At 40.7% G+C, this 144,179-nt stretch overlaps 2 protein-coding genes across 3 annotated transcripts; one reads left to right on the top strand and one right to left on the bottom strand.

Moving 5' to 3' along the window:
* Window positions 1–24,593: 24,593 nt before the first annotated feature.
* GPR12 (G protein-coupled receptor 12) lies at window positions 24,594–25,628 on the top strand. Its single transcript, XM_063393518.1, has one exon. The coding sequence runs from the start codon at window positions 24,624–24,626 to the stop codon at window positions 25,626–25,628; it is 1,005 nt and encodes a 334-aa protein (XP_063249588.1). The 5' UTR covers window positions 24,594–24,623.
* Window positions 25,629–55,443: 29,815 nt separating this feature from the next.
* On the bottom strand, window positions 55,444–120,486 carry WASF3 (WASP family member 3). Of its 2 annotated transcripts, none has more exons than XM_063394712.1 (10): window positions 120,387–120,486; window positions 101,052–101,142; window positions 79,194–79,336; window positions 72,871–73,005; window positions 69,359–69,512; window positions 68,827–68,944; window positions 64,142–64,317; window positions 61,285–61,548; window positions 59,323–59,678; window positions 55,444–58,603 (listed from the first exon to the last, which is right to left on the bottom strand). In XM_063394712.1, exons 3-10 carry the CDS (start codon window positions 79,324–79,326, stop codon window positions 58,446–58,448), a joined length of 1,494 nt encoding a protein of 497 aa, XP_063250782.1. In that variant the 5' UTR covers window positions 79,327–79,336; window positions 101,052–101,142; window positions 120,387–120,486; the 3' UTR covers window positions 55,444–58,445. The 2 variants fall into 2 exon arrangements, with proteins under 2 accessions (XP_063250782.1, XP_063250781.1); XM_063394711.1 differs by lacking the exon at window positions 64,142–64,317 and adding an exon at window positions 62,218–62,384 and having other exon boundaries at window positions 55,445–58,603.
* Between the last annotated feature and the right edge of the window lie 23,693 nt (window positions 120,487–144,179).

The raw sequence follows: 144,179 nt of genomic DNA, 5'->3' as shown, positions 1-144,179 counted from the left end.
CCACAATGCTGCATTTGTTGCAGAAGGAATCTGTTAAAAAACAACATGAAATCTAGAGAAGACTTTGCATTACAGATAGCCTGTATAATACTACATTAACACTCATCAGCCTTCACTAATTTATTCTTGTTCCCTTGTAATATGCGTGCAGACACTTTCTAAACAGGAGCTCTATCAGAACAAATGATGCAGTTTCATTCCTCAAGCACAATAGACAAATTCTCACTCCATAAATTATTCCATTTGTAAATTATCTTATAGGTTAATAGATTTTAAAGCCTGAAGGGACTTCTGGCATCATCTAGCCTGTATTAACTCTTGCGTAGCCACTGCACGTATTAGGTGTACAATTTTATCTATTGACTCCTAGCAAAGAAGAAATTATTCTCCCAAACTTAGTGCACTTGGAGATCTTTGAGGGTAAAACTATGAATGAGATAAATAATCTTTTGCCCTTCAAAAATTACTTCTAAAAGGATATTTCCTTTGTATATAAATCACCAGTAGTTAAAGGCAGATTACATTTATAATAAATTATAGATGTTAGATGTTATCAAAGTGATTTCAGGCTTACCTCCACAAAGGCACTTGAGAGTGAATAGCTTTAAACTCGTCAATTGCCTTGTAGGTTTCTGTGGGATCACCCCTGGCCTTCCAACAGAGCCAGCATGTAAGAGCTTGCTAGAATAACTCTTGCAAAAGCTGACTGAATACATCTATAAAACAGCACCAGATGAGCTTCAGTGTGAACTAAAACTCCAGACTCTTAATAGCTGCACTGCAGCAAAATGCCTTCAAGGCAGGTCTGGAAACTTTATGGTGCCTGTCTATCACACCCAGCTGATTTCAACTTGTCTGTAAGCATGGTGATATCCCATTTAAAAAAATCAGTCCTGGTACATGACACTCAGGCTTGGAAATCTTGGATTTTGATATCAGCAATCACAAAATGATGCTCATTTCTGCAGCATATCAAAAGAAATAGTTGGTGTCTGTGGTACATACTGAGCAAACACGGGCTTTTAAATAGTGACTACAGCAGCTGTGGATGTTTGTTTAGCTGAAGCCACTTTCATTTACCTACCCTTTGAGAAGACAGCATTGTCACAACAGCTGTGTCATGTCATAAACTCAACTTCAAAACAACAATAACTGGAATCCATGGGAAGCACCTGATACTTTCAGGAAAACATAAAATTGTGTCAAAGCACATCAAAGAAAAGTAAGTTGCACAGTAAGAAAGATATCAAAGTAATATCAATATAGACAAATAAGAAGGTGAAAGATGGAATGCAATAAACATGAATTCCAGCTTTTGGAAATAACTGCAGAGTATCCAGGTGACTGGAAAAAATTAATTGGGACACTAGGAAAAGAACAAATCAGCTCACTAGCTAGTTAGGTATGAGCTAGGAACCTAACTAAAACTAACAAGATTGAATAACATGGCTTCAAGATGAAACTGTGAACTTTGTAGAATCCATTCAACAGTGAGCTGATTTCGGGATATCTTCAGGTAGACCATTATCCAGTCTATATCTTAAAGAACATCCTTTATTTCCTTAAGTTGTTCCACAGGTTTGTCCCCACCTCTGCTAAAGATTTTTTTATCAGGAGGTCTGAATCAATTAATTAAGCCTCTGAAGAGCAACAATAATTAATCTTCCCCTCAGAGCAGAGCCTAAAAAAACCTACAATACCCTAGCAGTACTAAGGACAACACTCCTCCAGAAACAGTAGAGCTATCCTGCTCTCCTAAGGTGGTAAGTGATACTTGCACTAAAAATTATGAAACAGACTTCTCAGTTAAGACTTTGTCAGTCAAGGTACTTCCATAAACCTTTGGGTTTGTGGTTGTAACTTGAAAAGAAACTATTTTCCAAACCTCTTGAAAGGTTTGTTAGTGGCTGTGAAGACAATAAAGTGATACCTACATGTGGCATTCTGAGGAGCAAAAGGAATGCCTTCACTGAGTGAAACAGCCCCATGCCATCTGTACAAGCCACCTACACCCCACAAGCAGCAGCAGTCCACAGGATGCTGCTGGAGGGCATCTTTGGTTTAGTGAAGTTTGAAGGGAATTCAATCTGTGTGCTCCAAGACCAATTTTTGCTGTGAACCAAAGCATGCTAAGGGGGCAAGTGATGATAATGCACACTCTTACTTTGCACTAAAATATCACTGGCACATTGCCTGCAGGCACCAGCCTGCTCTGCTGGGTTCAGAAGCTGAGCAGCAACTTAATGTTTCTGGCAGGACTTGGAAATAGGTTTACTAAGGCTCTTTGGGATTCCTAATGTAAGTTCAATACTCAGAGGGAAAGATCAGGCCTTCGGGTGTTTTACTATAGTGAGCTGCTGTTGAGTTCTGAGTGCCAAGGTAGTCACAGAAGACTTCAGCAATATCTTTGAAACTAGCAAAAGAAATGAAGATCCTTCAAGTTTTATACAGAAATTGAAAGTCTCATAAATGATCTGAGGTGAAAATTCTCAAAAATTTAGGATGGAGACAAGAGTTTGAGATTGAAGAACATAGGCACACAAAAATTAGGAAAACTTAGGAAACCACTGCAAAGGCTCACTTTCTCACTACAAAATTCAGCAGAACTCGGAGGACTGAAATCCTTGGCTGAAGGATAGAAACACAGGGAGAACTGGAGGTGCAAAAAACCATGAGTGATCTGCTTCGGACTTTGAATTCCAAAAAGGGAAACAGCAATACAGAACAGAAACTTCTCTCGTAACAGTAGGTCCTACAATCTTCTTGGCCCATATCTGTTTCCTGCTGTAAGTTTCTATTTTGGCACTGAAGCCAAACAACTGTTTTGTGCAGGTACAATCTAGACACAAACAGGGTTATAAATGTTTTGGAGTTTTGCCACTTGGTTACTTCTAAGAAGGATTTTCCTGGCTTTGCAAAGACTAGTCCATGTCCAAACAAATAGTACATAGAGTAAAAAATACAGAGCAAGTTACACACAAAGCAGCAGCACATCAGTCCCTCCTGTCTGCCTTGTCCTGTACAGTTTCCTGTACCAGAACCAATACCTCACATGCTCTCTGTGCAGCAGAATCAGACCAGTACATTTACGCAGAGGGTTTTTGGCTGCAGTTCTCTGAGATACTGTGTTTTCAGGACATGTATTCAGGTACAAACATCACTCTCCTGCCATGGCTAACCTGAACATAACTTAGCAAAAATGAGAAGCCTCAGGCACACAGACAAGTTACCAGGCAGTGACGAGCCGCTGTGTGTCAGCTACCCCGCAGTGGCTATCTGCACTGATGCTGTTAAATGTCTGCAAGGAAAGACTTGTGGCTGTGATTTGCTTCTGCCACAGACTGTGTGCACAGTTACAGCACATCAGCTGATGGGAGGTCATTTCTTTCCCACTTTCATCCTGCCTGTGCTGCCTGTAGTATTTTGCTGGCTGATTTGACAGGCCCTGTGCAGACACAGGCTGTGGATGGCTGGAAGCTTGTTTCTATAATTTCCCACTTCGCTCCTGTTTGAAGGACAGCCTGGCAGTGTGTACACACAGACGTGGGTCTGGCAGGCACTGGTTGGCAGAGGGCCCAGGGAAGCGCCCATGGAGCGAGAAGAAAACATCAGCTATGATTTAGTGGTTGGGCAGGGGTAGGAAAGAAGAGGGCAAAGAGAGAAAAATTATGCAGATGCTTCTCAGTGGGGTGAGGATTCAACGAGGGTTCACAGAGGCTGGAAAACAATAGCTGATAGTGTGGTTGTAGTTCTCAACATTGACTCAAAACAAAGGAAAAAGCTGTCATGTCAAGCAGGACCCTCGGCTCACTCCCTGTAAAAGCATAAAGATACTGGGAAGAGAGAGGAACACAAAACCTGCTTATTCTTTTTTTGTTTTCTTTTTCTCTTAAGGCTGGTACAGTCCAATAGGAAATTTAGAAGCACACTGAAAAGAAATTTCAGCAAAATGCCTTCCCTGAGAACAACCTGTGAATTAACTTCAAGACTGAAGTTCAAAAATATTTTACTGCTATACCTTTTTTTTTACACCAAAGGCTTTCTACAACTACTCAGCATTTCAAATCAACTTATTTCAAAGCTTACATTATTACCTTGTTACAGTTCCCATTTGAGCCTACTTAATGTTTGTAATAATAAAAAAATAAATTGTTTCAGCAAGAAAATAGCCACTGCAGACATTTGCTTGCATTGTAAAACTGATTGGGTCAAAGAACAACTTCCCCAGAGGGGAAAAAATAGAGACATCCAAATAAAAACAGAGACATAAACAGAAACACGCATCACATCTTTATCCTGGCAACCAGCATGAAGGTTCAACAAATCTGCATCAAATGACATCCAGCTCAAGGTCCAGTACTGTGCCTTTATTATTTAGCTTTTTTGATTAAAGCTTTGGAGTTTTTTCACTGTCGTGTTATGAGCGATTGGAACACGCCTTTCACAAATTAAAATGTCTTTTTTTCTTAAAAATACTAGGTTTTGATGGCTGGCAGGTCACATGTATTTCAGCAGAAAAAGTGGTACTCTCTTCTTACTCAAGTTGACTACATAAAACAGAATAGATCAAACCAAGCACACTCCCATGGGAACAACTGACAGATATATACTCCAGAATTTGCTGGATTATTTATAAAATATGATGACTTTAAATAGGTGGTTTCTGTAGCAGCTCATGGATCCCCTGCATACCTGAGATTCACATTGTTTCCTTTTTTTTTTTCCTTTCATTTTATCTCCTCGGTTTCTTAAAATATAAGTTGGATATTTCTGCTTGTTTGCCTTCCCTTCCCAAACACCAACAAAATTTCTGGAATTGGCACTAGCACTCTGGATACATAAAAAAGTATCTTTTCAAATTAAGCCATGCACAATTTAATTTCTCTTGGGGTCTTAATAATAGCAATATCTTTCAAACATAAGGTACAAAGCTTCATTAAAATAAAAGCTTCAATTTGTACACGTCTACCTTATTCCCCTACTAAAGATGAGATCTCAAATTCTCAAAGCAACAAAGGTAGAGGCAGCTACTTAGTTATCTGAATTTGTTTATCATTGTTTACTATTTCTATCCCAGTGGCATTGTATTATACACAGTGCAATATCGATGAAGACAGTCCTCTGCATCACACAGCTTACAGAGATAACTGAAGTTAATAAGAAAAAGGAAGAGCAGGATGGTCTCGATTTCTCTGCCTCAGTTCATCACCTTTAAAAGAATGGCATTTGTGCTCGGACTTCTTGGTCATGTATCTACACATACATGAAAAGTGATGTGGAAAAAAGTGATAGTAAAACATTTAGGTAGCTACACACTTTTACAGATTGCAATGGAGACATAATTTCAGCACTTCTAGCTTCCCTGTTGCATGTGGAAAACACAGCACATAAGTGACAAATGTGGGCTGCATGTTTGTGGGAATCCTAACGGATGGAAGACAGAGGGGAAATAAGACAAACACAATTTGTTACTAAATAAACTAGAAAGTACCTTGCATTATGAAGGTTGTTCTCACAAACGTTACATGTACAAGTCATGATTTGAAATACTTGAGGTTGCAGGCTTTGCCCCTGCATTTTTTTACTGCTGCCTGTGAGTAGAGCAGCAGTCTCATCATCAACACACATCTTTATGTTATTCTGCAATGTATCAAGAGCTGTATCCTTAAAATCTGTAGATTTAAAACTATGAATCACCAAAATTCTCACCTTTTCTTTCACTCTTAGAGAATGGCTAAACAAACTACAAGAGTAATCTCAAAAAACAGACAATAAACACTCCATTGAACTGGTTTGTTTCTGGTTTACAGGCTCTTACATTCTGCTCCCACCAGCAGGAGGATTGGATATGGTATAGTTAAAAACTTATTTGCAAAAATAATTCACAGTTCATTTATGGTGAGAATCGTTTGTTTCTTACCCTTCAGAAAGTTTCACTTGGTTGCTTAAACAAAAGAGGAACAATTCTTCTGAATATAGGAAAAGGATCTAATATTTTTTTATAAACCCCTTCTCTCATCACTTTTTCCTTTTTACCTTTGCTGTGTACCACTCTGTCTTGTGGGCTAAGAGAAGACAGATGTACTTTGCTCCATCACTATGAGGAAAAGCCACATAAACACTAACTGCAGAGGAGAGGACTGAAAAAAAGCAACTCAGAGTCAAGCTGTGTAATGAATCTCCATAGGAAACATATTTGTAATTAATTAAACATTAAAAGACAAGACTAAAAGCTGCTAGCTGGGCCATCAAGTAACAATAAAAAAACACAATAAAACAATAAAAAAAAGATGCAACAGACCACCTCACCAACTCAGTGAGTGAGGACAGTTTCTCTGATCAGCTAAACCAGAGATTACTTTTACTGCTACCCTAATACATCTCAAGAATTTGCAGGATAAAATCTGCCCAAAAGCTTAATTCTCCCTCCTGTCAGAACTTTCTCAGATTCTGCCTTTCACATGTGAACTGAGTCTTCTCTCACCAAGCTACTGTGGCCTTAAATGCCTCCAGACTGAGCTCTATTATGTATCTAGCTGAGCATACCTAGTAAACAGGTACATGAGCCAAACTAATGATCAAGTTTCTAAAAACCTGCAGCACTGTCATCTCCTCCCTTCTCACACATATCACCTGTTCTCCAGCTCATCTGGTTTAGGGTAGGGTTTTTTTTCCCATCCATCTGTTACACCTTCCACTGTCTTCACTGATAAGCCCTGGGCTGAATCACTGTATAGTAAGCAGCACAAAATTATAGCTGCCAGCACTGAGTTGCTAATTAAGTTAGCAGTAGTGGGATAATAACAGGACCCTGGCTCAGTACAATTTTCACCTGAACCAGCTGGACACATTTACCTACATGAAACAAAGGCTGCTATTCCAGCATTTTATGTATTCACAATTTTCATTCATGGCAAAATAAACTGTTTCTACCATTACAGACAGTGCTGGACAGCTTTATTTGAACAGCAGTTTGCCCTTCCTGCACTGAGCAGTAAAGCACTGACCTCTTGGTAGGGAATAGTAGACAGGCTTGCTTTTGCTCTGCAGTGGCAACAGTTCCCTGCAATGCTGTAAAAAGCATGCTGTGACAACCAGTAATGACACCAGCCAGAAGACATCTGAAAAACACTGCAGTAATGTTAAAGTGAACAAAATATTTAACTCTGCAATTTCTTTACAGAGTAGCTGGCATTAAAACCAGGTCAGCTGCTTGCTGAAAGCAGGACCCTGTGCAGCTGCATAGGGCTGGACTGGGACAGTGACCACTTTGGTGTGCAAAGAATTATGTGTAAAGACTGGAGGTTTTGGTTCCTTCTCTAGAAAGCAGAAGGCTGTCCCTTGCATGCCACACATGACATTTGTTTGCGCATTAAAATATGTCTGCTTAAAGCGACCTGCCTTTCTCCATCTCTCCCAGTCAAGAGAGTTCATCACACAGCCAAGGTGCCAAATAAGCAAATGGAGTATTTGTAACCCTCCTCTATTACCTAAAAGACCTTAAGCTATGCATAGTTTCTTTCTTTTATACTTCCATGCTATATTTGCAGGGAGGAATTTCTCCTTCCCTGTGTCTGGATATCTTTGATTTATGGAGGAACTAACCATTTCTCTTAACGTTGACCTTAATTCTAAAGCAATCTGACTGTTTGAACAGGGGCTGAAAAAGGGTAATAAGGGAAACACAGCAGCTTTCTAGAATTTCTTATCCAAGTACTTCACTCAGTACTGGCTGTTGTCACAGCCAAGTAAATCCCAGGTACCTACTTCCTTACCAGCTCAAGAGTGTATCCTACAAAAGATGCTTAATCAGAAAAATAACTAACTGCTACATTTAATCTTCCCATCCATGCACTCTGTACATACCCATCCAAGGCACTGATTCCCAAATACCTTAAAGTTAATGAATACTTATTGATTTCTCGGTTTGATGTCTAGAGCAGCACTTCATCAGGGACCTGCTCAAAATTATATAAACAGAATGAATAAAACAAAGGGCCTCCAGACTCCAAGGACGGGCTGAATTCTTCCTTACAGCAATTTTGTGATCCATATTTACATTTTTCATACACAGCTACTGGCACTTTTTGAAGTTCAGTTTACATCTTGACAGCTCCAGCTGTCGGGTCAGTCCTACAGACCAAGAGAAGCTGAGAGGGTCAGGGCCTTCTCTCAAAATCTTGGTTGTTTGAAAACCTCTGTAGCCAGTTATACAGAAATAGAATGCTCCCTTCATGAAGCACTGCAGTACAGACCATTTCCTCTTAATTAGTCAGGACATATAGACTTTTGATACTTTCTTTCTTATATGTTTCATCTCGTTTCTATCAGAGATTTCCATTACCTTTTGCATGGCTCTCACCTAAGCTTTTCAGCCTTCTTTCCTTCTCATTGTAAAAAATGAAGAGCAGATTGCTCTGCAGGAAAATGCACATGAAATAAAATGTGCTTTTTCTGAACCACACAGCCTGCTCTATGGAGAAAGAAGTTAAATGCCTCTGCATTTCCAATAGGTGCCTAATACAAAAGAAAGTATGCAAAAGAGAAGTAACCTGCTCTACAAACTACTGCCTCAGATGCAAGTATTACTCTGTGCAGGTATCTAAAATGCAACACTAGAGTCAAATACGTATCTGCCTGCAGCTTTGCCAGAGTTACAACAGCAAGGCTTTTGTCTCCTCTGCTTTCTTTAATTAGTGTCACATCCATTGCTGAGCTGCAGCAAAACTGACATTTCAGGAAACAATGTCTGGCTCTTGCTAATCAGAAAGAGAGCTGTAAATCTTGCAAAGAGAATGGTTTCAATTTGTGCCTATGGGATTCTGATATTGAAATACTGGCCTTAAATGTCTGCTCCATGGGGAGTTACTGCTGCACATTAATTCTGAACTTAGCAGTTGTTGAGCTGCAATAAGTCCAAAAAAAGAGTGACGAGTGACATAACACTAAGTGACATAGCACCAGGAATGCTGCCGCAAACGCAGGAGTGCACTCACCCGTGACACACACCACACCAATATTCACCCCCTACACACAGCCTGTACTACCCACTTGGAAGAGGAACCAGCTTCAGTCAGCCCAGCTTTACCAGAGATCCACTCCTACATACACAGAGAGAAAGTCACATGGAACAGCAACACAGCCCATCAGAGAGACTTAGGAGGTCAACATCCAATTTGCCACTTCATGCCTTATTTTCTTCCTTTGGCTATCATGACTCCTACTGGGACATCTCATTGAGTCATCTTCCATGCAGCCTGTTACCAAAAAAAAAAAGAAAAAAAAAGTCAGATAAACTATGGAAAGTTTTCTGAAGTGCCTCTCTCCAGCTTAACACACTTTTTGATCACGCAGCTAGGTATCTTTTTTGTGAGGTGACATGAGATCATCACAATTCATTCAAGCTGTCCATGTTTCACTACATTCTCTGCTAGAAATGGCACTCCAGAATGCAGATGCCCTTCAAATTCCACAGTCAAAGGAAAAACTTCCACACCATATTTAGAAAGTCTCAAATCCCTCTTTGCTGGAGCCCTTCATAGAGGAACTTTTCCCAGGGATGGCTATAAGATGGATTGCTGCTTATTTTCTAAGGTGCAATGAGACAGTTTAAGGGTCTGTCCATTCTTTAGAAGTCTTGGTAATACACATGCCATTACATTTTGGCTTTTAAATAAGCCTGGGAAAGTATGTAGAAATTCAGATTTCCCATATTTTATATGCAAAATATCTCTAACACCAATCATAGCAAAAATATATTTGGTAAATGCAAAACTGAGAGGAAGTCTCAATTGGACGGAGTCAGAAGCTTTTCTTTTCGCATGAGATAAATGTTTATATTCATATAAGCTTCTATTATGATTCTTAAATATCTCAGAATTATTAGCATCCTTTTGGAAGCTTCCTGAGGCATGGTAATGCTGCCATGTCTGCTCCAGAGAGGAGGAGCTGAAACACAGAAAGACTGAGGTTCACCTCATAGAACTTCTGGTTTCTTAATCGGAATTATTAACCTGGGGTCCCCTCATCAGGAAGTGAAGGAGAAGCAATCACTTTCAGAGTGACTGGTCCTTGAAAATACACTCAGACATTAACTTACCCTACATAAGATACATAGAGAAACTGGAGGGCTAGAAGATAAAATACACTAATTTTGTTCCCATGCATAGGAACTTAGTTAACAAAGAAAGTAAGCAGCAAAACGTGATTTTGACCTCATATTTCTCAAAAGTCAAGCCCACTTCTTAACTATTGAGTAACATAAAATAGTGGGCAAGATGCTAAAATAAACATTTGCAAAAAATCTTTGATGGATTTGGTGCAATAAGGAAATTACAAGATTAGTTTAATCTATCAATAATTCTATAACCCATCTATTACAGATGCAGACCAAAGTAGCTTGTTTGAAAATGCTTGATAGGTACACTGATATATGAAAAAATTATTACATATGAGAATGGTAAATCTAGTGACACATTTGAGTACTACAAACAACTCAAAGTTGCATGCAGCAAGTCATCGAACACAGAGGTGGATCACGCAGTTGTTTTTTCTTCTGAATCCACTAGAACAGAAAATTAAGCTGTAAGGTCAAAAACCAGACTGGATTTCTGTTGAGCTGCAGAAAATGTACCAACTAATCAACTAATAATGCAGATTTAAGGAGCCATCTTGGTCATTTGTCAAACATAATTTTGTTTGTTTTCCCTTACTTTGTTTCTATTTCCTTGAAATATTCCCCTGTCAAAAATCTTTCCTGGAGCTTTGGCATGGAATATGTCAGCTTTCAAGTAACACAAGGGCAGGAGAAATGAGCTAGCATCCAAAGAGAAAGGAGAGAATGAAGCTACAAGAGCATAGTTGAGTTTTAAGTGTGTTACAGTCATCTTATAAAATTCCCATCAGTTTGGCTAGTTACACTGCAGTTTTTCCCCAAGATTTCTTTTCCAGAAGAAATGAAGTGTGATACTGTGTGTTGTGTTCAGAGTCAACAGCCATTGCTGATTTCAGTAGAGCTGTAGAGTGTAAATCTGAATGCATAACTGTGGTCCATCTTGTACAGCTAAATGAAAACAGTTGTTTAGAACAGAGAAAAAAAGGGTGGCCAAACCATAGGTCTATTCAAACTAGTATTAAATGTATTCCACATTTTGGAAGCCGAGTTACAGCCGAAGTGTTTTGGGTTTTACATAGTGAGTGATTTTATTTATTTCACTTTTACAATGATTTGACAGTGACTAAGGTAATCAATTATGAATTTCAGGCAAAGTTCTGGTTTCTCCTGGACTTGTTTTTGTGTGCTGTGGTACAGCTGAGAAATATATGAGGAGCATTCCTTCTTTTTCTTTACCAAACCTGGCTGGTTTCCAAGATTTGTATTTATTCTGAAATGAATTCAGATTGACTTACTTCTAATGAGCCCACTTCTAGGTCTACAATTTTAAAGAGAAACCAAAATGCTTTAAAAGAAATGTATTCCAAACCTTGTTTACTCTGGTAACCAGAGTTTACATAGTGCACTGGCAAGGAAATGTCAAAACACTGAAATAAAAGACCAAATAATTCAGTCTATAGAACCAATACACAACTACACCACAGCAGCTACCGAATTTAAAAAAAAAAAAAAAACGGATAGCAGAGTGCTCCCATGGTTTAGACAAGTGATTCCAGGCAGCTTGTCAATACACTGGCTGTACAATCTCTTGTGCTTTTTTCATGTGATGGAAAGGCATACATGAATATTTAGGTCAAATAAATAAAACATATCTCATAAATAGGACAAACCAGTGGGTGTGTCCTAGGAGGTTTCACTTTAGTGGACAACATTTGTATGTTGAAAAGGGATGCAAGTGTGTTTTAACCGTTTGTATCAAGATGTGCTGGTTAGGGCTGGGGAAGAGGTAATTTTCTTCCCAGTAGCTGGTGTGGGGCTGTGTTTTGGATTTGTGCTGGAAGCAGTAATAACATGGGGATGTTTTGTTTACTGCTGAGCTGGGTTTACACAGGGTCAAGGCCTTTTCTGCCTCTCACCCCACCCCACCAGCAAGTGGGCTGGGGGTGCACATGGGGCTGGGAGGGGACAGCTGGCCCCAGGTGACCAAAGGGATATCCCAGACCGTGTGGAGCCATACTCAGCATACAAACTAGGGGAAAGTTGGCTGGAGGTTGCTGCTCAGGGTGTGGCTGGCTGGGCACTGGTCATTGTTTTTTATTTGCATCGCTTGTCTTTCTAGGGTTTTATTAATCTCTTTTTTTTATTACCTTCCTTTTCCTTACAAGTTATCAATATTAATATTATAATTTTATTTTATTTGGGTTGGTTATTAAACCATTCTTATCTCAGTCCACAAATTTTCTCACTTTTACCCTTCTAATTTTCTTTCTCACCCTCCTTCTGGCAAGGGTGGGGAGTGAGGGACCAGCTGTGTGGTGCTTAGTTGCCAGCTGGGGTTAAACAACAACACAGGAGTACTGGTGACTTTTATAATATTCTGTTTTTGGGGTTTTTTTAAAATATATTCATATTCCGAAGGAGGCACTTAGCAAAGGGGAAAAAAAAAAGCCAAAAACCAACCAAGCCAAACCAAAAAAACCTAGGAAAAGAAAAATCAAGAAAACACATTCCAGGCATAAATGAAAATATAATAGGTCAGTTCCTGATTGCTAGATCTCTTTCTGTCATGAACAGGGCTCTTACCTACTCTTGTTTAGCTATAGAGTAGTCCAGAATTTTCCTCTTTCACTTGCCACAGATCTGAATTCTGAAATAAAGACTAAAATTAAGACTATAAGATTAATCACTTGAAGACGGGCACACAAAACCATGGCAAATTAGGAATCAAAATGCAGACAGAAGTGAAACCCTCCAGCAATCTGAGACCAACAACTGTGCATTTCAGCTTCTATTGTAATGTGTATTTATTTTTTCTTTCCATCACACCATACATTTTCCTATTCATTGTCAGCTGCTACTCTCAGGGATAACGCTGTGCTGTCTCACTGCTTTGCTTAATAATGCACTTGCTGTATCTTCTTGTCTCACTTACTACACTTGTCACATTTCCACGCACCCATTTCAGGCAGCTAATTACAGTCTTAATTGGGACACTTTCAGACCAGCATACATGCCTCGTTTTTGCCAGATGGTGGATCCAGATCTCCCTGACTTGTGTGTACTCAGCAAACAGATAAAACCCCAGCCCAACGTTTTGGAAACCTATTTTAGATCAATGTTGCATCAGTATGTCCCTGAAAACTGACTTGGCCTACATCAATAGAACTTAGTTCTGCGTAACCTATTTCATACTGAATTTCCCCAAGAGCTGCTCTGATACTAAAAGTCTCTAGACAAAATATTAGAGATTCCTACCCCCAAAAGTTGTGATCTTCTGCAATATGTCTACCTGAATTTTAAGAGTGCCATGACAATTAAGAGCAATAACAACTTCAAGGTCCTGTCACTGGATTCACCACTCAGGACCTAACACATCTGCAGCTCAGAGTTCCACAGCTTTTGTACTTGCAGCTTGTCCTTCTCGGCACACAACTAATAGTGTAATGACAGGCTAGTCTCAAGCTGACAACCAACAGCCATAGAATTAATCAAAAACGTCTAAGAAGAAGAAATATTTAAGCTAGAATAAATGCTTAAATATAATAACAAATAAATAAATACATACAATACATACATACATACATACATAATAAATGCTTAAACACAAATAAACGCTAGCCACTTCACGGCTTGAAGCATTCCTGCCACAGGAAAGTTACAGCTGCAAGGATGTAAGCACAGGTATATTTACTTTTTCCATACAATAGCCACCACACAGGAATTCAGGAGCTTCTCATGTTGCAGCTGGTCAGGATTGTATTCCATCTGGCCACTTAGCTACCTTCTGTCCTGTTCCGTGCTCTGTAAACCATCCCTGTGCCGCAGAGCTTTAGGAAGAAAGATGGAAAGAAGAAATGTCCCAGTCACTGCATCCATAAATGAGGGCAGAGTATTGTTATAGCTTCTGGTCAAGCCATTTCTGCAGTGGTGATTGGCACATACAGCAGTTCTCCTGGAAACAGCTGAAACCTGAAGGGTTACAGCAGCCTTTGTGGCAAGACTGTTAAAAACAGAGCTAAACAAAGTGATAAAGATACAAAAAGCAAGGCTAGATTCTACAGTGCTGGAAATGAGTTTGCTACAGTGTTAAGCTAAGAGTATGGACAATTTTACACAAATGCACTGGAACAGCATTACTTTAGATTCAGAAGTGGTGCTTTCCCCAGAGAAAGCTCCCAGGAGGACGACTTCCAATAGTTTTGTCCCACCCCCCTTTCCTCTCAACCCTGTGAAGAAGTGCTGCATTTCCACTCCTGCCAAAGAGAGAAAAATGAGAGAAAATTCATTCTACCACACTTGAAATCCCCAAATGCTTTTAGCGGTTGTAATTTCCCCAGTGAGCAATTTTTAGCAGAATGAGCAGATAAAATTACACTGCAAACCATCAGATTGAAGGATAGAATCTTCATCATAATCAGGCATCATTCCTGCAACCGCTTCATCTCAGGAATTCCTTGCATATTCATCCCTCTTAAAGGCAAGGGGACAAAGGTCTCGGAATAGATGCTGTGTTCAGGAGTTCCTCCTACATTTTATTGCAATAGAAACAGTGGCTGTATTTACTGGGCCTGTGTTTGCTGTTCCATCAGGGTAAGCCAAGGCAGCCCAGTGTTCCCAGTGTGCAGCAGCTGCACAGCTGCACTGTTTGCACCATTGTTGCACCAGCCCTGGGTTCCCTACCAGGACTGTGGGATTATTAAATACCAGCCAGGCACTGAACCCAAATATGTACAGGTGACATGGAGCAGTTACAGATTTACAATCATGTAAATGAAATCATGATCAACCACCAGCTCTACTCATCACACTTTTCCTCCTGGTCCTCAACCTGTCTTTCAAGTATCATTTTTTATTTCATACAACTGCTGTGAAAAATGATGGCTCTTATAAATCTTCGCAGGTTCAGATACTTAATCACACACCTCCTGCATCTATGACCAGGGTAGCAGCCCCATAGACCTGGATTTACAAGGCCACATTTCAATTATCAGCTCTATGGTCATGTGTTTTACCATTCCTCTTTCCTTCACAGTTTCTAAATGTCAGATGTATAAAGTATTCGACATTTAGGGAAATACCAGCATTATAACAAATATGACAATACACTAATTTTCAGACCATACATGCTTGTAAGCATGTAATTTTCAAGATGTAATTTCAACCCTAGTATATCTACTTTAAAACCACCAATTTTAAAATTTAAATGAGAACAATTGCTAGTATTAAAAAAAGTTAATTATAAGCATGATCACTGAACCAAAAATAGGAGTGAGTTATAATTAGCATGCCAGCATATAAATGCCATACTAAGAACTGATACTGGTTACAAATAATTGATTTGTGAATAGCTATGTTCTCTGTGAACTTCACAAACCTGTAACTCAAAATCATTCTCATTAGGAAAACTGGTCATCTTAACTGAAAATACTTCTATAGATGAATGAGCCAAGAAAATCAATCCCTTTTATGGCCACAGAAAGAGGTTGTTCTGGGTCACTGTCCAGATAGTAAAACATTAGAAGTCTCTGATCTAGTTTATAATTCATGATAGGCTATAGTTAGCCCTACAGATATAAAAAAAAACCTCCCTTTCTTCTCCTGAAACAGAAACTGCTGTAGAGACTTCTACAGCTGTCAGTGTTTAAACACCAAGTCCAATGATTTTAATACATGTCTGTAAATCAGAAACTTTTGAAGAAATTGTTTATTAATATTTGAGATGGGCATCCCAAAAGAAAACAAACCTAGCTCTTAAAACTTCAGTATTGCTTTATTGTCCATAAAGTACAATAGTAACTTTATTCTATCACTATTTTTTTAACAGAAGAGTGGGAGTGAATGTAAGATGAGTCAATAGGAAACACAGGTTCTAATTTTTACCACACCTTTGCCTTCGAAAGGGAATTCTGAAAGCAATCAAAAAGAAGCCCATGTGTTGATGTTTCATTATCTCTCACTGGGATCATGGTCTGCTGTTTAATGTCCAGCACCACCAATAACAGTAACAATAGCTCTTTTCTGTATATGAATTTGGTCTGTATTAGCCAAATGGGAAGACTAGCTGCCTAGACAGCTCACTAGCAAAGGCAGTCAGAGAAGGAGGAGGATTCTCAAGAGGCTATTTCTTTAGATGCCACATAAATTAATTTAAATATACAGAAAAGGCTCACTAAACACCTCTGTTTTATACAAAATAAGAACACTTTTAGAAATATGATACGCAGAAGTAAAATGTAGCAAGTATATCCAGCTACATACATGGCACAGAGCGCACCCAGCACAAAGATCAAATAAAACTCAGAAATCACTGAGATTCCTAACATTTAAGACTAAAGTAAATCTTTGAATCAACAAGTCTGACCTCTGTAAGACCTCATCTAGTAATTCTTACATTTGAATTAATCAGTCAACAGCTTAAACAGTCATTTGAAAGGGGATAATGAGGTGGTGACAAAAATGTTTTACAGGACACACGTGCCAAGTGTCAAAGGAAGTGATCAATAGTTAGCAGAGGATGGCTCCAGAAGCTCATTACAGGTGGTGAACACATCTCAATACTAAATTCAACACTTCCTGAATGGTACTGGAAGAGAAAATGAGCCTCTCGTATTTGAAGTTTGAGACCACAGTCAATGGAAGATGGTTAAGAGAGGATTAAATTGTTAAAAGCACTGCTCTAGGTAAGTGACCTCTGCAAGCAGCATTTTGGATGGATATCAGCTGGAGAAGGCCCCATTTGCTGAGCTTGGATAGAATCGTGCTTCAGTGATGAGGCACTGGACAAGAGTTATCACCATGCAGGGGGTAGAGAAAGGCAGCATCATCATCGAAAGGACACAGCTTGAGTCTGGGTGCAAAGAGACTAGACTGAGCTGGAGAATAACCTACGAAAAATAAGTAGGGTGGTGACAACCAACCAAGGCAGGAAATAAATGGGAAAGTCAGGCAAAGAGGTGAGACTAGCCATGCGAGTCTAGGGAAGTTTCATAACATGACTAAATGTGATCCCTTTTAAAAAAGTGGGGTGAACAGGTTCTGCTCCTGTCAGGAATGCTTTCTTTCACTCATGCATTCCCAAAGGAATACACACACACACACACACATACACACATATATTTCCTTCTTCTGAAGATGACTGGATGAAAAAAGGAATTTTTAACTTGTCTTTGCTGTGATGTCTTGATAGAAAACTTAAAAGCAGTTCTGTTACTGCTGCTCTATAGACATGGTCATATGTGGTACCAATTGTTAATATTTGAGAGGTCTGGCTATGAAGTTTATAGTAACTAAAAGAATATTCCTTTCAAGTAAAAACTAACAGTGATGGTTTCCAGCTCCCCACTTTTCCACATCATTAATTATGATCATCGATAATTAAGCTTCTGTCTGACCTGTCCTAAACTGCACTTGTGTTGTTACACACTTGGATTCCCCATATCTCTGACACTGGTATTTACAAATAAGCAATTCAGATAAGTGTTGTCATTCAGAGTGGAACTGCAAGCTTTTTCTTTTGGTGGATTTTTTCCCAAGAAAAAAACCAAGCTAACTTTCAATTGATTACATGGATTGGAGTGAAGCATCACTTCTATGGGGGTGATAGTTCTGTGAAAGACATGTTGGATCCACAAGAATTTCTGACATTTTCTGCTTTGACACAGAAGAGGAAGTCAAACTATTCCATTCAGTGGATTTTGCCACCAACCAAGCTCACAGCCAAAGCCCTCTCACTGAATATCCCATGTAATACAAAGCAATAATCAGACAATAAAGCTGATGCTCCTGCAGGAGGAGTGCATGTTGCTGGACAACCCCTCCATCCAACCTTCTCACACAGCTAACATTTCCCATGTCATGCACTGTAACACATCTGACTTCAATAATTTTGTAATGACATTTGTGAGCTTGATAACATATCTTTAAGCATTATTACCACAATTTCCACGAAGGTGCAAGCATGAACTCTTAAATCATCATTTATATGTCTCAACAATATGGCCACTTACCCTTCAGAGAACTATTATAACTGGACATGCTTTCCAGAATACCCCCAGAAATATTCTCCATGCTTTAAAAAGCCATGATGCCCATTATCTCCTTATAAAAAAGGCAGAATAATGAACGTGCCTCAAATCATTTTCCACTTTGGGATACTACTTTGCTGACCAACAGAGCAACCAAATATAGCTGCGAGCCGGCCTTTCTACTTAAGCATGGTCAATACAGGGGTTTGTAGCACTAACTTTTCCCAGGACAACATACAGCTTTTAATATTTTTAATATGCTTGCCTTGTTTTCTCTTCCTTGATGTCCTCTGTGGTTGTCCTCTGTGGTCTTTTGAAGAATTCCAGGTATTTTGTGGGGCTCTAAAGAAGCTCAGTGCTTCTCATTCATTCATCTCATGCTTTTTGCCTAATTAGTAAATGAAGATTGTAATGAAATCAATTTTTTGTCAATGTAATAAAAAGCTAGCAAAAAGATGCTTATAAAAGTCAGAGCAAAGTGCACTTCTTCCTTCAGTTCCACAATAATCCACCCATGATAAATCACCCCTGCCCCCCCCCCCAAAAAAAAAAAAAAAAAAAAAAAGAGAGAGAGAAGAGAAGAAAGTTATTTAAAGTACCTATGCTACCAAGAAAATAATGAGATATATTTACAGGGAAACATGCCTCCAAGACAGACAATTTTGAAGACTGTGAATACTCAGCCATTTACCACACATGGGCAAGGAGCCCATCAGGAAAGGACAACTCCTCAGAGTAACCCAGACTATCACGGGAAAAGGGTTTGTTCCCCAAGGGAAAAGGGTTTGTTTTCAAAAATCTCAGACCATGAGAGTGGCATGTTCTTTCCACCTGAAGAGAATAAACTGTGAGTTATGAGAAACTTCTCCTTGCTATAGAGGCCCACAAAAAGGAAAAAATTAAATTGCTACCTATTTTGGGTAATGTTTTTATTTTGGCATGTGCCTGTATAAAATTTGGTTTTGAGAAAGGTGTCTTCCAAAAAGGTGTCAAGATGAAATGGAACCTGGATTGTTTGACCTGGATGTGTTGATCCAGAGCATAATTATCTTGGTATTAAAATTTTGAGCTTAATTTTGAATCTGAATATCTCTAACTTCAGCTTCCAGACATTACACTCTTTTCTGATACATTCAAGAGCCATTCAAAATCGTGGTGAAATTTAGGCTGTAATCCATGCATTTCTTGATCTTCTCTTAGACTAACTGAAAAGAGTAATTTCTATAAATCCTTCACCAGGAGAAATTTCCCCAGTTCTTCAGAATACTTTTTGTGACTCTTTCTTGCATTGACTCTCATTTCTCAGTACTTTTTAAAACACATTGGCCCAGACTGTATAAAGCTTTCAAATATTGATCTCATCAGTTCACTGTCCAGAAGTAATAATTATTTCCCTGCTTCTGTTCATGATTCTCCTTTTATCACAGCAGCCCTCTGTCACAGCTCTGCACAGGGAACTCAGATACAACCAGCTACTTCCCATGCATGCTCAGTGTTGTCCCATACTTGGTACCCTACAATGTAGGAATGACTAAATCATTCTTTCTGAGAAATACAGTTATGTTTATAGCTGTATATATATTTTTTTTAAAATTGCCTGAACAAGCTGTGTGACAAAAGCTCCCCACCCAAACACTCTGTTGTCTTCTTTGTTTGCCATGACATCCACCTGCCTTTTTAACATGTCCATTCTTTGCCTATTCTGTGGGTTATGCAATAACTGCAAGCCTGGCACAGGCTCTGTCAGAAGCTGGTGTTTTAAGAGGTTGTAAGAAAACAGGTATTAATCCCCTTCACAAGAATTTTAATGAAAATTGGCACTTCTGTTACAATGGCATATGATAAGACAAGTGCCTTTCAAAAATCTGTTGCATCTGCAGAGGAACAAAATATGTCTTCCCATTGTAATATCTGTGTGACGAGACTTATTTTCTATTTAACTGATATAAATTGGCAAGTATTCTTTTATGCTCCATTCTCTTTCTTTCTTTTGGAAACGGACAAAGACTAATTGGGAATAAACCCAAAATATTCTTTATATATAACCCCTACTTTAGTTATGCTCCTGATTGTTTCCAGCTTGCCTAACAATTCAGAAAAAATAAGTGAAGACTTCAACACTTGATTCACCAATGGAAGGGGAAAAAAAGGGAAAGTTAAAATATAAAAGCTTAAATGGGCTGTGCAGCGTCCAGGGTATGCTGGTTTAAAGATTCTGAAAGATCAGTACCAACTGCTCAGTTCTGTGCATGGGAAGAATTTGGTTCATTATATGGTCTGAGTGCCTAAATGACATTCATGTAACACTGAACACTCCACACCAATGTGGAGATGAAATCTCCTGAAAGAACATTCTGACAAAGCCGTTTCTACAATGCACACAGGCTGCTGTCATATATTTAGGATTTTCACACTTCTTTTGTGCAGCAAACCATCACTATCTGCAAGAGTTGTTACCAGAATATGAACTTTCTTTTCTTAATTTTATTTAAATTACTATAAGACTACATATGGGGGAAAATAAAATCCAAGGGAAAAATAATTCCAGGTAATGAGGACTCACACGTGACTAGGTGCTCCTTCAGGGTGGTTTGGATTATAAGGATGAAAGACTAGGAGTCAAAACACAGAGATTAAGAATAGAGAGAGGGTGCTTAGGAAAGAATAAGAGAGGCATGGGACCTTGTTGGATTTCCTGAAGGGAAGCCTGCTAGATGGTAGGGACCCAGATGAAAAATATGTCAATGTGTTATTTCAGGATAATTTTTCTATTTGAATGGGACTGGTTTTTTTCTGTGGATAGCTCTATAATTTACTGGCTGGTAACTCAGGATGCACCCCAAAGCCTGATGCTCCTACTGTTCAGACCAGGGGGGCAATGGAGCAGATGATATTTTTCATCCCTTAACTGTATGAAGAGGCTCCCCATCCATGGCACATGGGGTCCTGGAAGCAGAAGCAGACTTTCCCCTCAGGACATGGCTAGGGCATGACCCTGGAGAGGAGATTGCCATGTATTGCCAGTTGCAGATACCTGAAGGAAAGAAGAGCGTGTCCCTGAACTCACCCAAACCTCCTGGACACAGCAGGTCACAGACTGCCTGAAGAGTGAGAAACTTCGAGACTATGACCAAGACAGGTAACAGCACCAGCCTCCACATGTATTTTATCCCTCACAGGCATATATATTCCTCAGGATATGCCATTATTCTGCAGAGCCACATTGTGTTAACTGAGCTGGGCCAGAGTATCTTTGTACGTCACCATGGCAGTCACAGCGTCAGACAGAGATCCCGAGATCCCGGGTCCAAAGCCAGCACAGCTCGACCTCTGCTTCCTGTTCCAGCACCAGGCTGTTCTGTGCTAGCTTGAGGGTCAGCAAACATCTCTATCTGCAGCTTCATGAGAGACAGAAATAAACAGCAAGGTAGTGGTACAAAAGCTCTTTAGCTATGACCTATCACTAATTTTTTGCATCTGGTAATCTTCATATTGCCAAAGATTTTAATAAACAGAGATTTTCCTCAAAATGACAAGTGTTCTGTTTCACTGGGTGAAATCCATGCCAATGCTGTCTGCCCTAATGACAACAGTCCACCAGGAAATCTCAGGAAATCTCAAAGTCCATCTCAGGAAAAAGTGACAAACTGGCAATACAGGATACAAACATTAGCTTGTTTATAATGTGTTATAATTGGAATGGAAATCATTCACAAATTAAATAAGTGAATAAACACAGCTCTCCAAAATCCTAAATTAAAATATTCAATTGAAACGCCTGTCTTTGCCATTTGTGAAACAAATGTTAAAACATTTGAGGAAAAGCTTTTACATTTTTATTGCAACTGTTCTAAATGGAAGAATGACAGATGATGAAAGACACCAAACATATTCAGTCCAGATCACAGGAAAGTATTTGTCACACTGTCACATAAGAAATCACTGGATAAAACTGGAAGACAATGATCAACAGTAAGGTGATATCCATTTTTAATCCTTGTTATAAAGCAGGAGGGGCACCAGAAATATGAATGAATCATCTTGAGTCATCCAGCAAAGTTTCACAAGGCTTATCACAGTGACTGAGGTTGATCTGAATGGAGGATGGCACCACACAGACTTGCTGAGTCCATAACTCAACAAGAGAGAAGGAAATATTTCATTCCCCAGGGCCTGATTGTCCAGAGGGCTTTAGGTGTAGAGTGGTGTAAATCAGGACAAAGCATGTTTTCATAAACTTTCCCAGGCTCCTCTGTAGAACAACTCACCCCACTGTTTTGACATGCCCTGGAGGACACACTTCTCTCCACTGACTGTACAGAGGACCTTGGGAGACTATTTCTGTGCAGAATACATTCGTATCTGGCATTTAAAGCTGTTTGGTGTGGCTCCTCTGACTCAGTGGCCTATACTTGAGTTTAGTTCCAACTCAGTCCAAGCCCCACTGGCCTACCTGCACTACCCAATATCTAATACCTTTGTAGAAATGCCCATGTGTTCTAATGTCACCATCCAAAGATGGCAGGCATCCCCATGCCCATGCTACCCCTGCAGCCTCTCTGCACAGGCAGAAGTTACCTGCTCTCGACTTGACACTGGGCATCTCTTCTAAATTTTTGATACCGCATTTTCATTTTCTTGTGGTTGCAGAAACACAGAATGGTTGAGACTCCAGGGTGCCTCTGGGTGTGGTCTGGTACAGCCCCACATCTCAAAGCAGGGTCACCTAGAAAAAATTCAGGACCTATTGGAAAGGAGGTTGTAGCCAGGTGGGGGTCAGCCTATTCTCCCAGACAAGTGACAGGATGAGATGATATAGCTTAAGCTGTGCCAGGGGAGACTTAACTTGGACACGAGGAGGAATTTCTTCACAAAAAGGGTGATTTAACATTGGAATGGGCTGCCCAGGGAGGTGATGGAGTTACCATCCCCGGAGGTGTTCAAGGAAAGACTGGCTGTGGCACTCAGTGCCATGGTCTGGTTGACAAGGTGACGTTCAGTCATGGGTTGAACTCAATGAACTCAGAGGATTTTTCCGACGTAATTGACTCTAGCATCCTATGACTCACTTTCACATGGTCATAGACCATGGGATCACAGATGGGATGCACATCTTCTGTGTGGGATCACAGAAAGGTTCGGCTCCAGGGTGCCTCTGCGGATGGTCTGGTTCAGCCCCACTTCTCAAAGCATTGCTAATCAGAACAGGTCCTTCAGGACCACAGAATCACAGCACTGTAGAATGGTTTGGGTTGGAAGGAACTTTCAAGACCATCCACTTTCGAGTGCCCTGCCATGGGCAGGGAGCAGGTCACTCAGGACTCCAGCCAACCTGGCCTCGAACGCCACCGGGGACGGCGATGCCATCAGCTTTTGAGTTATTCCAGAGGCAGAGACACCACAACCTCTCTGGGCAAACCCGTGCCGCCAGCACCTGACCACCCCCGCAGAACGAGGATAATTTTCATTTCAACAGTTCCAGGAGGCTCCTGCAGCCAGGGAAAAGCCGGCCGGTGGCCGTGCAGCAGCGGGAGGCCAGCGGGCCACAAAGCGCGGTCCTCCGTGGCGGGGCCGGGCGCGGCGCTCGCTCGGGGCGGAGGAGCGGGGCGGGGGCGGCCGCCCCTTTCCCCCTCACCGCCGCCCACGCGCGCACCTGCGCAGGCGCGCGGGCACGAGGCGCGCCCCCGCCCCCTCACTCCCCCGCTCCCTCGCTCGCGGCCGGGCGCACGCACACGCCCTGCGCGCGCGCGCGCGGGGGGCGCGCACCTGCGCTGCGCCCTCGGCCCCCCGCCCCGCGCGCGGCGCCGGCCCCGCTGGCGCCTGAAGGGAGCGCGGCGACCCCTCCGCGCCTCCGCCCGCGCCTCCGCCCGCCGCCTCCGTCCGTCCTTGCTCCGAGCCGCCGGGGACAGCCCAGGTGATCCGCCGCTGGCGGTGCGTGGGGGATGCGTGTGCGTGTGGTGTCCGCGTCGAGTTTGTAAGTTCTCCGAGGATATCGCCCTACTCTCCCCCAGCCCGGGCGGGGTTTCCTCACGGGGGGTCGGTGAACGATACTCCGCCTCCCCTTCTCCTTCCCCATTCTGTCCGCTCCCTCCGTGGCCAATATAACGCCGCACTGACATCGCGGCTGCAGGGCAGCGGGGTGTACGCCGGCCCCCGCCCCAAACTGCGGCGCTTAGAGGGGGCTTTAGCTGCTTATGGGTTACCTCCCGTGCCCGAGCCTCCCGCCCTGCGCGGGTTACCCTAGGGATCACTCAGCATCCCTGCATCGGTCCCTTGGAGGATAATCTCGGGCAGTTTTAAGTATCTTCCCCCCTCCCCCGTTTTTGTTTTTATTTTCTATTGTCACATTTATGTAACAAGTGCCTGCCTGCACGTCAGGCTGGTGTTGGTGTCTAGGGCGTTGCATGCTCCGGGGGGGTGATGTATCCATTGCTGTGGCTGAATATTAAAAAAATGTCTTTCTGTTGAAGAAGACAGGGGTTAAAATGAATGAAGATCTGAAGGTTAATTTGAGCTGGCTGCCTCAGGATCATGTAGAAGCCAGCTCTACAGAGAATGCCTCAGCTGCAGGCTCCTCCCTGGTTCCTGCCGTAGACCCTGAGCCAGAGCTTTTGGTAAACCCCTGGGACATTGTCTTGTGTACTTCAGGGACCCTTATCTCCTGCGAGAATGCCGTTGTGGTTCTGATCATTTTCCATAATCCCAGTCTTCGTGCCCCCATGTTCCTCCTGATAGGCAGCCTGGCGCTGGCAGATCTCTTAGCAGGCATTGGATTGATCATCAATTTTGTTTTTGCCTACCTTCTGCAGTCAGAAGCTACGAAACTGGTTACGATTGGACTGATTGTTGCCTCTTTCTCAGCGTCTGTTGGCAGCTTGCTGGCTATCACTGTTGATCGTTACCTCTCCCTGTATTATGCCCTGACTTACAATTCAGAGAGGACTGTCACTTTTACCTATGTCATGCTTATATTGCTCTGGGGAGCATCCATCTGTATTGGACTGCTGCCTGTAATGGGCTGGAACTGCCTCAGAGACGAATCCACCTGCAGTGTTATCAGACCACTCACTAAAAATAATGCAGCTGTCCTTTCGGTCTCTTTCTTGCTTATGTTTGCCCTCATGCTGCAGCTCTACATTCAGATCTGTAAAATCGTGATGCGCCATGCCCATCAGATTGCCTTGCAACACCATTTCCTGGCCACTTCCCACTATGTGACCACCCGAAAAGGAGTGTCTACTTTGGCCATTATTTTGGGGACTTTTGCTGCTTGCTGGATGCCTTTTACGCTCTATTCTTTAATAGCAGATTACACCTATCCTTCTATATACACCTATGCCACCCTCCTGCCAGCTACCTACAATTCCATCATCAATCCTGTAATATATGCTTTTAGAAACCAGGAGATACAGAAAGCGCTTTGGCTCGTCTGTTGTGGCTGTATTCCTTCTAACCTGTCTCAGAGGGCGAGATCACCCAGTGATGTCTGATGGGCAGCCACCAGGACGCTCCTTAACGTGTCACTTTCCAGACATTCCGTCTTTGGTTTAGATGCATTCATTAAATGGTGTGTGATGGGTTCACATAAAAACCACAGGATGGACTGACCTTCTTGTAAACAGAAAACCCCAGCGACCGAAATCAATCGAGCAGTTTAAGGAAGATTTCCAAAATCAAAATAATCAGTGTTCTTAACAGATTTATAATGTTGCTCAGGGTATTTTTGTCATATTACCCAGACTTTGCCATGTTTGCCATGATTTTACATTAAGTTTCCCAATTAAAATTAGATTGAAAAGCATACTTCTTTAAAATTGTTTATGTGATTGAGTTTAGTCATACTGCACGTTACAATCTGTTGTTAAAATATTTTTTCCTCTTTAATTCTTTTTTAAACAGAAAAAAACCCCAAACCAAGTCCTGTTACCCCATCTGTATACCATCAGAATACTCTTCAAAATAATGGCCAATTGTACTGATTCATATGGAATTTATTGTAATAATCTCAGTGCAACAAATCTGCTCTAAGTGCGACAGTACTTGTGCAGCTTTTTATTTCACATCTCAGCATGAATTAGGTTGACAGTTGTTTTCTAGAGTTACCTGTTCTCTCATGTGTTCTGGCTGGATGTTAAAGCCAGAGATACACGTTGCTTTCCTTTTCAAAAGTCAGACATATGTTTTCACTTGCATGTGGGACATTGGAGCTATGCTGTTGATTTTAAAACTGACAGGGGGTATCTCTGAAATTGATGAAACAATATGGCCTCTTTCGGCTATGCATTTGTGATAGATTGAAAACTAGGTTTCTCAGACAAGTTTATCTTTTCAGGAGAGTATAAGAAACGTTTCATAAAACAACCTACAGATTGCTTACAGCACATATTTAGCACTACATGAAATGGTTCCCCTACATTTCTTACCAAGTCAGTACTATTACCATTTGTTTTCACTGTTCTCCTATGTAATTTTAAATACCGACGTTTATAAATTCTCGAAGCATCTGGTTCATAATTATATGCAACCAGAACTGCAAAATGAAACAGTATTTTCTACTTTTCTGGCAGTTTCATTCTTTGCACTGTAAACATGTCAGTTCACTTCATTGTAGAACTTCATTATAGTTCTGGTCTAGAAAGCAGAGCTTCCTCTCATGAATGGTTAAATTTCAGACTGCTTCTAACCTTCCACTGAAGCCACATTAAAATGCACTAGAAATAAGGCATTGTTTTCTGATTTGAAGACTACTTGATTGTCAGAAAGAATATCTTCCTGGCACTTGTCTTCATGAAACTTACGGTGTACCCTCATGTCAGCGCATGGGAGTTCAGAGTACCTCTTCCATTAGTGTTGCTGGGAGCTCAACGTGTTCATGCCCTGGCATCAGCAGGAGGTTATACTCCCTTGAATGTCAAAGTCAGCATATTGTATTGTTGCTTCAGTACCTTCCACTAAAAAAAACGAAATCCAAAACTCAAGTGTAAAAATAGCAATATTTAGAGTTCAATGAAAAAAATATACCTGTGTAGTAGAGATAGTAGAGACAACTGCGCTGCTGGTCTGGATTTTTCCAAATGGAATCTGTCCTTTTCACGTGGACGTTTGGATGACTGTAGCTTTTTGTGGCAAAGTTTCTGTGACGTTAAGAATCATATGCTATACACAAAGCTGAATCTCAAATGTGAGTTGTCTGTAAACAAGGCTCTGTAGAGATTTTTATGAGCAATAATTAATTTTAGTTGCAATGCTGGGTTTAAATTCCATTGTTTATTTGGTTCAACCTTCATGATATTTGGTTCTTACTTGGTAATCTGATTAGTTTTATAATAATTGCATGGCATGACCCAGTAGAGCTGTGAATTTGAAGCTTCCCTGGCTTCCCTGTGATTTACAGATGTTCAACAAGTTAGACTATGACCTCTGCTCAGTGTAAGGTATTGCTGTTCTTTATCTACTTATGAATGATGCTGAAACTCTAGTCATTGAATTTTCTTACAATTTTTTGTATAAGAAATACTCACTTCATAAATATCCATGCTATGTATGTGTGCAGTTTTGTGAGTATGTAAGCCATTGGGAAATAACGGCAGTAAAAGTCATGAGATGAATAATGTAGAGAGGCTTAATAATGTAGGATGGCACTTTTAAAAGAAAAAATAAGTTAAAGTTATGCAAACTTTGCTTCCCCTACTTTTTCCCTTATTTGTTCTTCTGTACCAAATTGCTAGAAGTATGATGAAGATGAGCAGCCACAACTGTGACCAAAATTCAGTCCTGAGGGCAACTGTTGTTTTCCTTGTACAGACGCGTTCCCATCCTCTTGGATAACCTCACAGGCATTAGTGTTTTTCTCTAGGCAGCACCTGTGTGGTAGGGAAGCCAGAGAAAGCACAGAGGGAGATAATGTCATCCCCTCTTACCATGCTGTTTCACCTCGTGTCCTTGTCATCTTCCTCACTCCACAGGCTGCTCAATTCCGCAGAGGCTCTCCAGTGTGCCGGGGGAGCTGACCTCTTCCTTGTGCCAGAGCAGAGAGATTTGTAATTGGAAGCTTCTCTCCTGAGGAGCAGAGCAAGTCAAACAGAGGAAAGACGGATTAATTATAGCAATCCCACAAAGCTGGCTCACAGGGATGTGATATGCCCTTGTTTGAGGAGTTGTGCATGGTTACCTTCCACCACAAACAGATGAGAGACATGGTTCTGCCTCCAAAGATACTGCTGAGACCTGCAGGGAGAGTTTTGCCTCTTTCAGAAGTACGTTCCAAAATTGAGGCTGTGCAGCCTAGGCCAGAAAGTCCTGCTGCAAGTCAATGACTTAGGTTTGCCTGCAGCTGTCAGCCCAAACTTTACCATAGTCTGCAGCACTGAGATGGGTGCTACGTAACACACCTCTGAGTGAGCTCTGGGAAATTGGGCAGAGCTGGGGGTGCAAAGCTGCCTACCTCACTCACACAGAAGAATTGCTTGACAGCCAGCCACCTTTCAGACCTTGCAGAATTAAGCAACTCTCTGCTGTCTCTGCAGAATGACAGTGGAGGCCCCCATTCTTTATGGTGAGGTGCCAGTATCCATCCATTTCAAGGTCCTCCTGAAACTGGCAGAAATCCAGCCAACTTGCAGTTTCTGGTATTTTGTTGTCCCATCAAGCAACAGTTCTTAAGATCAGGGGGGTTAGATTTACCATTCTGTGTACAGTGAAGTAGCTTTTGTATCTCCACTGTAATGACAAAAACTTGGGGTTTTTTTTTCTTAATACGTAATTTAATTTAAAGAATTGAAGTTCATGTTTATTTATTACCATGCTTGCCCCAAAGTTAGTAACAGGTTATATCCTTATGGGAAAAATTTATTGTGGTCAGTTTTTTCATACATTCATCCTCAAAGCTTAGGAGAGGATTTTTTAATTGTCTTTTTTTTTCTTTTTTTTTTTTTAACCATTTTCCCCAATAGTAGTATTTCAGCAATAAGGAGAAACGTGTTTTTAGCACAAGAGCAATAAAATCCTCCATGATGTGAATACTATAAACTGCTGAGTAAACCTAGAGCAATAGAGAGGAAGCAATATATACTTTAGACAAAAAAAAAAAAGTAACTTGCATAAGGATTTTCAGTAAGCATAAGTCTTCCTTTGTTAAGCAGATCCTATCAGACCAACACGAGACATTATTTCTAGTTGATTTGTTTTATAATCATTGAATTCCTGAATAGAATTACACAGCAATAACATTTTACCTTAATTCTTGGATCCAGAATTTGTGCTATTTGCTGAAAGAATTATGTACTGCATTGGGGAGTTTTATTCTTTTCCTTGTTTGGCATTTAGTTGTACAGCATTCTGTGGATAAATTAATAGTGTTCAGGATTTCCAGTTAAAACTTAATCCCAGGAATGCCTGAATTTGTCATGCTCATCAGGGTGACTGTGATAAATGGTGCTAGCCCCTTCTGAAAAGAGCTTGATTATGATACCAGTGAAGAAAAGCCCTACCAGTACCCAGGCTCTTTGGAAGCAATCTCAAAGGACTGATACTGTTTCTGTATCTTCCTGCCATGGACACTTAGTGACATAAGCAATTGCATCCATCCTTTAGTGTTCAGGGACCAGCCTTGAGGCATCTTGGAGTCCTTAAAACTGCTCAATGGACAGCAGTGAACTTTGGCATAGACCAGCACTCATGCTGGTCTGTGGTCCCCAAAGAGCTATTACTCTCTTGCCTCATTTTCTTAGGGATTTTTTAGCTTTTAAAATACTTGTAACTTCATTTCCCCAAGGTGATAATCAACCTGTTGTGTGACTGGAAGTTGGGATAAAATAGCATTGCTACAAATCAAGCCCCTGAAGTTGGGATAAAATAGCATTGCTACAAATCAAGCCCCTGAAGCATAACTACACACTCATTACTTAAAAAAAAACCAAAACCAAAAAAAAAAAAAAAAAAAAACCAAAAAAAAAAAAAAAAAAACAAAAAAAAAAACACAAACAAACAAAAAAACCAAAAAAAAAAACAAAACAAAAAAACAAAAAAAAAACCACCAAAAAAAGCCCACAAACAAACACACAAATAAACAAAAAGTGATTCTGTAATATTCAGAGCAAAGTTTTCAGAATGTTGACCCTGACTTTTATGAAGAGACAGTATGTAGGGTCTGGTTTTTTTATATACAATAAATTTATAAAAATAAGAATTGGACAGAGTAGTTGCTATTTAAAAACCCACCAGCTATCCTGTCACTTAATCTGAGATACTGAATGGTTCTAGATCCAAACCTGAATGTAGGTTAGATGAAACCATATTGCAGTTAATTAGCGTGTCACTGCTGTGATGCAGACTAATTCAGGGCCCTGTGGAAAGGATAGGGAGAGATTTTTACAGCAGAGATTCTTTTCAAATAATTGAGAGAGTAAAACTGATTTTAAAACAATGGTCAGTTACAGTTGCTGTCACAAACTCCTTCAACTGGCTTTTAAGGAAATTGTTCTCATCTCCCCAAACCTTTGTTTTGCACTTTACATATGCCAACACAATTTTTACATACTTGCTGACATGCCAGAGAGTTAATTGGAAAAGACAGTACTGTGTGTCTCCCCCTCCCAGGTAGGGGGAAGTGTGTTATGTCCCAGAACTAATGAACTGATTTAGTTACCTCATACCTCTAAGTAGCACAGAACTTTCTAAAAAGCATCGAGTTCTTATGGACATTCATTGCACATTTGGGGGGCTTCCTTGAATTACAAGTGTAGAGTATTGGGATTTTAACTGATGTTGGCCATAGGATTACAAGTCGGGTTATTTTTCTTTTTCTCCTTCACCTCCCCACCACCCCAGCCCCCAGCAGTAAGATGTCTGGTACAGTCCTTTCTGTTTCAAGGCAAACATTGGTTGCAGTTGGACTCAATGATCCAAAGTTTTTTTTCAACCTAAATGATTCTATGATTCTAAGTACCTGCCTCTCATAAGTACAGTGGTGCATTCCTAGGTAAAAGCTGATTTACAAAGCTTTTAATATTTTGTTATAACCCTTTCAAATGTATCAGCAGCCCTTTTTTATTGAACAGCTTTAGTGAGTGTTTCCCTTACACAGGAGATGTTTGATTCACCTGTGGGGAGGGAAAGCAAGTGTACTGCTACTGTTTTCTTTACACTGGTAATATTCTTTTTCCTCTAACCACTTGATCCCAACCATAGGATCTACCATGACACCAAGCACAGGCCTTGATTTCTCAAGGTAAAAGCAAGCCAAACTGCACGTGCTGAAGACTGCATCCCGCAATGATTTACCTTAGAAAATGGAGGGGCCTTTCACTTTTAAGAAATAGATGCCAACAAAATCAGTTTTAAATTTTTTTTCTTTTACGTATAAACTCATTCTTAAAAGGAAATACCTATGTCCAGGTTTAACGTATTAATTATATTACATGCTGAATAGAGAAACAGTTTCTTAGAGTATTTTAGTATGCCATTAACTTGATTAAGTATGATGAGCTATCACTTTTAAATAGCATAATTACATACTTAAATATAATATATATATACATACATAATTATTACAATCATTTAATTTAGTTTTTATATGTATGACATGCCATATATCATGCTCTATCCCTTCATTGTAGATGTGGTTAAAGTGTAAACTCCTTACTGGGCAATTTCTTGTGATCAAAGAAAAGTATTGCCCAACTTATGTGAGTCTTGCAAACATTGAAAGATTCAGCTCCAATTGGTATTTCAACAAAGACAGGCAAGAGGTTTCAGAAGGGAAGCAAATTCTCATGTCTTTAAGACAAATCCCACTGCCAGCTTTGAGATCACAGGAATGTTTCCATAACCACAGATGGTACAGAATACAGGAAGGGTGCTTGTCACAAGCATGGCCTCTAAAGCAGTTATAACTTTCTCCACACACTGTTCCCATTTCTCTCTTGCTCTTTTTCTGTCCTTCATATGTGCTTTGCTAAGAAGACTGAACAGATCATGATTCCACACAATCATGGGGCACAGGTGGACATTTTACACTGGCTGATGCTAACCTGGGCAATGTTGGAGTACCTAAAAAATTTTATGCATTCGTTTTTAAAGGGTATGCAAAATACATATATGCTTCAGGGGTTTTCTGGGCAAAAGGCCTAGCACCTCTAAGATTTAGGGCCAAAGTATAGAGCTCTAATGCCTTGATTGCTTACGGTCACCATAGAATTTTCCTCTTACTTCAGTGTTCACTAAGATTAAACCCATCAAAATAATGAGGGATTTGGCTTCCCCTGCTTTCAGGGGAAAAATATTTTATAGTATGCAAATAAAAGCAGCATGACCTGGCCCTTTGAAAATTGAAATACCCACAATCCAGAAAAGGACAAAAGGTTGTGTTCCCATGGAGTGTGGGAAGTTGTGCCCGATCCATGGGGTTTTGTGTTGCCACTCTTTGGTTGCCCTCTGACAGTGTAGTCCCTCAATATATGATCAACACTCAGTCCACCTTGTGGTGCCTCTGCCCCAGAGGGCTCAGGAGGAAAGAGCAGAGGTGAGGCCTTTCTGCTGTGTCGGTCACAGGTCCCAGCACAGTGGGTTTGGAAGGGAGCTCTGCTCTCAGCACAGAGCTTTGATAGAGACATGATAGAAAACAGGGAGCCTTCTTCCATCACATTCCAGCCAAACCAGAGCTCTTTTCTTTTGTATTGCCCTGTCAGTGTAAGCAGAGGTTCCCTTAGTCCAGGGGGAGGAGGGTAAGTGGTGGCTGGGAGTTAGCACGCTCCAACACACGGCTTTTTACACAGCAGCTATCCAGAGCCAAGCAGCTGAAGGTACAGTCATCTGCTGCTCAACTCAGGCTGGTCCCTCTAGGAAGAAAATGCACTTTTCCAGAATGCAGGAACAGTGTGCATGATTTGTGCCAAAAGTGTGGAATGAGTATTGCAGCTGAAGAGACAGGTAAATTGCCTGGATTACACATACAGCAAAATAGGCAGGCAGTCTCTAGGGCTACTTGCACATGCTCAAATATATTTTTTGTTGAAGCTGATAGCAGTCCCATATATGTGTGGAGAACGAGAATATGGGCTTTCCTGGGCCTCAGCCAGAACCAACCAAAGGAAATAGGCATTCTTGGTTTTGTCATTGTTTCTGGAAAGAGACACATTACACCTCTGTCCATTTTGATGTCTATAGCTTTTTGCTCTTTGGGGCTAAAGCCCTCCTTTGTTTGGTCTGAGCTTTACTGTCAAGGTCAAAATCTACAAAAGTTGATTGTAAATGTGTTTACAAATGGAATTTCATAGGATAAGTGCTATAAGTGTGCCTCTGAAATAAAGCTGTAAACTCTGTCTTTAACTTCAGAAATTTGGAATACCTGGGCTAGTAGAACCTCTTGTAATTTTCTAGATGTACTGACTAGACCCGCAAGGTTTTTGTTGCCAAATGCAATTAAAAATAACCTGTAGTTTACCATGTTCATGTCATGAAATCCTCCGAGAGAACTTTTCCTAGGAAACATTGTACATTTCAGGTACACCTGATACTACTGACTGCGGTGTAGTTCCATGCTGAATTCTAAGAGCTTTAGCAAAGGCATCTGCATAGAGGGTAGTTCCCATGCTGTACATCTCACTAGGAGCCAGGAGGATTCAAATCCTGCATGTTGTGCTTTTCATATGAGAAGCAGTTACTGGTGTCATACATAAAGGCCTGTGGTTATTTCTTATACTGATTTAGGTTTTTGGTCTGATGTTTTGGGTTTTTTTATTTAACTGTGGTTGAAGTTTGAACCATAGCTTGCCAGTGTATGAAGTGATTTTAAAAGGAAGTGAAACATCTTTGCCTCAGTTTCCCTTAAGCTTAAAGCTTTGAATTGCAACTACAGAGCTTCTTGTTGTATACAAGATAGTAATTTAATGCACTTTATTTAAAAAAGGCACAAATTATTTTCTTTATAAAATGTTACAATTGCACTATGCTGTAAGAATTGGTTACTAAATATAAACTGTACAGTTTTGTAGTCAACATTGTAAGTGTTTAGTCATAAATGATTGAAACAATTACATGTTTCAGTTAAATGTTAATTTTATATGTGGTGTATGTAGCCATAAATAAATTTTCCTTTTTAAAAAAAGAATGGTTGGTTGTTTCATTTCATGGAATTCCCCATTCTGTTTCAAATAACAAAATGGTATCCTTTCTACAAACATAAGATTTAAGTGTGTTCCAGTGCAAAGAGATGACAGATGACACTGATTTAACTTGGGGGATTAAATTCAGATGTGCAAACTCAAGTTGAACTTCTGTAGATCCCCTGCATCTACTGACACTGCAGAAGGAAATACCAGGCACTACAGACAAAAACTCTGAAAGAAGAGCTAACAGAATTTCCTGAACATAGAGTTGCAAGTGAAAGCCAGAGTCACCTTCCATGTCTCCCTTTCTTATTGAAGTTAATTCATCTACACTGCACTCTCTTCTGACACACTGCCTTTTATTGTCATTGTATAAACTCAGTTTTGGGGAACAAAATGCAGTATGGATTATAAGAGTTTCTGCATTTGGTCTGGCTAAATGGATTTAAATACTTAATATTTGTGTTAGCAGTCATTACCTGGGAGAGGTAAAAGTTACTATGGAAGTAAAAAACTGTCTTAACCTAGATTTTTTTTGAGAAGTTTGATCCTAATCCTTGAATTAAGTAACTGAAAAACCAGATGCATGATCACAGTTCTGTATTTCCAATTTGACTGTTTTAGACAGGCTAAAATGGTGGACTGTCTCATTTTCCAAATTAAATTTTTTTATAAAACGTATATCTTAATTCCTCTGAATGCTTTTCTTGCACACCCATCTTATTTTCCAGGCACATAAATTGATGGAATGAGTTACATGACTATCATGCACCATAGCATTGAAACATGGCTTCTGAAAGAAATGGGCCGGTGACTGACAGATAGCCAGGTAAATGATCAAGAGTGAGGCTGCTTCCTTTATACTATGCAGGACTACAGTCCTCATGGCAGATGGATCCTGGAGGAGATCTTGGGGATGTTTACTTCTACCAGATACAGCTGTCCTCGCCCCCTCTCACATCAGCATTAGGCACCACCTGTTTTGTCTGGAGAAGAAGAAACTTATCATGGTGCATGAGGCCAATAACAAATGGCCACTGTATTTATAAAGATAAAATAGTTGAAAGCTGTCAGGACATGAAATAATTTCCATGCTACAGTAAGCAAAACAAAGTTTCATTGTGTGAGGCCCACAAGTGGAAATTAAAAAGTGTCATTTCAGTGCTCTTTAGTTTGAGGATGCTTGACTGCATCATTCCAGGTGGGCATGCCTGGTTTTGGGTTCATTTAAGTGTTGTAAGTCACATCAGAGATGAGCTGCTGAGTTGGACGGACTTTTGGACACTGTGCAGCATATCTCACCTTCTTACTAAATTCTTATAAATCGGCTTAGTTGTAGCAGGATGTCAGAGAGTGTCTACTACCTCATCACTGTCCTACACCATGAATCTTTGATGTCCATGCAAAGTGTGAGGCCTGTGCAGTTAGTGGAGATTTTACATTCATTGCTGAAAACATTATAGAAGAAGTCATCAATCTGGCATTTATGACAAAGACAACTCCATTTGCAGATATTTTAAAAATTCTTCATTCTAATGTTATTTTGAAATTGTCTATAATTGTACACATCTAAGTATTTTTTTCTCTAAAATTGCTTTTTAAATTAGCAACTGAAATCTAATTTTTTTTTTTTAATTGAAATGTCATCCTCATAACAAAAATGCTCCATGGGGTTGGTACTACTTTGCATTCCTCTAAAGTGGATGTGAGCTGAGCAACCCCACTGCTGTACAGCACGTTATAACCAACACTTGGCTACTACATGCCGATCAGCTCTTACCTGAGCATATTCTGCTTGTGAATTTTATTGGGATTTTCTTTCGTATCTGCAAAAGCCTTTCATCTCTGTATTTTGCACTAATGGCAAAGCTGGTGGCCTTTCAATGCAGGCATTCTTTATCTGACAACAAAAGATACTCTAATGTAACCAGGACACTGCCTTCCCACCAGTGGCCTAGCAAAGTTGCTTTCACCTTTGTTTTTATCATGATGTATGGCATTTAAATGGTGCTTGACAGAAAGCCTATATAAACACATTTTCTAAGATACATTGAGTTTGCCATCATCATCATTTTGAGCTGTCAAGCTCAAAAACACACAATTTCCAGAACAAGGATCAACACATTCCAAGTCATTCAGCTTACAAGGGGAATACACAGGATATGGCAAACTACAGTGGGAGAGAGCCCTCTCAACTCCAGTTTCAGGCATTAGACATGTCTAAATAGGGACAGAAGATTCCAAAATCTCAAACTAACCTCAGGATTTCCTTTACACTCCTGGCTATTCATACTTTTCACCTTTGCATGAGGGGTGACAAAAAGGGGGCTGGTTCATGTCCCTCCCCCCCGCTCTCTTCATGGCTTCAGTTGCTACAGCCCCCAGCTCCATTTCTGTTTTTTCCAAGAGCTGGAATTCCTCAATGGTGCCACTGGTGATGCAGTGCAAGGACACACATGGAAATTACTGCTAACGTGGCAAACCATGAATCTGCCTGGGCATCAGGCTGGAGAAGGAAGCATCTGCTATTTGCCAAAAAACAACTCCAAGCAGATCAGATAGCCTCACTGCTTTCAGAGGGAAGCAAGGGCAAGCTCCCAGTGCAGGCCCTGGTCCCTGCCCAGCCTGCAGACACTCCCTTGGCTCTATCACTCTGCAGATATGGTTGAGTTCCCTGCCTGGCAATTTAGCATATGTTACACTGAGCTAGGGCCACACAGCAGCAGCTCATCTCTCCCTTGATGCTTTCGATCCTTCTGCAGCTTTGTTCCATGCTCAGATGGGCTCCAGGATTTATTGTCAGTGCTGGATTCCCAATCCCTCCACAGCTTTTTGTGGGAACTAATAAAACAGATCTGGTTTTTGTTGTTTAATTAAGCAGCCTTTATTAGTGTCCCTGGAGCTCTCTGAGCTGAGGTTGGTTTTGGTTTGGGTTTTTACCCTCTCCTAGGAATATGTCACAGAAAAATGGTGTGATTTCTTAATGTTCAGTCCATTTCATTCATCACACTTTTCTGGAAAGTGTTTGTTTGCCTTCCACCCGGCCACAGCCTGTGCACAGCCTTTACAAAAACACAGCCACCCTTGCCAACAGATGTGTCTGGTGTTAGATCTGCACGCCCGTGTCTGCCATCACAGGGTCGTTCAGGCTGGCTCCTGTTCAGCAGCTGCGTGTCAGCTGCAGAATCGCCTCAGCAGCCACCCCCGTCCCCAGGAAGGGCAGCAGCGACCTGCCTTGGCTAAAATCAAGTGTTTCTGCTGGCAGAAAGGGCAGCCAAGAGAGCAGTCCTTGGTGTGTTGTCTGCTGAGGTCACATCCCTGGGGCTCGGGGAGAGAGGGTGTGAGGGACAGACAGCAACAGGCAGCATTCAGGGAGGCTGATTTCCTTCCCTAGTGAGCCCAGGTTGCGAGCAGGTGGAGGAACAGACATTTACCTGTCCAGGATGAGTTTGCTGCTCAGCCATCCGTGGTGCATCTTCCCTCTAAGATTCGCCTGGCTAGCTGGGTGCTGCTGCACACCAGCCCTGCCCTGGACATGCAGTGAGGCCGTGCTGTGGTAGTGTGTACACTGCAGACCCACAACAGCGTGTTGGCTTCCAGCTCGCATCAATTCATGTCTTTCCTTGCCATACCAAGGAATGTTGTATTCTTCTTCAGAGATGAGATGAAGCATTCCTCAGAGCTCAATAGTTTCCCTTATTCCCTTCAGTGTTTTTCTGCTTCTCCTTGATTCTATTAGAGGCTGTTTTAGTGAGCAGTCGTTGATCACACACGTCTGTGTCCAGAGATCTAAACAGCAGAATCTCCATAACTTCCGCTGCTTCACAAAATGATGCAGTGTTTCATTAAAGACAAGTTAAAACTAGAACAAAATGCTGCTCTATGTCCCTTTCAATCACCTCACCTTCAGTGCTCATTTGCAAAAAGACTGTTCCTATTTCCTCTGCTTAGAAGTTCTTTTTTACACCATTTAAATGACAGCTTAATCATACGATAAAAGGACTTCCCCGAGCACAGGTCTTCCCCTTGTGTCAAAATACCAGTGGATTCCAGATTTAACATCAGATGCAGCTGCGTTGCAGCCGTAGGTGAAATTTCCCCTGTGAATAGCTTGCATGGTACTAAATCGCTGTGCAGGGCGCTTCCTGTTGGAAAGCTGCTCCGAGAGAGAAGTCAGCAGGGCTCCAGCCCCCACCCTGGAAATCAGCAGCAAAAATCCTGAGCAGCAGCTAAGTACCTGTAACCATGTCAGTGTTCCTGGAAAGGTAGGGCCATGTATTCAGTAATTCAGACCTCTTATGGTAAAGTAGCAATATTGTTTTGAAAGATACAGAAGGCTTGACAAACTCCCATGAAGTGCTTCACAACAGATGGCAACGAGCACAAAGAGGTCATACCAAGCATGTGGCAAACACAAATATCTGCTGCTCTTCCTTCTTGCTTCCCTAACTGTTTGCTGTGAGAATGTGGCAAATAGGACTAGGGCTCTCTCTGTCCCTGTACATTTGTGGGACTAATGTCTAAAAGAAATTATTACAGTGAATTTAACATTTACTTTAAAATTTCTGAACAATTTCCACTCCTGAACTAGGCTACATCACATTACATCACCTGTAATCACCATTACATCATCCTCTCAGTACCTTTTATCATCTGGAAGAGTGCACCACCACGTAGCAGTTGTAAAGCTTAACATAATATTGCCTTGTTTCAGGCTTAGGGTGTAAAACAGGCTGGCATCAGCCTTCTGCTGATGCAGAAGCAAATAGCAGTGTAAAAATAGAGAGGGCAATTTGAAAGGCTTCTAGTAATGCGGCAGGGGAGAGATAGGAGTGCTTCACCCCATAGATGCTGTAGAGCTTTGGGCACCGTGCCTCTCCTTGCACCCTGAAGACAGATCTCCAGTCTGACCCAGGGAAGGCCCAAGGGGAGAGACAGCAACTGAGAGCTTCTGGGCAGTGCATCAGCTTAAAACCTATGAGGCCTAAGGTTTATTTAACCCATTAAACATTACTAAAATCTTCACTTGCGAGAGAGTTTTACCAGATGCTTTTCTTTTCTGGTGGAGCTGGAGGCCAAGAGGTATTTTGCAACCAGCATCTATTGGTTCAACTGCAGCAAAGGTACAATTTCCTGCAGAAAGGTCACAGGCCATTTGCAGCTTTCCAAGTCAAAAGCAATCCTTAAAACTCCATCTAAGAACCACCTGGCAGCAGTTGTCAAGCCCCTGTGTTGTAGCATCTGACTGTAAGAACCAGAACTGGAAACAAAATCCTGCCCAGGAGAGATTACGAGTTTGTTACTGATGGTGAAAGCAGAGCAAACGTGTAAGTGGGAGAGCAGGATGTTGCTTTTGAGTGCACAGCATCACGGCTGGGATACAGTGTTCCAGAAATAAGTGGGGTAATGAGCTGGTGCCTGTGTTACATGAGAGCTAATCTTATCTGTAGTGAGCATTGTAAAAGAATTCAAAAAGCAGTGCAGAAACTTTTTGATAGCTCTGCTTTCCCTCTGTTTCAGGAGAAAGAGAGGTCTGGATAGCTGGTGAGGTATAGAGATGGTATTTCAGATCACTGTGAGACAAAAAAAGCGTGGAAGCCAGCAGGGAAGCTGAGAGGGACTCAGCTTGGATCAGCATGGAGGAGAGGATTTTAATGTTGAGGCCTGAGTTTTGAATATAAAATCGAATTTAGCAGATGAAATGACTAGAGAGGAACTGATGGGAAGGTCTGACATTTATGTAAAACATACAGACATCTGTCCTTTAACCTACAAAGGCTTTATAATACCTAAATTGTCTTCAAGATAACAGAGGCCAGACTGCTCAACAAATTGACATCATCTTGTGCTGCATTTGGGTGTTAAGGGGTTTATTTTATAAACACACACCTATCGTGGTTTGGAAAGACAAGTATCTGCCAGGGAAAACTGGAGTTTCCCTTAGAATGGAGAATGTAAAAAACCCCTCCCTCCAAATTATTACAATTTGCAATTAGGAGTTTTCAGGCAAAAATATGGGAATGGGAATAACAGTTGTTTACTAGGAGTATTAAAAAATACAAATGCACTAGTACAAACAAACAAACAAAAGTCCTGGAAAACCCTGACAGAATCAGAGGTACGACCTGACACCCTGTTGTCAGGGTGTTGGAAGCAGTCCAAATGAGTCTTCCTGGAGTAACAGATGTTGTTCTGTGGAGTAGAGATGATCCTGTGGAACAAAGGGTCCAATGCTAGCAAGATGGGCCTGGTCTTCCTCTGAGAACTCAGTGGAAAACCAGCTGCATTAGTGTTTGGCATTGCAGGTTTTATGCCAGTGCAAAGGCTTTGGCTCCTCCCACTGGATGGAGCATCTCACAATGGAATGAGGTGATGTTATCAGTCATGTGAGAGGCCTTAAATGGCCCATTCACAGGTGATGTCCCTCAGAGGAGAATGGGTGGAGGAAGAGATAAGAAGGCACTGCCTTATCTGGTATTATCAATTATCCTATTAAAAGAAGGCATCCGCCCTCTTTCCCCCCTAGAGTTACAAGAGATAAGGAACAATATCTCCCAACCAGTTTCAACAGATGAAAATAGAATACATATTTTTGGTTACATTTTTCAGCCCAAGACAACACCCCCACAGGTAAGTCAGAGGTTGCACAACAGCCTGTGAGGAGATGCCGGGGGAGCTCTGGTCGTTCAGCCTGGAGAAGATCTGGCTTCACAAGGACCCAACAAAGCTTGTGGGGTGTTATCGAGGCAACAGATCTAGGACGTTCACATGGTGCATGCTGAGAGCCTACAGGCCCAAGTGAAACAGTGAGGAGGAGACTGGATATAAAGAGAAACTATTTCCCCATCAGGACAGCCAGGCAGTGGCACAGGTTGGCCAGAGAGGTTGTGCAATCTCTCTTGGAGGTTTACAAAACTCCGCTGGATAAAACCTTGAGCAATCTGGTCTGACCCTGCTTTGAGACAGGTTGGAGCAGAGACCTCCCGAGGTCCCTGCCAACCTGAACTATCCTGTGGTTTTCATGGACAGTGAGACACACCTGTGGGTGTCTATACCATGATCTGGAAGGCTTAGACCTTGACAGAGCATTATCACAGAATGTTAAGTGTTGGAAGGGACCTTAAAGATGATCCAGTCCCAAACCCACCAGCCCAAGTTGCTCAAGTCCTTATTCAGCCTGGCCTTGAACACTGCCAGGGTTGGGACATTCACAGCTTCTCTGGGCAACCTGTGCCAGTGTCTCACCACCCCAAAAGTGAAAAATTTCTCCCTAATATCTAACCTAACTTTCCCATCTTTCAATTTGTACCTATTACTCCTTATTTTTAGTTCATAACAAGGAAATAGATAGAGAGCAAGCCTTGGAAGATACTCCATAGGAAATGGGGGATTCCCGTCTCCTGACGTGTAGATCAGCTGCTGAAATGGCTTGAGCCAAGCACAAACTACTGGATTTAGTAATCCAGAATAAATGAAGAATAAATGACTGACAAAAGAGCCTATAAAATACTGGTGGTCTGGCTCAGAAATCTAGTGGATATTTCTGGTGTTAAACAATGACCATGGTCACAGCAGAGGCATTGACATAGCCTCCACAAGTTGCATATTGGACCTTCTTCCTATACCTCTTGGTATCTGCTGCCTTCAACAGTAACAAATAACTTTGGTGCCAAGCAAAGGGGAAGGGCAGAAAAAGAATGGGCCCCCAGCCTTTTTTTTTTCCACTTTTTACACTATGCTTTTCATAATTTTAAGAATTTCCCCCATTATTCATAACATTGGGTGCTCACAGAAGGTAACACATTTTAAAATTTCAGACATTACAAAAAGATCTGCCTTGGGGCATGAGCAGTGCCATGCCCCAAGAAATGAAATTAATTAAAATTATACCAAGGTCTTCATTGGTCCACAGTGGGGTTATGTCATATCAGAGGCAGTATTTAAAAGAAAAAGTTAACACTTGTGTGTCAGTCTAGTCAACAGATAAACCAGAACAGCAGAAAGATAAGAGTTACAGCATGAGGCAGCATTAGCATTTGGATTCTGAGTGGAAAAATTTCCTAAGACCATCAAAAGCATGTTCTTTGTCAAACCGAACAGCTCACAGTCACTCAACTCCAGCCCAAGTTGTAGGCAGATTTCAAATCCGCAGGGCCATATCATCTGGAAGAGTTAAAGCAGAACCTTGTGTCTGCAGGGTATCTGGCACAACATACCTTGGTCCTCACCTTAGAATCATAGATAACCTGTATTTAATACAAAGAAAAAAATATGATTACCAATCACAATTATGAGTTCACCATGATTTATTTATCTATTTGAAATAATCTGAGGGTATCAGTCGAGTTGGTGGTGACTGATGAATTATTCCTTTGATGTTTGATTCTTATTCACAGACTGGAAAAGAACCAAGAGCACAAAAGTAATCTAAACATGTCCTGTCCTCTGTAGGACTGAGGTACAAGGAAAAGCTTGCACAATTTCTGGATGGAGTAAGCCTTCCAGTCACCAGGACTACCAGTGCTGAAGTCACAGGGGAGAAAAAAAGGGAGGAAAAAAACTCCTGCCTCTGCCAGCATTACTAATCAAGTATTAATGGATATGACATGAACATTTTCTATGGCAGCTTGTATATTGCTAAACTAATAAATATTCCTTAATATTATTTTCCATATTATTACGGCTGGCATTATCTCTCTAGATATAATACTATTTTTCTGCTATAACAGAAAAAAATACTACACATCCACAGTTTATAGAAATTCCTGTTCCTTGCTCTGTCTTTACAATGGACCAAACCACCTGGGTAAATGAAGTAACAGCTTGTTTGTCAGTGTCCCAGCCACTTGGGTAAAAACCCCTTGCTAGGAATCCTGGTCAAACTGCTTTTAGGCTTTTGTCCTATTGAAAAAATTCATTGAAAGTCCTGAATCTGCAGCAGGAGCTTTTTCCTGACTTATATCGCATGCATGTTTAAGAAACGTTCACACTGAAATATGTCTGATGGAAGTCTCCGTATCAGCCACCTGGACCAGTTACAACGGGCCCACCACCATCCTGCCCAGCCAGAAGCTGCTCACCTGGCAGCTTCCATCTCCTTCAGCCAGAGAGAGAAACACATCCCCAGTTCATTTGCAGCTGGTCACTGAAAACCCCGAGTACTAACTCCTGAGTGACATTCAGGGAGCCCACCCTGGAACAGAGCAGAACGTGCCCTACAAATCCTCAGCAACTCAGCCTTGATGGGTGTGAGGCTGCCTGGGAAAGTCATCGCTTAGCCTGGGGATGAAGGAAGATGGGGGAAGGCTTGTCTTTAGGAGAATGTGTGTGCCAGGTTTCACCTTAAAAGGAAAACATTATTTCCTAATTTTTCATGTAAGGGGAAAAAAACATACCCACAGAGAACAGGGTGAAAAAAAATGTTGCTCTCTTGAAACCTGGGTTACTCTGCTGATCACCAAAGGCCACTAAACCTCTGCTTTGGGTGGGAGGGAAGTTATCAGGATGGTGTAGAAAGGGAGACTTGGAGGACACATGCTCACATCATTCCCTGAACACTTGTGGAAATGAAGGTGTGTGGAGAATCCCTTCCACATGGAGTGTATTTCACAATGGAGACTAACACCACCAAAATCATACAGCTCCAGATGTACCCAAAATAATAGTATCACACACACATTTACACCCATCCATAAGGTAAGCCCTGTCCATCACCAGTCTGCTCCCTGACAGGAGAAGGAGCAGCTGAGGACAGTTCCTGGGGGAACCTGCTTGGCACTGGTGTTCTCCCAAGTGGGGTCTGAGCAACAAAATGAAGTACAGCTCACACAGCCCAGCAGAGCTGCACACCAGCTGTGCAGGGCGCCTGACACACACCTCTGCTACAGCACAAAACCATGTGTGAGCCCTGCCAAGAGGCTGATCTGAGGTGCACAAGAGCACGTTCTCCCTTGAAAGACAAAGAAACTGAAATAAAGAAAAGTTTTGTCTTTATGAGTACAGCTCCCAGGACAGCAGGGCTTTCCCTCAGCTGTATATAACCAATAAAAAGGAATTACAGAAACCACATTACTAGAATCACCTTAGGCCCATGCATATTCCTGCAAGCATTAGGAACAGATTAAAACCAGAGCAGCTAATAACAGTGCTATCACATCCAAAAGATTTGCCTTCCAATGAGGGACTGCTTGTGTAACGCTCTCTCCAGGAGAAGCCAAGCACCAGGAGCTGAAGGATCCTGAAGCTGCTGCAAGGCAGCCCTGGTGTGAGCAGTGGGGCAGAGGTGCCAAAGCCAGGGGGACGTGAAGGACAAGCTGCAGTGCCTCCTCCCTTTTTATCCTGTTTTTTTTCCTGCCCCATTGCAGCAGGTATCCTCTTCTCCCTTTCTGCTTCCTCTCTGCCTCCTGCCAAAGTAGTTCAGGAATTAGCAGGGGATGCTCTTTGGCCTCCTTGTCATTACATTTAATTAGGAGACACCCTCATTTGCTTTGCTTTTGCCCTCCTACCTGGCAGAGTAATTTGCATTTCAAAAATGCAAATTCTTGAGTCTTGTTCTTCCTCTCCCTGAAGTGAGCAGCACAGAGGGTCACACTGGGTGGCTTAGCAGCAGCAGCTGTGGCACAGCCAGAGTCAACAGCTGAAAGAATACCTGGAAAGTCTACAGGACTGGTTAAAAATTAATGAAAAGGGGAAAATGCTGAACATGCAGTAGGCCTGGGCTGTCTGAGGTCAGTGCAGACACAGAGAGCATCACAACTAGGTGGCACACTGAGAACAAATCAGGCCCTAAGCACCTCTCCAACACAGAGTGATAAGAAATTCATAGCAGTTGTATGATCGACTCCCTTTGCATGTGCCTGGAATATCCTGGCAGCAAACACAGTTCTGGGATTCCCATCTCTTCAAATGGTGCTGCAGTGAGGCAGCAGCTCAGTTTCCAGGTCCCTTCCTTGTCAAGCTGTGCCAGTGTTGCTACCAAGAGCAGTAACTCATACCAGATCAGTGCTGAGTCACTTTTTTGGCTTCATTGCACAATTTGCATCAGCAGTATCATAACAAACCATCTGCTTTCAGAGATCAGACATCTTTGCAACACCAAGCCCCATACCATAAGTTGGTTATATAGCAACTGTCACAGGTGCTCAGATGAAGATAATCACAGCCACTTCCATAATGTGTGAAATAAATCTGATCTTTCAGGAACAGTCACCTTCTCAGTGGATGCTGAGTGCTAAGAGCTTTTCAGATCTCTGCTTGAATAGTACAGATTGCATTGAACCATTTCAGACTGCTCTTGACTTTGCTTTTGCTATCCTTAAGCCGTGCTTCCATGGCTGAAACTTCCTGCCTTTAGTACTTACAAGTGAAATTTGAAACTTTGGATGTGTATAAGCTTTTCTTCAGGTCCACTCATAAACTGACCTGGAATGATTAAAAATACCAGGGGGGCAGGAAAAATATGTATGTTGCTACACCAAATTCTAAAAGAGATTCATTGCTGAGGAGGCAATCTAGGAACAGAATGATGGAAAGAATCCTGTCTGCTTTATTTCTTGCCACCTGTTCACATGAGGCTTTTTTAGTCTGGTTCACTTAAAGAAACAGCAGTCATCTGGCAGAGCTGAAATGCAAACACAAATCAAAATGCCAGCCCTGGAATTTGTTTTAGCTAGAGATCTACAGAGATAGGAAAACATGATAATTGAACAATTCACAAACCTTAAGCATTTCAATAGAATTATCTATAAGCCAAGTTAATTACCTGGAAAGAAACAATTCAGAATCTGCTCTCTTTCCTAGAAAACATCAATATGTTTAATAAAATTTGCAGTATCTAAAGTTTTCTTCCTTCCTTTTTTTTTTGCCTAGATAGGGCACAACCAAGGAAATCAAATTAATTCCTCATGACAGCATGGGAAATAAGGAACACATAGTAGATAGAAGCTTTAAATGCTGCAGTAGAGATGCAGTTTTAAGAAAAAAAATTGTCTGTACATGGTTTTGCTGTACACATGAAAGCAGCTGCATTACAGAAGGTTATCAGTCAAATAGGCTCAGCGCTCTAATTTCTAATCCCCAAGAAATTCTGAGAAAATCTTCGTCTAAAGAAGTCACAGGTTTGAGTAAATTACTTGGAAGTCATTATGTGTTCTCTGAAAAAGGTAATTTTTCAAGCTATTAAAATAGCCCATCCGAAAAGCCACCTCTTTTCCTCCCACTCCCACAATTTTGTCATCCTCCTCCCCCTGCTTCAGTCCTCTTGCACCTGCTGGTTCTTCTTGCACCTTTGTGAGCACAGAAAATTTTAGACAGACCTAACTTGGTTGCACAAAGCTGATTAAAACCAGAGGAGAAGAGGTGACGTAAAGAACCTCAATAAAGTTAATCTTGGATTAATGGCTGTATTCATAATGCAGAAAAAGAGAGAGCATTTGTGGAGGGGGTGAAGGAGGTGAAAGAAAAACAGAACTTGGAGAAGGTACAGAGAAACAGCTGGGGAGTGTCAATACTCCAGCACATCACGTTCACTGTGCTCTGCTACTGTGAATCACAGCACAAGGTTTTATGTACCAACCATGGGCATTCAGTAAATTTTAATTGTATTTCCTGTTGTGACATGCCTTTTTGTTCTGACTGAAATGTTTTCTTTCACTCTCACTTTTCCCATCTATTCAGAGTCAAAGCAAATTACAGGAAAATAGAGCCTTCAGAATGGCCGAGGCATTGTTATATGGCTCCAGTTAGCTCAAAGGAAAGAACAAAAAAATATCAAGTGGCAGCAATGCCTTTCCAAGACACAGCAGAGATGGATGGGACTGGGAATCACACTGTTGCCTGTAGCAATGCACTGGCAATGGGTTCTTTGCAGAGAAGGCTGGGTTTAATCTGAATCCACTCCCTGCTTGGTGTCAGTACAGAGTTCAATTGAGTACAGTTTGGTCCATAGCAAATCTCTCTGCTCATGGGTGGGCTTTGAATCAGGAAAAAGTCGAGGTTCCTGTTCAGATAATGCAGCTGCCCACCAACTATCCCTCAAATTCAGATTAGACTGCAGATCACCTTTTCTTTCTGTGTTTATACACCACCTGCATTGCAAGCTTCTGGCCATAACCCCAAACAGTAATAAAATGACAAAGCCTGCAACACATTTCTCATTCTGAAAGAACAAAAACCCCATCTGGAAACTGCAGATATATCAAATTTATTAAGAGAGGATAAAATGATCCTTTTTATGCTATTAGTACTATTGACTTGTAATCTCTTGATGCAGTTTAGATATTATGGAATTTCAGACCTAATATTCTACCCAGAGGATGATATAAAAGCCATTATTGATTTCCACTCCCTATAAGCAGACTTCATCTCTATGTAAATTAAAGACTGTATAATATATTTCACAATATAGATTAGTTGTCATTCAAGCGTTGCTCTATTCTCATACCAACAGGCAAGTTCCAGGCAATAACACACCCAGTGAAATCTGGTTGGCCTTTGCCCATTAACATTCACATCTACAAGCACATCATCAAACACCATAAGGAAAATTTGGGATGTATTTCTTGTGAGAGGAGTGGTATACACAGCAGTGCTGCAAAAAGCATCACTCACCATCATTGTCCCAGGGGAATAATTAGCCCCTTTCCATTTACCTGAGGAGGACAGGGGAAGACAGCAATGCCTTCCACCTACCAACTACTCAAATCCTTCAAGTATTTGGAGAACTTCCAGAAGAGGGAAAGTAAAGCAGCAGCATGGACATGGAAAGGTCTCCCACACAGCACCCCAGGGCCAGCTGCTCCCCTAACACACACGTGGGGAGCAGGGAATGTGGGCACTGCCAACAGCTCTCCTCATACCATAGTGAGGTGTTTACTCTGTGCGCTCTTCCCTTAGTGACCAGGAGGCATTTGTTTTGCATTTGTTTTCTCCTCCTCAGAGCAATGAAGACAGTAGTCTCAATTATTGACAGGGGAAAGCTTAACCCTGCCATGAATGTCCTTGTCACACACTGGGGAGAAAAAACAAATGTTACTGTAAGCATCGGGGCCACAGCAAGTCTGGGGCAGCTTTTGGTTTGACCCTGCTGTGAGCAGGATGCTGGACAGGAGAACTCCTGAGGCATCCTCCTGCCTGGACTACCCTGTGATCCTATGAAAGAGCAGTGGAAAGGCTTTCTACTACGACTGGCTTCCACCACACAAAAGAGCAGCACTGGAGTCTAAGGAAACAGCATTAGCCCTTGTTGCTGAGCATACTTTCCTTCCTGACTAGGAGATGGGTTTCAAATCACCTCCCTATCCAAACCTATGCTTGCACACAACAGAATGTGGGTAAACTTTAGTCTGCCAAAACTCCATTCTGAACCCCCAGTCCTTTTCTAAAAGGCAGCCAAAAAACTCTCATCTCCTTGAAAAACAGCCTTACCAAGACCAACAAGGCCCTCAGATTATTTCTCAATAGGCTGCTGATAGGCTTTAGAAAAGCTTGCTGGGTGGTGAAATTCAAAGCACATCACCCAAGCAAGGCTAGAGAAGAACAATCAAGGTTTTCTAGTTTGTTATTAGGTTCAGCTCCAGCCATTGGAAGTCTGATGATGAAACTTGCTGTGCAACTAACTTCTTTCTTTAGTGATTTTTATTACTGTGTCGCTCAGAAGCTGAATAACACTTCCCCTTCTAGTCATGTATCTTTCCTGTAAAAAGAGAGACTCGAGATTTTTAACTCAAGCATTGCATTTACAGCAACACAATTATCAAGCACTGATGGGCAGCATCTGCAGAGCTCAAGCACACAACCAAAAACAATGGGCACAAAATAACACACAAGAGGTTCCCTCTGAACATAAGGAAATGCTCTTTTGCTGTGACCCTGACTGGGCACTGGCACAGGTTACCCAGAGATGCTGTGGAGCCTCACTCCTCCGAGATAAACAAAAGCCACCTGGACATGGTGCTGGGCAAACAGCTCTAGGTCATCCTGCTTGAGCATGGGGCTGATCACACGACCTCCAGAGATCCCGTCTCACCTCAAGCCCCCTGTGATTCTGGGAATGAAAAGTTTTAAACATCCAACATTAGGCTGCTGCATTTCATATCCCTCTCCCAACTTCCTTGAAGGCCTCCTCTTCATTTGTGCAAAGTCACATCACCAGCAGGGCAGGCTCAGGGGACTTGTGAGGACATTTCCAAGTGGGAGCTCAGCCAAGGCGCAGTAAGTTCCTCAGCTGTCAGACCTTGTTGCTCCAGTGCTTTTCACTTCATGGCAGTTTTACATTCCAGAGCACTTTGTTCCGAGTTTGTCAAGGACCGAGATTCAGAGCCTCCAGCAGTCAGCAGTATTGTAGACGCAGAGAGATGTTGCTGTACATCCACTTTTACCACACTACCACTCGATAACTGAGAGAGAAACCTCTCTCTTTAACTCGAGCTTCATCTCCTCTCTGTCCTCATCCAGCTAAATTTTAATTAGAACAAACTCTTATGACTGCCCTGTTTGTCCACTGGAGGTCAGTCTCTTGCTACAGAAAGACTGTCTCTCTTACGTGGTGGGTCTGCAGGGGACTGAAATCTCTCAGCAGCACCTCATTTTCCTGTCACAGGATTTTAAGGCTTCAGGTACAAGATGAGGACAGAAGCCTAGTGCAGTCCATAATGGAAGGTTGTTCTGGCATGTCCCTTTCCAGTCAAAGCGACACAAAGAACTGCAGGGAGTTCAAATGTGGTGTTTTCCCGCCTATTGAGTAGGTTCGATCCAAAAGCTGCAAGTGCCCTCCTGCAGGTCTCCTGCCACCACTGCAGCGTTGCAGCAGCCAAGTGCCAGACTCTTCTCTCGGGTACAACAGCGTCTCGTTGGGCAGGGAATTCGTAACTGATGAATGAGCATTTTGAAACATTTTCACGCTTTCTGCATTATCTGGATTTGTATGTAAATCGAACACTAAAGTGTAATTACCGGCCAATAGATTTTTACTATCTAGTTAATCCTACTTGGCTCGTGTGCCAGGATGAGCGCCAGAGAAGGCGGCTGTTTCGGCTGCTGCTCAGGCTGCGTAGGAGAGGTGCTGCACCACGCTGCTTTCAGCAACACCCGCTCATTAGCAAGGCTTCCTCAGCTACTGCCAACACTTTGCCAGACACTCAGCACAAAGATACGGGTGTTTGCCTCTCCCAGGCTGAGCAACAGATGATGCTGGAGCATGGCAACAGCAGCGACCAGGAGCGAGGGAGCGCGGCAAGGACGGGTGAACAGCCACGAGAACGGGGCTGTTTGGCAGTCACACCCAGAGCACAGGCCCTGGAGCCCACACCAGTGCTTTAGTTTGGATCAGATGCACTTTGGACGCAAATCTGCTCACTCCATGCGGAAATTCCCATCCTGGAGCAGCACGTGAATTCAATTCCTGCCAGATGCAGGTAGGCACGAGGCCTGCTCTCACTACAGCTCCGGGTGTCTCGTTTGCATGAAGCTGAGCTGAAGGCCAGCAACAGCCGTGTACTGATCTACAGTGTCCTGATCCACAGCCTGGCTCCCTCTGAGCCCCACTTCTGAGTCACTGGACATGATCTCACCAGCCAGCTGACATCAGGGCTGTCCAGGCTGCAGTTTCAGGCATTAAGACTGATGAGATGAGACAGTCCCCATGCTGTGGAGCTCAAGACCTTGAACTTTCAAGTTCTACTTAATTTTCTTTATCTGTCACACTAAGAAACTAACGGTGCCTCGTGAATCTTCAGTTCTGTCCTGCCAAGATCACTGACGTTCTCAGAGAGAAATTTTGTTCTTTTCATCCCACTACCTCTCCATTTCATTCCATTTATGCTTCCTGAGGCAACAATTTTTTCTGTATCCTTTCTACAGCACTGATACCCCTGTTAGCACTCAAGCAGTTGGGTGAGAATAAATGGTTGCAGCCCAAACCCAGAGAGAAGCAATACCTGCAGCAGGCTGGTAATGGCAGAAATTGTGCAATGCTCACATCTGGAAGTCTTAAAACAGAGCAGCACTTTAGAGGTGTGCTTTATCCACACGTTCTTTTTATCTCTCTTACCACCCTGAGTATAGTATGTTTTGCTTTCTGAGCAGAACACATTACCAGCTCACTAGACTCCTCTAGCAATTTTTGTATTCATGAATTTTAAAAAAGACCTATTTACTATTTAAAATGTCAGCTTAAGTCTATTTATCCTAATCAGGTATCGAGGCCAGCAGCGCCGCCAGTGCCATTTGTACCCTCATGTCTCATCTGATCAGTGAAGGAAATAAAAGCTGAAGCAGGCAGATGGCTGAATCAAAGAGAAAGGTCATTGCATACTGCAGCTGATAAGGTGAAGAGAATAAAACAGGGAAGGTGATCTTCAGGGAAAAGGTTAAAACGTGGCCTCACCGTTTGGAGGCTTCTGTATGGAGATAAAACAAACACAAAGAGAAGTATCATCAATTTCACCAAAGCACTTTCTCTTATTGTTTAGAACAGAAAAAAAATTCAGCTGTTTCTCTTCTTCCCCATCTCTGTTTTAAATGGGAAGTAGAAAATAAAGATATTTATGAGACAGAAGAATGACACAGATCTGTGCTGTTATTCTCCCCATGTAAGTGAGGCATCACTGCTTAAATGCTTTTACTTGGCTAAAACAGTAAATAAGCAGCAATGTTAGAGATAACTCCCACATGTCCTCTCAAATAATTCTAGCTGTTGGCAGCTGCCTCACCATTTGGTATATTTTAACTAGGTTTGAAAATTCCTAAAGTAAGGATTTATTATCTCTTTCAGCAAAGTACGAAGTAAATCTATCAAGCCATATAAATTATTCACATAAATTCTAGAAACATAGCAGATAATATAGGACAGGAGGGGCACCACAGAAGAGGGATGGAGCATCCTTTACTTAAAAGTCTGTAGTAGACCTAAATTCAGTTTTCTAAGCAGACCATGTCAACTTATAGAATAAAAATGGCTCTAAAATTTTAAAAGCATGGGCTGTCATGATAGTCACTGAGGGTTTTGAAGAGAGTACAGGGGATGATCAGAAATGGAATACTATTTCAGGTAAGCACTTGCCTGATGGCAGTCGGTTTGGTACAAGGCAGCAATCTTGTTCATCTTTCCTAAAACATGTGTGAAATATTGTCACAGTGACGCTTTGCATCACCTATGGGAGAGGCAGTGAGCCAGTAGGATCCACGTATTTTAAGGTAAACCCCAAATGCCCCAAGGAACTGCAGATGTTTATAACTAATCAAGAGCACATTGCAGCACAGCACTGCACACATTACACATCTTAACAGTCTCAACACAGTCAAATTAAATATTCTGATGAACCTATACAAAAGTCTTCACAGCAATACAAAAACTTTACCATCTGCTGTAAGCAAAACTTCTAAACCTTTGTTACAGCAAAATATGCCATAGATACAAATTATGTGGAAATAAATTTATGGGGAAACTTGAACAGCCATCCTTGAAAGCGTTACTTTGGTTGTCATTCTGAGCAGATGAAGCAAACAAAAATCCTTCTTCCTCAAAGACAGAAATAATGATTACAACATAATGGCAGCCATAAGCAGTGTACCCAGCTGTGTGAAGGCAACCTAAGAAGAGTTTTACAAGCATACTAGATTTAGAAGGAAACACAAATGGAACAGAGAAACAAACCACTGCAGGTATAGTTGAAAACACCCCAAAACCAGACCAGAGAAAATGAATACAAAGAAACATGAAAGAGTGTCTCAAGTGAAGCCTCACATGGTTGGGATAAGAAGCAACTTTAGAAAGGTTTAGCTTAGTGATGAAGTGTGACTATGATAAACAATCCTATGACCATCATCCATCCTCCTAGACGAAAATCCCTGTGCCCTGAAGCAGCACCCCTTTTAACACCCACTGGTACCAGGACACTCACAGAACAAGGATCTACCCAAGGGAAAGACACCATGGCCAACCAACCAAATGACAGGTCTGAAACAAGGAAGGGGAATATCCTTGGCTGGTAACGTGCAAACCATCTACTGAAAATCAGGAGGACAAGACTCGTGAGAGGAGGAGGCAGAGGGACAGGCTGCAGGTGAGAGCCTGTGCTGGGCTGTGGAGCTCAGGAGAGCAGGGGCACTGCCACCATGGCTGGTGATGGCATCCAGTTTGTGAAGGGTGACAGGCAGTGGGCATGGGCCACTCAGAAAATAGAGAAGGTGACTGGTAAGGGACTAGAAAGCTAAACTCACTAGTGAAATCAAATATCAACAGGATGACTCAGGAAAACTTGACTAAAAATTTCATCAGCACTGGCAGATACCAAGAGAGCACCTGATTTCCAGGAACAGAGGAAAGAGATGAGCTCTGCCACCCCCTCAGTGTAGTTGGCAGGACTTCTGTTTAAAGTTGCTGTCCCAAATAGACAGGACAGGCTGTCCAGCATTAACTGGCATTAGGGTAACTCAGGCAGATTCCCAGGCCTCTCTTCCCTCCTCTACCCTACACCTGACTGGCAATGAGTGACTGCTGAACGGAGCAGTGGAGTGACAGCACAGAGTGAAAATGCTGAGTGACTCAGAAAGGCAACACACTTCAGACAAGCTGCTGAGACATCTTAAAACAGTGACCCTCAGCTCCGATCTCCAAATCACTCTGCACATAACCTCCTGACAAGAGAAAAGCACGGAACTCCACTCTGCTCTGGCTAATCAGATAAGAAGTTCTCTATCTGCAGCAGTAAGAATAATCTCCAAGAGACTACTATATTTAGCTAAGAATCTTAGGGGCAACTTGTCTTCTTATGTAGCTGAAAAGCCCATCCCAGCACAAACCTGAGAGTGCTCTCCACTTGCAGGAGTGCACATCTATGTCACCCACAGATGAGAACACGTTTCTCCAGAGAAACCTAGACTTGACAAGCACATGAAAAGACTGTTTGCCTGTTAGTAGAGAAACAAAGATATGAAATTCCTTCTTCCTGTTTTGTATCTAAAGGATTTCTTTCTCTCTGTGTTCTTGTTCTCTTCTTTTTAATGAAAGATGGTCAGCTGGAAACCCACAGTCCTTCTGGAGTAGGCACACTTCCTTTTAAAGTCCAAGGAAACTGGGAAGGCTGTTCAGTGATAAGCTCAAGTCTCTCATGACTGTTTTGCAGCAGACACCAGGGCCTGACAGATTCTAGCAGGGGACAAAATTTATTTTATTCCCTGTATATCACCCTCACCTGAATGCAGATCTGCCTCAATATGCTAAAAATCCTTGGACTTGAGTTCATGTATGTATGGACTCACTCTTACCAGGAATGCTTCACACTCACAAGTAAAAATCCACACCCCCAGAGGGCAAGCATTTTTCCCCACAGCAGACTGAATTTCTGTTTGATTTTTCAGAAGGAAAAAATGTGTAATGTCACCTTAAAGAAAATTCACTATAAAAAACTATCTCTGGATAAGCTGTTCTAATACTTATTTTACATCTTGACTAGGAACTAATACCTCAGCTCAAAATTTAATTTGTACAGCTTCAGCTTCCAGACATAAGATTCTAATGAAGTCTTCATTATTATCAGGTTTACACTCAGTTCAGTTTACAGCGAGATTTTAAACATTTTTAGAAATTACATCTTTGCTGTACCCTTAGCTATGTTGTTTCAAGGGGAAAAGAACACCTCTTCATTATTAAAACAGTGCCCAGTACAGATGAGAGAACATAGCTGAAAAATACATCAAGAACCAATTTCCCAAGGAGACATTTCCCTTCCTCCCAACTCCATTTCCATACTGCAAACGAGCGCTATTTGGAGCTTGTTCTCAGTACCATGCACCCCTCTTCCAATAAAGGTGTTTTTCTTCTCCATTCATCTTGGTAAAGAGAAATCTCAAATACCCCAAAATCCAGTTCAGTTTAGGTCCATGAAAATTCTTTAAAACTCAGAGGACAACTATAGAAGCTGTGGAAGCAGCATGCTGAGTGACCATCAGTCTTAAGTCCAACCGAGCTACAACAAGCAGTTATAAATGCTTTACCAAGAGAACCTTTGAACCAAAAAAAATCAAGCTTGCATATTCAGTTTCTATGTAGAAATGGTGTCTAACAATTGTGCTCTAAATTATTTGAATTAAGTTCAAATCAAAAAGTGGGAATTCTGAGAGAAGTAAGAACTGAGCGCCAGAGGGACTGGGGTTTTCAGTTGAACAGATTAATTTATTTTCCCAAGAAACAACTGAGTCTAAGATGCATAAACAAATCTGTTTAATTTACAATTAAGCTACTATATTATACAATTGGTTTATATAAGTTCTTCCCAGTAGGATGAAAAGCTTCTCCTGGCTTTAATCTGATTACAATTAAAAGATTAAAGTATTTTTCTAGTAGGTCTACATGGGTTTGTACTTTGCAGTATTGTGCTGGGTGTCACTAAGCTACAAAGATGACTTCTTATGAAAAACGTGGGCAAGAAGACTTGCTGATGTAACTTGTATTTTCTGCCTTGTTCTTTCTGGAAGCAAAGCTGGCATTTAATGCCTTTCACGGGAAAAAAAAATCCCAACAGCTACCTGTAGGGAAATTCATACCTGTTTAGACCAGCCAGGAACTTGGAGCTTGAATCAAGGCTGCAAAAGAAACAAGTATGGATATTACCAGAAGCAGCAGTACCTCAAGGAAATCTGGTTTTGTAGACTCCATCCTTCATCCCAGGAACATCATGCCTTGGGATCAGAGATAGCATTTGGAAGCCTTACATTTTCACTTTTGTTATTGGTAAAGTTAAAATAAAGATGAACAGCAAAATCTTACTAATCTAACGAAAGAAACACAGGCTCAAAAGTGAGATTTTATTCATATTTGTTACTTATGCACAACTAGAAGTATGATAAAACTGATAAAAACAGCCTAGAATAGTGTTTACATCACTAAATTCAATTCACATTTCGTCCATAAAATAACAAAAGGAAAATGACAACATTGCAGGGTCAAAAAAACAGGTTGGCTACCATGACTGAAAATTTTACACTATCTTCACTGGTCACAACTGATTGCTTGTTTAATGCTTATTTAAAATAAGCAAAATTACAAAATTTCAGACACACCCAACTTCTGTGCTCATAAAATATATCTTCTGTCATATCAAATTTCAGTAGATTTGAAAGAATTTTCTGCTGAGACATTTCATTTCAGCATGTATCAAAAGAACATCGAGAGTGCTCTCAGCACCTATGCAGGGATGTAACTCCGAGGTCCCAGCTGCACCTTCAGCTACCTCTCCAAAGAATCATTTTGCAGGCCACTGTGCAAGCACACCATGGTAATAAGGACAAGTCATCTCCCACACGGTGATGAAAGCCACCATCATGCTACAGCCTAAATTCTGTCCTCCCTGGTGGGAGGGAGACCTCAGGCTCCAGGACACAAAGCACACTTCAGCTCTGCGTTTGCACAGAACCAGCTCCACCTGGGACGGAGATCAGCGAGCACCTTCAGCTGCCCCTGCTACCAAGAGCTGTGGTCACTCACCACCATGCAGAGACTGGTCATACTTTGTGTGATAAATTTTATCACCAGCCCTGAGGCAGCTTGTTATCCCTCTACCATAAAGGCAGCCACCACGGATTGAAAAATCGTATGCAGATTAAAGAGCAATGCAGTAGCCAACAGTTTGCATGCAAACATCGTGTTAGACTGTTACACTCTCAGGACTAAAACTGTTAATGGTGTAAACACAGGTTAGATAATCACCTTCCATTTCTCTTTTTGTTTTACATACTTCTTTTAAGAACAGACAGGGGGCCTCACAGAACAAAGGAGGTTTACCAAATGTTAGAGTTGGAATTACACAGACTTCTCTTACAAAGATTAAAACTGCAATATCGTAAGGAAAGAACTCTTCTGCTATGAATAAAATTTAGAAGCCTCATTAGGCAAAGCAGCAACCTGACTCTTGGTCCAGAAAAGAAAAAAACTAAAACAAAACAAACCATTTTAATACTGTACGGCTGATTTAAAAAAAAGGAAAACAAGGAAAACAGAGACAGTTGAAGCAGACTTTATGGCTGCAACTATGCCTAGGAAAGGACCAAAAATGAGTGTGTGTATGTATATATATGTATGGCATAGTACCTCAACAGCCATCAAAACTGCTTTAACTGCCCATGTTTTATCCATGGGATGTACTGGGAAAGAAATACATTCAAAGTAAGAGTTCTGAGTCCATGTGCTACATGACTACACATGTACGAATTAACAACAACAGAACTTATTTACACACGTTTATACCTACAGGCATAAAGACCAAGTTTAATACTTGTGAAATGTATCTGATTGCTAGATCCAGACTGTTCCAATCTTTAGTAGTGCCAGCAGCATTTCTGCACTGCAGTAACCACATGGTTTCCATCAAGTCTATCCTGCATCCAGTTGATCTTATCATAAGACTGAAAGCTCTACAGGTATTCCCATTTTCATTTACAACATGGACATGCATCTGCTACCCAGCAGAGACCACCCAACACTCTTCCCAACAAGCAGCCAGCAACTTAGAGCTGGTACTGTTACAGACATATTGTCTGCTCACGAAATGTTCTTTTTGGATCATGTGGGTTCATTCTTCAAAGTATACATTTTATCATCTGCTACATTTTTAAGATAAAAAGGAAGATAGTATAAAATCAACTCTGTATGCATTAAAAACTTAAGCCCAGAAGTGGTTAAAAATAGACTAAGGTGGGCATAATTAGTACCTAATAAAAAAGCCAGAAGTTACATTTATGTAACTCAACAGTTCACTCGGCCATACCGCTAGCTGCCCTCAAAGACCAACAACCAGACCAATTCACAAGTATCTAAGTTGCTTACATAATTAAAAGAATAAGATGTAAAGTCAAAAAAATATATTTTATCCCTTCAAGAACAGGAAAGTAAAATAAAATGCTGGTTCTGTAACAGTGCAACAACTGCAGCATATTTTGCACGCAGCACAAGAGTTGCTACATTTAGTGGCACTTAAGTATTATGCAGTAAATACTGAAAGTAAGACAAGTTTCTGATCTGCATAAGCATAATCACATCATTATTACCAGAGTTGCTAAGCTACAGCATTCTGAATAATACCGCTTCAATTTCAGCACTTCCCTCACTAGCCTTAATACATGTCAACGTCCTGCTTTACATCTTGCTAACACAGCAATCACCGAAGCCAAGTCTTTAATGCAGTTGCCAGTGGGTTTGGAGCACGCTCAATCCGACCAGTCGTTCTCGTCGAACTCGGAGTCGTCGTCGGAGTCGCTGTACTCCACGGCAATGCGCCGCGACAGGATGGTGGCCACGTCATTGCCAACGGGCTCGCGCTTCGCCTCCTGCTCACGCTGCTCCTGCACCTTCTTCAGCTGAATCCCTGCAGAGACAGTTACCCTCAGACAAAGCTGTCCAGGCAAGAGGGCTCGTGTTTGGCTCTGTTATTGGTGAGTCTGTTGTATCCTTACAAAACACTCAGGACGAAGGAGGGGAAAAAGCAAGCAAGCATTGAGCTAAGAGAGCCTCCTTGAGCAAGGAAGAGGGAAAGACAAAAAAGGCGGCTGGGAAATAATTCTCAGACACTGAATACTTCTGCACTTCTAAAACTGTCAACAATATTTGGACAAATAAGAATAAATATTCAAGACTGTAGAGGTCATTTTCATCTGAAGATCAAAGTTTTCAAAAGTGTATTGGGAAATACTATGAGACCTACAGCTCCATATTGTAAGAGAGGTCAGGAAGAGTCGTAAGTCACTGGTTAAAAAAAATCAGTGGGCTGAAGCCTGGTGTTTGGTAATTCAGTTCTTCTGAACAGAAACACAAATCCATGTGTATCTACTGGCACTTTACATAATGAACACAAGTGTTCATTACATTATGTCCACACAAACACTAGAACACGCTTGACAAAGCTGTGCATCTTTAGGTATTAGAAAATGATCCAACCTCATGGCTGACAAGTGTCAGGACAGGTGTGTGGTACCTGTGGTTAATGAAACCTGCCCAGCTGGGAAAAGAAGCCATAGACTCATTTCAGTGGAACACACTGTGCCCTCACGGAAAAAAAGGAATGCCTAAAACTCAGGGTGCACTTACCCATCCTGATGGCAGCCAGAAGATCGCTCCGTGCATCGCTCATCGGTGCCTGCTTCGCCTCCGATGCCGGAGGGGCGTGCATGGGGGAGGAAGAGAGGGATGCACCTGCAGCAGGAGGGCCTGGAGGGGGAGGAGGGGGGCCAGGAGGAGGAGGAGCAGTGACAACAAGCCCACCAGAAGGAGGTGGATGAGTAGCTGTGTATGTAGCTGTAGTCACCAGTCCGGAATGGGAAGGTGGCACAGGTAGCTGAAGGGGACTAACAAATGCAGTTTGTGCTGAAGGAATCATGGGCGGGGGAGGAGGAGGGGGAGGACCTGTAGGATTGTAATAATCCACCATCTGAGCTGGCAGCATCCTATATAAAACAGAACAAAAACATTTAAGGCGTTCAAAGTTAGGACACAAAGTTACAAAATTATCACCCCTTAAACTGCACTCATCCAACCTCAGGTCAAACAGAAATCAAAAGCAATTTAAACTGGTGACTTAAATATGCAAGTCATTATACATGTATGAATTGTCAAATATTGCTGATACTAAGATTTAAGACAAATGTTGAAGTTAAAGACTGTCCTTTCAGCACTCTACAAAGTGAGCTTTTTATCTTAATTCTCCTGCCTAGTTAAGTATAAAGCTGCATTTCGTATTAAACATCTACTCTGTGGGACTGTTAAGTACAAAGTTTGATGAAGAAGAGATCAAGAAAACTGCAGACTACACTGTGTAATTCCACAGAAGGTCAAGAGGTAATAGAGGACACAGATATGGAGAACAATGGAAAGTATTAAAGGAAAGATGTACCCAAAGTACATCTTTGTGCTTCTTTGGTCAAATTTATCAATTTAAATACCATTTAATTAAATTGATACATTTGACTGATTCTTTAAATAGGAGGCACAGGGAAGAGCTCATTTCTTTTCTAAAATGTCATTGAAAGAAATACTAATAAAAAAGTAATCAGAATGAGTAAGAGTTATGAAGAAGGTAAAGAACTAGATACAGGAGACAGGAGCTGAAGCAAAGTGACTGATGACACTGCGTGACACATGTCAGTGTATGACAACTGCAACCCCCTGACAATGAAATGGACCTGAGGACTAAGCACAATAAATGCCTCACACACTGGAAACAACAGGAAAGGGCAGGCTGGAGCAGTCACTCCTAACTGAGTCATCTGCAGCACGATAGCCACGAACCAGCCAAATGCTATCCCAGGATGCATCAAGCAAGGATGACAAACCTTGGCTTGCACAACAAACAACACAGGCAAGAATGACTATAACTTTCCTGAGGTTACAATTTGAAAGTTTAAGCTATTTACACAAAAGAACAGACACAGACTCATCAGAACACAGATGTTCCCTTGCTGCAGGAGAACCAGAACTCTGGAGCAAGCATTCACAGGCTTAAATGCATTCAGGCAAAATATCTATACAGGCATTTGATATATCTCTGTCTTGAATTAAAAAGTGGCATCCCTCCTGTGCCAGTACAGAATTTGTGTCTGAGGAGACCCCTTCCAATTCTGTCATGAGCTTCTCTAAAAAGACTTTTCAGGGATGCAGCGAAGACTGCCAGATTAATCACAATCAACAATACTCTTTCTGCACATTTCCTGAAGTTTAAAATATTATCCAAATTATCCTGTAACTAGTTTCCACTTTAAAGGAAAATTATCCCTTCTTTCATATTGTATTAGGAACCCTTAATATTTTACAATCATACTGACTTCACCAATACACACTTTATTCAATACAAACTTGATTATTTCTGCTTTCACTATTTCTTTACTGAAATTCAGCTCATACATAGAAATGATACAGATTTTCTTCTGTCCTCCCCAAGGAGGTAACTAATGTATTTGGGGTCTTTTTCTTTGATGCATTACACGTTATGATGGTAATGAAAAACATGCATTCCTCTGGTTTTGCCAAGAATCCACTAGAATAAGCCAGATTTACCCATATTCTGCTGGTACCACAGGTACTGAGCTGTGCTGGCCATCTGCAGGTTGGGGTGGAGGTGGAGGGGGCTGCTGAGGTCTGTTTAAAGTGGCGTGCCGTACAGTGGTGGAGGGTGGTCTGTACTCATGCTCATGGCTTTGGGAGGCTGCCATGTACTGTGGACCATCTCCTGCTCCATAGGAAGGCATTGCTATCTGCTGATGCAGGGAATGATTCGGAGTAGCAGGATAAGAATAATCTGTAACATCAGATGCATGGGACCTAAAATTAAAGTAAATTGATACAGAAGGACAGACTGTGTGAGTGTGACAGGGTATTATCTAAATAACCGGCAAAACAAGCTGAAAAGAATACAATCAGCATTATTTTTCTTGCAAGAGGACTCCCCGATTTATCAAGCACCACGCCCTTTAAAGTCCACAGAAAGCACAAGAATTTTAGTAGCCATAAGGAAGCTTATCGTTTTTGTCAATGATTTTGACAGTCCATTGTTTGAAATGACAATACTTACCAGCCTGCCTCAAGTTAACAATGGCAGCAGAAAAAGAAAAGCAATACTACAAGCACTTGCAATTATGCAGAAGAACACATTTTACCAACGCAGAGAAAACCAATATCAAAAGTTAGAAATTTTTTTATTTTGTTTACACAATTTATTTTGTTGGAAAGGCTTAAGGAAACTGGGAAATGTAAGTATTAGTTGAGCAGAGAGTTCATAAAGATACAAAGTCTAGGATGCTCTGTCAAATAAGCCCAAGAGAGGGAGCAAAAGGATCTTTTCATCCCATTACTGTGAAGACTTGTTTTAGTAATGAACAGTGGTGCAGCCAGGCTTTTAGTGAACACAGTGAACTGATGCACTTATCTGTGAGACTGGAAGCAAGGTAAGCAACAAAAAGCCAGGGCTTTGAGCAAAACAAAATAACAAACCCTTTGGGCATTTTGTCCTCTTTCATGCTTCCTGCCTGCTCCATTTTCTTTGCGTCACTCATGAACTCAATGCCCATTTTCCTTCTCTCCCACTCTTCTTTTCTTGTTCTTACTTTTCTCACATTAATTTGCTGGTTTCTGTTTGGATTCAGCTTGTGTTTCTCTCTCTAAAGTACAATAAGTATAACAAATACATTGTAAATTGCCACAGTCCAAACACTGGCATGTCAACATTTAATGCTTTAGTCTTACAATTAGCAAACCAGAAGAAATACGACCTTTTTTTTTTTTTACTTTAGTAACAGGAAAAACCCACAGTATAACCAAATACACTTCTTTGGGACTTGAATTACAAAATACTGCTCATACAGTAGCTGGCAGCATGAAAATGTCTCTCAAACCAATACATACTTCTGTAAGTATGGATTTTTTTATAGCTTAAGACTACTCCAAGGTAAAAAAATAGAAAGCCCTCTCTCCATCTCACTACCAATTCTCAGAATTGACCCTTCACGGATGTAAAATGGATTTCTGGATTCAATCTCAGATATTTGATTCACTGAAATGTAAAATACTCCATAATTTAGAACATATAAAAGGCTTATGTAAGTACAAGGTATCTGTCACACAAACAACAAAGTCCAACAGAGAGACACATCCTACAATTTCTTCTTAAAAAAATCTCACAGATTGCAAATGCCACAGATATCTAGAAACAGCCAAATACATGTTGACATTGCTGGGAGATAAAAACAAATCACTTCAAATGATCATTTAAACCAAGGAATCCTGGAAGCAAATCTGAAAAAAAAAGACGACTCAAAAAGTGTGAAACAGAACTCCTGATGAAAAAACCCACACCTTTTACTAGATCAACCTGTGTAAAGCTTTGGCAGTCTGCAGTGTTTCATTAAGACAGGAGACAAAGTTTTGCATTAGAAACTGTAAAATAAAACCAACCAAAGGTTTTTGGACAGGGAGGGAGTCTGAATACATCATTGTATGATCAATAACAATATCAAATACTATGTTTTAATTACAAGTTCGTTATTTTTCACAAAGACCACAACATTACAAAGTTCTGAGCAGATTTTTTCTTTTAAATTGATCTCCACTGGACAGTGGACTAAAGGCATCAGTCTACAATCTTCCAGTGGTAGCTGCCTCCTCAACCTAGCCATTCAACAATTAAAACACTTTTTCCAGTGGACTCTATTTGTTTCTTTGTTTATTGCTAGCACTTAATCACAACAGACATAGGAAATAAAATAATGGGAAAATGCTCTGGTGAGACCAGCTTAGTGTAAAAGCTAAAACTTCAATGCACATCAGGTTAACTCCCACAGAGCTCAAAGGGAATCTCAGACAATGAAGATGAATTTTGCTGCATATCTCTAAGCAGAGATTTCTTTTATTTTAAGCAATAACATCTCATCTGGTTGTGCAGCTTGCTTTTTAGACTAATGTAACATCAAAAAGCTGAACTCCTCTCCCACTGAAGCATTCTTTACAGGCAAATGTATTCTCGACTGAGTAGATCACAGAAAAATATTTATTAAGCTACCAGCAGAGCACCAAACAACAAACTAGACACTAAGGAAGAGCTACTGACATTATCTAGTAGAGGCTTAAATGTTTTGTAACTACAGCTACTGAAGATCAAATATAAAGCATGCAGCAAACACTTCTTTCTCTGCAATACATAACATTATGATGACAAAATGCTCATGTGAAGCTGAGGGAGAAAAAAATCATTACAGAATCTGTTATGTCATTTATGCTTTAAAATAAATTTGAAAAGAATGTTTTAAACATGCACTGTATGTTTTGTCTAACTATTCCCATCCTGTAAAAACACCTAATTCTACTCAGTATTGCTGAACATACAACTGTGGTATAAGAAACAGCTTTGCTGTAAACAGACCTAGTATCTGGGGACAGTGATCCCTCGGAAGATGCTCCATGGTACACACTTTGAGACAACCTGTTGTCAGGTCTAAGCTCTTTGTCATATGCCATCATATTCCACTCCTGGCGTCTGTTCCTGGCTTTTCTAACCTTTTTCACCTCACGGGTGGTGCCATCTATACGCTTTTGCTCCTAATGTCCAAACAAAAGAAATAAAGCATGCAAAGAGAGAGAAAAAAGGAAAGGAAGAAAGCTGGTTAAAATGCAGTTAGAGGGCATGAAAATAAGACAGATTTACAGGTGAAGCTAAGTCTTCATCAAATTTCTCTGCACTGAAAATAAGAATATCTCCTTACACTATGAACCTCATTAGTGGCAGGACTTCTGATTTGCCTTTGTTCTGTAAGACGCATGTGGTACTGTGATGCCAATCTCCTGGTTTTCCTAACACAGAAATGTGACCAATTTTAAAAGCCAGAAAGTTGAACTTCTTCTGACATAATGTCTTTTATTTAGACCACCCTGAAGTGCTTGTAATTTTCATCTCCTAAAAATCAAACTTCTGAGAATGTTAAATAAGATCAGGACTATTTTGGTTATTCATTATGGTCACAATCAACAGGGCCTGGGGAAGTAAGGAAAAACTGGACACACTTTCCTATTCCATTGTTTATGTGAAATTATTTTTGTTTGTTTTTATGTCCTCTCCCTTCTTAGATGGAATTAACTACCGTAATTCCTCCTAGTTTCTCCTCCTCATTGTTTCATTTATCTGATATAAAATGAATTACACTGATTCACTCTGCAGTGAGTCAGCAATATCAGGCCAGCAGTACATCACAGCTTTATAGGCTCATGACAAACTTGGCTGTTTATCTCTTTCAATACAACATCAGGCTCAATGTCAATGTTTATCACACCTATTTATCTTTACCTCACTGATAGCAAGATCTCCTAATACTGGGACCCAATGCTTTCACACCTTGGAAATGTTGTACTCACCTACTTCTGACTACTCAGTATGAATATAAAAATCATACTGGTGCTTCAGCTACAAGGAGTGAACAAGATTGCTCAATTCAGACTGAGAACGGTCTGCTACTCCTTTTCTCAGTATTCATGAGAGCATAGGGTTTTTTTAATCAGCTCTAGATCCCACAACTTAGAATTCATGTTTTATCTATTAGTAGGTTGGTATTCGGCTTTTGGCTGCTAGAAAAATAGTTTCCAATGGAAAGAATTATATTGCTATTCTGAGAATGTAGTCAATGAATTCTATTGACAGAAGAGCTTGGTCAAAGTCTGGCAGGCTTTTACTGGGGAATCTAGACCCACAAAATAAGGAATAATAGTTGAAAAGCCAGACCAACAAAAAGTTCATCACAGATGGGCACAGGTTTTGTACTCCAATTGCCAAACAGCACTGCGTAAATAATTCTGAAATAATGTGTTTGGCATTACATAACTAACAAAAAACTATCAAATGGCTTACTTCCCCTTCTTTTGGATCTCTTGCTCATTCATGCATGTTTGCATGAGGGACCTGCTGACCCTGCTAACATTTAGAATGACAGAAAAGACTTCTTGAAGGTCAACACCCCCATGTTTTGACAACTCTTGCTCATTTCTGCAGTAAACAGATTTCTGGCCTGATTTATGTTAAATAACAATCATCATCTTGGTTCTTAATCAGTTCTCCCAAAATATTTTTCCTCTACAAACTTTTTAGAATCATACCCTTTTTATGTCTGATAAGCACTTTTCCACATCAAATTCTGCCAATACAGGATTTGGAGCAGAAAGGACACAGATTCAGTCATGCTTTATTTTAAACATATAAAGTTTTGGTAACTGCCATGGTTGAATATACGCTTGTTAAAAGCTTTTTATCTGCCTTTTTTAATTACTTGCTGCAAATGTTGTGGGGTTTTTTTTAACTTTTGACTTTTATCCTGATTGATTTCTTAAGATTTTATTACCTGAGTTATGTTATAGTTCGGAACAAAGCCCAAATAAGCCTTTTCACTGAAAACATTAAGTTTTGTCTTCCTTCAGAACAATAATTTTGTCATCTAGGGCTCACAACCATGTATTTCTTGCAAGATTCTAAATAAAATAAATATCTACCTTTTGACCAACATATGATGCTACTGGGAAGACAATCATTTTGATACATTTCCTGTACAATCATGAGTACTTACATGACTGCTTACAGTTACTGCTTACTATTTAGAAGTTTAGTTTTAAAGAGATCATTTTTTTTTATGAAAAGGTAAATACATATGGATGTGCAAACAACAAAATATAAACACAAAGCTTAGCTGGTTTTAATTGAATCAGATTTCAGCTGGACAGGTTGTTCCAGACAAACCTCTGTAAGCATGCTAATGAATCAATACACTTGAATCCTTTTTACTCAAGCAGTACTAAACCCTACTGGTAGCAATATTTTGATTAAATATTATATCAATACATCTCTAAAACATTAAATGTCTTCCAAAACAGTGGGGCAGCCCTATTACTAGCAGCTGACAAAGCTACATGTAGCTCTACGAGTAGTTTAAATTGTTCCAGTAGCAGTTTCATTCGTTTGACAATGATGACAGCTCTAGTCTCACTACCCAAGGCAAAGATGACAGAGCTGTAGGGGAGCTGAAGCCTTTCTAGATAATTACAGCTGGAAATATTTCTCATAAAATTAAAGTAATATTAAGGGGAGTTACTTTTTTTTTTAACTAACTGTGATAGAAGCTGTGGCAGACAAGTGGGTGCTGTAGATTAAGCCAGAAAACAGGTACATAATTCATGTTGGCAGGAAATTATTTCAGCAAACACAAAACTTATTAGAGCCTTCAAACAGAGTTGAGTTAATTGTAAGTTTGATATTTGCATCAAGAATTAGCAAATGATATTTCAAGCATCTTAACAAAGAATTAAGAGCTAGTAATAAAAAGTAGCTTCAGCAGGTATTTGCAATACTTTCAAAAAACTGGAAGCATGAGCCTAGAGTATTTTCCTGACCACAAATTTATAAAATCCTACCAAAACACAAGTCATCAAGAATGGTTTCTGAAATAAAAGCTTTCCAAATTTAAAAATTTTTACTTGCTTGACTAGCTGATTATTCTCAGATAAAAAGTAAAAAGCTGGAACAATAAAGAGCAAATTTGAACAACTTTCCCTTGTTTAATCACAACTGCCCTGTCTACAGTCTTCCAATTTAGAGTAGTACTGATACGTACCAAACCAAAACTATACTGAACTCTCAGACACTGATCTACAGAAAGTAAAAAAATAGACTACACAGATTTTAAATAATTAAAATCATCATTTTCTTCAGAAAAAGGTTCACCTGAAAGAGCTAGATCAGAGAAAGCCTGTTAGGTATTTTCAATTAAACTGTATACAGAAACAAAAAGCATTATATTTGAGGTAAGGAAACTCCTCACAAAACTCCTGCTGCAACAGCTTGAGCACTTAGGGCAAATTACCAAAATAATACTGGAAAACTGATTCTCTGGTGCAGGGACTACTCTCAGATTTCACTGAGCACCTGAAAAACTGAGGCTAAAAACTAGTGGTATTTGGTCAGCTGAGTAGGATGGCATTTGGATGTCTAGCTTGCACTTTACTAAACAATGCACATTTATTTCACCTGCACAGTTTCTCAACAACTATCAAGTTTTGTGCTTCTGAAAAGTACAAATTGAGTAAAGAGTTCTCATTTAATAGATTGAAAATTTAAGCTCAGCCATCAAATTGTTAATAAATGCTCTGGATTAATTCCTGGTTACTGCTACCATAAGGACAAAAAGCAAAGAAAAAGGACATTTGGTTCAGCAACCTGTAGAACAAAGTGTGCCTGGGAGACATCTCACCCAAACCATCCTGCTCTCTAAAGGATCCAGATCATGAAATGCTTGAAAACCATCTTCTAGAAAGCCAAACCTAAGATTTCTTCCCTTTCACAAAGTGAATTTTATTGACCCAAACTCAAGTCTATGGTGCTTTCTTCTTAGTTGGACTTGGCATATATTTAATCAAATCAACTAGAATTTCAGCCAGAATTTATCAAGGGGTATTTCTGTGATGTATGGCCATAATCATACATGATTGGAATTGAGCATATTTGCATTTGTAGACTGTAGTAAGACAAAATCTACAAAAAATATACCATGGATGGAAGTAAGCGGGATATGTTGCTTAAGTTAAAGTCTAAAAGTAACTTTATATTTATAAAGTAGTTTCGTAGAAATCATTCTAAAGGAATAAAGAAATGTTCAAGTGATTTTATAAATTCTTATAGAAGTATCTGTATTTTTTCCATTAAATCAGAATGAAAAAAATGGGAAATTGGAATGGAAAAAACTCTAATTCCAATTCCCTTCCTCACCCTTTACAGTGTCTTTTTCTGGAGCGCAACAGGGCCATTTTTCTGGGTACCAATAAGCAGATACTGGCAAAGGATTCAAGTAAGCATCTTGGAAGATAACCACAGCACTCCTAAAATTCAATTTGCTGCCTTCTTAAAAGAGACAGGATAAGCTATAAAAATGGAATGCACTGAATGAATCCACAGCCACACACAGAGGAACAATTTTTCCACGCACACAGACTGGTTATGACCTGGCAATTTTTATGCCTAGACAACTGCACATAAAATTGTAATGCACAAACGTGCTATTACATTTCTGCTTTTACCTTTTGTCTCCTCTTTTCTTTTCGCTTATCTTCAGTATCTTGCAACATTTTTTCTTTCCAAAGATCAAAAAAATAGGAAGGATCCGTATAGAACTTCAATCCATCTTTCTTATCATCCCTGGAAAAACAGCAGAAAAAAAAGGTAAAAATATATGAATTAGTATGTTTTAAATCCAGAAAACTTACCTTTGATGATCATCCAAGCCTTAAGCTGATCAGTAACAATCCTTGCTAACTGGATGTCCATAAACAAATACCACCACTATCTGTAGCAGCAGCAAAAACACATCCTTTGGTCATAACTCCTACACATTTACCTTCCAGTTAAAAATTCTTAAAAATTAATTACACTGCAAATGCTGTGCAATACCATTCTTAAAAAAGAAATTATTTATTGCAGATTGAGTTTCATCAATCTTGAAAAATCAAATCTCAGTAATCTATATAGCTTTTCCCTTCTGCTATAATTATTCTCTGCATACAATTAGGAAATAAAGGGCAAAGTACAAAAAGGTAAACAATATTTCCTTACCTATAAGGTGAAAGAATATTCAGAGGTGGCGGTTTGTCACTTTGATTATAAATATCAGCCACCGGGTTTGGGATACTGTTCTTTGAAACTACCTGCTGGTCTTGAACTGTGGAGCTCTTGAATGCTTTTTTCATGTTGATGTCCTGTAAGGATACTGTTAGAAACAGAAATACATTTACTACAGGTCTGAAACAAACAAAAGTGGATATACAACATCCGTTTTCCACTAATTATTTGAAATATTTTCAGCAAGTTAACAGAAAGACAGGTTTCTTAGTGGACAATACTGATATTTAAGCACAAAGGCATGTAAGAATTACATAATAAAACAGATGTAAGTCTCACTTGGTCCAGAACCTCGCTTAAAATAATATGACCATCGATTATATCTTGGAAGATGATGCAAGAATGCTTGCAATCATATGCAGATGTCCAACCATTTCCCCTTTTATAAGGTTTATCCTGGAGTTCTAACAGCAGAAAGACTGGCTTCAAGACTGAAACACAAGGTCTGGTATTCCTCTGACACAATGTGTTTTATAATTACACATGGTATCCATACACATTCCACCCCATTCCAAGTATAATTAAATTACAGCTGCAACAACCTCCTGTGACAGTTCCACTTATTTTCCTCTCTTTCAACTCCTAAGTCTTCCCATATAATTGAACACTCCTTCCTCTTAAGTTTTGCTCATGTCCCTATAGAGAGAAATACTTGCACTCTCATACTTCCATTTTATCTTTTTACATACATAGCTCTGGGGGAAACAACATCAGGCTTTTCATTCTTTCTTTTCAAATAGAAGATTTAAGTTAATTTTAATTGTTCCTGTCACTTTTATCAAGAGTTTCTTTCCCTCTTAATACAAGTTTTCATGAGATGTAGCAATCATTGTTAAAGAAGATCCAGTTAAAGGCCAATCACAACTTAAAAGGGGCAGTAAGCTCTTGATATCATCTTCCACCCCTAAGCACCCTGAAACCCAGGTTTTAGACTGCAGTTGAAGAGGATGTTGAAGTCTTCACTGGGTTGTCTACAATGACACTGACCACTTCTGGATTTGATCCAAATGTTTTTTAAGAGTGTAAGCTGTAGGACTTGTGCAAACAAAATGCACTGGCTTAGTCTCTTTTTACTCCCAATGACATTTCATCTAATACTTTTTGCCCATTCATCTAATTTATTGAGTCTCAAGGACAAACTGTGAGAAATTCCACAAGGTAAATGAAGAGTAATGGCCAAAAATGAGGTACACTGATGACCTGAAAAAAGAAAAAGGGATGAAATTTTACACTGTTATTGTTCATCCTGAGGGACACCAAATCCAACTCAGACGTCTCTGCCCAGCTGTTTTTGTTATCTGTGCTGAGGTCTTTCTTCTCACTCCAAGAACTACTTAGTTTCTTCTGTAACTTTTACAATAGCAAAAATAAAAGTAGAATATTTAATGTCTAACAGTTGTTCCCCCATTCACATCATCTGAAGTATCAAAACATAATTTTTGAAAGTACTTTCTATTTAAACCTGCCTGTGAGTATAAGGTATTTCAGGCATATTTTTTAGATGTATATATCTGAATTGTTTTGTTTTTGTTTGATGGAAGACATTCAAAAGAATTAAAAACAAAACAAAACAAAACAAACCCAACACATTTTTCAGGAGTTTTTTAGAATAAGTTATTTATATATTTTGTAAACTTAATCTCAATTATTTTAAAATTATTTTCAACTGTAGTTTTTTTTATATAAAATATATTTTTACACTGTATTAGTTATAGCCAAGAACATAAGAAATCACTGATGCAATAAAATCCAAAGGGCTTTTTAAAACAACCTTGCAATTGACATTTTGCTTAAATGCCGAAGCTATCCAGAAACATACTATTTCTGTACAGTACAATGAATTATTATAAAGACTTCAACTTCTACAGGGAAATAGCTAATAAAATTTACTACTGACACTAAGGTGACAGCAGTTTGTATATATAGCTTATTAATATGAAGCATGATTAGCAATGCAAGAGTAACAACTGCTGTCAATTTAAAATAAACACTGATTAAATTCTCGGTCCATACGCTAGTTTCCCCTCCCAAAAGATTGCTTTTAATTATTCTCCAAACTCTGACAACTAGATGGGTGTACTGCATAACACTAATGAGACATTAATGAGGCATTTAAAAAAAGAGGAAAAAGAAACAGCAGCACAACCAAGATGAGAACTGCATTTCCAAAAGTACAGTGTATTAATATCATCTAGTTTGCTCATATGCCTCAAAAACTAAGCTGAATACTTAGATCCCATAGGAGCTTAGTTTATGTTCCCATATAGCTCTTGACTTCTAAGACAGAAAAATGCAGGTGCTTGTACCAAAAACTCAGAGTGGTTTGGTTTGGAGGGGACCTTAAAGATTATCTCATCCCAATGGGATGTCCACCATGGACAAGGACTTCTTTCACTTAACTAGATTACTTGAGAGATAGGGCATCCACAGCTTCTCTGGGCAGCTGTGACAGTCTAACAGTTAATATGTTCCAAAACCATAAAACAATGACACATAATAATATCCAGAGTAACCACATAAAAAAGGAAGGCTAAATATTACACCATTACACTATTAAATATCGACAGTAAAATTTAATATTTGCATTATAAATATATAATACAAAAATCTGAATGGCATGTAAAATATACAAGCCATATAAATAGCATTATTAAATATATCACAAGTAGCATTAACTACTACTGAGTCAATATTACACTACTGTACTGATATTAAAAGCTTTTACATTTTAGCAAATGTCAGGAATCCTCTTAACAGGAAATAGAGGCATTGGCTGTCTCAGACATGTAGCATGGAGGCCAAGATGCACGTTAACAGCTTTTAAAGCTTGACACAGAAATGCTTTATCTACCCAAACAACTACTTTCAAACAATATAATGATGTTACCAAAATCCTGTGTTTTTATTGTGTATTTATGAAGTGAATGACCAAGCTCATAAGCAGGAAATACTTTTAAAGGAAATACAGTTTCTAGTGAGTAGAACCCCTAAAAAATTCACCTAGTTGATCCAAACACAGTGCCTTGTTTAGATCCAGAGTATTATATGGTCTTCGATGACCACAGAACAGACTAACCTACTAAAGTAGTTTGTGACTACCCTACCCTGGAATTGATAGGGACACCCAGTGTCTCAAATGTTTTCCAATATTCTGACTCACTTCCAGTAAAGTCTGTATTTATTCATTTATGATTTCTTACACTCACAGACTCAAAGTCTTCCTTGTGAAAAAGGCAGCTTAATAGCTCCATTACTACAGGGGCTTCTTGACTCAAGAATACTTTTACTTGCTCTGCTAAAGTGATTATTCCCAACTTGCCTTACTGAGACAACAAGATGAAATATCGGCACAGGATTACTTTGAAAAGACAGAGGTTATTGTGCAATTAAATACTGTGCTCTTGTCAACATCACTTCTGGCTCAATGCTTTCATGCAATTACTTACCCTCTTCCACTGTTGAATCCAGCTGGGTGACTTTGACAGCAAGGCGATCAATTCTGTCTTGGAGGGAATTTGCTCTGATGTAGAAGCTGTTGGCCTCATTAAACAGTTCACCAAATATGTCTTCAGCATGTTTGCCTGTGTAAGAAAATAGACAAGGAAATCCCTTTGCTAGTGGCTTACAACCCAAGACAAGTGGCTTTAATATCTTGAAGTATAATAAAACACAGTAGCTGTAGGATTAGAACAGTGCAGTTTGTCATTCAGCATAATTTGGGGCAACAAATTTGTACAAAAATATCAAAATATACCATAAATTCTGCCTGAAGTCTATTCTTCTGGACATCCTGGTTAGCAGTCTTCTTAAAAACACAGAGAGACTTAAAAATTCTAATCCTTATGTAGCTGAACTAGTGCCAACTGACAGACAACTGAGCATTAAAACCTGCCTCTGTGATGAAAAGGCCTAAAGTTATCGCAGTCCATAAAAGCTTCTGAAGTGCATTTGAAATTAAAATCTTGCAATCCATAGTGGCTAAGATTTAATTTTAAGCATAAGCACAGCCCAACATCAAAATTAAAGCAGCATGAAACAGATAAAACCAGGTAAAAACCAGGATTCTCCTGCAGGAGAATCTGCACTTACCTCTACAAATGCCAGCTGCACACGTTGCTGTCCCTGGAACCATTTGAGAGAAGGTCAGAGGCCACTGACCACATTTACCCACAGACACACAGGACATGGTGCACAACCTTTTCAGCCTCCCTTTCACCTGCTGTATGTTCTCAGTCACTGTGAGAGTGGACAGTGCAGTCCAGATCACCAAAACACTGAATCAATTAGGTTGGAAAGGACCTCTGAGATCACCGAGTCCAACCTATGTTCGAAAACTATCAAGTCAACTAGACCATGACAACAAGTGCAACATCCAGTCCTTCCTTTAACACCTCCAAGGAATGGTGACTCCACAATCTCCTGGATCAGCCCATTCTAATGTCTGATTACACTTTCTGTGAAGAAATTCCTCCTCATGTCAAACCTAAACCTCACCTGAAGCAGCTTAAGACTTTGTTCTCTCATCCTGTCATTTGTTGCCTGGGAGAAGAGACTAACCCCCACCTGGCTACACCCTCCTTTCAGGCACTCGTAGAGAACAGTAAGGTCCCCCCAAGCCTCTTTTTCTCCAGGCAAAACACCCCCAAAGCTCCCTCAGCTGCTCCTCTGACTCATGCTCCAGACTTTTAACCAGCTTTGCTGCCCTTCTCTGAATCCACTCCAGTTCAGAATCCCCTTCTGAACTGAGGGGCCCAGAACTGGACACAATACTCAAAGTGTGGCCTCACCAGTGCCAAGTACAGATTTGCAGCCTCAGGCCCTTCCCTGAAAGTGCTACAGTGGACAGAAGGTGCCACATGATAAACCAAATTCCTCCTTGATCATTGTGCATGGCCATTCCTCTCCCAGTCCTCCCACATAACTAGGCAAACCTAACTACAGTTTGACTCTCTTCATGCTCCAGTCCACAACTCTCATCCACTCCTGATCAGTGGTTCCAGACTGCCAATTTAATAGTTCGCCTGCCCCAGAACTTCCCCTACAAATTTCATATTCCACCCAAACTCATTGCTCCCACTCACTAAACTGATGGTCCCTCCTACCCAGATGCTGCTATTTCATTTAAGATATCTCCCTCTACAATTTCTGCAGCCAAACCCCCTCAAGAAATCCTTGTAGAAAGTCCTGCCTCCTGTACTTAACCATGCTTTTTAAACAAAAACAAATTTTAAAACTCTGCTTCTGAATTAAGTTCATCTTGTTACAACCTGCATCAGGAAGAGTCTGAAAAGCAGAAATGGAAAGGGGGTAAGGGGGGAAAAGTAAAACTGTCTAATAGTTAGAAGAATATGGATCATGCATTAACCACCTTAATGACTTCCAAAGCAGCCATTACTGACATTTTAAGTTGGGTCCAATAACCAACCTTAAGACTTCACAAAGAAAAGTAAAAATGCAATGAAAATTTCAGTTAAGATCCCATCCTATGAACATCTAGAGATAATAATTCAGTGTAAAAAATGGCTACACTTGGGAAGTCAATAGGACAATCTGGCCATTTCTTGGTCACTTACCTGGGCGGGGAGGAAACAGCAACTAGACTAAAACATTCTCAGAAAACACTGTTTGTGAATCACAAGGAAATAAAAAAGTGATTTGCCACTGAATGAAGGACTTTATCAGTGATAGTTTTCACTACTACGTGTAAGATCAGCCAATAACTAACCCAAAGTGTTAAAGATATGTCAGTGTAAACAGGCTCTGCTTCATATATATACATGGAAGGTGGATAAGTAAGGTATGCTATCTACCTGCTCCTAATCTCCTCCCCCTCCAAAACTAAAGTCACACACAACCACAGGATGGCTGAAGTTCAAAATCATCTGGTCCAATTCCTGCTCAAAGCACAATGAAACAGAGCAGATTGCCCAGGACTCTACCAGCTGGGTTTTGAACACTTGCAAAGATGGAGGCTCCACAACTCCTCTGGGCTACCCGTGCCAGTGTTCACAACCTTCACACTGAAAGTGTTCTCTAAGTGTTCCCAGCAGTTAGCTGAAATTCACTTATAATTCACTTGATTTAGTTGCTCTAAATGAAGATGTTATTCCAAGCTATGGAAAAAATAAGCTTTTCAACTCTTCAGCTAAATAAAGCAGTTATTACATTCTTCAGCTACCAGTATTCAGAGCTCAATCAATTTTAATAGATGTTAGTTTATGTTAATATATTGAAATCAGCCTGTTGAGAGAGACTGCCACATCCTAGGATTAAACACATCAACCCTAGAGAAGTCAAGGAGATGGATGTTTGTCAGTTATCTTTCAGAAGGCAAAGTGGGAGCATACTTCTTTTAATATTTGATTTTTTTTCAACACTTGCTAGCCCAGAACATATGAAAGACAGATTGTCAATCTCCTGTCTGTGAAAACAGTGACATAGTAAAGCAGTATTGGACACACTGTTGTGATTAATGTGATGCAGTAAATTTTAGAGATAAAATAATACTTCAAGTGTTTTCTATGTTGCCATTGTTTAAATTAGATCTTTAACAGAACTGAAACAAGGAGGAAAAAAGCATCTACCTTTCAATTTAAGAGCTAATTTTGGTACTGTAAGACAGTAATTTAAAAACAATAGGTGTTGCACAACATGTGGCAAATCTATACATTAATTTAAAAACCCATCAAAGAAATTACGTAGTCTTTCCTCCTAAATTTCCCTCCAGCTACAAAAGACAGTGGTTCCACACATCCATTTGTAACTGGATTAATTAGAAACGTTAGAATCATGCTTTACCTCTCCTCTTTTTTTAAAGATGCAAAAGTGGTAGGCTGTTACTGACTAGGTCTTGATTCTGATCTGTTTTCTCACAGTACCTCTAGCAAGACACTTAATGGCAAACCCAACCTTTCCAACCCCGCCTGGTTCGGCAGCACTACAGAGGAGAGTGACCCAGAGGGATGCAGTGTGCTCAGGCCTGCACAAACATTAGTGAAACCCAGCCAATGGCCAATCTACCCAAGAAAACACTAGGAGGGAAGGTGGTGGATGTTGTTCTCTGCATGAAAGAAAAGGTCTTCCAAGTCTCCACAGATTACACTTCCTCCACGCTACTTTGCAGGTACAGGCTGCAAACGCTCCCTGTCCTTCCCCTCCAGTAGATTCTCTCCTCCCAAGCGGAGGCAAATCCCCTAAACAGGATTCTGCAGTACACAAAAGTGCACAGTTATATACAGAATGCTGCTCACTCTGCCTGTGCTCTGAGCCAGCTGGCTGGAAACAAACCCAGATCTGAACGCTTAATACAGAAAAAGCTCTCCTGAGAGCGCATTCCCTTTGGATAGGAACGTGTTCACATTTCCCAAAAAGAGCAGAGGCAGAAGCAGGCCAAATTTGTATGCAACAGTACAGACCTGCCAGTTTTTAAAATCCACACTAAACTGCAAGATTGACCTGAACTCGCTCACTCTATGCCTCAAGCTGTGGGAACACCACCAGCTCTGATGCTGTCAGCAGGACATACTACTTCAGCTCCAGCACAGCATTTTTCTGTGATCATTTCCTTGCTCCCAGCTGGCTCAAAAGACAGGCAAAGCAAATGCTGCCTGCAGAAAAAACCTTCTGCAAACATGACATATTTCGGACTGTGGATGAGAATGGTAGTACATTCCACTTGTTAAATACCACATATTCATCTGTTAAGACTAAGGACACACCATTTATTTGCATAGATCTTTAACTTGACACTAACAGAATTTTAGGGGCTGTCCACAAAGACTTCAGATGACCCTAGAAATCCACTAAGGGAAAACTGCGGAATATGAATATAATAGTCATATAAGTAGTCAGTTCCTCAGCAACAATCATAAGAGGATCTAAATACACAGTGTAACAGATTAGCCCCAAGACCAAATCTGGATAAATGAAAGCTGTACACATTCCTAGCAAGTCAGACAAGTAAAAAGTGTATTATCCACACTTGGACAATCATTGCACAATACCAGAATGAGGACTTATCACATCTCCTTCAGTAAATTAGAACTTTAGTCATTCTTCTCACTTTGCTGAAACTTAAGGATGTCACTACTAAGCAGCTGTCTGCGAAGAGTAAATGAAACTCAATGACAATGCAAACACAAATTAACTCTAAATAACATTAGACACTAAATTGTCAGCTGCTGCTCAAGAAAGATCACAGAATCACTTGCAGGCTTATCTGAATGTAACAATTCAATGCTTAGCAACAATCAAAATTCCACAGATTCTTAGGGCAATAATGATAAAACAGAAGTCTGTTTTGAATATGCTCTGAAGTCCTCAACACTCCACCTTAAAAACCCACAACATACCCTAACTTACACATCCAAAGCAGAAATAACAGTGATCAGAAATACAAAACTGTTTCCATTCAAAAAGTTCACTTACAGATCAGGATGCTTCAACCTGGAAAAGACATCACTAGGAAAACAGGATAAAGACTTAATAAAATCACAAATTATTAGGAAATGCACAAGATTAAAGCACCTTTCATTATTTTTCATCACACCAGAATGAGAAGGTATCAAAAGGAAGAAACAGGTCAACTTCCATTGTGGGACCTTCTGTCACAGGTCATTGGTCAAGAAAAAAGTGTGATCTGTTGAACAGATCTAAGCAATACCACAGATTATAGTTTTACAAATGCCCATTACATGGGATGATTCAGATGGACCTCCAGTTCAGAAAAATCCCTAAATCACTGGCTACTGCAAAGAGGAAATGCTGTGTTTCTTGTCCTCTTTCCCTGAGCGAAGGCTTTTTCCTGTCTTCATGAAATGAACACCAGTGGGCCCCACAGTCTGAGCTCCACACAGACTCTTAGTTTTAAAACCACGTCCATTTACGAAGTGAAGCAACTGATGAAGCAGTAATTTCTTTTCTAGGACTAGCGTTATCAGCACAAAGAACAGCTGCTGATTGTTAAAGACTGTCTGAAAAACATCTCTTATCCCTTTCATCAAAAATATTGTTCATCCTGCAAACACTCCAGTCATGCTTCTAGAATTGCTAGTGGTGGTGTCACCTGACAGGTGTGGTGTGTAGGCTGCTCTGCACAGTTGCCTGCAGGCTTGTTCAGCAAATAGCATCCTTTCAGTGTCTTTAATTTCATTCATACAAATTCAGCACACATATATATAAAAGACAAGGCTTAAGAAATACCAGCACACTAGGAAAAACTAAAATTTCAGTCAAATATGTCATTTGATGCCAAGAGGCAGAAGAGTTTGCTGGCTCAATTCTGTAGAACTCAAAGGCAAGAATTCAGGTGCTGGTTTTGTTTCTTGCACTAATTTCTCTTACTTTAGAAAAATTTCTGGTGTTTCATGCTCCAGTTTCTTGGTTGGGGCTTTTCTAGGTGGTGGGTTTTTCATGCCTTCTTTTTTTTGTTTTATTTTGGGGTTTTTTTTGTTTTGTTTTTTGGTGGTTTTTTGTTTTGTTGGTTTTGTTTTTTTGTTTTGTTTTGTTTTTGTTGTTGTTGTTGTTAATTTGTTTTTTGGAGTGGGGTTTGGGGTGGCAGAGGGGTTGGGTTTTTAATAAACTTCAAAATCTAGCAGAGCATAAAGCCAATGAGGTAGCATATTATTACAATACGTAAGTGGTAATGTCCCATACTTTTGCTATTTAAAACAATCCATTTAAAAATGGAGAAACAATGCATCTTGAAGTTTTTCATCTCTTCAGTTTTTCATCGTGCATCAAATACTTGCAGGAAGTTACAGATACTTACTTAAGCTGCTTAGCTGGCGTATGATAGCAGCAAGGGTGCTATTGGTTACACATTCCAGTTCACTTGTAATTCCCTCTGGCAGAGCTCCTCGGCAGAGATGCCGTGGTTCAATGTTCCTTTTCACCAAAGGCATGGCTCACAATCTGTAATTTACAAACAAATACATATGACATTTACAAAAATGAAATTGAGCTCTGAATCAGTGTTGCACACATTAGGGCTTTTTTTGCTCCAAAAAATATTTTCCCTTTCTTCTTTTAAAGCCTTGCTTCAGCCTTCCCACTGTAAGATACTGTTCAATTCTTACCAGGGCACTCATGCCAGAATATGACAAGAGCACTGCTGAGCAGCAGAGAATACAGGCAATATAGCTAATGTAGGCTTTTCGCCTTAGATTTGGTGTAATGCTGTATGCACAAACTTGTGCTGCAGTTCCAGAATCTGTGGAGTTCAGTGCCCATTTGCATTTATAAAAAACTGGCAGTCCCCACAGGAGTGGCAGGAAAGGTCACTGTCTGGAGCAGGCTGACATCCTGCCTTGGCAGGCTGGCCACCAACACACAGACCAAGCACTACAGCCCCCGATTACGTCAGACACCGACCTACCCCAGCTCTCACAGTGTTCAGTAAAAATGATAAATTCATCTGACACGTAAGGGCAAGTGCCCCTCACAATTAGGCTGCATAAGGAAGAAGATGGTTTTCCACAGGTGGTGCTGTATGGCATTCTGAATGGGGTAAAGACATGCACTGAGCAGCTCTTGGGAACACGCCAGATGCAGGAAGACATTTATCTGAGAAAACCAAAGCTGTCAGAACTGATTTTCTTGGAAAAATGAAATAAATGAGGATGGTGTCTTGGTTCCAGCCCAGACCAAGGGGAGGGACCAAGCCATTGTGTCATTTGATACCATCTCACATCATTGCCAGGGACAGGGAAGAGGGATTCCTCTCTCAATTCCAAGAAGCAGTGCATTCCTGTACAGTCAGGAGCAGCCTGGCTTTGGTCAAGTCAAGCTCTGCAATGAGCATTTTTGCACGTGAATCATTCTCTCTTTTTATATACTTTTCTTATTAATATTGTTGCTGCGACTGTTTTTCTTATCTCATTGTGTTTCCAGTAAATTGTTCTTATCTCAAGCTGCGGTCTTTGCCTTTTGTGCATCCAGATCTCCTCCCTGGCCACCTGGAGGGAGGCAGGGAGGCAGAAGAGGGGGAGAGGCGGAGTAAGTGACAATGTGGTTTGGAAAGTCTTGGGGAGAGAACTAAATTGTGGAGTACCATTCCTAAACCACGACAGATGGGGAAAACAAGTACAAAAAGAGATCTCAAAGCATCACAAAAGGGCACAATGGCATAGAAAACACTGTCCTGCAGAGAGCAGCTTTGAGAGCAAGGATGCCCAAGTGAGACAGAATTCTCCCAAAGGGGCAGCAACATAAAACAAAAACATTTAAAGCAGTTTTCTTTAAAATGACATTAACACAGTCAACTTGATTACATTTTTAGCATCAACAATTCAATGTCCATGTACAACTCATGAATAATATTCTGTTTAAAACCATATGGCATGGAAATTTTCTAGAACAAGAAGTTACATTATTACCAAGGACATAGGTCATTTTGGAAAGACTTACCTGAAAATTTCTTTTTTACTGTACTAAAGCAACTAAAGTAGCCTTTCAATTTCTCTAATTAAAATCACATGTGTAAATTAAAAAATGCTTTTGCCTTTCAAATGTTGCACAGTAATTTTTGTAACGACTTCCGCCTGAAGATTTAAAATATTTTATTCTCAAGAACATTTCTAAAAGCTTAACAACCTTAAGGAACAATAAGCAAACTATTTAATTGTAAGTCTATTTCATAACAGGTCAGGAAAGAATAAGCTCATGACTTCTAAGCAGTAGTCTTGAATTGTATTGTTTGTCTTTCTTAATATGAGACTATTTGAGTATGTCAGAATTTAAGGTTAGCTTAGTTTGCTAAATTTTACACAACACATCAGAGGTAACAGAGGAGCAATTTCTGTATTTGATAAAAATCCTTCCTGTTTCTGTACCATGTTTTTCCTCTACAAACATATATTTCAAAATACTACTTCATATCTGTTGCAGATACTTTTCTGAACTTGATCAAAAATAAGTCAAAACTAGAAATTCACTATTACTGAAGAGCAACATCTAGCGAGCAACATCTAGCACCAATGCTCTGCAAACAGGCTAGTGCATTAGAGCCACAAAACAGAAGTCATTATGAGGGATTCTTTCACTGTAATGTAAATGTTACAGTGAAAATTCATTTCACATAAACATAATTTGTAAGAAATAAAATAAAAGGAGCACAAATTAACGCTAAATCAATTTTTCATATGACAAGGCCACCAGAATAAAGCCTGTTTTTCCCATGGCTTTCCGTCTAGCATTCTCAGAGCTGCCCCTTGCCCTTACCTTTTGCAGTCTACCCAAATTCTCACTAGCCCACAAAACACACTGGGCCCAGTTGGGAGCTGGCTGCGCACTGGCCAGCTAATTGTCTGCTACCTCTTGAAACACCTACCACACTGAGTACAACCACAGTGCCTTCCACCAGGAGCTCTTATTTAAGTCCCTTCTCTGCACAATGTTCTTCCTTGCCTGCAAAAGCTAATTTGAAGAAAACATACAACTGCAGTTTGAGCTTTTTGTTTTCTTGTCACTTCCTGACTAAATGGTCCAGTGTGTTCAAGAGTTACCACGGGAGTGACAAACCAACACAAGAAATCCCATTTCTCTGAAGAGCAGGCTAAAGCACACACCAGGGCTGAGGCAGGGGAAAATAAACAACTTTCATATTGAATGCATGATTTAAATTATTATGTAGCCACCTCATTTCAGTTTGAAGTTTAATTCCAAAAGGTAAACTGAACACCAATGAGTAAATACATGCAACAAATTAAGCAATCCACTACCTGCTCCTGATCAGAGGAAAAGAAAAAAAGAACTCTGCAACTGCAATTAGTTTCTTCTAACTTAAAACCTTTACTTAACTGAATTAAACACTTACAGATCTATTCTGATATTAACCAACTAAGTAAAAAGCTGGAGTCCCTACACAAACACCACCACCTTTTTCTTCACCACACACAACTCAGATGAACTTAATCCTTTTTAAAGAAAATGCATGAGAAGTGAGGTTAAATTCGTTTCAAAATCTATGTAGCAAGAAGCTAGATGAGAAATAAAGACAAAACAGGCCTCTGAATTACAGGGTCTTCATGACACACAACCAGACTGAAGGGAGTGTGGTACCAGGAGCAGAAAACAAGAATTTGCAATGGCAATTCCACTGCCTCCCACATTCATCTTCCACCTGTTTTGAGTCACACTCAGTTCCAGTTTCTTCCTAGGCAAGATATTCACTGTGATGTCATTATATTAAATACACTGGCATTTAGAAATCATATTCAATTTTGCAATACAGATGTTTAATAGCTTCTCTTGCCTTCTGCCGTGGCTTAACCCCAGCCAACAGCCAAGCCCCACACAGTTGCTCTCTGTGTCCCTCACCAGGTGAATCAGGGAGAGAACCAAAAGAGTAAAAGACAGAAAACTCATGGGTTGAGATAAAGACAGTTTAATAGGGAAAGCAAAAGCTGCCCATGCAAAAAAGCACACCAAGGAATTAATTCACTGCTTCCCGCGGGCAGGCAGGTGTTCAGCCATCTCCAGAAGAGCAGGGCTCCATCACACACAACGGTGACTTGGGAAGTCAAAGTATTGCACCATCACTCCAAACATCCCCCCTCCTTCCTCCTTCTCCTCACTTTATACACTGAGCATGACGTCACACGGACTGCAATGCTTCCCTGGTCATTTTGGGTTGCCTGTCCCAGCTGCGTCTCCTTCCAAATCTCCCAAGCACGCCCAGTATTCTCCTTGATATGTCGAAGTACAATAAGTAGAAAAGGCTATGGCTCTGTGTAAAACCTGCTCAGCAAGAACATCTTTACTTTATCAACCCTGGGTTGAGCACAAATCCAAAACCTAGCTCCCTACTAGCCCCTGTGAAAGAAAAATAACTCTACCCCAGCGCAAAACAAAACATCTCCCATCCAAAAATAATTGAAAAATCTAATGAAAAAAAATTATTACTTTTAAAAATTATGTCAGTGCAGTAGATTGGTCCCAATCCTGAGTTTGTAATTTTTTTACTCATTTTACCCCAGCTAAGTCCACAATGAAACCAAAGACTTATAAATTGGATAAAGGAGTTCATCTCCACTGTGAGGCCACCTATGCCTGACAGCTGCCTTTAAACCATCAGTTGCATCTAGCACAAGAGATGAAGAATCTCAAAAGATGCTATATTGCACATACACAACTGGCTGAAGTGGAAATATATGAGACATGAGTGTCAGACCAGAAAAATCAGAAGAGTCAAAAGGGGAGAGAAGAACTGAGAGGGTGAGATGTCACTTAACATCTCTCTAAACTCATGTGTGCCTCACTGGACATGGATCAGATTTGACATCTCACTGGACTGAACTCCAACTGGAGTACAAATGGACACTGCTCTCCAAACCTCCAGGCCTCAGCAACTCGATTTCCACACACATTCTGAAAGGACAGGACATCAAAAGCTTAAATTAGCTTAGATCAACCCATTAAAATTCAGATTTTGCACGCTTCCTCAGTATTCTCACCTCCCTTTCTCTTCTTTCTCTCTCCCCTTCCCATAAAAACTTGCATAACAACTCCATAAAAACTTGCCTTTTGTCTTAAAATTAGAGGGCACTTATCCCAGCAGTCACTGCTGTAGAGGCATGTGTGGTGCAGAAAGACTTAATCAAAGCATTTTTGCTTTTCTTTGCATGCTTCCCCCGCAGCCACAGAAGAACCACTCCAGGTCAACTCAGACCGCCTTGCCCTGGACAGCAGCTGTTAAACTGCATGCAGAAAGTCTTGACACTGCCTTGGCAAGTCAGATTCTTAAAAAACCATGTACAGACGTACAGTAACAAACTTGAAAAATTACAAACACCATGTGCAATCTTCCCAAACAACAGCAGAGCACAGCTATTACAAGAGACAAGCTGGGTTTTTCAAATATTTGAGGTACTGGCAAAAAGTTGAGTACCAGCTGTTACCCAAACCTACCTTTTTGTCCTTTCACATCCCCAAAATGGCACTGCAATTTGCACAAGTGCTAAAAATATGTACCTGAATTTCATGGTTCTTTATTTTAAGATTTTATATATTCATTAATACCACAAAACAAATTCCAATTCATTAAACAACCTCTCTACTTGTGACTATTTACTTATTACGTTTTCTCAAAGACACTGTTCAATCCCTTTTTCAAGCTCCTCAGAGATTTCTTCTTGTATCCTCTAGTAAAACATGACAAAGCTGAACATTTTATCATGAAAAAGAGCTTACTATACATCAATTCTGAGTTCTCCCTGAATATAGTCTATTCTTTTCAGACAGCTTTAGAGTTTTCCATTGATGAATCTCCCACATCTCTACAAAAACAGAACAAACCATAATTCTCCTTCTACGGAGAAGAAAAACGAGACAGACTGAATACCCAGCTTGCCGTGAGTAATGCACCAGATGGGTTTCCATTCAGGATTAAGCACCTAAATATGTATGGCTACACATATATATGAGCTCAGCAGAAGCCCAGAGAGCAACCAAATCCCTGCATCTCTTGACAGATACAAGAATGACATGGTGAGTTCAAATGCCTCATGTGTAAGCTCTGATAGACATTCACCTGATTTCAGTGTCTGAATCTAGAACTGCATTTTACCTCATCAAAACCAGAGAAGTATCACTGGTTTGCTCACATCAAGCCACACAATCAAGCTACACTACGTCCTAACCATAGCCTCCATGTCTACAGCGTTTCAACATTTAAAACCTTTACGGACAGTTAAGTTTTCCCATATCTAATGTTCTAACAGTCAATTCAACACACAATTTCCATCTCTGAATGGCACCCAATTTGGTATTACTGTCCATTTTCCTGTTCAAGTTTGTAATTCTAGACTGCCTGCCACCACTCACCTTCAAAATTCATGTATGTGCTAAACTGGATTAAAAGGGAAAGCAGAAAGGTGAAAGACCCCAACCACCAGCTTTGGAGATGCTCTCCCATCCCCATTTTTTTTTCCCCCATGGAGGTGCCATTATCACAGATCTCCATGTCCTCCAAAGGTTCTTCATCCTTCAAAAGATGAAAGAAAAGGGCTACATGGAGAGTAAACACTGCTATCCCTCCTATCCTAATGGAAGGAAAGGAATAAATATGCCTTTAATGCATGTTCCTTTCTGTTTTTTCCTAATCCTAAATGACGGAGAACCTGGTGTTTGTGAACCTTTCCTACTTGTCATCTCTGAATGTCATTTACTACCTGATCAGTAATGACAAGTTAAAAACAAATAAACCGTAACTAACATCTATTCTGAATTCAAACTTCATCTAATGTAATTCATCTGTACTTTTAAAAGTTTTGTGGTTTTTTCTCTTTTTTTAACTGGCCTCATTCTAACAAGAATCTGAATCCACATTTTGTATACTGCAAAACAATATAGAATATTTAGCCATCAGTTATTGTCTCACGGTGCCCTCTAATACCACAGAACTATTTTTTATCAAAAGGCATCCAAACAAGACTAATTTTTAATAGCATCCTCTAGTTATTTGAGTTCTGAGTTATTTGAGTCAAGTATGCAATTCCTCTCTCTGGCACATTACTATGGAATGAGTATCAAAACCAAATATTGTTTTACTAAACCACAATCATGATTTAAGTACCAAGTACTTTACTTTTGTTAGAGCTACCTCAACCTAAGGGACATTGCATTTTTTAGTTAATATAGAGGGGTTTTCATGTTTTACATGATTTTTAAGTCAACTCTCTTGATTTTGATAGGAGTCTCCTGATGCAAGGGCAGACTTTTGATATAAACATGCACAAAGTCTAACAGAACTCTATTTCCTAAGAGTAAGTAAAAATCAAGAACATTTCTTATCCACAACAAACCACATCTTTCAACAATACACATAAAGTGAAATGCCTAGAAAATGTCCTTCTCACTACAACTCAATATATAGCCAATTCTATCACCATCGTTTTCACAAATCCTCCTCCTGATTGTCAGGTCTACGTGAAAGGAATGACAGTCAAGGCTGGAATGAAAGCAGGTTTTTTCCTCTCAGTATCAGACCACCACTTCTGATCTTCCTCTCACATCATACCAATCTAAGTACTAGCGATGATGAAAAGGGCACAGAAATTCCTAAAGCTATTTTGTTTCTTTAATAGAGCTCTTTAATGTCTGTTGCAATGAGCTGTTTCTGAAGGTTCACCAACTTGGACGGTTATTTCATTTTCTTTTCTCTATTTGGCAGAGTTTTTGTCTGTGCTGAGATCTTCAGGGCAGATTTTATGGTCCAGTGATATTATGAAGAAAATCAAGACATTAAGCAATGACAAGAGAAAGGACAATAGGAGAAGGGATGAGAATTAGTTTTGCTTATCTGCAATCTAGAATTTTATGGATGTACCTTTTCCTAGTCAACCCTTCCTATCTCCAAAAAGCATATAAGAAGCAGAACAATAGCTACCTCTGTTAACACAGTGGGCCTGCAACACAGAAGTTTGCAGAACCATTAAAAGGTGAATGCATTAATTCAGGAATTTCCACTAATTAAAAAGTTGGGAGAGAAAAAAATGAACAGATCTTCACAACAGTGAACATTTACAGGTACTTTAAATTTAGTTCTCAATGTTTCAGATTAACGATAAACATGCATTAAAAAAAAATTCACAAATGCAGGAAAAGAGGCCCTGAGGATGATTCAACCTAAAATTGAGTAGCTATTCTTTCTGTAATATAAAAGGCTTTAAAATATTATCAATAACTATGGAGTAAGAAATCTACCTATTTTCTCTACAGCTTCCAGGATGATATTTTAGGGTCTTTTCCCCTTTGTTCTACAACCCCATGTTTGCATTACCTGTCCACTGTAGCTGCTGCTACACTGGGCACCTGCTATTCTTTGATATTGTCAAAGGTCTCGTCAACTTCTGCTTAAATACTTGTGTCTGCAGTTCACTGCCAAGGAAGAGTCTCCCAGTGAAGAAAAGAACACTGGGGGACCACTTCGAAGTTACTGCATTAACATTTTCCTCTCAACAGAACTGTAACATTTCAAAGCCACAATCCCAAGAATAATTTTTTCCCATTCAAAATATTTTTCACAGCAGTTTCTAAGGAAATAAAAAGCTTATCATCAGGAAGTACAAATTATGATGAAGTTTCACCTTCAGCTCCAAAATAAGTGATCACATACATGTAAACTAATTAAATGGCTTTGGCATTGTTCAAGGAAGAAATAAAGGTATTTCTCACTCTCTGCTAATGAAACCACTTAACAGAAGGTTAACAGTGGTTTATCTCAATTTCCAAGTATACAACTTTTCAGGCCCAACTGCAACATATCTATGGAATACAGAATGTATTTCCTGTATTAAGTTCTCACTGTTCAAATTAATGGACTTTGCCACTTATACTCACAGCATTTTTCCACTGCCCAAAATGCAAAAATCTTTGCCATTAAATTACATTGGATTTTTTTACTCTTGTCACTTAAATCTTTATACTTTTTAAACATGCCTTATCATTTTCTTAAAAATACAGGAAAAGTATATACATAGTATATTTTTCATGTTGAAGTACATTTTTTTAAACACTAGCATTTACTTAATTCCATCACCCCATTTGTTCACAGAATAAGCTTTCCTCAGAGCATCTATGCATATCCCTTAACTAGTTTTACCCTCTCTTATTTTTCTCATGCTTATCTTTATTCTGAAAACTGAGATCTGAAAGCTGTTATCTTGGATTGTGTCACTTTCTTCTGACCACCTTCTCTGTAAGAACAGCTTACAGCACTAGAGTTGTAGTTTCAGATTTTAAGCATCTCATTTTCAAATAGCCTTCCTGAATCAGATTTCAGATTTCCATTCCTTAAAATTCTCTTCATTGAAAGACACATGCAACAATGCAAGAAATACCCTGTTGTATCACTGAACCTGTGTGTTAAGCTTTGAAATCCAATTTCTCCTTCACTAACATTTTACTTCACATTTTAGTTTTCCTTGACACCCAGCGTTATTCAGAAACAGACTTGCTTACCTGAAATCTAACAGAGGTTCACAGAGTGCACAATACAATAGCTTGCTGTACTGAATCCAATCACTCTGCCAGCATCAGATCCACCCACCCTTTTCTAAATCATTCTGTATCAGAATACAGATGATCCAGGGCACCTTCACACATGACTAGAGTCTCTCGCTTCTAGACCACAAGCTGTCCTTTCCCTAACCAAAATTTTGTTCATTAAGCCAAAACATTAATTACACTTTATCTCAAAAGATGTAAGGCTAAAGAGTACTGAAGAAATCCAACCAAGTGAACTGAAAGACATATATACAGTATACTTGTTGCTGTAAAAAAGAAGAATTCATGGTAACAAAATAAAAGTTCATAAAAAGCATGAACTGAAAACCCTGGAAAACACATCCAGAAGTTTTTTCACAAGTAAGTAAATTTGAACCTGTTTGAACAGAATACTATTACCTGACACTGTGCTTAATGGTAAAAGGTGGCCAGCCACATCAATACAGCTGAATGGGGAAAAAGTTGGTTTCCGCCTGTATGGGTCTAAGTCCAGCCTGACTACCATAAAATTTATTAATTGTTCTATATAAATGACATTTTTTCTTCTGCCTTCTCTCCACAGCCACATGAATGTTCTTAGCACACAGGGAGTCACGAGACCTCACATTGTTTCTTTCCGCTGAACAAACAGCGACCAGTTTAAAGTATCAACAAAAGATGCCACCACGTTAATCTTGTTGTTAGCATGATGGCTGCTCATCCTGCTCTGAGTCCCTTCCAGATGGCTCGGTGTGAAAGGGATGGTGGGATGGGGAACAAGGAATATTCCATGCTGTTCTGAACATCTGCTCCACTGCATTCATACATTTAAAAAAAACAATAAAAACCTTACTGCCACTATCAATTTTACTATTACAACCTAATACTGCTAGACTAACACCAATTACAGTGTAAATGTTTTGCATGCACATGAGAAAGGAAAAAATATCTTTTCAAATCATGTAAGAGCATTTGTTTCTTTTTTGTCCGTTTCAAGAACGGACTTGTTTCAATCACGAAGTACTTATGCTGCACTGAAAAAGTGCTTTTCTTTCGTATCACCTTTCTCTATCATACTCCAAGAATTTATTATCATCCCTTCTCCTATTCAAGCAAACTGAATTGAACTGAGTCACTATTTGTTTTCCTTTGGTTTTATTATTTGTCTTTACAGCAAAGATGCACACTGCACATTTGTTGGAGCTTGTTTAAATTTCATTTGTCCAGTTTGGCACAGCAGCTAAAAAATACTATACTTGTGCATATAAATAAACAGTGGTAGCCTTTTGTTTTTTAAGCAGAATTGAAAGAAATGAAAATATAAATACCTTACTACACTATACTGTCTACCTCTCAAGTGACATTTACCCTTTAAAAATACCACTTCTTTCTTGAAAAGAAGCACCCAGCCAGAACTAGGAGAAACTCTGAATAGAAAGAAGCAGTGCTTTGTCCTACAGCACAGGAAAGAAGACTTAGATTGATCATCCCCTCCCCTTTTGTATCAAGTTGACATGTGCGAGCCATACGGCTGCTGAATTATTCAGCTCTTTGTACTTGGAATACCCAATGATTACATGTATGAAAATTTAGAAGTACTGAAACACTGACTGGAAGAGCAGCAGATTGTAAAATCTAATTTTGTTTTGACCTTTAGTACCCTACATGGTAACATTCAGTGAGAAGTATAAAGCAGATGAAGTCAAAAGGAACAAAATCACAAAGCAGCAGAGAGCTAGTTATAACACCAAGCTAATTAGGTCAGGAACAGCCCTCCACTAGCAGGTCGAAATGTTTCCAGATGTCATCTGGAAACAGGCTTGGATCTTAATCAGATGTGAGCAGAGTTTGTTATGCAGACAGAGCCACACAGTTCTTACTTTCCATGGCAAAACTCAGCAGCTCAGACAGTTGCGAAAATGTCTACAGGCGACTAGCTCAAAACCCAGAAGTGTTCCCATGGACTGGCTAAGATGAATTAAGCCTTAAAAGTAAATCATGGCTCAAGTAACTTGACGTGTACTGCAACACTGGTGATTCCCACCTATTTAGTACCTGTTAGTTTTTCTAGCATAGTAATACCACAAAGCAACAAATAATAATTTTTTTTAAAAAATTAAAATATTACTAAATCAAAAGAACTGCTATTTAATAAACACTGGTACCTAATTAACAATTAACCATACCAGGATAATCCCCACCCGAAGGAAATGTCTTTGTTTCCTACCCACTATTGCAGTCCAAAAAGCAGCACTACAAACAAACTCCTTCAGCTATCTGACAATTAAAATAGTAAGACAAAGAGTGAGTTTTCATGTCCCAATTTACGATACACCTATGAGAAACTGCTGTAAGTATGATTCTTTCAATAGTCTCTTGAATGATGGCATTTAAAACCTTGCAGAGCTTACTTTAGGCCTGTTTTGGTTATCTGATGTACATTCTTTTAAGAGTTTAGTTATATACAGTCGCATTCTATCTATGCTACAGAAATGGAAAAATTCTGTGACAAAAACCATTATCATATAATTTCTTTGTACTTCTTCAGACAATTTGATGCTGGAACAACTCATAATAGAATATTGAAAGTCTGCAACTGTAAACAAGCCTTTTCTTAGTGTTTTAGATTACTAATAATGTACAAATTACTCCGGCAGACCATTTAAAGTACATTTGTCCCAGTCTTCCTCCTTCACAAGCAGCAAGGGTTTATCAGAGACAAAGGCCTTCATTATATAAAGAAAATCTAAGTTGCAGCAAGGCTTGCTGACTTACATTGATCCCATTTAACAGAGCCTTACTGGATTTAAAGTGCTCGAAATAACTGTCTGGGTCATAGTCCATGTGATAAAGGCCACCTGGTAAGGCCTCAGGAGCCCTCCTGCAGGGACAACATGCCATTCAGATCCTCCAGTGACCTCAAGCTAAACCAGAAGCAAATTCAGTAATGTGCTTCTCAGAACTCCAATTAACCTGAAATTGGAAGGGAAAGTAAAAAAGGGATCAAGGACTCCATTTTTTTTTGTCAAATAATATCCATTTTATGGCAATACACAGTGTTGCCCATTTCCCATATCCAATATTCACCATGAAGAACCTTTTAAAACAGGATTTTTCCGGAAAAAAGAAATCTGCTCTTAAACTCTTTTACTCCCAGCAGCTGATCTAGAATGTCACATGGAAGTGTTACATTTTCACATAATTCAGTTAATCCAAAATTTAAAATGTCACAGGGAAGCGTCAAGTTTTTTTATAATTCCTTTCCGTACAAGAAACCCTCTGGATGTCATATATGAATATACACACAAGTACGTTTGGTATACATTTATGTCCTATATATACATATGCAATTTATACACATTTATTATACATATGACACAGAGATGATGGAAGAGACCAAAAATGTAGGTCAAACAGCAAAAGAAAAAGCACTTCAGATTAATGTTGAATTGCCACGATACATTCTCCACCTCTACTCCTAACAAACCTCCTCCAATTTCAGCTCTCACCAGACAGGAAAGACTTTACCACTGAGACACAACTGCAATGACTGTTTTTCAGGCTACCACGCTGTATCACAATCCTTAAAATACTTTGCAGTCAAAGAAACTTCAATATCCATCTGAACAGCCATACAACAGCAGCAGCAATTTCCTGGAAACACACACAGCTCATGAAGATTTAAATTACTACAAAATAAAGCAACATCCCTGGAGTTCCTCAAGGTGAAGCTTTATACCCACACCACAAATTTTTCTGATTTTGACACTCCTACCAACTTGACTTTACCTATATATCAGAAACCTGCAAATGGCAACTAGTCTGCGGGGGGGAAAAACCAGATTTATTTTGGTTTCATGGAAAAACTGAACTAAATATTTTGTGACTGGATCCAGCAACTGAGTCTAAGTGAATTGAAAATTCCCAACTATTTTTATCCTGAGCCAAGTGTGCCATCTGTTCCCATGAAGTCCATCTTCTGGTAGTTACTGTACTACAGCATTATCACAATGCGATGTGATCGAGGACTGGTGTATAAATCAAGAAAGCTGCTATGAGCGACAGAAAGCAACACTCAATACAGTCATAAAACAAAACAAAACAAACCCACAAAAAATCACCACAAAGACAAGGAGCTTTATCAAGCCCCCCTGGTAACACAGCTTTTTGTGTCGTGGTTATTTCACTCTGGTGCCTAAGGAAGGCTGAGCTCTGGTCAGAGACTCTCCCAGGGTGGGGATGCATTTTGTATCTTTCCTACATGTCATCAGCCTGTACACAGCAACCTGAGCACTAAGGATGCTATTTCCCTCTTCCAGCTCATCTTCCTCACTCTCTTCCACAGACTTGACATCTTCAGGGTAATCACAGAAACCATTCCTCTTTGACACATGAGAAACAAGCTATGTGCAATTTTTCAGTTCATAAAATGAAATAGTAACAGTTACAGATGACAGCAGAACATCCAGTTATCACAAATACAGGAGCTCCCTGTCTCCCAACAACCGAATCACAAGCGAGTAACACGGGGTCCAGCAGAAATCAAGATGGACCACACTCCTTTTCCTGCCCTTATCAATACTAAGGGTATGTTTTCAAAACTAATCTACATGGGCAGACATCCATTTGTACCTCTCACCAGAAACAGAGCACTAAGAGAAGTGAAACGGCAGTAAAAAACATAAATCTAAACACACTTGATATATTTGTTATTGATATGTAAGGCACACTAAGATTTTAAGCAGCTACATCTCCCCAGATATAAAACATTACATCCTCTCTTGGTGTTTCTGGCTCTTTTGTGACAGATTCTCTCTCTTGCTAGGATCACAAATTCAGATGTCAAGGTTCTGCCCACCATTACCTTCTTAATAATTCAACCTATAATGTTGGCGTCAGATTTTTCTTTTTGATGCTGTTTTGAGGTTTTAGTAGTGTTTTGGGTTGGAGTTTTATGGGGGTTTGTTTGGTTTGTTTGGTTTGTTGTTGTTGTTGGAGCTTTCTTGGGAGGATGTCAAAGCTAAAATCAGTGTCAGGCAGTACAACAAATAACATGCTTTGATACAGGAACACTGGCATACAAAACCTCATTTCCAGTATTAAAGAGATTTCCTCATTACACATACAGTAACTCCCATTGTGAGACAAATAAGCTACTATAAAACCATAGCAAGTCTCAGACAGAATTCAGCAGTTAGTCTTCTATAAAAATCCCTTTTCAACACTTGAAGGCTGGAAAGAAACTTGTGTTCCATGAAATCTGGCATTGTATCAACACCATCTCCATGGAGCTGGCAGGATAGGAGTGCTCCAGAATCCAGCTTCAAGGAAAAAAGCATTCTTACCATGTACAAATAATGACTAAGAAGAGGCTTAAGAAACTTTTTCTCCTTGCTAAAAATCATCAAATCACAGCTAAGATTACTGGGGATGCAGAGGTTATCAATGATAACACTATTTTTTTTAAATCTGCTTTATTCCTGTATTTCAAATCAGTGCATTAAAATACCCCTTGTGGAACTTTTGTCTTTCTTCAAGACACACACACACATATATATATAAATACGTATTGAAAATGTAAACTTAGCTTTACAAGGGACTATGAAATTTCAGAACCTAACAGTGAGTATTTGAAAGCATTACACTGATTTATAGCTATGTCTGTAATTCCCTTTTAGTCAGTGCCAAGTGAGGGTGAATGCTAAGTGTGACCTGGGAGGAAAATACTCTTACATAGAATAACAAAAGCATAAACCATCAAAATCCGTGGAGTCCACAATAAAGAACAGCATGAGCCATCAGGTTTTTCACCTGTGAGCCTCTGGGGGTGTTTAAAGACTTCAGAGACTGCGTTAGCAAGTTGTGTGGTACAATAGGAGCATAAGAACCTTCAGAGCACAATAGCTGCTGGTAATGATCCTGAGTCCATCTTGCATATACTCTTTTTTGTAGGAAAACAGGAATATTTGTCCCAAGCTAGTGCTCTCCCAGTCTATGGACTATCAGATGCTGACACTGCCCCTACAGACAATGTTTTGGTTTTACACTCATCTGAAAGAGTTCATATACTTCACATCTGGGGAATTTGCATCATAAATATAATCCTGGATCCAAGCCAAACCTACAGCATAATACATCCTACAATGTTGTTTCAGCATGTTTTAATTTGCTATATAAAGGCTGAAAAAGAGCAGTTTTATTTTGTTTTAATTTTGTCAGGACAAGATTGAAGAAGAGAGGCAAATACAGGTTAAAAAGGAAAAGAGTCATCCGAAGGCTGAAAATATGTCACAGTATTTTTTAATTATGCTTTCCCCCAATACTTACAAATGAAGGTTCCATGGAAAAGGAAGGAATAATAAAAAAATATGTACAGGAGTCAGAGTTTCCTTGATTCTCTCACTCCCTATAATGCACTCAGCCTCCCAATCCTTTGGGAAGGATCTCATCTTCCCTACTAACTGGCAGTCAGATACACAGCAAAATCCTGGCAATAGAGCCAACTAAAACCCACAAAAAAAGGAACAGACTGCCCAAACCTAGCAGACTGCAACTGCCAAGGAGCATCACTAAGCCTATTACAGTAAGATTGCCCAATACTTGCATTCCTATAGTATCTGTACACCTGACATTAAATTTACTCTCCAAACATGAACAAGACAAGAAGCTACTTCTGTGCTGGTCAGCATCATCAAGGCCTGTAGAAGGATCAGAAATTTGACTTAGATCACATCCATACTTAGCAACAAATGTTTCAACCACAAGATGAGTTATGTTTCCTTTTCAGAAGCAAAACCCAGTCATTGCCTTAAGATCTGCTCCACTTCAAGTTGCGCTTTTTAAGACAGCTGTAAGCCAGCCACTCCTTGATTTAATTAAATGGACTCCTTTTCCCTTTCCTGTTTCAACATTTGTGCTATTATAGCTGCAGCTCCTGGCTGAGCTGCTTCTCATGCTGGAATCAGATTGGAAGTCAGCAAAAATCTAAACCAGGGGAAAGAAGTCAAAGCAGTTTATGGAATTACTGCTCCTGTATTTGAGAGCATGGAAGTGATAATGAAAGCACTCAAATCTGAAATCTGCTTCAGGAGAAAGAAAAAAAACAATCCAAAACCCAAAGCAATTCAAGCTTTCAATTTCCTACCCAGTTACAGTGTTGTGTAGGTGAACAGCAAGCTAAGCACAAGCAACTAAACACCTGAGAGACTAGCAATTGCTTGCTACAAGAAATGGCACCAATATTGTCATATTAAAAGAATTTTACTTGAGTCATAGAATATGCTGAGTTGGAAAGGACCCATGAGTCCAGCTCCTGACTACACAGGGCAACTCGAAAGTTAATCCAGGTACTTAAGAGTGTTGTCCAAATGCTTCTCGAATTCTGACAGTTCTGGGGTCATGACCACTTTCCTGCAGACCCTGTTCCAGTGCTCGACCACAACTCTCAGTGAACAACTTTTCCCTAACATCCAGTCTAAACTGATGCAGCTTTATGTCACTTCCCTGTGTTTTGTCACTGGACACCTAACACAGGCTGGATCAGCACCTCCCTTTCCTCCCTCTCACAAGGAAGTTGCAGACAGCAGTAAGGTACCCTCTTCCCCAAGATTACACATAGTACCTTCAGCTGCTCCTCAGAAGTCATCCTCTCTAGTCCCAGTCCATCTTATTGGTAGGAACGCAAACCAATGACACTAAAGAGCTCAGAACTCTTGGAATTTTCGGGAACTTTCTGCTGACATTTTCCAAAATCACGCAGGCATCCCAGCAAACTCTGAGTAGGTCAACAAAAAATTTACTGAACAGAAGAAAACAGATATCCTCATGTGTGCATTACAAATTCTGCTTATCTTTTTAGCCACATAAGTGGTTTATGTCTGTATCCTTTCCATCTCTTTCTGAAAAACATGCTTTTAGTGAATGCTAACCTGGTATACATTGATTTCTGTGATTTGTTTACAAAAAGAAACAAGCAGCATATATTCATAAATATTTAAGACCAAATTTATTTTTAAAGAATGAAATATTAAATATATACTTTTTAAAATAAATACACAGTACTCTGAAACAGGAGCGTGGATCGCAACTCAAGTCAAAAATCAGGATCCTCTTCTCAGGAACAAATAGTCACTTATCTGATAAAAGACATCATCACATATCAAGGAAAGCAGTTTTCCTTAGCTCCTGGTAAATTGTGAAGATCCTTTTTTCTTTTCCAAGAGACTAAGATTGAATCAAGGACAAACCATTTTAAAAAATTAAGGAATCATTCTCTCTATGTTTTCAATCCAAATTGATCTTGTAATTCATAGAGAACAGAACATTTACCTGTTTACCATTAATCACCAGTCATAAAATGTAAACAGGTAAATTGTATGTTGAACTGATCACATTCATATTTTCCAATTGCATCTATCGGCATTCCACAGCCAAACACCTGAAGTCACTCAGTTTCATACTGAGAAGATGCCTGCACACATTTTAGAGCCACAATCCAACCTTCTCCTCCTCTCTAGGAGTCCTACTGCTATTGCTTTAACTCCTCCTTCACTTCCAGCACCACTGCTCTTTGCATATTCACCACTCCAGTTGCCAACACAACTGGATTTGTGTCCTTGCAACCAAGATTTGTGTCCTTCACATGCTGTACAGCCACTTTTCTCTACTAACTTGGACTCTGCTCTCCACACCTCACTTCTGCAATGCCATGTCTCACTATGTCTGGAAGTTGCCAGCTGGTCCAACAAGAGCTGGGGGCATTGGTAACTAAGAGAAGAGATACAAACTAATCCTTTCAAGTACCCTTTCATCCCTGCAGTTATACCATCCAGTGTTTGCCAAAAAGTCCTATTTGGTACAAAACATTTATTTACTCATTTATTTTGATTACTGAAACTGTTTATTATTCAAAGACTTTAAAGGCTGTTTCTTACTCTCAGAAGAAAGAGTCCAGTAACTAAAAGAATGCCACAGGGTAGTTGCTCCTTCCCCCTTGACTATCCACTTCCCAGAGACACTCCAAACTCCCCTCCCACTGTCATTGTAAAACTTCCTATTCAAAGGCTGTCTTCTTATTTGAATATGAAAACTCTTCCAACAGACCCCACAGCACATCAACTCTTTCCACAAACCCTCAGACGTAAACGCTGCTTCTCCCCAAACAATAAGGAAAATGCACCTAGCTTACTAAATGCTGACAGGTTACAGATCAGGCAAAGATACTACCTGCAAAGACTCAGTGCTCTATTTTTTATAAAGTAGCCATTAATGCCTCATTTTAAACTGTTTCAATGCACAGCTGAGGCTACCTTGTAGTTGCAACCAGATAATTTAAGGGCAGCCTGTTTTCCCTTCAAGGCTCTTCTTAGTGGTGCCAAGCAACAAGACAAGAGGCAATGGGCAGAAACAGATGCACAGAAGTTTCACCTGAACGTAAGGAAGAACTTCTTCAGTGTGTAGTGACCACATGCTGGAACACACTGCCCAGAGAGCGTGTGGAATCTCCCTCGCTGGAGATATTCAGGACCATCTGGACACAATCCTGTGCCATGTGCTCTGGGATGACCCTGCTTGAGCAGGGAGGTTGAACCAGACGCCCCAACATGGTCCCTTCCAACCATATCCATTCCATGAAATACACAAACTGAATAATAAATGAGGAAGCTTTAAATGATAATTTTTAATTACAAGTAAAAGTACAACACCGCAATGAGTATGGATGAAGTATGCTTTAATTTAATTCCTGAATTTAAACAAGAAAGGGCATTCATCTAGATACTGATGATCATGGCAGTCTCTTGTAAACTTTAAGAAAGCAGTTTGAAATCAATTAGGGCACCTATTTCTAAAGAAAGAAAAACCCAACTGATTATTTTCACCCCTCCAGTTGTACAATGGTTAGTAGTGAACTTTGCCATGAGTTTGCTTCAAAATATTTTTGTGTACTGGACCAAGACACTTTCAATATTTCCTATCATTAAATTGCTTTGAGCAAAAATATTTCCTAGATGTTCATTCCTACCACTAGTAAGTAGATTTTGAACCTAAACATGTCAAAGTGAAAGCAACAGAGGGGGCAAATTAAATCCTGGAATGTTAATGTTCAGAATGCTTCTGTTTTTCTTTAAACAAACAACAGAAACAAAGAAAGATGCTGAATTCTGAAGTGAACCCACTCTAAACTTGCCTCCCTCACAGCAGTGCTGTTGCTGTTATACTGGTGATAAAATCTTCTCCTGTGAAATGCAATTATTAGTTTAAAATCCACTGAGCTGATGAGATCCCCCAATCCAAGAGGAATAGATTTCTTAACTACAGCTGTGACCAGCTGGCTGCTAAACAGAAAAAGGACTGCTATTGCCATCTCTGTGATGAGGCTCCAGTGGGCAATGCTGTGGTTGGCACCCTTCCTGAGGCTGAGAATCACATCAAACCGAGCAAAACCCGTCGTGACTGGAGACCAGTTTGTTTTTATGGACTGACAGGGTGACTGTAGGCACAAACACATTGACTCCAACTCTCAAACAACGTAATTTAAAGTTATCTATGATTACATGGATCTTCCATACACCCCGCCAAATTCTATAACAAACCTATCAATACTTACATTGCTCTTAACTACACTTTAAAATAATCTATGTCATCTACATAGACTACAAGCACATATGGAAAAAAAATCAAGCCATTAGAGACTAATCTACACACAGTTCAAGAAGTAATTTAACTACATCAGTTAAATTTAGAAGCTGATTTATTTAATCATTGCACAGACAACCAAGATTTAAACCTCATCTTCAAGCAGATCCCTGTGCACTAGCTGCATAATTCAGAGTCAAGTTATTATGATGCCAATCACAGAAAAGTTCAGAGAAGAGGCCAATGACTGCATTTATTTGCAGAAACGAAAATTTCCCTGTCTCAGACAGTGATAACAAAGAATATTTCTGTATGTGATGAACATGCTAAGGCAGACATCACTTTCAATACATGAAGAGAAGAAATCTGCTAATACCAAACCCATTTTGCCAGGCTATAATTTAATTCAACTCCATGCAGTCAAGTCCAAAACATAAATAAGTGCATACTGAAAAGAGTTTAACCCCAGACAGGCAAGAGCTAAGCCTAAATATTCAGCCTCTCCTAACATCAAAATCAGACAGAAAACAAGAAAAAGCTCATTGAAAATGCATCTAACTCAAGATTGATATCTGTGCTTGGTTCTCTATTGTGTTTTAAGTTAGTCTCTCCCAAAACCAAATCTGCCTCATTCTGGCTTTACCACTTGTAATGCAAGAATTCTGCAATACTTTCACCTTTCTCACAGGTCTTTTTCCACCCCCAAGAAACCATTGCAGAAACACTGTCCTGCTAACTCCCCTCATCCACTCCTACACAATTAGTGATCTGCAGCTTCTGGCTGGTCAAGTAGTCCAAAAACCTACCACCACTCTCCAGAGACTATTTCTCTCCTGCCCAACCTACTCTTCACACTTAGTGTGCCCCATTCTGAAAAGCTTCTTTCTTTCAGGGGACTATTCTTAATAGTTTGCTTTAAATCAAACATTTAAGTTATTAAGTAATTCTATAACTTAGCAGCCATGAAGGTTAAAGGATACAGGTTACACGAGTGAAGAGTTAGATAGTACAGGCAAGAGTCTTGGTACATAGATTTGGTTTAACTCTGACTAAAAATATCCAAGTTGCTCTCCCAATAAAAGTATTTCTAACGACTGGAAGAGTATTATCTACACAGCAATCACAAACATAATTTTAGCATCTTTTTTCAAAATGCTTAGCTGAGTATTTTTATCCGCCAAACTAAGCATGAAGGTGTATTTCTTAGAATTGCTTGTATGTGATGACAAAATTCTTCTGGCAGTCTATGGAATTGACAGCTGAAGCTAGTAAGCATCAGGGGCTGCTTTCAAGCCCTGCATCTGATATTTCATTCCTCACTACATGCTCTCTTGCATTGTGGAAGACACTTTTGTACTGTAGTGCTGTAGGCTTATAAGGGACGTTTAGAAAAACCAGTGCATGCTACTCACACAGGATAGCATTTTAAGTAATCAGCAACTTTTACAAACAAAAGGTCCCTGGGGCTAAGTGTGGCAGCTGAGACAGGGTGGGAGTAGGGAAATATTTCCCCACACAGTTAGTTTAATATCAATAAATACAAATCTTTTATTATCCGTTGCACTTTAATGGAAACAAACATTCAACCTCAGCAGATTTAGTTTAAATCTCTTAGACAATACATCAACAAAGTACAGATTATACAGAGTAAAAGTAATTAACAGATGCAAATTTATAAATCCAGTATCTCATGAACAACCATGAATAAAGTAAATTTATTTTGGTTTTTTACACAATAAGATTAGTATTTAAATGCTACCAGTCTCCTGCATGAGCAATGCCTTTGACATTTGTTTCAGGGCCTAATACAGCACATCTTCAACATTATAGAAATATAAACCTCCTTCCCAAGGCTAACTCTAAACCTTCTGGACAAGTTTTCAAAATTCATCACTGGTCTTCAGTTTGAGGGACTTATCACAGTCTTCAAAGCTATTTGTAATGGATTCATGCAAATGCAAAGTAAGTGACAAGGAAGGTTGAGGAAGAGCTCTCTTGAACAACTTACCATTTAAGAAGGAGTGCAGAATATCCGTACTGTTTAAGTGTTTGAGAAGACAGCTGCTCTCTAACTTCCTAGCACACTCAGGTGGATCTTTCTGCAAACAAAAACAAATTTAGCTTAGCCTTTCAGTAACAGAATAATTAAAAATATGCATTAAAAATGGGGTTTGGTTCAGCAATCAGCTAAAAAAAACCCTAGTAAAATATGCTTGAGTAGCATCCAGACAATTTTAACTGTTTTGTGATAAATATTTCATGATACAGCTTAATTTTTTTCAAGGTAACAAAATAGCTTGTGTTACTTTATAATCAATATTTAAATAGAAATATGAGCAGAAAACGTAACATTTACCCACTTGAAGACTGCGGGGATGGAAAAATGATGTAACTGCCTACAGTAATGCACAATAAAACAGCAGGCTTAAATCCCTCTGAGATTCTTCACAGCAAATTAAATATTACTGAACAGAAACCCACTAAAATAGATTAAAAAAAGCAATGAAAATCTCTTGAAAAAAATTAAGTAGTGAGATGTTTCCATGAAAATATTACTGTTCCTAGCACCAAGAGAACACTGTGACTTGTAGATCAGCATTTAATCATACACTAAATTTTTATAAATTCAGGGGTTTTGCAGTTAAGATATAAATGCCCTTTCTGCAAGAGCTGCATAAAAATGATCTCTAAAACAGATCACTTGTTTAGAGAAGGCTGATACTAGTACCATATTTTTAAAGGGCGCTACTGTGTATTTTTTGCCTAAATATTTTAGGTAATTAAAATTCACAAGAGGCAAAAAACTTCTTTATCTCAAGGATACAATTATAAACCGTGATTTTTAAGAGACAAAGCATCTAGAAGAGCAAGACACTGTAAAGTCACCACACATTTCCCAAAGGCAAGACAGCAGTGTCCTGCTTGGTCACTGTCACCACCTGCCTTGCTCACTCTTTCCTTCATCCTCCCTTAGAATATCACAGCTTTAAGGTACCTGGATTCCACTAAGCAATGGTGCAGTAACCACATATTCCAAATAAAATATTGTCCTCTAGTTAACTTGCTCGCAAAATCTACCACTTTGTCAAGGTCTTGGCCCTTGATTAACCTTAAGTGTTTATGTGCTTAGAGAAAAAACTGTTCTAAAGAGACACATTGTAACACCTCACATACATATAATTCATTCAGGTTCTCATTACCAGGACAAGTGTACTATATGGGGAAAGTGCCTTCCAAACACAGCTTCACAATCCCAGTTAAATTATGTCAGACAGGATCCTATTAGCCCAAGTTTACGTAAGATGGACATGGCACTGCTGAAGGGATTCCAGGATGGCCACAATGATTATTAGAGGGGCTAGAGCACCTGGTCCTATGAAGTCAGGATCCTGAAGAAGGCTCCAGGGAGACCTTACAGCAACTTCCAGTACCAAGAGGAGACCAACAAGAGAGCTAGAGATGGACTTTTCACAAGGACATGTAATGAAAAGACAAGGAATGGCTTTAAATTGAAAGATTTAATTGAAAGATTAAATTTAGGTTACATATTGGAAAGATCTTCACTGTGAGGGTGGTGAGACACTGGAGTGGGTTGCCCAGAGAAGAAGTGTTCAAGGCCAGCTTGGATGGGGCTTTGGGCAGCCTGGTGGAAAGGGCATGGCAACAGCACTGGAATTAGATATTCTTTAAGATTCCTTCCAACCCAGGCCATTCTGTGATTCTGTAGGTGACTTCAACAGCAGTGATTTAAGCATGCCTGTGGCTCAGGCAACAGTAAATCTGCTTTAGAGCAAATACCACTACATTAAAAACACTACAGAACAGACATCATAGAGCACTTGTAGTACAAGGTGACTAGAACTTTATATAGATCTTAAACCCTCTAGTGCTGCTAGGGTGACTGAGAATGTATTTACACATTACATTATCCTCAGCAGCCAAGGCACCTTATGAAGTGCTCAGCTCCTCACATGAGCTGCACGTTTTTGTCCACATGCTGCAGTTTACCCCTTCCATCATTTAAATCTATGCACCGTCTGCAGCGCTGCATAAACAGGATCCCTGAATCCATTCTGAGATGAAAGAACTCCTCTCTCAGATCAACAATACAGGACCTATACAGGGATGGAAAGAATGCTGAGAATTACCACACCGTGAGGACAAGTCTCAGCTTTCACAGTGAAATGAAATAAAATCTAATCAACTATCTTGACATATATTTCAGTATAAATCCTTACCTAGTTAAATAAAAACAAGACATGGTCAGTGTCAAGCAATTTTAGATCTTTTTATGTAATCAGATTTTTGATGGGTTTTTTTAAGTAGAACATTGAAAAAGGCTGAGAGACAAAACGTTGGACTCTGTGTTCAAAAATGTGTTCTGCATTTAAGATACATATCTATGATGAAAACACATCACAGGATACAAAAAGGAAAATATGTTTTGGTACACCACTAACAGTCCAGCAATACCTATCTACTGCCCCAACTGTGAAACCACACTCATTCCCTTTTGAATGGATTCCTTCTTCCTTTCCCCTTAAATTCCCAAGAGGGAAAAAAAGAACAACAAAAAACACAACCCCCAACCAAAAAACCAACCAAAGATTCTTACTCATTATCAAGTACATCAATGACTCCTCTGCCAAGTGACCCATTTGATGCATTCACTGCCTAAATTACAGAAAGTACTAAACAGTTTCAACAGGATAAGAATTTAGACACACAGAATGTGTAAACCGACTTCTGGTAAGAAATTTATATCCAGCTGAATTTTGTTTAAAATTTATGTTTTAAAGCTTTCTGAACAAAACTCCTAAAAATGAGGATATTATAGGGAAACAATCTGAAGAACAAGCTATATGGCACACAGAGGATTACTTCAGAAATCCACAGGAAAAAACCCAAAGCATTTAATGCAAGACAAAACTTTTACACAGATTGAGGATTAAAAGTATACAAATGGCAGGTCATCATGAAAATGGTGAAAAAAGGATTTTATTTTGAAGTCTGCTTTCTGGGGTGGGGGGAGGGTTTTTAAAACATGTTTTCGTATATGGAGACCCAAAGGCTACCACCATAATTTGAATTCAAGTAACTGTATTACCAATGCATACACACAAAAAAAGGAAGTGGTTTAAAAACTTCAATACCGGTTTGCCTTTTTCAATTTGTGCATGTATTCAATCTTAAAAGCATGAAACTCAATCTTAGAAACTACTGTAACTCTGCAACACACATTAGGAAAACCCAGACAGGTTCTGAAGTCTTCACAGAGTAGAACCAAACATCAACTGGTGGTTAGGTCCCCCTTGATCTTAAGTACTTCTACAGTCAGATGAGGGCTTTTCTGTAAAAGAGCCATACAATCAATTATCTAAAAGTAAGAGTCCTCTCAGTGGCACATCTTAAGCAGCTTTCATGAGATTGATCAAGACAACTCAAAAGTTTATCTTTAAACTAGGCTTGTTCCATATCCCAGTCTTAAATTCAGGCACAGAACAGGAGCAGCACAAAGACACAGCAGCTCACGTTTCAAGGTGGTCTTTAAAATTAAAGATTCTCTTTGCCTAGTCCAAACTCTGAGTCTCCACAGCATCCAGAAATGCAAAATTAGTTGGGATAAACACTGTACTTGGAGTGCAGAGAGCAATCTGCCCTTTGACAAGCCCTCAAGGGACAACTTCCCTCTGCATTTTCTTGAGAACCACTCTGACAGTCAGACTTCATCACAGCACCCAGTGGTGTCCTCTGCCAGCAACTCCTTCCAAAGAAAGAACTAGTTCAAGCTCCTGGAGTTTTTCTTCAGAGCACAGGCAGATAAATTAAAAATATCCAACCTGTGTGGAGCACCTGGTGTCTCTTTTATTCCATTTCACTTGCTGGATTATGGTACAAATATTCACTATCTGACTGAGTATAGCAGTCCTTCAGTACTGGACAGAGGAAACCCATCTAAACAGCAGGCTTGCAAAATCATAAACATCCTGTGGAATTTATCTGAGGTTAAACACTTGATCTTCAGATATTTTGCAATCCACAAAATCCAGCCCATCAAGCCTACAAGCCAGTCAGTGACAGCAGTGGTTTGTCAGACATTCTTTGCTGGTAGGAAGCATGACCATCCCTACATCTATTTCCTCCTTGGTGTCTCAACAAGGGGCTTGTCCAGGACTACGCTCTCTTCTTATGGTCAGCCCTGACTCTTCACTGCAAATGAAGCCAAACGAAGATTATACCACAAATTACTAGTACCAACCACAAGAGACAGGAAGTAGCTCTCATCTTTAATCCAAAAATAAAAGGTGATTCCACCACCAGGAAAGACAAAAGACAATACCTCTGAGAAGGAAGAGATTTCAGGTGGGGTATCAATACCAAAATGTTTTCAAACACTTGAAGAGGTTTGCTGGCAGCATTCACCATGCCTGAATTCTTTACAGATAACAATCCTAATATCACAGTACAAGTCTTCTGTACTATCAGCCTCCTCCTTCTCCCAATACAGCCCTGCACCCCTCTCCAGAAGGTCAGAGTACACATCTTTACAGAAAAGCGAAGAGCTCCCTCCTAGCCTGTAGAGATGCTTCCCTAATGCTTCCCAAAAGGAATGCTGATGGCTTTACTCAAGTGGATCCCCACTCTCACATAAAAACACTAAAAATGGGTCATCCTCCACAGACAGCATCTCTGTAATTTCAGTTGTTACCCACACAGCATTACATAGCACAGTTTTTCAATTACTAATATTTAAGAATGTGTTTCTTAAAATAGAAAGGCCCCTTAAATTCTACTTTCTGGAGCATTCAACCTCACTTCTTGTTGTTAGCAGACAGTACTAAAAAGCATGAACATCTAGACAGATGCTTTGTGTAAGTACTCCAGACAGAAAACCTGTGGGTTCATTAAGGGAATTAGTCCAAGGCTAGGTGACGTGACTTTCAAGTTAAATTCTTCATTAAAATACCTGAACTTGGTGACAAAATCAATCAAAAAATATTGTCAGGTCATTAACAGCCAACATTCAAATCAAATACTAGATTTCACCTTGTGCTGGACAAAACCTAAGATTTTCTTCACTCATACTTCCCCAGAAGTAGTAGAAGGTCCTGCAGGTTGTATCCCACAGTTTCATAACGTTAGAGAGAAGTGGCAGAGTAGGGGAAGCATGAATCAGCACACGCCACAGAACCCCACTGAAAAGCATTAGTCAAAAATATCATATATACACACACATAAACCACAAATGAGACACCTCAAGATTGATAAATGAAATCTAGTAGGTTTCAGAATGTCCAGGAAAAAAGGGGAAATTAAACAGAACTGATGCGGTTTTTAAAAAGGGGAAAAAATACCACACCAATAGGGAACTGCAACATCAGAGGAGGCAGCACCAAGGTCCTACTAAACAACTCAGCACTGCCATAGCTGACAGCTAACTTCAATTCCATGGAATCAGAATTATGCAGATGGTCACAGCCTGGATCAAGCAAGCAGCTGCTCTCTCTAGCACACCCCACTCAGGGCCAAGACATATTTTTATATCCAGATCCAGCTGAAAACAACCACTAACATCATACCATGGCTAATGCCCCCACAGCTTGGTGGTGAAAGAGAAATGGAAACACATAAGAGCACTCAGATTTAATGTTTGGAGAACAAAAGGCACATCTTTTGCCCTAGCAGACAGAATGATGTTTTGTGATAAAGAGCTGGGTATATGGAAAAATTTTCACCTTCCCTGTTATTACGTCCTCCTAAAAGGCCACATTCTTTGTTAAAAAAATACAACTCAGTATCAAGATTGCTTCCATTGGGAACTGCTTTATGATCCCTTAAATGGCTTTTTAAAGTACATAAATAGCAAGAGGTCTAACAAAAACCACTGGACATGTGAGAGATGATTAAATGACTGCTAGGGGTAAACTAAAAACAGTAGTGTTCAGTGGGTTTTTTCCACAGAATTACAGAATGGCTTAGGTTAGAAACAGCTTTCATGATCATCTTGTTCTAACGCCCCTGCCATGGGCAGAGACACCTTCCACTATCCCAGGTTGCTCAGAGCCACCTGGCCTTGAACACTTCCAGGGATGGGGAATACACAACACCTCTGGGTAACTTGTTCCAGTGTCTTATCACCCTCTGAGTAAATAACTTCCTTCTATCTACTCTCTTTCAGTATAAAACTATCCTCTTGTCCTGTCAAAAAACAGCCTTCTCTTCCCCATGCAGAACAGCCCCAACTCTCTGAGCCTGTCTTCACAGGAGATGTGGTGCAGCCCTCCAATTATTTTCATGGCCTTCCTCTGGACTTTCTCCAACTTGTCCACATCCTTCTTAGGTTGGGGGCCTCAGAGCTGGATGCAGCACTGCAGGTGAAATCTCACAAGAGTGAAGCAGAAGTGGAAAATCATCTCCCTCAACCTGCTGGTCAGTCACAATACTGATGGACCTGGGGCTGCCCAGTCCTGAGTCACAAAACCATGAGTGTGGGAACAGTGACTTTCCATTTGTGGGCATTGAAATTAAGGGAAAATAAGGGACCAGATGTATCAGCTGAATATTTGCAATTGCATGGGGCATGATGGGATTCATCCCAGAGTTCTGAAGGAGCCAAGGGATGCTTCAGCAGCACCCCTGTCCATCATCTACTAAAGGTCTTCAGAGTCAAGAGAGGTCCCTGCTGAGCTGGATCTAGTTTTACTCAAACGTTATAAGAAGGGTATGAAGTTAGACACAAGAAACTACATTTCTATTATTCATGTAACCTCAGTTCTTGGAAAAATTATGGAGGAAAAGATTATACTGGGTAATACTGAAAGGCATTTAAAGAACAATGCAATTATCAGGCACAGTCAATATGGGTTCACAACAGGAAAGTCCTAACTAATTAATTTGGTAACCTTTTCTGATAAGGTCACACATCTAGTGGACAAAGAGAAGGCAATAGATAAAGTTTTTCTGGATTTTTAGGAAACCTTTAGATACTGTCTCTCATAGCATCCTTCTGACTAGTTGTCCAGCTGCAGGACGAGTGGATCCACACTGTGCTGGATGAAGGACTGGCTGAAGGGCAGAACTCAGATGGTTCTAAAGTGAAGGGTGCTACATCCAGCTGGTGACCAGTCCCCAGTGGTGCTCCTCAGGAATCAGTTCTAGGGCCAATCCTGTTCCTGTACCCCCCAACAATCTGGATGCAGAAGTGCAGTGCCCCATTACTGTGTTTGCTGATGATACCAAACTCAGAGGTGCTTTTGGCTTTTGTGAGGAGCGGGGAGCTTTCCAGAGGGATCTACGCAGATTGGAACACCAGGCTATGATTTGTAGCATGGAATTTCACAAGTCCAGATGTCAGATTTTGCACCTGGGAAGAAGTAATGCCAGACACAAGTATGAACTGGGAGAGGGATCTGGAGTACATGGTGGGCAGAAGCTCAGTCTGAGTCAGCAGTGAGCCCTGGCAGACAGGAGGGCAAAGCCATCCCCAGGATGCATCATACAGCATCAGCAGCCAGGCCAACGGGGAGATTGTCCTGGTGCATTCAGTGTTGGTATAGCCTCATCTCAAGGACTGTCTGCTGCTCTCAGCTGCACAATTTACGAAGGTTGTGAAGGTGCTGGAATGTGTCCAGAGGGGCTCAACAAAGCTGGAGAAAGGGCTTTTTTTTCAGCCACTCGTTACAGGAAATGTCCTGTAACGAGTGTCTGAGGACTTGGGGTTTGTCTAGTTTGGAGAAACAGGCTGAGCAGTGACCTTATTGCTCTCCACAGCTTCCCGAGGAAGGGATGTGAAAAGGGAAGCACTGAGCTCTGCTCCTTGAGACCCAGTGGCAGGATAGATGGGAATGGTTCAAAGCTGCACCAGGGGAGGTTCAGGCTGGACAGGAGGAAGTGTCCATCCCCAAGGGAGGGGTCATACACTCAAACAGGCTTCCTAGAGAGGTGTTTGATGCCTCAGCCCTTGGCAGTGTTCAAGAGGCATCTGAACAGTGTCCCTCATGAGATGCTTTAAATTTTGGTCAGCCCTGAAGCAGTCAGGCAGTTGGACTGGACAATGGCTGTAGGAGCCTTCCAGCTGAAATATTCTGTTCTCATAAACAGCTCTCTCATATGCACATACTTAGGTATGCATGTAGCTGATACTGTAGATAGTTCTCAGTATTTATAGAGCCTTGTGTACCTACAGATACAGATCTCTCTTTATACATAAAACCAGTATATTATATCACTAGTAAGATACTTGTGAAAAGTGCGGCGTTTTCCTGTAAGTTTAAAGTCTCAAAAAGCATATAAGTTGTTTTCAAACAGACATAAGTACCATACAGATTCATCATTAAAGAGCCACCATTATAAAATTAAAAAACAATGCAATTAAACAGTTAATGACTCCTTACAGCAGACCAATGGGGTTCAATCAAGGACATTATTACATAAAGAAATAGGGTGGGTGAGAAGAGAGGGACAGAAAGGAAAGCATTTTAACAGGTGAAACTTGTGTATTGAATTATTTCATTTTACATTCCAGCTGGAAAGCTGTTCTTGAAAGAGACTGGCATACTTTAGCACTTTAGCCACACAGTTCAGGTCTATCCCAATTTCTCTAGGTTTTTTTTTCCCCTCCCTCCTCCTGTTTTTAAAGGGCCAGATGCAACAGGCAGATTTGTTTGTTTCTTTTGTGTCTTTTTTGTTATAAACATTTTTATTTATAAGCCAGTTAAACTAAAGCAGTTTTGCATGGATCTGTGACCTCAAATCCCACTCAATGTAGAAGAGCTTAGCAGTTTAGGAAGATCAAACAAATCACCAGAAATCCAGAAGTATGTGAAATAAAGTCCACTTTTTCTTTTGAAAAGAAGGCTGAAGTGGCTTAAAACCATCATGCCCACTGTTACCATGAGATTTTTATGGTTTTAATTAAGACCTATTTTCATAAAAAGGAATTTTAAAATCCTTTTTTAATATGAGTAATGAAAAGTATCAACTTCATTATCCTAATCACGTAACCCATCCAGGTCATCTACTGCCCTACCATCAGATTCAACACCATGCAGTTGATACTAACTAAAGAGACTAGTTTTACCTGTTTCCATTACATATTCCCATAAATTCAATAAATCCTGTCCTTCTGATTACTTCATTGTGACATTCACTGACACCTTTTAGTATTTTCTGCTGGGAGGGAGGAAGAAGAGGCAGTCAGCTGCCACAAACGCAGCACCTTACAGAGAGATTTCCACTAAGAGATTTAGAAACAATAACCAAGATATGATGTGAACACAAAGAAAACCTAAATTACTTAATACATACAATATATACATATCAGATTTCTCCATAATAATGTGATTGCAGGTAAATTATCCTATTCTGGATTGGTTTCTTGTCTGCATCCCTTCCTCAGTCTTCCAACAACCACAAAATACCCATTTCAATTTTGCCTTCTTCTATTAACATTTTGAAAACTATAAATAATTTAGATTTCCAATAATTAAATACAGATTTACATCACGTAAGATGAAAAATATCTTGACTTTTGGGAAAAAATAAAGATTTAATGTGGCAACCAGTTGCTGAAAGGCATGGACTGCCAATAAACATGAAAGATTTTTTTTTCACTTGAAGAGCAGCTATTCTGTTTAACCCTATGTGGGCAGAAATGGAGGCACAGTATGTGTCACAGGGAAGAAGACATGCCATGTCCCAGGGCGATGCCATGCCTGCCCAGGCAGCAGCTGACAGCTCCAGAGCAATGTGTGGCTTACATTCGGAAATTAAGGCAACCAGATATTCTGTTTATTACTGACCATTTCATTCTGGGATGGGAAGAGTTAGAAAAGACAGCTGGAAACCTGGCACAGCTTCAAATCCACCTCTTCCCACCTCCACATAAAAAAGCAGAAACCACACAATGCTTTGAAGAGTAACAACTCCACTTCCCAGAGAGCATGGCCAGAGCTGCACAGCTGTGACACATGGCTTCCTCCTTCCCTCTTCATTTTAACAGCTGCTTGGTGCTGGCGAGAGAGCAGCAGAGGAATAAAATACAACCAAACAAGAGAGGCTCAATTAAAACTACTGATAAGCAGTGCATTAAGCTTTGTTCAAAGAGCACCTGCACTGCAGATGGGTGGAAAGCTGCAAGTAAAACCACACCAGATGCAGAACTTGATGCCTTTACTCTTCTACCACACCTGACCTCGGTTTGAAATGCTCATGTAGCTCTTCAGACACTACCTCTATGAACAAGTTCTGGATTGATTTCTTGTCTGCATCCCTTCCTCAGTCTTCCAACAACCACAAAATACCCATTTCAATTTTGCCTTCCTCTATTAACATTTTGAAAACTATAAATAATTTAGATTTCCAGTAATTAAATACAGATTTACATCATGTAAGATGAAAAATATCTTGACTTTTGGGAAAAAATAAAGATTTAACGTGGCAATCGGCTGCTGAAAGGCATGGGCTGCAAATAAACATACAAGATTTTTTTTGCTGAGGAGGTGTAAGCAGCCATTCATGCAATCACTTCAGCCAGCCATTCATGTTATTACAGGTCTATGAAACAGCTGGTAAATTCTGCATCAGCTACAATGAACTAAAACAGATTATCCAAGAAGACATGGAACCTTGTTTGTTTGGAGGTTTTTGTTGATGTTTGGGATTTGGTTTTTTGTGGGTTTTGTTTTGGTTTTGTTGTTTTGTTTTTTCCAAAGCCTCCTTTATGAAGTACCACTTAAAACTATCATCTGATCCCAAACAATACCGTGTTTCCTTCTATGCAGATGCGTACTGGCTTTGTTATTTTAGAAAATCTTGCTGTGGATTACCATGGGAATCACACTTTTTTTTAGAGATGAGTGCCCCCAACACTTTCAAGATCCTGAGTTTTCACAACTACTTCATCTTCAAGTATAACAACAGTATAGAGATATTTTGCCCTTCAGAAAGGCATTTATTTAGGAGTGGCCTGTTAAGATGTAAATAAGCCTGTTCTGCAACAAAACTACTACTTATAGGTCAGCTGTTCCATAGGTCATGTTGTCTTATATCCAGAATCACCAAAAGCTGTTTCAAACCTACAAGAAAACATACTGCTTAAGGTTCCCACTTTGGCCAAGTTTGTTCTTCTTTTAACACCCAGTAAGAATTTGATTTAAATCATCAAGTCCTATATGCTTTGAACAAGCAAAGAGGATGAACACTTCATTATACACCTGCAGAAATGAGCAAAGAAAGTACAGAAGGCATATTTTAGGGAACACTACTAATATAATGCAAATTAACTAATCAACAGTGGAATTCAATTATTTCTACAGTCTTATCTTCATACAGTTACAATTATTTTAGTATTTTGTTCAAAGTGGATTTAGAAGCCTCAAAAATACACTTCTAACAAAAGAACACTTGTCCTTCAAGTTTCATATTTCAGGCAAGCTTTCGTTTGAAGGCTTCCTCCATATTTTAGCTCTAAAATAACAGGTTAAACATCTTAAAAAGAACATAACAACTCAGTAACCCTCAATTAAATTCACTAGTTTTATTCCTCTAGATTCAACACACATACTTCTCACCCTCACAGTTCAATCTCCCTGATGTTTCCCACCCAGTGCTAAAGCACGTCATTTTTCTCCTTTCTTAGCTTATCCCTATAACTGAATGAACCTAGACAAAGTTCTTTGAGTAACCCGGAGTGCTCTACACTGAGTTTATTGTTCTGTGATGAGGCATGAAGAAAGTTATCTTTAACCCACAAATCACAGCTGTTCACTGTTTAGACTCTCATCCCTTAAGTTCACAAAACCTAATTCAGTGTACTTTCTAATGCTTCATATTCAAAAGCATGAACTGCAATAAATCCACCAAGATGAATAATAGCAGGGATACTCAAACTACACATTCAGCGTCACAGGTTTTACAGTTAACATCACCATTACCAAAAACATAAAATGAAGCTACTTTTTTTTTTTTTATGCCTAAACCTCAGCATTTAAGTTTGTTTTTAAAAACTTGATCATTACAGGCTGCCTACGTGCTTCTTGAACTTCCTCAGCTCACTTGACTGAGAAAAACACTTGCCAAGCTTGCATTAGCATTTAGAAGCTTTGGGGCTAAGTGTGCTTGTTGTTTCAACCTTGACAACCAACTGCATGGACACACGATTATATTAAAGCTTCCAGAAGCATTTAACATTTGATTCTGCTGAAAATAGAGTTCTACTATATGTTTTGAAAATAAAATCACTTTTTCCTCTTTTGGAAACCCATGATGATGCCAAACATATGCTTGTTTTCCAAACAACAACTGTTTAAAAGAAAGAAAACTCTTTCTGATGTTCCTGCCAAAAACAACATTCTGTGGCTTCAAGAAATTTGATAGTAAGCAGTTCACTCAGCTAAGGGAAGAAGGATTTACATTTGGCAAGGATTTACACTTCATGTCTTGCATCTACTTTCCTCCATTTTAAATTTCTTTGGGGATGCATGTGGCAACTGGGAGAGGTTTTTGTTGTGGTTTGTTGTTTTTACATCTCCAAGTATTTCACTCTCTAAAAATAAGGCGTCCGTGAGTTTTACTAGAAATGACACAAAGCAGAAGTTCATCATAATTTATGTCACGTTTATCTTTTTTAAGGGGAATACTAGAATATTCTAGGATACAGAAGCAAGTTTCGAAGGGAAGTAAAAGACTTCAGAAAAAATGCATCAGCGAGAGTCTGCAGCAAGAGGAAGTGGAACAGAAAATGCAAATGAGGAAGTGGCACACAAAACATTAACAGCTTCATTTTAAAGCATGGAACAGGGAGAGAAGGCATTGGATTTGAGGTTTCAGCAGCTATTGTCACAGGCAGCAGTAATACTACACACCCAATAAAGATGGTTATTTCACTGCTGCCTCAATAGTTTCAGATTAAGAGACAAAATCACTAACAGAAACATGCAGATTGGACTATATACAACATAAGATTAATTTCTGTACATTTCAGAAAGTCAGGGTTTTAGGATGAGGGTTCAATCTGCTACAATATTTGACTCCGTCCTTCATTAATAACTCACAGAAACAGTAACTGGACCAATTTACTAAGTAATGTAAAATATTTAAGTCCATTCCAAGTAGCTAAGACAACAGAAGTTCTGAAATTTTCCACAGCTGTGGAGTGTTACCTGCTTCTCCCCAGTTTTTGCAAAGAGTTCTAAGTCCCATGGAACATAACCTTGCCATCATCCTCCAAGATACAAAAATTACTGAAGACTGCTAAACCTGCTCCAGCATCAAGCCAACTAGTCAGACAATGCTTCAGCCAGCTGAATGACCAAGCATGACACCAAACTGCAGATCCATGCAAGCTTCAAGGCCCTCAGAATTGTTAGTACAGCAACCACAACAACATCCCATAAAGCACACACCTTCTCCAGTAAGATGGCAAGTATTCTAGAAATAAAGATAAGAATCCCAATGATGCTACAGTAGTATTTCAGATGCAGCTATTTCAGGATAATAAAAATCCTTAAGGTTAAAAACTTAAGCACTTATTAGTCCACCAACATGGAAGCTTCTCTCGTCTTTACCAGTGCAAATTCAGTTCAGAAATTCAGCTACTAGACAGGAAGGTCTGTCTTTACAGCATGACTAGCTTGAGCCATAAGTAGGTGTAGCTCCTAATGTTCAGTGTGTCTTTGTGTGGAGCCCTGAATCAAAGGATACCTGAAATTTCAGCCTAGTCTACAAGAGCATGAGCAGTGCTTGATGACAGAGGCAAATGTTTCAGCAGCTTCATGTGAGGGCTGAAAGATTATACCTCAGTACACTCTCAGGCACTCCTCTGGGAAGCATTTGTAGCTCCTCCTCTCAACCTTCAAGTACATCACACTTACCATGCCCAAGCTTTACAACTCTTTACTTGCTATAAACTTGCAGTGATTGCTATGGTGAACATGCACAAGACCTGTAGGATTGGAAGGGAAAGCTTCAAGAGAAGCAAGCTGGCTAAGCAGAAAGAGACAGGATCTCTTCCATCTAGGAAAAAAAAAAAGCTGCTGAAATGCTACTTCCCAGTTCCTTCTGCCAAAAGAAAAGTGTATAGAAAGCACATGGCCTGCACAGCTTCTTGTCTAGCAATGCAAATACCTTTCTCCTACTGTTCAGTTAAATAACCTGAAACTGTAACCAAACCAATGTATAACTGTACCAAGACATCCTCTCTAAATATGACTTAAGATTTAACTGCAGCTGCACTCCAGCTCCAGTTGGAATGCAGAGGTGAGAAGAAACTTCAATATTCCATGTGCAGAAAACATTGATACAATAGAGTCTTCCAAGTCAGCATGAAATCAAAGGCTTCATTTGAAGTGATGTGCTCTTGTCCGTGTTTGCAGCTGTTCAAGCATTCAAAGCAACAGCCAAGCTTTAAAAAGAAAAATACTACTTTCCCAGGAAATAACTCTGCAGTAAACCTGTGCTGATGTAAGTTCCAGAGAATTTCAACATTCTATAGAAAACTCATCAGCAAGACCTAACTGCTGCAGAAAAAAACAAACTAAAAAGCCACATTGCCACTAAAGTCCTCCTTCTAATTCACAAGTTCAAACTTCATTTATCCATTCACATGTAATGAAGCAGAAGAACTTCTCAAGGAAGTTTCCAAAGGCTGTTTGAAGTTTCAAAATAAAACAAGCTTTTCAGGCCTTGTTTTCTGGTACATTAGTCCCCCCAGCTGCGTGTTGCTCTGTTAGGACAACACCAAGTCCATAGCAGACGAACGGTTTTCCTCAGCATCACTTGATACTTACCTTTTCAACTATGGGATTTCAAAACCAACATTAAGAAATCAATTCCAACTTTCACTGGATACTATTAACATGTTTTGATGTATTATGCATCACCCATTACACACACAAGCTCTCCAGCTATTACTTGTTACAAGCAAAGTGGTTTGCCACTGTGAATATGCCCAAGAAATCTGGGAATTGTCAGCTGAAGTACTGAATAACACTTAATTTTTCTGCTTCTAAAACATATAGTTGAAAATGTAAGAGTACATCAGTTTAAGCATGCAAGTAGCATAAGTATAATGAATACTCAAAACCCAAATATTTAATAAATCTGACATACTAAGCTTTACACTCAATAGAAACACACACTGTCCCCTATGACTGAACTTGGCTACCAAATTTCTGTTAGAAGAAAGAGATTATATTTGTTAGATAGGAAGGGGCTCCAAGGATCTTGTAGGAGTAACTAAAATTCTGCTGATTTGAGGGGTCCACAGAAAAAGAAAATCCCCATACATTTTGGGCTGTTTCTAGACCCAGGAAACACCATCAGTTCAACGGCAGAATATTTCAGTATGTGAAAGAAAAAACTAATATACAACATGTTGAAATTCCAGACACCTACAAATCCTTAACACAAATAAAAAACAGCAAATCCAACAAATATTTACCGTACTTAAAAACCTTGAAAGTAATTCTCCAGCCACCTCACCTGCCAAAAATAAAGAAATCAAAGACAAGCTCCAAGTTTGCAGCTTAAATCAGCACAAAGGCTGCCATTTTGATCTCCAGATGTTTGTACAAATTTCTAACTTCTTCCCAAACATTTTGGTTCTTCTTGTGGCAGAAGAAATTACATCCATCAGTAGCTAAATACATTTCGGTTATTTGAATTTTCAAAAGAGGACTGAAAAACAACTGTGCTTCACCAGTTAAGAAAACAACCCAATGCAACACTACAACAGCTTTTATCAAAAGCTGGCTTAGATACAAGTAATAGTTAAATGTGGAGGAAAACATGCTGTTAAAATTTAAGTCTGGTGTAACGAGGTTATTGTCATTATTACTTCTGAAGACAGACTAAGTTCTCAGGAGAGAATGTAAGTGCTACGGCAGTTCTGCTACAGAGCTAAGGCTCGAGGTGCTTTCTTGGTTGAGACACTAATTTTTCCTAGATTACAGGTATTCTGTATGTGAGCCTTCCATATGGAGAAGTTAATAGTCACCCTCTACCTCCACCTTTTCTTTTAAGAGAACAAGCAGTGACAGCCTGCGACTCATCATAATCCTTGCACAGGGAAGCTTCCAAAGGTGAAGTACAGTTATATCCTACACTGGAAGACATTTGTAATCTGATCCTATCAATGATCTCCATACACTGAATGCCACTCAAGGTTGGAGAACTAAGAAATTAGCCTGACAAAACCAATTGCTCCCCATCAGTACTGCATGCTGATTTCTGCTATTGAGATAATTAACAAAACTTAGTATCAAAACTCGCTGGGCATGCATTGCCTGGTCAGTAACTTACAGCAGTAGTGCAATTCATGTGGTATGCTGCCTGTAGCTCAGGATCCTATGCAAGCAAAAATAAAATAAAAACAAGTCCAAAGTAATGACCACAACTTGTCTAATAATTTTAACTGGAGCCACACATGAACCAGGAAGTAATAACACATCCCATTTGAATTGAAAAGTCCAAGAAGAGTTATATTATACAACCTGTATTAGATTCCAGTGCAGTTACAAGACAATATTAAGCACACATCAGCTAAAGACAGGCCTGCAAGAGCAGACTGAAATTACCTCCTTCCTCACGCAAAGCAGTCAAGAGAATTGTGGAAGACAGTGCTCTGGGACTGCTCAAAAGAACAAAAGAAAACACTAAGATGTGACTGCTCATGCAAGAAGTTTAATCAAAAAACGAAGACTTGCAAAGGCATGAAAGCTAATTCACTGTCCAGATGACACAGATACAGCGACAGAAACACTCAGCCACCATCAGCTCTTCTGGAATCCTTCACCAAAGTGTCTGCTCTGGTTTGGTTAGCTTTTCAGAAACCCTGTCCTTCTCATCACCGTGTAAGATACTTCAAAACACTCTATCATCTGTCAGACGATGGCTTTTCTTTCTCTTTCCTCCATACAGCAATATTGCCTACAGACAATGTTATTCTTGTTTCAGGAAAGTAAATGGCATGTTCCTTCTCACTAAGGAATCAAGTAAATAACATGAGCTAAAGTAGGCACACCAAAGAGTAGCTGATGTACAAGGAGTTTATATTGCTGCTCTTAAAGAATCATGCCTTGAGGCATGTTTTACAGACAAGGCATATACTGAACAACAAAACAGATGTATGCTGTTATTAACTATGAAATGTCATATGTGTTATACAACACAAATCAAACATGAAGCCACAGTAAGTTACTCCTGCTATGAAAATACCTTTTTAAAGCACAAGCAATTCTATTTCTGACATGTAAAGTAATTTTTAATACTTCCATGGACAAATAGGAAGATTAACAAAGACTATTCAATTTCTGTAACTATTGAGTATAATCAAGACTATTGTTTCAGTATCTGATTAAAAAAATGTTTTCTATTTTCTCTTTATTTGAGGAAAATAGCCATGGAAAACGAGAAGAGGACTGGCTCAATTATACATTATTTCATGTACAACAAAACCTCTGTGTTCACTGCCTAATAACTCCATTCATACTGCCGCTAGCTATATAAACACAAAAGTAATCTTCCAGCAAGGGACAGAAAAAGTTTGCTTTGCACAACTCATCCCCAGAATCCAGCTGGAAACAAATCAAGTTTCCACATCATTTAAGGGAAACATAGTATGGTCCTAGTCCCAAATGAATAGCTGCAGATAAAACATCCTAATTCTTACTAAGAATGACTTGGGGCCTGTGGGCAGATATCTGTCCTTCCATCTTAGCATATTTTCTTCTGATGAGAACTTAAAAGCCGAAAAACTGTAACAGCTAACAACTAACAAAGCTCAGTTCCACAGCTCAAATACAGGGTTTCATCTCCAACCCTTGAAGTTTGCAAGCACTGTAACCAGTAACTTTCACAGACTTCCAGCTTGAGCACTGCTCTAGCATAATTATTCCTTCCGTATCATGTCAGCCTCTATCTATTAGAGGCCACATAACTTCGCATCTACAGATCACTGTAGCATGGGACAGCATACTGGATGCCTTATTCCATTACTTCATCCCTCTCTTCAAGTACACTCACTATTAGTTTATGGAGAATACTGTATCAGCCAAAGTCCAAACAACAGTCTGTCTCCTCTAAATGTAATATTTTTTGATTCCCTATGTAAAGTTTTACAAAGAAGGCCAGTCTTGCATGACAGGCAAGACAAAACAACCTCCTCATCCCCAGACTGAAAGTTTCTCAAAGTTCCTGGCTGCTTTCATAATTTGCCCCATCTTTTTCTTATCGGAAGGAATACTGTCCCCTCAATCCCTGCAGATCACAAAAGATGCACAAAGAACTACAGCTTGTCCCTATTCCTGCACAAACAGCACACACACTAAACCATACACCACTTGTGCTTTGAAGTGTTTTCTATCAAGGAATCTCACAACTGTATCCAATAACCCATCACTCCAGTACTGGCCCCACTTCACAGATTACTGCTCAATCTAAAACTATCAGCCCTTCTCCTGCTATACGCAGCGATTACTGAACTGTATCAGAAAGAAAGAGAATAAACAAAGCATTTCTTAACTGCTTTTAGGTCAGTGTTAGACATTGAGCAGTTGAGATAAATCCCTGTCTTCACACTCCTGCACTCACTCAGACTCCAGACTTCTCAGCGACACATTTACTCAAGAGCCAAGTAGAAAAAAACAATTAACTCTCACACACACACACACAAAAAAAAAAAAAAAAGTGTGGGGCGGGGAAGGGTTTAAAAGTTCCCAAGCTGTCAAGGACTCCCAGCGCCCTTCAGAGCCAAAGACGATTATTTCTAAGTACTTGAAGAGCGGTGGCCATCGGAAAGCCTCGCCGGTGCCACGCCGCGGGGGCCGCTCTCGGGGGCGAACACGAGCGGGGAAAGAGCCCCGGGCGAGCGGCTCCCGGGAATGGGCGCGGAGCTCCCGCTGCCCGGACGGAGCGCTGCGGGGAACGCGGGGAACAGCTCGGGGGCCGGCCTCGAGCGCACGCACGGAGGGCTCCGGAGAGAGGCGGGGGGAAGGGGAACGCGCCCCGCGGCCCCGGGCACCGGCGAGGGGCCGAGGCCGGCGGGAGGACTCAGAACAAAGCTAAGGCGAGAGGCCCCGAGGACGGCAGCTCAGCCCGGGCCAGCGGAGCACAGCCAGCAGCTCCGGAGCCACCCACCGGCGCCCCCGCCGCGGCCGCGAGGAGAAAGGGGGCTCCCGCAGGGCAGCGCCGGGATTATCCCCGCGGGCTGGAGACCGCGAAAAAGCGGCTGCTCCCCCTCCGCGCTCCTCACAGGCGGGGAAGGGACCCTCTGAGCGCCGCCGCCCGCCCTCCTGCCCTCCCTGCACGGCGGCTGCGGGGGGCCGGAGCAGAGCCCCGCACCCACCTGGCGCCGCGCTCCGCTCCATCCCGCTCCAGCCGCCGCCGTTCCAGCGCTCCAGCCGCCGCCGCCTTCGCGGGCTAAGCCGCCGCCGCCCCGCCCCCTCAGCCGCGGGCCCCGCCCCCTAGCCTCCCTTATGGCTCGTGCGCGAGGGGCGGGGCGGAGCCCGCCAATGGGGAGCAGAGTCCTGCGGCGCCGAGCGCTGATCGGCGTGGGGAGCGACCAATGGGAGCGCCGGGGGGCGGGGACAGCTGTCAATCAGCGGCCCCTACCTGGGGCTGGCGAGCGGCCGGGCGCGGGGGATGGCAATTCCCTCCCTCCTCCATCCCTCCCTTCATCCTTTCGCCTCTGTCCCGGCCGGCTCGCCCGTCCCCAGCGCTTCGACTCCTGCCTGCCCCGGCCCGCGTCCCGCCTGGCCCCGTGCGGTCGCCCCAGTGTCCAGGGTGTGGCGGCTGCCCTGGGGCTCCCAGATGGCCCCGAGACCCACGTGCCCCTCGGGAGCAGCCGCCTCTCCCCTCAGTGCCCGAGCTGCCCCTTCCCCGCCGGGCCCCGGCTGCGGGACGGCGGTGCCCAATGCCTCGCAGTCCCCGGGGCCATCTGGCGCCATCCCCACGTCGCCCGCGGGGTCGGTGCTGTCACGCACCCACAGCCCCGGCCCCTTTTCTGCCCGCAAGAGGCCTCTGCTGCGCTCCTGCCCTCATTCCCGACTGCCACGAGCACACCCACCCCCGCTGCCCTTTCCTTGCCCTTGCGACCCAATTCCCGCAGAATCCAGCTCCTGGGCATCCGGGGCCCAGGAGCTGCGTGTTTATCCCCGCTCTCTCCGCGCTGGGCAGGTGCCCTGCGGGGGCTGCGGCTGCCGGCCCAGCCCCGGCGATGTGCGCTTGCAGCTCCGCCTGAGCTGCCGTCCTTTGTGGCGAGCCCTGTAGCGGGGCTTTTGTGGCCAAGGCCGCCAAGCCTTTAGGAAAAAAGTATGGGGAGCGTATCACGTGAATCAGATTTCGGAGGGGCAGAGTGGGTAGAACAACTGCTAAATGGATTTTAATGACTAATGACAACTAACACAGGACACCCCAAACCAGCAAGCTCGTGGAGATGACGACCAGCTGCTCTGCCCAGTTCAGCAGGCTGTCCAGATCGATAGAGTCTCTGCTTGGCCTTTACATGGGACAAAGAGGTCAGGAACGACCCCGCGTCGCGACTCGGAATAACGCTGTCCAGAGGAGGAGCAGGCAGGACCCGCCGCGATGATGGGCAGCCGATCCAACCAGCCCAGCAGCCTCCTCCTCCGTGGGGGCTCAGGCTGCTCCGCTGCACACACTTGGACCCCGCGGAGCCGTGAGGCAGTGGTGTCTCAGGCTGTGGAAAGCTGAAGGGACAGCCACTGTCTCTGGAGCCATACTAAATAAATACTATTTAGTCAATAAAAATAATCACAGCTGAACATAAGTTTTTTAAACACCATCTCCAGTCAATTGGCATCCAAAAGTTTACTGAGCTCAAACCCAGTTGTACCACTTCAGTTACCCACATCTTGCCTTGCAGCAAAGTTGCAGGCTCACAAGCACCTGCTTTTCCCAAAAAAAACCCACCAAAACCAATATGTGGGATTGCTATAATTTTCAGAAAAATTATTTGTATTTGAGGCACTTGTATCAGTCGTGGTAAGAAGCAACAGCTGAGAACCACAGCAGTAATCACTCCAGATTACACAGCAAAAAGCAGCAAGCCAGCTTTGAACTGCTGATGGTGACAGTTTTATGATCGCTAGCAATGTAAACAGAAAAGAAGTCTTTAAGTAACATAACCTTAGAAGAAGGAGGCAGCAGGCTTCCTCAGCATAAGGGCTTAGTGGGACAAAAATCCTAAGAGCAAAATAGTTTCAAGGTTTTCAGAAAAATTCATTCTCTATCCAAAAAACAAAAAATATTTTTCCTAAAACACATATGCAGCAAGTGGAAACTCTTCAAAGACAGTAAAATAAAACAGAGGGAAAATTACTCACTGTTGTTAAAACAGATGCATTCATTCAGTAGTCCTTTTTTCATGCTGAAAATGGGATCTTGAGGTTTTAAAAATACTAGTTTCAAACAGACCTATCTCTACCAGTACTTTTTTCTGCTCCACCAATACAAGTAAGTAGCCTGTGTGATACAAGGTATTAATTAACATTTATTTCGTTCCGGCTGCTTCCCAGTCTCCTGGATTACTTCTTAGCTTTCATTTTTCTCCTCTATATTCATGACATTTTTTAATGCCATTTTGAATAACATCTAGATCTTGTAAGAAAGGAACTCAGGCACAGCTTTATTACTGCTGCTTTGACCTTGCCTTTGAATTTGCAAATAAGGCAAATCTGCCAAACAATTTGCATTGAATTGATATTTAGTTTTCATTAAGAGAAAAAGAAAGGTGGTTAAATGAAATACAAGGAATAATTGAATCAGCATTTATATGAACCAATATTATTTTTAAGTTAAATCATGCTTCAGAAAAGCCCTCTGAATGCAGTAAATAGCGGGTTAGACTGGCATACCAAGAGATGTCCAGGATTGATGTTCTATTAATTTCACTTGAAGGAAGAACCAGACTTCAGAGGGTAATGAAAAGGGAGGGTTATTGGAGACTGACACCAAGATGAGTTAGTGGAAGTGAGCATGACATTTTCTTAATGTCTGCTTATAATATCAGTGGTTTAGATCAAGTTTATAAGGACCTCCTTTTCTTGAATAGTTAATTTCACACTAAAAAAAAGAGATACAGCATAAGGAGAAACAATATTTTGAAAGCCTCTTATACAGCTTGTTGCTTCCTGCTGGAGAGCGTATTTGATGATATGAAAACCCTTTTGTCTTTCAGGAAACACAAAATTGCTGAATGATGTTAAAATAAATAGTGTTGCACAAATGATTTACAATCATTACAGCATCTCTGATTATTAATGGTACATTGATAGGCCCCTGCAGAGTTTCTTGCTGAATCAGCTTTTGAAATAAATTACTTTCCCTCCATCCACAGCCGCACCCCAGAGAAAGGGGAACCATGTCTTGACTGAAGTAATTGATTTAGCACAGCCAGCAGATACAGACACTGTACAACCCAAGATGCTCTATGAATTACTACATCTCTGCTAATGGAGTTTATTTTCCTTTATCATGAAACTGTTTAGCCTTGATAAGGCTGGATATGTATTTCTCATACTATTCATATTTTCAATGTGATTGATATTACCATATGACACATTTTTCAGCAATACTTTCCTGAAACTATTAATTATTTTGCTTCTTCTTTATTGTCTTCCTTCTATTATCCCTGGATTGCTGGAATACTGAAAGACTAGCAAAGAATATGAAACCAAGATGCAAGTAGATCCTCAAAGGAAACATTCAATGTAAGTTCAAAGAGTCACTGTGTAATCAATCTTGAGAAAAAAAAGCAGGGAAGCAAGAACAAAAGGAAGCCTAATAACTTTTCAAGACAGCTACTTTCATCAACTAAACAGGAGTTGTAATTCTGCCAATTAATAGTAAGGTCCATTAACTGTAAGTCATAAAAACTATTTACTATGCAAAGCACTCGTTTTTCTTTGCTGGCCCTGACATTTTGGGAGGGCAGTGTAGCAGGATATCCTATGAAGCAAGGACTGCTGATCTATAGCGGGAGTGGACAGAATCTCTTAATGGTTTTACAGCGTTGCCAGTTGAACAAGCTCCCTTTATAAAAATAAACACAGGAAAGACATGATTCCAAGTTCCCTGAGAGATTAAAAATTATACGCAGAAAGCTGTAGTTAGTAGTGCACTGTTGACTTTGTGTGGCACAGCTAGGACTGATGGGATGAAACAAAGAACTGGGAACTAGGGTGAATATCTAGGGAAGGGAAGGGAAGGGAAGGGAAGGGAAGGGAAGGGAAGGGAAGGGAAGGGAAGGGAAGGGAAGGGAAGGGAAGGGAAGGGAAGGGAAGGGAAGGGAAGGGAAGGGAAGGGAAGGGAAGGGAAGGGAAGGGAAGGGAAGGGAAGGGAAGGGAAGGGAAGGGAAGGGAAGGGAAGGGAAGGGAAGGGAAGGGAAGGGAAGGGAAGGGAAGGGAAGGGAAGGGAAGGGAAGGGAAGGGAAGGGAAGGGAAGGGAAGGGAAGGGAAGGGAAGGGAAGGGAAGGGAAGGGAAGGGAAGGGAAGGGAAGGGAAGGGAAGGGAAGGGAAGGGAAGGGAAGGGAAGGGAAGGGAAGGGAAGGGAAGGGAAGGGAAGGGAAGGGAAGGGGTCATGAGTATGGTTTGGTTTCTGCAAACAGGATAGTGTGAAATGTTTCAAAGAGTGCTGTAACAAACACTTTCCCATCAGCTAAAGATGAGCTATTTTTTTTTTCTCTTGGCTGGATTCACTTTAGCTTTTTACAAACCCAGCAGCCCTTTCCTAAACTTCTGTGCCTCTTTGTGATATGGCCACCAATCATAACAGGGGTGTAATGTCAAAAGAGAAGAAATCTCATATATAGGTAAAAATAGGCTTTCTTGGAGAAAAATAAAAGGGTAAGGAATAACAACACGTTATTCAGTGTCAAAGGATTTATGCAGTACTCTGGAAGTCCCTAGCTGCTTTTTCACTCTATTAAGCCCATAAACAGACATGGATATTGAAAGATTCATGATAACTATGTTGGATTGCTCCCAGCCTGATGTCCAATAGTTACTGGTAGCCTCACTCATCTGATTTGTCTGTCTCTCTTGTCTTTCTCAAGGGTGAAGTTTACCAACAGAGATTGCAACCATCCATTTCCCACTGACTTTCAGCAAGAGGTTATCATCTAGGTCCCTTAGGGCCCCTTAGAAATCTCTCTTCTCATCCATAGAAATGAGTGAGTGCCTCAGTGTTGTAGTCCATTACCATTTCTGACTTTGGGAAAGTCAAGGGAACAGAGAACAGATAAGCTATCAGAACAAGAAGTGGCTCTGGCTTATATTTGAACCCCTGTGATTTGCCTTAGATATGAAAGCACTTTGAATGACATGTGGATGCCCAAAACTGCAGAGTCAAACCCAAGCTTGTTCAAAACCTTGGAATCTCCTAGTGGCATCCCTTGTCTTTGGACAGACATTAGCTGCAGTCTAGTATGTGAAGTAAGGTGAGGGAGAAATAATAAAGCGGATGGCTGTGATGAAAGGATTAGTTATGTTAAATTATTTTTATTTTTTTTATTCAATTGTAAAAATCATAGTAGGTGCCAATAAAAAATATGCTCCTGGCATATCCTGGAATTGTTAGGAGGAATATTACATAGCAAACAAACATGTGGAGAACAGGAAAAAAACAATAAAAATAGCAAAAATACAAAATCCATCCCTTTCACCCATACATGTCTCATGGGAGTAAAGCTGTCATGGAAGCACCCTGATTACTGATCTCAGTGTCTGCCTCACAAGTATCAGCTTCTTTTTATGCACAGGCATTTAGATGGCAGGGATCAAATGATCAAGTGTACAAGGATGCTCAACAGTGAGTACAAAATGAACTTTGCTTGGCCCATTGCAGCTTCCTCTTAGGAGTGCTGTGACAAGTGAACTGCTATATCCTGTTATGTGACAGGGGAGTGACAGAAGGCCAATGAGACTGTCTCCTTCCAGCAGCTTGATCAAGGAGTTTATTTCCCAGTTGAGAAGCCACTCTCCAACTCCCTGACCCCAGCTTCTAGACACAGTTGGATCACCAGCTAGGCTTGCCCAGTGGACTTGGCATCTGGTGTCCCAGAGTGGAAGAAGCTGAGGTGTAAAGGATTAAGGTGAGAAGGCAGAGGTAAAATTTGGAGAGCACGAAAAGAAAATTGAATGTATGGATCATAGAGATAAGATGGAGTTTTACTGAGACCACCTTTCACAAATGCATGTAAATCAACTGCAAATAGGAAAGTTAACACTAGAATTAGATTGTGAGAGTAGTGATAAAGACTTAGAAAATGGGGCCAAAATGGCAGAAAGAGTTATTTTAATCCACCTTTCTGTGCCAAGCCTGCATAAATGAGAGCGATATGGTGATGGAGTGGTGTCTGCTTTATTATTTTAAGGTATTTAATCTGAAGCAGAGAATTTCACCATTTCCTCATGTATTCTTGCCTAGTTTCTATTGTCAAAATCCTTTTGCTAATATCTAATGTAACTTTTCCATGATGTAATTTTAGCACATTCTTTTTTCTTGATATTCACAATGGATACAGAGAACAGAAGACAACCTGTGATTATTTGAAAGCTTCTCACGTCTCTCCAGTCATTCATTCAATAAATTAAAGCCCTAGCTCTTTCTTGCCTCATTGGACATGTTTTCTAATTCTCTGGTCATTTTCCTTTCTTTCTTTTGAATTGCCTCCACATTTGCTGAAGTTCACTGCCCAGAACTAGACATGCAGCTCTCAATAGCAGAGCCTCACGTTTGCTGTTACTGTGATAGTATGACACTGTTGATACATATCCCACTTGTGAGTCACTGCAACCTCAACATCTTTTTCAGCAGAATTTCTGCCTGGTCAGCTGTTTCCCATTCTGTGTTAATGCACTTGATTTTTCCAGATTAAGTGCAGACCTTGCATTCTCCTCTTTGAAGTAAGTTTGTCCTAGTTTTTTTGGCCAGCTGTCCCATTTATCAGGATCACTTTGATTGCTACTCCACCAGCTTTGTGACATCTGCAAATGTGCTAAGCATACTTTCTACTTCATCATCCAGGTCCCTGAAGTAACTGCAAAACATTACCAGGAAACTCAGAACACATCCCTGGAGAATCTCAGGCAGCAGTTTTCCATTGTAGTAGTGAACCTTTGCTAACTATCACCCAATCACTGCTTTCCAAACAATCTTCTCCAGCTTCTTAAAAGGATGTCTAGCAATGTTAAAGACTTCTCTCTATACCAATGTTTCAAAGGGAAATGAAGGTAAGAATTTCCTTAAAATTCATGAGTATATTAAATTTTATTACTTATGTCTTGTTTCTATTATGGAACACTAAGTATTTGCATAAGAGACACAAAACCATATTTCAGAATAGAGAGTGAAAGCTGTGCATTTTGGATACGAGGCAGGGAAAGGATGGATTTTCACTCAAAGAAAGTCCTTAGATTTTGAGCATCAGTAAGTAATTTGTGAGTGTTTGCTCATATGACTGAGAGTCCACATCACCATGATGGATCTTGAAAATAACAATTTTCTTTTTAATGAAGTTTTAAAATTCTGTATTTATTTATTTTCCTTTTTGACACTTATTCTTTTTTGTCCTTAACAACATAGCTTCAGTATGCAAATTCTCTAGCTTTTATTCTTTTTGGTTAGAGCTAATACAATTTTGCTACATTTTAGACTCAGAAACAAGGGAAGTCATGCTCATCCTCAAAGCACAATGCACATGTCATTATGCAAAGTTGAAGAGCAATCACTGTGGTAGGTTTCCATCTTGCACATTATATCCTAAGCCTCCTGTTGTCTCCAATTAGACTTGTGTACCCACGAAGCATGAAGCACGAGTCCCTTCAGATATCAGTCACGAGCTCAGTCCTGCAAGGCTCCCTTGCCCTTGTGTTATCATAGGCCCTTCTGCCTGAGCTACATGGGAGTTTCGAAGTTCCACCTGTACTTTCTGGGTCAGCGTGCTCATTTCTTTGCAAGATGAAACCTGATGTGAAAAGAGCATGAAAAGTATCATTTTCTGTGAGTCTGATGTCTGCCTGAAAGCTGCAGGGATGCCTATGGCCTTCAGGGGACATGCCTAGGCTCTCCTTTCTCATATCCAATTCATATTGTATTCACACGTGCCCCAGTGCGCAATCAAATCTTATCCGAGAGCATGCAGACTGGAATAGGCAAGAGGCATTGGCTGCACTCTGAGTGCTCGTTGTGTCAAAAGGAACAGGAGTCCTTACTCCCAATGGTAATTAAGCCTTGCTGGGAAATCAAGCGTATGTCATATAGAATAGGCTGCCTCTTCCATTTTCTTTCACTCCCTCCCCCTCTCAACCCCATTTCGGATAGGATGGAATAAAAAGCAAAAAGGAATGAGGGGGAGATTTTAAGTAATTCTTAACAGCAGTTTTTCAGTTGTAGGAAAATGTGTTGTTTGGATAACAGCATTACAAAAGGAATTCTTAACTGATACTGGAAGGAAATAAAAGCAACCATAAGACAGAACAGAAACCTGTCAGAATAAAGAAATCTTGGTCAACCCATAGAAAGGGCTATTGGGAGGCTCTGTTGCAGAACGAGAATAGCAGAGCCTTTATGCAATGTAGATGCTCAGGAAGGCGAGGCAGCAAGGAGAAATAGAGGCTATTTGCTCGTTCGGTTTCAGCTGGAATGGGAGATGGCTGTCTTTCCTATCATACATCAAACCGAGCTCCGGAACTCCACAACAAAAACAGTTCAATACAGACTGTCTGCAGCAATGTCTTTTTTATTCTCCTTTTCAACCAGTGCTGCATAGGAAACCACATCTCACACATGCTCCCCAGCTGAAAGGAAAAAAAGTCAGTTTAGAAACAACTGTCATTACATAGCATATTTTCCTCATTATAAGGCACTCAGAGAACAAGAAAAAGCCATCTGCTGTAACTTGGCTGCCCTTTCCTTTTTAGGTTAATCCACATTTCTGGCTTTTTCATCCTCATTCCCAATTAAATCTTTCTCCAAAAGAATTGATGGTTTTACAATTAGTATTTAAACCTTCTTATTCAATTCCAGTTCTTTGTCAGAGCATCAGACAAAATCATCATATCTTATAGAAAATAGTTCTGCCTAAACTTTGAAGATGTAACTGGTCTTCCATTTTTAGGCAGATATCTGGGGGAAAGGACTTAAGGTCCCATGGGATTAATAGTCCCAGCTTTGTGCTAGATGCTAAAGTGTAATGGCATCACGGCATACCTTGAGTGCTAAGTACATCTTGTACAGAGTTCTTGTGTGGAGAATTCTGTTCACTTCCATTTTGCATTTCTAGGAGGTTGCTAGAAGAAGCTGCTGTACTGTGCTTTGTACAATCAGAGAATTGCACCATGTCCTGCTTCTTGGGGAGGCATTTGATTTTTGTTCCGCTTAGTTCTATCTGTTGTGCTTTAATCTAATACAAAAGTATCTGTGTGGAGAGCAGAATGATGGGAAATGTTTGCCCTCGAGTTCTAATGCTGTCTCTCCTATTTCAGTCTTGTTAATGAACAGCAAAACAATACAACAAACGGACAAGTCTGAGCTTCTCTTTGATATCACAGCAGGCACATGGAATGGCTTCTCCCAGGCATACTGATCGCTTTTACCACATTTATAGTGCTCTAATAAATGCTGCTTGGAGCCGCTCCAGGCAATTGTAATTAATTCTCAGTGGGATGCTCATAGTGGTCACCCCGGATCAGAAAGGTCAGGACTTTGTCTGTGCCTTTACAACATCAGTAAAAATTAAATACCCACTTTCCCCAAAGGTCATCACAAGCCAAATACACAAAACGATCAATCTCAATCAGTTTCTCATTCCCTGCTGTTTCTCATTATTTCTGCAGATATCCTAAAAATTAAAAGTAAACACACAAACAAATCAAGGCAGAAGGCGTTTTCAGTGTTGATCTAATCCTCTCTCCTGTGCAAGCAACTGATGAAGATACAACCAGGGAAAGTGAGAGAGCCCCCTGAGCGCGTAGAGAGCCAATTCACCTATGGGGACTCTGGCTTTAATTAATCTCCCTGCCTTCTTAGGGTGGCTAAAAGAGGAAAATCCAGGCTGGAAAACATCTGTTGCACCGCGGAGGCAGCAGCAGTTCAAGGTGGAAGCCTTCGGAACCTGAAGGAACAATGCTTCCCGTGCTGCCGGCGCGGGGCGAGGAGCCAGGGCTGGAGCCGCCGCTCAGCACCATGGACAGGGCGCGCCGGGAGGGACGGGGACGCGGAGGGATGGCAGGGAGGGAGGGGACAGGCAGGCCGGGAGGGGACAGGCAGGTCGGGAGAGGGGCTGCCCACCCCTCGGACCCCCGAGACTGCCGCCCCATCCCCGCGGGGCCCCCGGCTGCCGGCCGGGAGGGGAGCCGGCTTGGCGAGACTGCTTTCTTTGCTGCATGCCTTTATCGCCAGCTCTCCGCTGTATTTTCCTTAACTTGTCATGTCCTTTGAAAAGGGCACTGTGAAAATGGTTGTCAGTTCTCTTTCTGTTATTTTTCTTTTTCTTTTCCTTTTTTCTTTTCTCTTTTGCATCTCTCGGAACCTGGCATTTTGGCAAAGGAGGAGGAGGAGGGAGGAGGAGACCTCAATGCAAGCAAAGCACAAAAATAAGGAAGAAAAACAGAGCAGTGTGCACTTCAGCCAAGAAAGGAAGCATCAGCCAAAATCATACACAAAATAAGACCGGTTCTGGACGGTTCTAATCACACAGGTAGTCATAACCACAGCCTTCCTCAGAGAGAGAACATCAGTCAAACATTCCTCACTGACACCGGTGTAAATCCAGGTGCCTCTTCCAGTATAACTGTTTTCTCTTCACAGTGCCAGTGAGCACAAATTCGACCTTGGTGATTTTATTAAAAATATATAAATACTACAGAAAAAAAATCTGCTTCTTCCTCTGTATTGTTTCTTAATCTGCCAAATACTATTTTCTTTCACTGACATGGTGGAAATCCTGAGCACATTGTCACTTCTTTCAAAAACCATGTAATTTTGCTTGCAAATGTCAAGTCTTGTTGTTCAGTATGGGAAGTGCCAGCTTCAGGACCAAAGCAGCCAGGTTGGCTTAAACAATGGCAAGAAGCAGTCTTCAAAAGCTATCAGACACTAGGTATCATTACACTGCTAATTTCCCTTGGGACACTCAATCTCTGCTCATAGGCTCCTCACAATCCCCTGCAAAGTCTTCATCTCAGCCTCACTCTCTTTACATCGATCTCTGCCTCCCTCTCCTCCACTACATTCTCACTTCTGTGCATCATCTCTCTCACTCTGTTTTTTCTTTTTAGTCATTGTGCGCCACCATTAAACCAGCCAAGGAGGAGAAAACATTCCAGCCTCACTGCCTTTTCCTCAGTGCTCTGCTTCCTTCAAAAAGCCAGGGAGCCAGATTAAGGGGGATACCATCACATCATATATGATGTTTTCAGAGTCTCTCTCTTATATTTTACTTTCTTTGTAAATCATTGGGGAGTCAAACTCTGAACAGTACAATCTCAGTTATCTTTGACTACTGCTGAAGTACAGATGAGAAGAAATTATTTGCCTTCAACTTGTACACAAGATAATTTCACTTTCCATCAAATAGTGCATCTTGTAAGAGATGCAGACAGATGATGGACTCTGGGTGGTGTTTATTGTATGAAGTGCAACAACTCCTATGATGCAGCCCTCCTTTTCTGCTTTATCTCTCTATTGATTCCCATCACATAATTAAATTGTGAACTCTGAAAGGGAAAGCCATCTTTCATTTCAAGTACTGCTCAGCATCTGGCCCAGCAGGGCTCTGAGCCCTTATTAGATCCCTGGCAAGGCTGCAATGCAAATAGTAAAGGCACTGCATCTGCCTGCTCCCAGCCCCAAGACTCCATGCTTGCCTAATGCAGGGGTCTTATATATCCCATCACACAATAGCTGGAGTGGCAGATCACCACAGCGCTATTGTGCCGGAAGTGTTGTTGCGAGTATAAAGGATTGAGCCAGTTATTAATCATCTCAAAGCACTTTACATGGGCACAGACATAAATCACAGCACTCCATCCAGTTGGGTAATTACATTCTGCCACAATAAATTCCTTCTAAAATTTCTATCAATAGCAGTATTTTTCACTTACAGTCCTAAACTTTGTGCTTTGTTGCTTTATACCACTAAATAGCTGATGTATTTCTCTTCAGAGGTGATCAATTGCTTTCTATAGAAATTCAGGTGTCCACAGAGCTGCAGTATGTTCTTTATGCAGCTGTCAGAGAACTCTAAAAAGCCATTTCTTCATATTAAATTATGTATAAATGCACAAATTCTTTTACTATAAAAAAATGCATTGATGATGTTAAGCAAAAGAGTTCTTCGAGCAGCCTTTTCAAATGCCAGAAGAGTAAACATGGATTCCTAAATGATATTTATCCCATTATGTCATCAAATCCAAAAGCATCCAGAAAAGAGAGAAAATACTTTAATCTCCTCCTAATGCATATTTCAAAATCTCTGCACAACTCGGACAGTTCTGAATATAAAATGGCAACTTCATTTGCAACTGGCTATTTATTATTTAGTATACAGTCTATATAGCTGTGCATTCCTTTATAATACATGAAGGAAGCTCTTAATTAGTAAAGTAGGGAAGATTTGACCCTTTAGACAGCCACGCTGGAAGACATTTGAAAAGCCTTGTGGAACTGCAGTTTCTGAAGCCTTGCAATGCTATTCATAGCTACCACTTAGGATTTGTTCCTCAGAGAGAGCAGCTCCCCCTCAATACAGTAAGGTGTTTGTGTACAAATGGAAATGGCATACTGGAGCATTCCATGCTGGTGACAGTGCAGATCATTTCTTTTGTTAAAAAAATTAAATAAAAATCACTTTCCAGCTGCCTTTACACAAGTCCCAATGCCCTCTTACAGCTTCCAAAGAGAAGATAAATGGACCATCTTTTCAAAACAATGTCTTAGAAATTATGTATTACACCTGATATCATCAGTTTTGCAGCTATCTTTGGAAGCTTCTCTGGTTTAGCAGCGAACTAAAGAGATAAGCAAACACATACTAGGATCTGCATCGTTGCTTGGAAACAATCAGTTTGGGAATGGCATAATCCTATTAGTCTGAGGAAGACCAAAATTTTAATAGACTTCATGCAATTCAGATGCAAACTCTTCCTCTCACATCAAATTTTACTACACATTTAACAGCTTTCCTCTTTCTTCCTCCCTCTCTACTAGAGGGCATACAAAATGCTTCATGGCATTGCAACAATGAATAATGATGTGCTAAACCTTTATTGATTTGCTTGGCATTCTCATAGGCTCCCCACTCCCAAAACATATGCACTGAATTACACACTCATGTTTACAGTATTAAAAATGCGTTACGTTCAAAAGAGAAGAATGGAGAACCTAAAGGACTGCTAATGGTATATAGAAGTCCAGATTATGCAAGCTGGGCTTGGAACAAGAGCACATGTGGATGCACAGGAGAGCTGCTGACACCACAGTCAGTCAGTTGGCACATCTGATCAGAGTCCTGCTAGTGTGAATGGAGAAACACCAGCATCTCCTGTGGCTGAGCCAGAGCAGGGGCTCACTTACTGTCCCACTCTTTCTCTGCTGAGCACGGGAGAAGCCTCACCACCTGAAAAGATCACTGAAGTTGAGCAGAGCCTCAGACCTACTCTGGTGTATTTTCAGCTGTCTCAGGAGTCAAATCGACACTCTGGGGCTGCTGCAGCACAGGGAAGCGATGTTTAGAGAGGCTACCTGGAACAGAGGCTGGACATTGTTAAAGGAATAAAGGAGGTATTTATTAAAAAGGCCTTCAAAGGCTACACCTTGGGCAGTACAGGAGCCTGGCCGAGGCTATACCAAGATGGATGATGGGTCAGAGGTTTTCACACTTTTTAAAGTTTTGGTCCATTTACATATTGGGGTTAATTGTCCAATTACAGCTTCAGGTTTTAAAGTCCCATCCTCCCAGTTTACTTTCCTCAACTCACTGCAGTTTATACTTTTTGGGCCTGGAGCTGCAACGGTGTCCTTGGTTCTCAGGCTGGAAAAGGATTGTTTTGTCTGACTAAACTGTGAGGAGAACTTGCTAACACTTCCTATGAAGTTCACAGTTATATACGAAAGCAGTACAGAATCTGGAAAATATTAAAGCTAAAACTTAAGGCATCAGAAGCCCTGTGCTCATGCAGTGGTGCCAGCGTGGAGGGTGCTGACTCTTTTCCTCAGCTCCAGGAGGGAGATAGTTCCAGGGATGACTCGGGAAGACAACTTTACAAATTCTAAGTGATGCAGGACATCAAGAAAGAAATAGAGGTTGAAGTCTGTAGTCTTGTACAGCTATATTTCCAATTTCAGGAGTACCAAACTAGGCACTGAAATCCATCTTTATTCAGAGGAGTTCTCATTTACACACCGAACTCCCTTCGCTTCAGCGGAGCAGAAACTTGTGTAAAGTGTACCATACACACAATGCTTTCCCAGTGAAATTACTTCCTGCCTCATGGCTGTGGCTGCTGGCTTCAACCCAGCCAAGAAGGAGAGTGACCTAACCTTACTCTGTCAGTGTGAAATACACCTGTTGGCTATTGGGCAGCTCCTTCCCAACAGATATCAGGATCAGAGCCGCTGTGACAACCCAGATTCAGTTCATACCCGCTCAGCAGCCACACTAGGGATGGGAACAGCCTTACCAACAGACCTGCTTTTCACCCCAAAACACTTCTCTCCAAGGCAGGTTGAGACTTGCAGGGCAGGAATAATGCTGAGATTCTACTGATGTTTCCTGGACTGAACTCCATTATCTCAGGCTGTCAAGCAAGCTTGCACTTTCGACATTAAAAGCATGAATTGCAAAAGTACAAATGGGAGATGATTCTCAAAAGGCATTTTTATAGCCATCAGAAAGCTTCATGCCAATTGCTTAAAAAGGCTTTGAAAGTTTTCCAAGACACCACAACACAGGCCCAGATCACTCCTACTGGTTTAGCTTCATAATTGCCTTCTATTTCAATACATATTTTTGTCTCTATCTGAGTGTGTCCTACCCTGCTGCCCAAGTCCTCTCTCACTGTCAGTATCCTTCAGGAAGGGATGAACAGAGCTTCCTTTTCCACCCCACAAATGTGACCTGGCTGTGCCTCAGGTTGCTGTGGGCAGAAACACAAGGTGCACTTACCCAGCTGTGCCCAAAAATATTTCCACTATTCCCAGCATGAAGGAGAAAGTCCAGCTCTAAGGCACAGGACAGCTGACAGCCAGCTCCTAAAACCTGGAATGATCCTGCAGCATTTGGCAATTTCTGCTTGGCCAACACAACACTCACACAGCTTAACCTATTCTGTCACCAGGAATTACACAACCAGCTGAGGAGAGGAAGTGTTTGTGTTTCAGCCAGCCCTCCAAGTGCTGGCTTTTCCTGAGGCAGGTTTCTGCAAGTAATTTGAATAAAAGATCATACTCTGAGCTCTAACACTCCTTCTGGAGGTTCCCAGAACCCTTTTTTCACCTGCATAATGTCTTCAGCTGGTGCTGGAGGTCCAATGAATTTTTAAATGCAGCATTTGGATCAGAATTTTTCTAACCTTCTTTGCTGCCATTTCTGTACATGTTGCAGAAAAGGTAGTCTGACCTGAGCTCTCTGAGACCATCCTAGACTGTTCTGCTGTTGTCTAGACCTCCTGGGACAGTTGTATTTCCACCTTGAGATCTCCAGTGGTGCTGTCATCACTCCTACATCCAAACACTGAGAAAATTTTGTGCTAGCTGCTTCAGAAATGCAAAGCAATGGATAATAACTTTTTCTCCCTTTTGTATCTTTACTACTTTTTCTTTTAGTAAGAAATGTCTTTTTTCTTGTTTTTTTCTACACCTTCAACACTATACTGATCGGCCTATTTCTTATTTCTTACTCTTTGCACTTTTTATCTTGGAAAGATTTCTTGGGTTCTTCAGTGTCTAGCCACAAGGTTCTTCCTTGTTAATACGTTATTCTTTGCTGGCTGTTATTATACATACTAGTTAGTTAGTTAGTTAGTTAGTTAGTTAGTTAGTTAGTTAGTTAGTTAGTTAGTTAGTTAGTTAGTTAGTTAGTTATGTGGGATACAGCTGTTTGTGCAGCTGGCTGATCCTGATGGTCAGCTTTTGCTAGGAAGATGTCAACACGAGAGTGAGGGTGTCAACGTAGCTCAGCCCCCATTTTTATTTTTTTCTCTAATTTTTCCTCACCACAATCTGAAAGATTTATAGTTTCTACTCTGGAGTTATAGCCCCTGCCTTCCAGTTCCCACCCCATATTTCCTCAAGCAGTAGAGGGGGTCTTTTAACTCCACATGTGATCTGAGCTCTTTTTACTTTGCTTGGCCCTGCAGGAAGCCTGGGTTTGGGATGGCTGTGGATGCTGTTCACATGGAAATGACTGCAGTTGTCACAGAACATCTTTGGGGCGTCAGAGGCCACCACGGGGAGCAGAGGCTGCCATCAGCAAGGAGAGGTGGGTGAGCCAGCAGAATGAGCCAGCTGTGTGAAAAGCGAGGTGAGCCTGGTAGTACCACAGGAATAATTGTGTGCCCATAAGGCTGCAGGCAGCTGATTGTGGCAGAAGGCGAGTGTGCAGGTGCTGAGGAGGGAAAAGCCCCGTTTGTCACAAAGCAGGACAGTCAGGATGAAGGATGAGTCACAAGTGCTAAGCTTCACCAAGAGGCTTAAACATTTCAAGCACCAGCACCTATAACCCTGTAACCACAGCTGATAATGGGCCCCTACGTGCTGTGCTGTTTCCAAGGTCTCAGGGCTGAGGTTCATGAGCCTTTTCTTGTCTGAACGTTCCTCAATCTGCCTAGAGTTTCTTTTTAAGCATGGTTAATTGTATCTGCTTTCTTTTCGCCCCCTAATGACCAGGCGGCTATGCTTGATCAGTTTTCCTTTTGCTTGTTTTTGCAGGCTATAACCATAATATTTACATTGACAGTAGCAACGAAGAGCTCTTCCATGCAGAATGAAGCCTTCATGTCTAAACACAGTGAAGTGGTGTAGAGGAAGGCAGGATAATAAGGGGCAGAGTCTGACATGGCAGAGCCCAGGGCTGTAAACAACTCACCAATGGGCAGTTATAGAAATGAAGGTCTGAGAGCTGCACAAAGCACATTTCACGGGTTGCAAACAGCAAAGAACAAGTATCTAACATAAGTAAGACATGATTGCAATGCAGAGTGGCAAATCAAGGTGTGAACCAAATTAGCAAACTTACAGAAATTATCCCAATTGGCTCCTAAGAGGAGGAGGAAGACACCATCAACTTGACAAGGTACACAGGGATGCTGTTGCCCCCCATCCCCTCGGTGATGAAGCCATTCATCTGAAGGGCAGTGGAAGGGACTGCAAAACACTGGAAGAAGGACCAGACACTAGGAGTGGATATAATAGTTTTAGCTGTATTATTGTTGTTGAAACTTTTTCTATAGCAGTGTTTTTTTGCTTTTATTTCCTTTCTTTTCTATATTAATTAGATCTGGATTAGTAAGAATTCTTTCAATCACATCATTTAGATTTCAGTTTTGCTAACAGCAGATTCTTACCCCTACCCAGTGTGCTTCCTTTTTGTCCGTAACAAGATTTTGAGCTTAACACGTTTAATAAATCCCCAATACTTCGGGGACTGAGGGGATTTCTGATTTCTCTCTCTGTTAACAGCTACACACACCATGCACCTGAAGGCACTAACATTCTCACCATTTTCCCAGAGCAGTGTTAGTGAGAGTGGAAAAGGGATGCTCAGCAGTTGCAGAGCATCCATTGCAGCCACTCGGCTGGAGTAGCAGTTTCACTGAGGCCCTGCATAACCTCCCCTCTATAAAGGATTTCTAATTCCTGTAAGAAACCTTATTGTTTCCCATGGCTCTGCAGTGCATGCAGATAACTCCCATCAGCTCCTAACAGCTCTGTGCTATGTGTTTTAATGTGGTTCTCTGAGTATGGCAGAACAAGGTCCTGAGAAGTGTGAGATCATCCCTTCGGTTTTGCACTGCACCAAAGAGGCTGTAACGCTGTATTGAGATGGTTTTTAGCTAAGCACCACGGAGCAGAACAAATCCCCAGCTGATATGGGACATGTAGGATCCATTATCCCTGTTCCTTGCCCAGAGAGGCAGAGTCAGCTCTCAACTATTCTGGTTCCGTGGTCATTTTGCCTGAGGAGAGCAATTTAAAGCAGATGCAGAATCACCAGGAAATGAGGCCAGTGACCTGGTGTTCCAAAAGGATTTGAGCATCTAGATGCAAGTACAACCTTGCTGAAAATACCCCCCACTCCCCAGGACACTCCTCCCTCTACTGCTGACTACTTGGAACAGTTTTTCCCCTGGTTATTTCAGCCAACATTTGATAAAGAAATTCCAGATCTCTGATGGCATTGATGAATTTAGGAGATAAAATGCCAGCATTTCCTTCTATAAGCACAGAGGTAATCCACTGAATTTCCAAAGCTGCTACCTGCAAATTTCACTCAATATCAGCAGCTCCAGTGGGAATTCAATGGCTCTGAGAGTCCAACAAGGAACAAAACCACAGGCTAAAGACAAACTGCAGAGGATATTGGTGAAAGAAATTGAAGAATAGTTTTCTGAGAGATGTGACATTCCCTGGAGAAAAGGCTGTCCAACCTGGCTGCTGTATAGACTTATAGCTTGTTTTTGTGAGAAAAAAAAAATCCAATTATGAATGTGTACAAAAAAGAGTTTTCATTGGCAGATTACCACCTAAATCCTTTGCAGAAAGAGTGAATTAAAGAGGAATTTGAGTGGGGAAAAGAACAGTGTTGGGTCAGGAGATCAATCCCTTATGCACAGTGTATATGCCTTTACAATGTACATGCATTTTCCTTGTGTTTCCCAACTTTCTTTCTGCCCTTTAATTGAAGGTTGCATGTTCTGATCGTAAATGCCACACAGCTGCAGAAAGGAAGTCGCAGACAGCCTGTAATTTACTGCCAAGCATCACTCTGAAGAAGTTTGCAATTTGTGATAATGGTATTGTTCCTTCAATTCTGTTCTTGTAGCTCATCCTTCATTACACACAACACTTTACAAAGCCTTCTGGTTTTAGCAGCATTAGCCCCTCAAGCAAGAGATTACAGTAAGAATATTTAAAATTTTATTACTGCAGCTTTTTTTTTCAAGTCCCTAGTGGCAGTAAGTACAAGGTATGAGTGGGTGGTGCCAGGAAAAATCATCCTTATTTGTGTCAGGCAACAAATAAACCCCACATGTATAATACAACCTGACATGATAAACCGCCAGTGCAATTAGCCTTTAGATTAGTAATTTTATAATTCAGCTGTTCAGCAATGACTCAAACCTCTGTGAGCCATCTTTCAAGGTACAAATAACTTTAGCAAGCAAAACAGACACCTGCAATTTATTGCTTCAAAATGCACTTTTCTATTGCAGATATCTAATCTTTTTTCCTGATAAAACTGAAGATGATTTGAATTAAATGGATGGGCTTTAGCCAAAGCAGTCTGAGGCTCAGTTGGGAGTGTATAATCTGTCAGCCCTGGGTGGACTGGGGAGGTGCATCTTTGCCCCACTCTGGTAAAGAATTTGCATTTTACTATTTTCCCAGACAAGAAATGCATTATCTCTTACCTCTAAGGAGGGGTTGTGAGTGTGCACAGAGAATCACTGCACAGAATCACACAGGCAGGATTCAAAAGAGATTTGCTGTTTCTTCAGGTTAAAGCTTTGGTTTGCTTCTAATTAGGGTACTGGTCAAGTCCACATAGGATTCAGACTGATGAAACCCACGTTTATTTTGATGTGTGATGTTGGTCTTGTTGGGTTTGCCCATCAATGACTCTCTCCAGAGACATTAGCTGCTGTCACCAAGGGCCTCCCAAGGACAGGGGAGTGCTCAGCTCTGCTGCAGAGCCATTATTCACAGACCACATGCAATTGCCCAGGATCTGTGACACTGCACTTGGCTCACAGATCATTCTGCACTGTATCAGTACCCAGTGCATCCTCTCAAGTGTTAAACAGCTACACTTTTCTGTGTTCCAGTGTGATTTTTTCTTTTCCCCAACCGGGATATTCCTTTCCTCTAAAGAAATCATATCCAGTGCCTTTGGAGGAGTCTCTGCTTTGCCTTGTTTATAAACCCACTTTATACCATAGCTGAAACCCCACTCCCTTATATCTCATGTCTTTTTTCTCACCTTCGTACAATGAGAAAGGGGGAATCATGCCAGCAAGACTTTAATCTACTTCATGGAGAACTGATCCAAAACATGGCCTGTGTTCAGCCAAGAAAATTTTTTCAAACTCAAATTTTTTCAAACTTTCAAAGAAAACAGAAACAGGAATATGAATGATCCACCTTTTCCCTACCAATCATCAGCTATATTTAATTGAACACCAGGTAAATAAAATTCTGTGATCTGGTAATTTCTTCAAGTGGAGTGAACTCAGACTAGGCAGTCAAGTTGATATAGTGTTTGTGAACTTAAATTTATTTTTCAAGACCAAATTTTGTAAGGTTTTGTAAAGCTGATGTGTTCCTAATGAGGTTAAATATAGAGGTGATATAATTAGAAGGTAGTTCATCGTTAATCAATGTGAAAAAGATCTCCAAATGCTTTGGTGGATGGATCATCATATATCATTTTAAATACAAGCAAGATTGGTTGAGAAAAAGTCATATTTTCAGAGTGAGTCTTTGGATGATTTTTTTTTTTTTTTACTGCATTGCTGTCTTGTTTTGACAAGATGAGAAATTCAGTTGCACTGAAAAGGAACTACAAGACTTTGTAAGAGGGCTGAAAAAAAATCTACAAAAAATGCTTTATTTGCTTTCTGGAAATCTGGAGCCTCTGCCAGTAATTTTTGTGTGATTGGTCAGGAGTAAATGTAGCAGAAGTTTTACTCAGGCTCTGACTCATTGAAATGTTACAGAAGTTAGAAGTGTTCTCTGTGTAATTTTCTCCTCTTTTAGTATTATTATTTGCCTATTAAAGTAATTTCACAAGTGCAATATGTTTTCCTGTGCCTCTAGCATATGCTAACGTAGAACTTTTACTCTGATTTCTATAGGAAGTGGTACCTGTGGTTTTCAGAGATTTGTGGCACATGCAGCTGTGTGGGTATGAGGAATCTTTGGGTCTGTTTCAAGGTCTGTTTCAGCAGCCTTTATAGTCTGGGTATTTCCCAGATTTCCTCACTCAGCAAAGAGCTCCACAGCAGCAGAGAACCCCAGAAGAACTCATGAAACGTGTATGACCAACACATTGAGCAGCAGTTGCAGAATAATTGCTGTCTTCACTGTCGTCTTTGAACGGCTGCCCACACGCAGCTTGACCAGCAAGCTGTGACTTCCATCTCCCCTGCAAACAACCACGACTAGATGGGGTGACACTTCAGGCCGGCTGCCAACAGTGGGGGACGTTTCACTGAGGAGTCCCTAGAGGAGAAGAGGGGCTGGGAAAGATGTTGTTGCTTCTTGCTGAGGACAATTTACCACCAGAACTCAGCAAGAAGAGATACCAGCCCTAAGAGCAGCCTTTTCCAGAAACTCAGTGAGTCCTTAGGGACTTGATTGTATCTCAGAGTGAAGGGTCCCTCACATCTCTCCTCTCTTGTTAATGTGTTTGTGGAGCCTGCAGATTAGAACCTCACCCTCATCAGGCCCCTCTGAGCCCACCCCAAGTGCAAACACAGACACTGCTGGTAAGACAAAGCCCCATTTACCCACCAAGAGATAAATTCAGGCTTCTGTTAGATGATTTGCCAGAAAAGCATAAATACAGTTTTAATCTCACAATGTGTCTGTTTGCTTAGATTCTCCCACCTAAAACACATCTCTGCTCTCAGAAGAAAGGGCTGAAGGCACCATCCCACCATCATGGTGCCAACCTCTGCAATCCAGAAGCAGAAACCTCTTCCCCAATGTGGAGCTGGTTTATAGACCTTAGGACTGGAATCAGATGTTAAAAAGCAATTGTTGAGAAAGATATTTAGGAGTCAGACTAAGGACTACCATAAATACCTACAGAGTGTCTTTCCCCTGGTCTCCGGACAAGATAACATATGTATAATGCTATACATTGATAACGTATATAATACTATAACAGAATACCTCCTGTAACTAATAGGGGGGAAAATGGTGAAACTCACATATTTTGCTATCTACTTGCAGCCCAGATGCCCATTTAAATATTTCCTTATTTTCATCCTTCTCCCTCCAGCAAATGTCACAACAGAGCTTCTGAAAGCCTTGTTGTCCTCTGAGAGCATGAACAAACCCAAATAATATCAGTGGGCTGTGGCTAGAGAGTTTCACAAGGCATTGGAATAAACATGGATCAGCCTTGGCTATCACCCCGGGGTGAAATCTCTAGGTCACTTTGGCTGAAAATGACAGTGTGAAATGGGTCAGCCATTCAGGCCTTGGCTCCCCATTTCCCAGCCCCCAGAGTCAGTCTTCACAGACAGAGCAAGCAGGGAATGTTTTCCTGCTGACCCACCGGAGCTAATGGGCTCTGGGGGGCACGGGGAAGGGATGGAGCCTGGGGAAAGAAGGATGGGGACAATCCATGCTCAGGGAGGACAGAGAGGGGGCAGAAAGGGAGCAGAGCACTGTTGCAGCACCGGTGAGCTCCTTCAGCACCATCCTACTGCACCCCAGCTCTCTGCACAGTCCACAGAGGGGAATAATTGTGTTTTGAAAAGGCTGGGTTTAAGAGACACAATAAATTTCCTGCCTGACACTTCCCTGGTAAATGTGTGTAAATTTCCTTGGATAACATGCCACTTGGAGAATTACAGGCTGTGAGTGCTTGGGTAAGTTTTACTGCTTTGGTTCCTGTAGGCTGGCTAATGGCTGTGAAATTCCCTCCCAGCTTCTAGTTTGAGCACTATATCCACAGTTTAAAAGCATTCACATGTTTAACCCCTGTGTTAGCTAAAGAAAGAGGCTACATGGGCTGTATGTTATGTTATCCTTCTTGATGGAGCTAGAGGGATACCAGAAAGCAAAGCTGTAACTTTAAATGAAAAAATACACAGAAAACCTCCATAAAAAATCAACAAAACAAAACAAACAACAACAACAACAACAAACCACCAGAAAAAAATACTAAACACATACACACACACACAAAAAAAACCCCAAACCAAACCAAAACAAAAAAACCCACATGAGCTTTGAGCACCAGGAAGAATAAAGTCCTAATTCTGCAAAGATATTATCAGCAGCTACTGCACCACTATTGTTTCTATTCATAAGCTCCCTCCCATATCTTTGTCTCTTTCATTACATTAGTTTCAGGCTACTGAGAAATTCCTTGGTTCCCAAATCAGGCTGAAGCCACTGTAACCCCTGGACACACTTGAAAGCAGCTGATTCTGCTTTGCTTTTTGCTCTATTATCTCACATTTCCTCCCTTGACCTCTTGAAGAGATACCATTCAAACACTCTGAAAAGAAGCTCTGACTTGCTAGTTACATAAACTTTCAAACAAAAGGCTTGCATAATTAGATCTGCCCAAATTTGTGCAGTAGCAGAAGCCCTATTAACAGACAGCAACCCTAGAAAGGCGGCTTTTTCCCGGCCAAAGCAGAACTACAGTGCTCTGAGGCTGAAATGCTGAGAACACTTGGACAGTCCTTACCTACTGCAGTCTTGGAGATGACATAATGCTGTTAATTAATGGACTCCAGAGAGTCTCTTTTGTTTGTCTTTGTCTACAAGCTCATTTAAGTAAAAAACGTTTCCATCGCTGACTTGAACTCTCTTTTAGGGGCCTTGCATTTGCAGATGAGCAGCCAGCACATAAACAGTGAAATAGCTGTACAGCAAAACCGGGCCATGGGGACTTTTTCTCCATCCCAGACAGCTCAGCTCGTCTGGAAGGGGTCCAGTGGCCTTGCACAGGCACAGAGCGGTGCCTTTGGAGGGCAGAAGGCCATGTCTGATTCTGCTCTTGCATCCTTGCAGACACAGCTTCGGTGTGTTCTGGGTGAAAGCTGTGGGAGCACAAAAGTTGGAGCTGAAAGCACAGCTGGGCCCAGCTGTGTGCAGGGACACACAGGGAGTGCTGGGGTGTGCAGGACAGTGGAGGAGAATCTGAGTGTTCTGC

This window comes from Prinia subflava, chromosome 3 (genome assembly GCF_021018805.1).
Source record: "Prinia subflava isolate CZ2003 ecotype Zambia chromosome 3, Cam_Psub_1.2, whole genome shotgun sequence".
Classification (NCBI taxonomy): domain Eukaryota; kingdom Metazoa; phylum Chordata; class Aves; order Passeriformes; family Cisticolidae; genus Prinia; species Prinia subflava.
Note: the sequence above shows the minus strand (reverse complement) of the source record. Positions and strands in the feature narration are given on the sequence as shown.

Bases quoted from the DNA above. Each gene is read 5' to 3' on its own strand.
- GPR12 (XM_063393518.1), top strand. From the start codon at position 24,624: ATGAATGAAGATCTGAAGGTTAATTTGAGCTGGCTGCCTCAGGATCAT.
- WASF3 (XM_063394712.1), bottom strand. From the start codon at position 79,326: ATGCCTTTGGTGAAAAGGAACATTGAACCACGGCATCTCTGCCGAGGA. The intron at 69,513-72,870 runs GTAAGTAATTGC...TGTTTCTAACAG, and splicing joins GGATTCAACAGTGGAAGAGG to TATCCTTACAGGACATCAAC. The intron at 64,318-68,826 runs GTAAAAGCAGAA...TTTGGACATTAG, and splicing joins AAGAAAAGAGGAGACAAAAG to GAGCAAAAGCGTATAGATGG.